The sequence below is a fragment of the Ursus americanus genome, chromosome 2 (assembly GCF_024610735.1).
Source record: "Ursus americanus isolate L20-20 chromosome 2, mUrsAme1.1.p, whole genome shotgun sequence".
In the NCBI taxonomy this organism is placed as follows: domain Eukaryota; kingdom Metazoa; phylum Chordata; class Mammalia; order Carnivora; family Ursidae; genus Ursus; species Ursus americanus.
In genome coordinates, this window is record NC_142128.1 from 67364460 (window position 1) to 67505704 (window position 141245).

A 141245-nucleotide genomic window follows, 5' to 3' on the forward strand; every position below is an offset into this window, starting at 1 on the left:
GGAGCAGAAACTGGGAGTCAACGGTGGCTATAAGAAGGGAGAAAGAGAGAGAGAGAGAGGTTGGTGATAAGAAACAGAGACAGAGAGAGAGACAGAACAGAAACAGAGAGAATGTGGCTGAATTCCAATGGCCTTCTGGTTTCAGAACCACCACAAAACCCCTATATGCCTTAAAGCAACTTGAGTGAGCTCCTTGCAGTTTAAAGGCCTGCTTCAAATTCCCAAGTTTTCAAATCATCTATGTTTTTTATATTGTTAGAATTCAGAGTTGATGTTATCCCATAAGTCTTTTGTTGATTTGTGTTTTAAAATGCCATTTTTTTTCTTTTTTTAAAAAAGATTTTATTTATTTATTTTATTTTATTTTTTAATGAGGGTTGGGGAGGAAAAGAGGGAGAGGGAAAAGCAGACTCTGCACTGGGCATGGAACCTGATGCAGGGCTTGATCTCATGACCCCGAGATCATGACTTGAGCTGAAATCAAGAGTCAGACGCTTTACCAACTGAGCCACCCAGGCACCCCTCATTCTTTTTCATAGCTGAATAATAGTCATATATAGATACAGATATAGATACAGATATAGATATAGATATCAATCACGTCTTCTTTCTCTTCTTTATCCATTCTTCTACCGCTAGACACATGGGCTGTTTCCAGAATTTTGGTTAGTGTAAATAATGCTGTTATAAACACAGGGGTGCATATATGTCTTTAAATTAGTGTTGCTGTATTTCTGGGTAAATATCCAGTATAAAATGCCATTTTGAGTGGGAGGAAATATTAGAAAGGTTGGAAAATTTCATGTAACATAGCGCTATCTTACCTGGGCCTGCAGCAACTGCATCTCACAAACACTAATAGTTGTAACAAATTCAGATTATCCTAGTGCTTTACTTACCTGCAACATTGATTTAGGAATGATAAAAATGTAGGATGTCATTCACGTGAATGCCATCCATTGCAAAGTCCAGCATGTGGCAACGGGAAACTGATGACAACCACAGGTGGGTTTTCTTACAGGCCACTTCACAGAGAGTCCAACAGAGACGAGAAATGCTAAGCACCCCCCCCCCCCCCGCCCCGGGAAAGATTTGCAGCTAGAACAGGTCAGAAACAGGTTAAAAATTTAGATCTTGACTTTACATTCCAGGAGTTTGATGGGCTAGAAATTCTGAAGTCTTCTGCTACTAAACAACCAACCCGGTACAAAGCATCATTATTGCAATGCCAGGCTCATAGAAAATAATTCTATCAGGACTGAGAAAGGCCTTTAAAACCAGGAACTAAAACCAGTACTGGGAATGGTGAGCATAAGTTAAAGGTGAAGGTTGTCCCGACGACAGATGCTCCTATCGGGGCTGCCTTCAGGAGACCAAGCCTTGGGCCATCTGCAAAGTGGGGGAGCTGAACCCAAGACTCTGAGGTTAAGCCAAGGACCCATGGGGATAAAACAGTCCCTGGTGAGGAGTGCCCCTTGCCTGCAGCAGAAACAAATACAAATTCTCACTGAGGAAAGATCTTCATGTGAGTTCTCCAGATTTTTCAGGAATTAAATCAACCGACTTGGAGATCACCATCAAAGATCGCCAAACACACAAGAAATGAACCATCACAGCAAATGGAGCCCCCTGCTTCCACACATACCACCAGAAGTGACCAGGTATGTTTGAGAAAAGAACCAGAAAGACATTTTATAGGTGAAACACCCTATTTTATTTTAGGAAATATTTTCTTTTGAAATAATCTCTACACCCACCATGGGGCATGAACCCCCAACCCTGAGATCAAGAGTCACACGCTCTACTGACTGAGCCAGCCGGGCGCCCCTTGGTGAAACACCATGAAGAACTTAACCAGGAGATGAGACATAGCTGAGGAGAGACTAAGCAAAGAATAAATACAGGACAAAGAGAGACAACATATGAAAAGCATTAAGCAAGAATGGAGGTTAGAATGAAAAAACTGAATAAACATTTAATGAGAATCCCAGGAGAGAGGAGAGTTCATGGAGGAGAGATAACATTTGAAGAGAATTTTCCAGAACTGAGGAATGACATGAATCTAGAGAGGAATACAACATACACCACGAGGAACGAACACACCGAAACTCACACCTAGACACATTCCAAGGAATGTGAAGAGTAAGAAAGTCAAGGAGAGGCTATTGCCATCAGTGAAAGAGAAAAGCAGAATCCGCAGCGAGGGCGTGACACGTAGACAACCGCAGACTTCCCCACAGCAGCGAAGGAAGCCAGAGGTAGTGGACACACGTTGAGGGAAAAAACCGCTCAACCTGCAATTGCACAAACAGAAATGTTATTGTTCCAAATAGAAGGTGAAATAAAGACATTTTCAAGAACTCAGACTCTGGAGTTTATGCTTCTTCCTCTGGATTTTGCAGTTGCTGGTGGTTCTCAGCTACTCTAGACCTGCCATTGTAGTACAAGAATTCCCTTCCAGGAACTCTGTTCTCGATTCTTCTATGTCCTATAGCCTTAGCTATTTCTCTGAAGGTCAGAGCACGTTCGTGAAGAGAACATGCCATTTGCTTGTTTCTGAGGGAGCTGCAGGCCTAAACCCTGGGGAGTTCCCCGTCAGGAAAGGCCCCAAGGAAACCAAGGCTTTGCTGCTGTACCCTCGTGGCAGTCTGGGGCTAAGAAGGGGCTCAAGCTAAGCAGAGGGGGGCAGTCACAGAACAAACCATGAAGGCCCCCAAGTCCCTTCTAGAAAGCTTCCAGGCTCCCTAGGAGGCCACAGCTTGGTAAACACTGAACCTTTAAATACCATACTTACCTTGCAGGCGCTGCAATAATCAGCTTGTGTTCCCTCCAGGCCTGGGGGCTTGGCTGGGCTTTGCCTTCTGGTTTCCCAAGGTCAGAAATGACTTTGTAGTTCCCTTGGCCCAATTTCCTTTCGGGTCAGCACTAGGCTTTTAACTAAAAGTGTTCTCCTCCTTGAAATGCTCCAAACTCACAGCTAAAACCCCTGGCCTTATATCACAACACCCCCCCACCCCTGCAGAGCAACCCGAGGGTGATTGATGGGCTTAACATTTGTTGGTGCAAATACTTGAATCAGCTAACATTTGAATCCATTTATGTGTTTGCTTTCTAGGGACTGCAATTTCTTGAAGGTCTTTTCTGGCCCTCCACGGAAGAGGCAAGGTCTTCCTCTCCGCAGAACGAGGGAGGAAACACAGGAGCCAAACAAGGGGGACAAATGGAGAGGTTGCAGAGGAAAAGGGAGTTCCGAGAAGCCAGTGGAAGGGCTACCCTGTCCCTCCCAGGACTTGCGTCTCTGCCACCCCAGGTGTGTTCCCTCCCTCCCTCTCTCTCCCTTCTCCTGCCACCCCCCACCAGGCCAGCCTATACCCCTACTCTGCTCCCACCCTAACATTTCTGCTCCTCCCCTTCTTCCAGGACGCCTGGACCAGAAGGGACTTCCCCCTGGAACCTAGACCTTGCTGCATCCTCTTTTTATCCTTACGTCTCTTCGGCTTGGGCCCCTGGAAGTCCTACCCTCACTCCCTGTATTGGGTAAGATAATGCTAACTGCTATCACAAATAAAACAAAAAATAAATATGCCTCCAGTGTGATGGAAATACAATTCTTGTTCTCGTAAAGTCCAAAATGGGTCTTCCAGACTAGGAGGCAGCCCTCCTCTGAGCAGTGGCTGGCATCCAGGTTCCCATCCTACAGCTCCACCCCCTCCACCCCCTGCCTCCCCGGGGGCCAGGGGAGAGTCACACAGGCTTAGGCACCCGAGACCTTTAGGGGCCAGGCCCCGAAATAGCGCTCAGCTTCTCCTCATTGCATTGACCAGAATCCAGTCACGTGGCCATGGGGCCTCCCCAGGGAGCCTGGCGTAGGTAGGGTGGATGTCTCCCACCCCTGCACCGCTCACATTACTGTTTTGTCTGCCACTTCTCCACCAGATACCAGTTAAGGCAGAGGGTCTACTGTTCAGAGAAGCTCAGCTGCTTCTCTTGCTTTTCTAGAGAGGGACAGTCTCTAGATGTCCTCTCCACGTCACTTCTGAGTATGTGGGCATGGCCCCTTGCCACTCTCTTGAGAAGCATTCTGAGGCCTCACTGGCTCTTGGGTGCCAGAGTGACTCACACAGAGCAGCTGTGGTGGCATTGGTTCCATTTCCTGACTGCCCCTGCCCCACACTATCATGTTATGTTTATTTCCCTAGTGACTGTGTCTCAGGGGCTGATGCCTTCACCCCCAGGACGTTGGTCCCTCTTCCCAGTCCGCTTTACCCCTCTGTGCCCAGCCTCTACCTCCCTAGTTGACATCAGTTGACCTGTAGAGTGGAGCCATCCTCTGTAAGATCGGGGAGAAGGAGCAGAGCATGAAAGGCTCTAAAAGTCCGCCTTGTGACCTAGGCAACACTGAGCAGTGGAGGGGACATGGGAGAGAGCTGTGTTTTAGGAAGCAGCCTGATGGTGGGGAAGGGGGCTGTCATGGCTGCTGAAGGCAAGGAGGGCAGCCAGAAGGCGGTACAGGTCTTATCAAAGTGATAAAGAAATCTGGTCAAGGGTCTCTTGTCTCCAGCCCCTTCTAACACTCAGCCACCCCCTCCACCACGGCTGGAGCACGGAAAGCTGAGGTTATGGTGGCCAGGTCACGGTTGATGGACAGCATTTGTGTCGACCCTTCCTCCATCACACCAAATCGGCTCCATCCCTTCCCAATGGCTAACAAGATGCCAACTCGTGCAAGTGCCTCCCACAGGTCTGCTCCTCTACGGGAACAGAGTCCCAGTGAGCCCAGCCCTGACTGGCAGGAGTGATACACCCAGAATGGCAGGTCCCGGAGCCTGAAAGGGGACACGCTCGGCCTCCGCAAAGTTCCCAGTCCTGGATGTCCATCAGGAACACCTGGAGAGGTGCACCTGGGTGGCATAGCGGTTAAGCGTCTGCCTTCAGCTCAGGGCGTGATCCCGGTGTTATGGGATCGAGCCCCACATCAGGCTCCTCCGCTATGAGCCTGCTTCTTCTCTCCCACTCCCCCTGCTTGTGTTCCCTCTCTCACTGGCTGTCTCTATCTCTGTCAAATAAATAAATAAAATCTTTAAAAAAAAAAAAAAAAGGAACACCTGGAGAGGCTGTTATAATTACAAATTCCTGGACCCCAGCCCAGAACCCCTGAATTCGAATGTGACATAGTGTCCCCTTGGCTGCGCCAAGAGCTCCGCAGCGAATCCAGATGCACACAGAAGTCTGAGAACGACTGGCTGAGGACAGTCCGTTCCTGGAGGCTGAGATGAGAGATGCTATAGAGAGACTCGCAGATGAAACCCTTAGAATTCCACAACCAGGGGAGCAGCGGGGGGGTGGCGATGGCCTCTAGCACTTGCTAGCTCTCTCCCACGTGCTGGCTGCTATGTCTGAGTGCTTTACATTTTATTTCCTTCTCACAGGAACCCTACGAAGTAGGCACTACTGTTTTCTCCATTTTACAGATTAGGAAACTGAGGCACAGAGAAGCGCTTCCTCAGATCACATAGCTAGTGAGCGAACAGCAAAGCCCAAATTTGACCTCAGAAAGTCTTGTCCAAAGTCCCTGTGCTCAGCCATCTTACCAAACAGGCACCCCGTCCTAACTGGCCCTCCCTTCCTCCTTCTCCAGTAAGCGTGGGGTTGAAAGAGGAGGGGTCCAGACAAGAGACGACAGGACAAAGGCAGGAGGACCATTTAGCTTCATGTCTCCCACCTGCCCCCAGCCCCTGCCACACTAATGAGAGGTGACAATGAAGGGACCGGAGAGGGAGTGACAAGAAAGACAGGGTTCCTCTACTTCTATTTCAGTCCGGCCACCCAGGTTCTATCCTCCTGCTTCTGAGGAATGGCGAAGTCTGCCTTCTCTGCCTGCCCTGTCCTTCTCTGCGATGACACCTGCCCTCCGGACCCTTCGAGACTCCCTGGGAAGCCTGGACTAACTCTCCACGCCAAGAGAACTTAGAATGACTTTTCAATGCTCTCTGGCAACTTTATGTGTTCCTATCTTTCTCTGGTCATGCGCTCCTTGAAAGCAGGGATGCCACTGTCCAATCGGTCATTGCAGTCCCCACACGTGGCACATCAGGACACTCAATAAATGTGGCCGAAACGAATGAGGGAGTAGAACATTTATTGAGCCCCTACTATGAGGCAGACTCCCCTAGACCCTGCGGACCTATCAAGCTGGGTGGATGTTGTGTCCAATCACAGGAAATGTCCAGTCCGGTCAAGAGGAGCCTATGTGCCCCCACGAAGAGTCGGAGCTGGAGGCGTCACCTGTCTACCGTGTCCTGAGAGTTGACCCAGATTCTCTTTTCATCCTGCTAGAAAGGGTTTTAAAAGCGTCTGGGGATATTCCCTGTGATTCTGTTCCCTCCCATCCATTTCCACAGAGATATTTTATTTTTTTGTACTCGTATCCTTGAGGTGGGTGATGGACAATCTCAGTTGTACAATTTTGTAGCAAATAAGGGCTTTATTGCTGATTTGGTTGATCAGCACCTGTTTTTTTTAAATTTTCATTCCGGCGTAGTTCCCATACAGTGTTACATCAGTTTCAGGTGCCCGACATAGCAATTCAACAGTTCTGTACGTTGCTCAGTGCTCATCGCGGTAAGTGCACTCTTCACCCGTGTCACCCATCCGCCCGCCCACCTCCCCTCTGGTGATCACCAGCGTGCTCCACATAGAGACATCTTTAAGTAGAAAGACCTTTGTCCTCCAAGTTTGAAAGATGGGGGAGGGGAGCCAGGGAGGAGGAGCTGGCAGGGCCACTTCCCAGCTTCTCTGGGGTAGGGTGGGCAGTGGAGAGAAAATCGAACAGGGGCCCTGAGGCCCTGGTGAAGAAATGAGGGGCTTCTCAGGGAACCAGCCTGGGAAGAGGCGGTGCTCCTGGTGGGTGATTTTTATGTCTGGGTGCAGGTGCAAGGCTGTTCTCCATAGCTCCGCTATTTGGGGGTTTGGGGGGTGAATGGAAGGGGCCGCCTTCCTACTGTTGCCTCTCCCCAGCCGGCTCTGCTCAAAGCCCAGGAACCCTGAGACCAGCCGTGTCCCCCAAGCTGCCTCACGACATTCATCTGGGTCCTTCATACTGACGGGCTCCACTCTGCAGCTCCAGGACTGAACTGTGAGCCCATCACGACCCCTTCTGTCCTCAGATAGGAATGTGCACGGGCCTGGAGCAGCAGCCCAGGGTTGCACGGGAACCAGACACCGGACAGCGGCTTGGGTGGGAGATCTCGGGGTTGAGCTTTGCCTGAACAGATGCTCACTATCTTCTGAAGGATGAGATGAGGCAACAAGGTCAGGAGGCCCAGCCAGGGCCACAGAGGTCAGGAAGAAGGCAGAGGCATGGCATGGAAAAAGTGGTGTCAGGACACAGGGTGGAAAAATTAATGTATCTCCCAGATCCTGGCTATGTTATTTTTCTTCTGATCTCAGACACTTCCCAAATGACTTGTCCAGGCCCAGCCAGTCACTCAGCAGAGCCTAGGCGGGTAAGGTGAGGGCCGAGAGGTCAGCACTGCCAGTAGGACTCGGGAGCCCTGAGGAACCCATTTGTCTTCTTTCTGGAATGAGTCAGTCCAGGCTGGCTCAACAGGAGGCTTCGCCTGGTTCCCACTCCAGCAGGGGCCACGGCACAGTCTGTCTCAGGCCTGGACCAGGGGCGGGAGGGATTAAAGCCGCCGGAGCCCCTGTGCCCTGGGTCTGTGCGTGAAGACCCTGACTTTATCCACCTCTGACTATGGGCTGGAGTCGTGACAACCAGCTTTCTGCCTTGCTCTGAACACCCCTTTTCTTCTGCCCTGAGGACCTAGGCCTCTCTACCAGTTTTTTTTTTTTTTTTAAGATTTTATTTATTTATTTGAGAAAGAGAGCGCATAAGCAGCAGGAGAGGCAGAGGGAGAGGGAGAAGCAGGTTTCCCGCTGAGCAGGGAGCCTGACGTGGGGCTCGATCCCAGGACCCTAAGACCTGAGCCAAAGGCAAACACAACCGACTGAGCCACCCAGGCGCACCCCGCCTCCAGTCTTACGGTGAATCCCTGCCCCTGGGAACTGTGTGTTCCTACCCAGAGACGGCATATCCCCCCCAAGGCCCCCATGGTAGCTGCTGTTAATCGTATCACTCTTGCCTATTTCTTCTGCTGAACCCAGAACTCCAGCGCTCCAGACAATCACTACCATCCATTAGACCTAACATGGGAGCAGACACCAATTTACCCTCTCTGCTTTTTCCATTTCTTCCTCAAGACCTGGGGTCCTAACAGAGGTTAAGGCCCCTCAACTGACCGGACTGCCATGATTCTCACGTCCGTCTGTGTACTCCACTGTCTCCTGTACTGTGCCCCACCTGTGGGGACAACCTGGCCATTTTGCTTTGGGACCCCCAGCTCTAAGGGTACCTGGACCGTCACCTGCTGTATCCCCTCTCCCACACTATGTTCTGCTGCCAGTCTAGACCCCTGTGGGCCCCTGCAGGGGGCTCCCCTAGCAAGTGCCTGACCCACCCCAGGGGCAGACCCCAATTCATTTCTATCTCCCCTGTCCTATGGGCGTTCACCGGGCCAAGCCCCAGAGAGGGTAAGAAGCTCTAAGCTGCTGATTAGGACTCCAGCTCTTTTCCCTCCTAATCTCAGAGGGAAATTGACATTACCCATTGCAGAAAGAAGGAATTGGGGAGAGAAAGAAGATGCAGAAGTCTTATCTGGTTCTGAACTCAAAGTGGGGGCACTCCTTAATCAGGCTGAGCGAAGTCCTAGCATGTAACCACAACTACCAGCTTTATCTGATGTTGACCCCCATTAAAAAAGCAAAGTGTCTGATGACCACTGATCTCGGGGGGCCCCAGCAGGCTCTCGGCAATGAACTTGCATTTCACAACCCTTCCGTGCTCTTGCTGCCCAGGACAGAGGTGTCTCTCTCTACGTTACTGTCCTTGCCCTAAAGGGGCTCAAAGCCCATCTCCTCAACATCCTCTGAGTGTGTCTTTGCGGGGTCCTAGGGCCCTGATTTAACAATGCAAATCTAAGTCGTTGGTTTCCTAAACCTTGTGTTTCAGCGTGACCTGCAAGCCTGTTAAGCAGGCAGATTCCTGGGCCTCACTCTTCTGACTAAGAATCCCCTGGACTGGGGCCTGAGACTCTGGCCCTAGACCCCTGTCTTTACCGTGTAGTCTGCAGACCAGTGGCATCAACACCTGGAAACTTCTTATTAATGCAAATTCTCCCTCTACCCCAGACTCACTGAGTTAGAGATGCTGGGGATGGGACCACGTAATCCTGTTTTTTTTTTTCCCCTCCCCAAAGATTTTTTTATTTGACAGAGAGAGAAAGAGCGGGGAGAGAGGCAGAGGGAGAGGGAGACAAGCAGACTCCCTCCTCAGCTCAGAGCCCAATCTGGGGCTCAATCTCACAACCTTGCGATCATGACCAGAGCTGAAATCAAGAGTCTGCCACTTAATGACTGAGCCACCAGGCGCCCCCATGCCAGCTTGTTTTAACAACCTTCCAGGTGATCCAGAAGTCGGAGCACCCCTGCCCTCGGTGACTCTCAGATTCAAGTTTGGGAACCATTGATCCGAGAGCCCTCTGGAATTCCGATTCCAGCTGTGGCTCCTTTGGGCACGTCCAACACAGCCCAGGTAGCAGGGAGCAAAGCCCGGGACATCTCGAGTCCTCTCTCAGGGAACGATCTGTTGAAAGGGAGCTGCTGCGGTGGACAGCTTCTCCGGGGCTGTGGAGAGACCTGGCAGCAGTTTCTGCTGGCTGCCTGGCCAAAGGCCCTTCTGAAAGGTTCTATTCAGACTTGTCAGATGAGTAAACATCACCGGTTTTTTCCTTTCCCCTGCACCTGGGGCTGCGACCAGAACTGCTGGCAGCTGCTGCTGTGGCCCCAGGAAAGGGTCAGGGCAAGAGAAGATCAATTCTCACCTGCTGGGGAGCTAGGCCCCAGGGAAGGAGCCGGCCAGCGGGTTTGGAAGAGGAAATGTCTCCCGGAAATAGGGCCAATTCCTTAGAGTGGGAAAACCCATCTCTCTTCTACACCCCAAGCACAGTGCTTACATTTAGAAGGTACTTGAATAGTGGGCCGTGCTGAATGCTTACCAGATGGTCTCTGTGGGTCTCTCGGTCTGAGCGGGACACACGGACAGGCTGACCACCCACAGATAATCCAACAGCAACATTAAAAACCAAGATGGAGCCGATGTCATAGCCCTCAAGGGTCAAAACTCTTTGGGGCTGGAGCTGGGGACCTCTGTAGTTGCCGACAGAGCAGGGATTTGACTCTGTCTTGCTCTTGCTGTCCATGTCACATAAGCAAAGCAGAGCTCTGAGCTGAACTGGCCACTGCGCAGAGGAAAATACGTCGTTATGTGTCCTGTGTCGGGTCTAGCATGCTTCGTCATTTCCACAAGGCAGTGCGAGTCCTGGTTTCTGGTTTCAATGGTGGTTTATTATTTTTTTTTTATCTCCTATCCTTTAATTCACTAGGGGACAGGAATCAACTCTCTGGTATTTGATGAAATCATAAGACTTTGTATTGAATTTGAACCCAGAAGGGGTCAACATGCACTCCATTCCCTCTCATATTCCTGGAAACGATTCATATTACAGTGGGATTGAGTCACCTTCATGTCTTTTCCCAGCCTCAGTCTCCTTCTCTGCAAAGTAGGGATGACACCATCGACCTCACCATAGCCTTATATCTCGTTACAGGCATTCGACAAATTCTAATTTCCTACTTTACTTTTTCCTTTAGACTGGAGAAGTCAACACTCAAGGCCACAAAATGGTGGAAGTGGGGCCCGGGTCCAGAGTTGCTGTCTCTCCAGCCAATACCTCTGTAGTGAGTTGAATTGTGTTCCCCCAAAAAATATGTTGAATCCTAACCGCTTGTCCCGTGAATGTGACATTATTTGGAAATAAGATATTTGCACATATAACTAAGTTAAAATGAAGTTGTTGGACTAGAGTGGGTCCTAAAGCCAATGACAGAGACACAGAAAGAAGGAGTCCGTGGAAAGATGGAGGCAGATGTGGGAGTGATAAGCTATAAGCCAAGGAATGCTGAGGAGTGCTGGGGGCAGCCAGAAAATAGGGAGAGGTGGGGAAGGATACTTCTCTGGAGCCTTTGGAGGAAGTGTGGCCCCGCTGATACCTTGATTTCGGACTTCTGGCCTCCAAAAACTGTGGAAGGATCAATTTCTGTTGTTTTAAGCCACCCCGTTTTTGGTAATTTGTACCTGCAGCCTTAGGAAACTAGCACCCCACCCTCCCCCCCAAACTCAGAGCTTAGCTGCTGACCTTTCCTCAGCCCCATTCCCATCAGCAGCCCCTGCTTTCCTGGGGCTATCCACCTTGATCTGGCTCTCCCTAAAACAAAATAATATTTCACACGGAATCATGCTTTACAGCTTACAAGGCACCAACAACACCCAACTTCTCAGTCTATCCTCACAGCCTTCTGAGAGTTTTGGTCTGTTGACCCCATTTTATAGATGTGGAGACTGAGGACCAGAGACAGGAAACTGATCAACCTATGATGTCATGACAAACAAAAGACGGAGCCCAAATATTGTGACTCTGAGGCCAGGATTTTTTCTCTTTAAACTTCTTTATTGTAAAGTGTTACAATACACATCTATAAAAATGCACAAAACACAAATGGAAAGCTTGAGGAAAGCAACCCCCACGTAACCACCATCTGGGTCAAGGACTAGAACACTGCCCACCTCCCAGGAAACCCCTGCCAACCTCTCTTCCTTCCCTCCTCCCCAAGGTAGTCCCTGCCCTTTGCCAGGCCAGCGCTCCTTACACCAGACGACACATTCCATTCTGACATCTGGGCTCTTCAGAATCAATGGAGCTGTCATAAAAAGTCAGAAGCTTCTGTCCTAGGGAAGTCCTCTAGACTTTTCCCCTAAGGCTCAGGATTTCCCTGAAGCTATGCCTCTCTGGGGCTCTTCTCCATCCTTCTCTTCAGGAGGGAAAAACAAAAAACTCCCAACTGGTCTTGACATTTTCAGAACCATAAAATCTGGGAGTGGCTGCCCCTTTTTTGAAGCAGTCAGACTGCAGATTTTGTAGCAAGAGGGGAGGGAGGAGGGAGGGCAGAAGGATAGGCCCCAGGGCTGGGATCGTGGATGGGTTAAAGAAACAGAACAATTACCAAGTCCCCCAGGACAGGCTGTCTGCCACTTCTCCCCCCCTCCTCCCATCAGAGATGTCTCTGCTCTCCGGGCAGGAGTCAGCCTAATCCTCAGGATTTGGGCCTAATCTCACCCAAAGGCAGGGGTTAACCGCATGGCTCCTTGGATCCTTCCGGCCTGAGTTTGTGGCCTCACTCTTCTCCAGGAGCCTGGGTTCCTGTTCTTGGTATCGCAGAGCAGGTCAGGAAAGGGAGAGCATAAGAGAATGGGGCCAGTCAGAAGGCTTCAGCCAGGAAGTCGAGCTGTTATTCCCTTGCCTGACTTCTGGAAAGTCACTCAGGCCCTCTGAAGCAAGGGCGCCGGTCAAGTCCCTGTGGGATGGTAGTGAGTTAACACTGATGCAAACAGGAGATGTTCAGCTGAACTCCCAGATGAGAAGAGACAAGCAGATGGATCTTTCTGTTGTGGACAAGCCTCTGGGTCACATACTCTCCTGGGCTGCCCGAGGGGGAGGCTCAATGAAGCTACTTTTGCAGATGGGCCGGAGGGCAGGAAAATGAGGGGCTCTGTAGGGACAACGGGAGCTCAGGGGAAGTGAGAGCTCAGCCAGCTGTCGGTTACAATCAGGGCCACTCCACCTGCTGTCGCGGCTGGCATCGCGTGGCCCAGGCCCAGGGAGAAGGCAGGGCAGTGTGGTGGGTTGGTGGGTTGGGAGAGCAGACTGGAAGTGCTCTCTAATATCTACCCTGTCTAGCACGCAGGGATGCTGTGAGGGTCAAATAAAAATGTATTTCCTTAAAAAGTGAAACATTGAGTTACCATATGACCCAGCAATTCCACCCCTAGGGATTTTCTCCAAAGAATTGAAAACAGACACTCAAACAAATATTCATTCACAAATGTTCACAGCTATTCACAATAGCTAAAAAGCTGAAACAACCCCAGCGTCTCCCTGCGGACGGGCGGTAAAGTGCGGTACATCCATACAAAGCTATCTTATTCGGCCATAAGAAGAAATGGGGTCCTGACCCGCGTTACCACACGGACGCACCGTGAGGACGCAATGCTAAGTGAAAGCCAGCAGAATCACATATCGTGTCATTTCTTCTATGGGAAATGTTCAGAACAGGCAAATCCACAGACACAGAGAGCAGATCCGTGGTTGCCAGGGACTGGGAGGAGGGGAGAGTGGGGAGTGATTGCTTAATGTGTAAAGGGTGCTCTTCTGGGGGAAAAAACCTTTTTGAGCCCGGAGTGTGGCGGCTGCACGGTGCTTGGAATGCACCAACTACCCGGAAATGGACACGCAAGGCTGGCTGTGTGTGTATCGTGTGACTTTCATCTAATGAAACACGTGCGTACATACATACGGAAGCCGCTGCCGTGTGTAAAGTCACTGGTGTCCGTACCTCTGGCTAGCAGACTCCTCTAAAACGAGCAGGGATAAAGGCGTCTTGCCTTGGCTCTCGTCTGAAGCACGATGCAGCCACGCTTCTCCGCATGTGGTTGAATTCAGCCTCCCGGGCCAGCGGTGCCACCAAACTGCACAGGCATATGTGACGCACCAGTGGGCTGGGCTGCTCCTCGGAGCACAGTTCCCACGTGCAGCGTCCGTCCCTCTGCAGGCAGTGAATGTGCCCAGAGCTCCCCACGTACCCATCTCAGGTGGCAGGGGATTAGCAGCAAATGCAACGGGTTCCTATTAGCACCGAGCCGCTTCCTACACAGCAGTGTCCATTAGGGCTCACAGAAGGGTGAGACGGGCTCCAGCTCCAGAGACAGTAGCAAGCAGCAGGCCAGCGGGATGTGGGGGGCTGCGGGGTAGTGGCCCAGCTGGCCCTAATGCACGGCGTGGGCCGGATTCGCTTTTAGCTAATGAACAATGCACCATACTCCCCTAGAGCCTCCTTCCCCACTGATCTCCAAGCACCTAAGGGGCACTGCTTTCCTTGGGGAGAGTCCCCAGAGAGGCAGAGGCCAGGAGGGGAGGAGGGGCTGGATGTGTACCATAGGGAAGGAGGGGACAGCCCTCCAGATGGGTACCCAGTCCTCTTCTGCTGGTTGTCCTGGGTTTCTTTGCATGAGGATCCCAGAAGGGCTGGGTGGACAGAGCAGTATGTGCGTGGCAGGAAGAGAACAGTGTCAGGTGCTAGGAGCTTACCAGGAAAAGACTACTTTCTTCGACTGCCAAGCAGGAGGGACAGCAGCCGTCCTCCATCCATGCCCTGCTCTGGCCCCCAGAGGATGCCGAGGTCCATCCAGCAGGCCCCACATCACCAGCGTCTGGATGAGCTGCCTGCTGCCCCTGAGGCCACGTCCCTAATGACCCTAGGTGACCGGGGCCAGGTGACCTCTCTGAGCCCAAAAATCTAAAGTGGAAGTGAGTTCAAGCCGCTGGGCTCCTTGGCCCCGGGCTGCTGCTGCCATTACCCTGCAAGCGGCCAGGGGCCCTGCCAGCAGCACTCCAGGTTCCCTGTCCCTGGCAGCCAAGCCCACTCAAGTCCCGGGTGCTGGAGGCCTCGGGTAATGGCACCCGAGTGTCCCCTTGCATCCCTGCCCCCGTCGGCCTGGGAGGCACTGGCGCTTCCCAAGTAGCTGCCCACAGCCCCAGGACCTTGCCCGACCCGAGGGCTGCCACGCGGTTGGCCCAACGCTGGGGTGCAGCCGGCAGTCTGAAGAAGGTTTCATGGGAAGGGAGAGGGGCTGGCACACGCACACGCCAATCGCACCCTCTGTACCCACCACCCTTCCGCATGCATGCATGCACACTCGCCCCGGGAGAGCGAACCCCAGGGCTCCACAAAGCGGGGAGAAGAACGCAGAAAGGGGCGAGGGCTTTCCAGAGGCGGGTCTCTGTAGCTGGCGGAGCGTCAGAAGCTGAATCCCCTTTACCCCCAAGCAGCCGCTGCTCTCTGCCCAGCCCTCGACCTCACGCAGCAGAGGAGAGGACACTCATTAAAGCATCAGCTTTGTGTCTGAGCCCCAGTCGCTTTTCCCACTCACTTAAAATGCTACCTAGTGACACCCCCCCACACACACAGCTCTGAGCCTCCGGGGGCTCCCAGGCCGGGGCTGCTGACAGGGGGCTCTAAGAACAACAGCAATATGAGACAAGAACATCGCCCAGCTCCTAACCTTTCCATTCTTCTCTCTCTGCCAAAGCACAGCACTTGCTCCGTCAAACCCCAGTCCCTGCGGATGCTCCTGCCTCTCCTTCAACCCGCCCACCCACCGCAGACTAAAAACCAGGCCTTCTACCTCAGGGGCTTCCTCCTGCTTCCCTCCTCCCCCGCCGCCCCCTCCCCTCCTCCCTCCTGTGGAGGCAAGATGCTGCCTCTGGCAGCTGTCATCGCCATGCCCAATGCCGCGGAGCAGACCTGACCAAACACCCCGATGTCTCCAGTGTGGGAGCCAGGCTGTGGGAGCGCCTTGCCTTCAGCAACGTCAGTGAGCGCTAGGGCCAAAGTCAGAGAGACCCAGGCAAGAAGACAGAGGAAGAAAGAATAAAAGAAGGCCCCATTCACCTCCATACCTTGTGGGCTTGGTTCTCATGGAAGCCTGGTTCTGGAAAAGAACAAACAGGGTCAGGAAGGCCTGTTGCAGAAGGTTAGGTGATGTCCCACCCCAGACTCCAGGGTGGAGACCCCAGGAGACTTCCAGAGCCGGGGGGGGGGGGGGGAGGGCGGGCAGGCTTCCAAGAGAGCTTTTTTCCTAACACTCCCCGGTGGGCACAGAAGCCTGCTTTAGGCCTGTTGGGGTTGTAATACGGGCTTCTGGGCAAATGCTGAGTGTGTCCACTGCTGCCCTCATCTGTCATTGATGGGAGACCCTCCACAGCAAGAGAAAGGAGGATGGTGAAGAGTTCGCTTTGCCCGGCAGAAGCCCAAAGAATCTCCGTCAGTCTATTTCCCTGGGGCAGGCAGGGGCCGGGAAGGGGGGGGGGTGGCACTCAGCTGACAACAGTGATTGCTGGTGGCCCTGGGGCAGACTTTGCTTCCTAGTTGACTTCATCTACTCATTCATCCATTCACCTAGGCAACCTTTCCTTAGCACCGATGCTGGGCTTGTGTTAAAATCTCAGTTCACCTCTTTGAGTCTCAGTTTACCTTCCGTGTTAAATGGAAATAATTGTAACTGTGTTTCAGGGTTTTACAAAGATTAAATTTTGTAGGTAGAGGACCCAGCCTAGAGCCTTCAAAAATATCAATTCCCTCCGTCTTCCTTTTTCTGGTTCTCCAGAAGGAAGGCACTCTTCTTCTAACCCCGCACCCCAGTTCACCCCACAAAGCCCAACACTTTGGCTCCTGGAAGATGCTGTTTTGTTGAAGTGGATGAAGAGGGGAGCTGGAGGCGGAGAGGGGCAGGTCGGAAGGAAACATCACGGGCCAGACAGCAATGCCTCAGAGGAAGAAGCCAGAACAGGCTTCCCTGGGAGGCTGGCTGCTGGCAGGGAGGGCGGGGAGCAAACTCTCCACAGCGGGGGTGTTACTTTACGTGGCTGGGGATCTAGAAGTGGGAGGGAGGGGGAGGGAGTGAATCTTTCTGTATCTTGATTGAAGATCAAAACAATTTCTATTCTTGCAAATTCCCTTGGAAATAGAGCCTCATGGGGATTGGAAAAGTTTTGCTCTTCGCACAGCTTACCAACCAGCCTGGCTGGGAGCCATCTGGCAGTTTGTCCAACAGGAAATGTGGTGAAGAAGCAACAGTGCCCCCTCTTCATGTTCCAGCAACAGACGGAGCAGCTGGCCTGTGAGCTCCACAGCCGCGGTGCACCCCTGAGATGGGAGCTGCGTCCCTCCAGTGACCAGGGAGCTCACGGCCAAGGTCTGTCTGTCCTTGCCCGGGGTCCACAGAGCCTCTGGAGAAGCCTGGTATATCTAGAGCGCCATTGTTACCCCAGGAGTTTTTGTGGGGAGGAGGGAGATTGCTATGGAAATAAACATGAATATTTTATGGACCCAAATGCAAAAATCACATGACTTTTTAACATCAAATGTGAGATTTCAGCTTGAGGCGGGCTCTTTGGTTGGTGGCCTTTGATCACTGGATTCTTCCTGCATTCTTCCCTCCTTTTCTGGACACTTCATGAAGGAAAGTTTGAAAAGCCCTTCTTTTTAGAGACAGAGGTTTCAACGATGGCCTCTATTTTAGAGGTCATCATGTCAATCTCCCTGCCTCCAGATAACACTCTCAAACCTGGCTACACGCTAAAAATCATCCGTCAGTCAATGAAAAGATGCTGGGTCTCATCAACCCAGATCCTATTTCATTCATCTGGGGTGACACCTGGGCCTGGGTGTTCTCGAAAGCTGCCCCACTGGTTCTCCCATGAAGCTAGGGCTAAGAGCCAGTCCCCTCAAATGGAGGACCGTGCTGCCAGAATCCTAGACCCTTTGGACCTGCTCACCTCCAGTTCTGTTTCTTCCTTACAAGTGTCAGGTACATCGTCCATTTCCTTTCCAAGCTGCCACCACCCACATTCCTCCCAAAATCATGTTCTCTCTGACCTTTCCGTAGATGAGGACACCAGGTCTTCCTTTCTACACCCCAGGCCCCAACCCTTTCCTGGAAAATACCCAAGGTGAGGAAAAGAAGTGACATTTTTCTAAATGTCTTCCATGTGCCCGGTGCTGTGCTAGACACGTCCAATGGCTTTAAAACCACCTAATGAATAAATAAATACATACATACATACATAAAACCACCTAATGAGCTAGGTGTTAATCATTCCCATTCTACAGATAAGGAACCTGAAGACCAAGGAAATTAAGGAACACACTCTAAATTTCTGGGATTCAAATCCATTCTCTCTAACTCAAAATCCACGCCCTTTCCAAGACAACAATAATACATTGCTTTTCCTAAACCCCTTTTTGTTTTTAAGGGGTTTCCCTTATTTTTTTTATTTCATTGTTAAACTCTTACTTTACTACAGGGACCATACAGAGGTAAGTGGACGATAGAATGAACCAGAGTTCAAGACATCACACACATTACTAGGGATCATTATTCTCCATTATTCTCTGAATTCCAGTAGAATTAGATCCAAGTCCTTAGACCTTTGCATGGGCCCATGTCACCAGTTCTTGCTTTGAGAAACTCGCCCTGTCCGTCCTCGGGTAGGACCAAATTTCTTTTCTCAGCCCGAAGGGATTCCGAAGGCTGCTACTGATTAGGGAGTATTCTTGTTCTGCCTTCCTTCTCTTCAGCCTAAACCTGACTCTTCAACCCTGTCTGAGAAGGAGCCCGGGCATCTCCTCTTCTGGGCTGCTCTGTACTTGGCTCTTGGACTCTGACCTTTTCCATGAACCCCCTTCCCAAGCTATTTCTCCATGTCCGTAGAGTGTTCCACACTGTCCTTGCAGTCGCCTCTCTTGTCCTTCGTTGGCGGGGTGGAGAAGGAGGAGCGAAAATTCTAGGCACTGGAAGTCCCACCTTTATCCTTAACTAGCTTTTCTCTGATGGGTTTAGTTACCAAAGTAGATTTACTACCCTTTAGCGAAATCCAGCTTCTACACCTTTCATTTATTCAATCAATGTTTAGAAAGGGCCTAATAAATGCCAGGCACTTGGCCAAGCATTATGCCGACTAATGAGATTGCCATCCCCTCCCCCGGGAACTTACAATCTACTAAAACAACCAAAGGCAGCTACCCTTTTATTGAAGGACCACACATGACGGGCACCCTACCAGGAGCCTCTATTTTTATCTCATTTAGTCCTCCCAAGATCTCATGAGGTTAGGGTTATGGCCCCCATTTTACAAATGAAGGCTCATTGATGCGTAAGCAATTAGCCCAACGTCATGGAGACAGTAAGTGGTAGAGCCAAAATCTGAACATATATGTGTTCCAAACCCATGTTCTTTCCTTTACACTGGAGATTCTCTATGCGTAGTGGTCCGAAACTCAGACTCTAGAAGCAGACAGACAAGTTTAAAATCCCAGCTCTGCCACTTAATTGCTATGCAATCTCGAACACATTTATTAACCTTCTTAAATTTCCGTTTCCTCGTCTGTAAAAATAAAGTATGATAATACTTATTTGATAGGGTTGTGGTGAGAATCTCAGAAATGGTGGCTGGGATTTTAGAGCTAATACCTGGTCCTGGTCTTCCCTGCAGCCAGGTCATCATAGCTGGAGCCAGAATCCTGGGAACTGGTCCATCTTACATTGGTTCTCCCCCAGCACAGTCTCAAGAACATCATTCGTTCTTAGCTTATTTGCAAACAAAGAAGGATGCCTTGTACTGAGTGGCCTCCAGACTCAGATTTGGGGTTATCTCCTTTGCTTCCTTCCTCATTTAGGTATCTCTCCCTGAGCCAACCCTAATTTCCCAATTCAAGTGCATTCAAAGTTTCTAGAAGGTGATCTTCTGGAATTCATCACATCATCATCAGGTTAATAGTACCAAGCATGCAGTAAATACACAGTCAAAATAAGAGATGTTATCCATTAAAAGAGAAAAGTTGTTCTCTGTCTTACTTTAAAGGAGCTTATTAGAAGAAAATTCTGAAGCCCTCAATGTATTTCCCAGAACTTCAAACTCAAGGTCTTTCTCCTATTGCATTTGAAAGAAAACAAGTCTCTCCCCCAGCTCCAATATCTTTGTCTCATCCTTCCGGGAAGAGGAAACTATCCATGGTGAGGACTTCTAATGACCCCTCAATGCCAAGGGAATAAGGAGAAAAAACTCCCTTGGAAACTTTGGGACACTACTGTTGGGTGCCAGGATAGCTTAGACTTTCCATTGAAACATCAGACTAGTAAACAATCTCTCTGGCATCAAGAGTTTTCGGAATGGGCCAGGAGTAGAGCCTGGATTGTATCACCATCATCATCTTTCTACTGACCTGACCTCTTTATATTCAACTCACTAATTCTGTTTGGGTGGATTTCCACTCTTATCCCCCCTATCCCTGGTTGTTCGGGATCAGAGGCTGTGTTATAAAAACAAGAGGTATTAGGTCCTATGGGAAGAAAGAGGACAGGGTTGGTGGCCACCAAAGCGTCACTGTGTCTTTGAATTCCAGTAGGAATTTGAATCAGAACACATTTCATCCCTTCCAGACAGGGTGGCTCCAACATCAGAGACAATCAGCTGTGCCTAGTGGTTGTGGCTTAACCTGTAGTTTTATGGGTGGGGAGGAAATAGCAGTGGCTTGAACCCCTGGAAAGTCAAATACGCCTGAAGGCCAAACGGTTTTCCTGGCCTTGGTGGTGGTGGTGATTCCACCCAGCTTTGGGTACTGAAGACAGGCAGACGGTAAGGAGCCAAAAATACAATTCATTCCACAGCTCTTTACTGATTACCTACTAAGCACCAGGCATTGTATCCCCAGCTGGGGATGGGGTTACATGAACGAATAACATAGCCTCTCTTTTTAGTTTGCTTGCAGTCTGGGGACTGGGCACTTGCTGGCTTGACACCTCCCAGAAAACACCAGTGTCCTAAATGAACCCCTTTCACATGTGGACTCCCTCGGCCATCTGGAGGACATCACTATCCCCTAGTTGGTTTCCCATATTGAAGCCAAGCTCTGAGGGCCTAGATCCAGGACCCAGGCAAACAGAGCAGCAATAGCCAAAATGGAGATTAGAGCCCACTGACAGGGGAAATTTTGAACAGTGGATGGTCCCCTGGAACATGCCTCCTGACCTGGTCCCAGTCATCCTCCCTTCTTTCTTCCTCCCAAGCCTACCTCGGAACAAGATAGATAATGAAAGACCTGATTCAGATCTCACTGCTCTAGAAATGGTCAACAAAACACATGGAGATACTGCCTTTTTGGGTGGACTTGGTTGGGAAGGATCCCAGCCCATGGTTGGTCTCCAGGCTCCCCTGACTTTTGCTGTTAGTAAATTCAGCATTGTTCAGCATGCTGCAATTAAAAAAAAAAAAAAAAACACATCTCGGGGCGCCTGGGTGGCGCAGTCGTTAAGCGTCTGCTTTCGGCTCGGGGCGTGATCCCGGAGTTATGGGATCAAGCCCCACATCAGGCTCCTCCGCTGGGAGCCTGCTTCTTCCTCTCCCACTCCCTCTGCTTGTGTTCCCTCTCTCGCTGGCTGTCTCTATCTCTGTCAAATAAATAAAAATAAAATCTTAAAAAAAAAATCTGTACCCAATGGGTGGATGTTCCTGGCTATCTAGGCCCATCTAAGAAGTGTCTCATGGGCCGTTACCAAAACCAGGGTCTTCCGTTGAAGAACTGGACTCAAATGATGAGAAGGTTATCTGTGCATGATTGATGGACGTCATCACACTAAGGCCACCTTGCCTCACTCACGGAATCAGAGTTTGCTGCAAAGCCTTCTGCTTTATTAGGAGCAGGCTTTATATTAGAACCTTCTTTGTGTCCCCAACACTTAAGACCATGCCAGGCACAGAGTAGAGGCTCGTGTTTATTAAACTGAAATGAAATATGTCTGGACTTGGAAAGAGAAGCCTTTTATCCCAGCCCCCTCTCGCTGCTACCCTCCCCTGTCCCCAGATTCCAGCAGATTGGGCCACTCTAATTGGGCTCCATATGAATTGAGGTCTACTGTGACACCAGGGTAGACATCGCCCCTTCCACTCCATCAGTCCTCTGGCCTTTTGTGGGAAAGTCTGTGGGCTTTGGAATCATGCAGATCAAGGTTCAAATCCTTGTTTTACCACTTTCTAGCTAGTCACACCACATCTCTGCACCTCTCTTTCCAATACGAAATACCTACTGTGATCATTAAGTAAGATAACATCAGTAGACCACTTAGTTTATAACTGGTGGTCAGCAAATACCCATTCATTATGTTTAATCTTTTTTAAAAAACTCTTCATTAGCCCTGAGAAGAGTGGGCTCCTGACAAGGACCTTTCTGGTGGCCTACACAGGACAGACCTATTGGAGAAACCAAAAGTTGCATCTGCCTGGACACCTCTAAATTCTTCAAACTCAAATCTGAGACTTTCTCAATTGGTACTTTTTTTTAAATAAGGAGAGTTTCAAACTTGAACCTTTGTGCCCTGTTGGCGTTCCCATCTACCACAGGAAATAGTATGGTGGTTTAAAAAATTAAAAATAGGGGCGCCTGGGTGGCTCAGTCATTAAGCGTCTGCCTTCGGCTCACGGCGTGATCCCAGGGTCCTGGGATCGAGCCCCCCATCGGGCTCCCTGCTCCGCTGGGAGCCTGCTTCTTCCTCTCCCACTCCCCCTGCTTGTGTTCCCTCTCTCGCCGGCTGTCTCTCTCTCTGTCAAATAAATAAAATCTTTAATAAATAAATAAATAAATGATTAATTAATTAATTAAAAATAGAATTACCATATGATCCAGCAGTTCCACTTCCAAGCATATATCCAAAAAATTAAGAGCAGGGTCTCAAAAGGATATTGGTACACTCACATTCAGAGCAGCATTATTTACGAGAGCCAAGAGGTGGAAGCTACCCACATGTCCGTCAATGGATGGACAGATAAACAAAATACGGTCTGCACATACAAGGGACTGTTGTAGGAAGAGAATTCTGCCGCGTGCTATGATGGATGGATTTTAAGAACATGATGCTAAGTGAAATAAGCCAGTCACAGAAAGACAACTGTTGTACGATTCCACTTCTGTGAGGTTTATAGAGTAGTCAAGTTCATAGAGACAGAAAGTAGGTGGTTGCCAGGGGATTACATGAAAGTGTGTGATGCTGGCCTACCGTAACTGATGCACAAACGTGAGCTCCCCTTCCTTCCCATTAATCCAGGGGAGGAGAGAAATCCTGCAGCCCAGGTGGGTCTACACTGGTAAGGGACAGAACTCAACCCAGAGCCAGTTGTCCTGTGTCATGCCCGCCCGTGCACTAGTCTAACCACCGGTAGGGAGGGAGGGAGGCGAGAAGGCTGAGTAGTCCTGGTTCTCGGGCGTGACACGTGGGTTGCTGAAAGAGTTAAGATGGCCTCTTCCCCAATGCTGGCCCTCCCCAGCCCTGCATCTGCCCTTGTGGGTTTAATGAGAAAGCCAGGCACTTGGTAAGAGACTGTACAAATACCTTCCAGGACGCCACTAACTCATTCAGCAGAAAGAGACTCAGAGCTGCCAATGCTTTAGGGAAGATAAGTGAGTGGAAAGAAGGTGGTTTTCCTAACGTCAGGCAGACGGAAGGATTTTGCTTGGTTGAGTGTGAGCTCCGCCCCTGCAGCAGAGCCGAAAAAGCCAGGATCCGGCCTCCTCAGTCCCTCTCTTCACAATATTTGATTAGGAATTCGGGGGCGGGACCCTGGCCTGGCACAGACCCGCACACTCTCAGTAGACACTCCGTCTCTCTCTCTCTCACACGTTCTCCAACCTAAGGAAGCCAGACAGAGGGACGTGGTCACTCTCTGAAAGTTTCACCTGGAGGTAAGTTTAGTCATTTTACTTCAGTTTTTGTCCCTTGTAGTTCCATAACGGGAGTAAAGGAAAGGGCTGGGGCGTGGGGAGAGGGGTTGGCAGGGAAGAGCCACTCCTCATTCTCCCATCTGGGCCATGACCCCAGGATGCTGGAGAGGGGGCAAAGGGGAGTAGAAGGAACATGTTACCTCTGTCCTATGGGTCCTTTCTGGTTGTTGGGGGTGGGGGTAACCTCCCCTTCTCAGGCATGAAAAAGGGCAGGAGCAGGTATCCAGGGAAGCCAGCTCTGCCCTGCTAGTACTCGTAATCCCACCACCCCAGCCCTGCAGTCTGTCCTGTAGGCAGATGATGGTACCTGAGTGCTGTTATAGGGGAAGGGTGTGGGTGTGAGTGTGTGTGTGTGTGTGTGTGTGTGTGTCTGTGTGTCTGTGTGTCTGTGTGTCTGTGTGTGTTGCTGGGGTGAAAGGGAGAGAATAAAGAGAAGTGTTGAGAATCAGCCATGTTCAGGGAGCTGTGAAGGAGAGTCCAATCCAGCTGAGGAAATGACTTCTGGTCTGACCTCCTCGACCCTGATAGGAGGGAAAGATCATTCTCTAGAGTGGAGAAATGAGAGAACAGCATTAACTTCTGAGTCAGCTCCCCACAACTCAGGGAGCGCCAATCCCAGAAACTTTCCACCTCACAAAACTCTGAGCACGGGAAGGTCTCTGCCATTAGGGTGGGCAGGGGAATGTAAGAGTATCTGACTTGGGAGCAACACTGCTAAGAGATGGAAGGGAGGAGAGCCATGAGCTCCCCCAGCCCTCTTAGCAGTCATGGCTCCTAAGGAGAGGCCAAAGTGGGCAGGATACACAGCCCCTGGAAAGCTGGGTCTTGAAGAGGAAGGTGGTTCTTGTCTGCCAAGGTGCCCAGTCTGGAAGGAGAAATGGAGACAGAGGCTCACTGTGCCAGCCTCCAGACAGCCACCTTGGTCCTGCAGCAGCCCAGGGCTGTGCACGGAAAAATGTGCTGTTGGCAGTGGGCCGCTCCATCCGTCTTCTCTCCTGGCCGGAGCCAGGGCCCAGCCAGCGCGCCCAGGCAGTGGGCAGTTGGGTTGGCTTCTCAGAAACACTGTGGGCTCTTTGTCTGAGGCCTGAGGCTGCTTGATGATGAGCCAGGTGCCTCTCCACCGCAGCCCAGAGGCTAATGGAATGAAGGGGGCCAACGAGAATCACCTTCAGGAAACAGAGAGGTCTGGGGCCTGGGAGGAATGATGGCAGACTTTCTAGATTGAGGGTCACAGTCAGGCTCTTTCCCACCAGTTCACTGGATTTGATGCTGACTTTTAGATTCCTTTCTTTCTTCTATCTCCAGTTGCCAACCCCAGGAGGCCCAACAGCAATGTGAGGGATGTATGGCACCCTTCCAGCACCAGGAAAGGTTCTAAGCTTCCTCTGTGCAAGGGTGACACTCACATCTCTGGAAGGTTCCCGTTGCTCACAAGGGCTCTCCAATGCCTTGGCTATAGGTATTCAGAGTAGGGTGACCAGTAGGTTCCTCCTCTTTCTTACCTTCAGCTTCCCTCCCAGAATGCACCAAACCCACCTTTCTCTCCAAGCCTGTCCTCTTCTCATCTTACTAGCATACAAGCTCAAGGTAACAGGTTGCCTGGCACTGGGGGGCTGGTCACAGAGGCTGGTAATCCAGATGTCATCACAGGTAGCTCAGGAGGGGGGAGGGGGATGCCAGAATCCCATTCCAAAGCCACGTTCTCTTGGGTATACACAAGTGTCTTCAATTCCTAGTCCACTTTTCAGTGTTCCTCATTCATTTCTCTGGGGCCCACATGGCTCAAGCATAATGTCCATGGCGGAACACGAAGGGGGCCAACACTTTACTAGACACCACAGAGGCCAAGTGCACAGACTCGGGCTGCACACGCTCGGTACCCACCCTAGAAGACAACGCCATACCTGGTGCCAGTGTCCCCAGCCCGGAGGGGACCGTCGCTGTTACATGAAGACCCTGTGCCAGCCAGGTAGCGTGGGCAGCCGCAGACTGCCAACCAGAGGGTGTTCTCACCCCGCAGACTGCTACAGACACCGACATTCTGGAAAGCAGCCCAAGCCTTGCGAGGACTGCAGACGGACCACACCCCTCCCCAAAGACTAGAAACCAGAAACCCCCAGCCTGCCCAAGAGACCAAAAGATCTTCCAGGAGTAGTTCAGATCTTCCCCTTTGAGGTCTCAAGACACTTCTGGAGGTTTCCCAGAGACATGGAAAGAACAAGAGGGCTTTTTCCTTGGACTCTTGGAAAATATTATATCCCCGGGGAATCCAAACTGAATAGAAATTCAGGCCTGAAGAGCACCCACCCCCCCCACCCCCCCAGGGATGACTGCTGGGGCTTTCCAGCTCCACCAACAGAACCTTCAGGTTGCTAGAGGCTTCTAAGGATCTGCCCCTCGATAAAAAAAACGCAGTGCCCCCCATTCAAGTTCCTTCTAATCTCAAAGGCTCTGTTTCTGTGACTCTATAAAATGTACCCAGCTCCCCCAGGTAGCCACGGTCCAGCTGGACCAGGTGCGCAGAGCCGGCACTGGGGGGAGGCATGCGGGAAGTGAGGGCAGGGTTCCCACTCCCAGGAGCCTGTGCGGCGGGGTTAGATCGAATTGCTCCCAGCCCAGGGCTCCCCACCCCGCCTCCCTGCTGTCTCCCTCATGCCTGCTTGCTCTCTTCTCTCCCCTCTCTTGCAGAGAGACAAAATGCAGTGGGCCTCCCTCCTGCTGCTGGCCGGGCTCTGCTCCCTCTCCCGGGCCCAGTATGACGAAGACCCCCACTGGTGGTTCCACTACCTCCGTAGCCAGCAGTCCACCTACTACGACCCCTATGACCCCTACCCTTACGAGCCCTATGAGCCCTACCCCTATGGGGTGGAGGAAGGCCCAGCCTATGCCTACGGCTCTCCGCCCCCTCCAGAGCCCCGTGACTGCCCCCAGGAGTGCGACTGCCCCCCTAACTTCCCCACCGCCATGTACTGTGACAACCGCAACCTCAAGTACCTGCCCTTCGTCCCTTCCCGCATGAAGTACGTCTACTTCCAGAACAACCAGATCTCGTCCATCCAGGAAGGCGTCTTCGACAATGCCACCGGACTGCTCTGGATTGCCCTCCATGGCAACCAGATCACCAGCGATAAGGTGGGCAGGAAGATCTTCTCCAAGCTGAGGCACCTGGAGAGGCTGTACCTGGACCACAACAACCTGACCCGGATGCCCGGCCCGCTGCCTCGATCCCTGAGGGAGCTCCACCTCGACCACAACCAGATCTCACGGGTCCCCAACAACGCTCTGGAGGGGCTGGAGAACCTCACAGCCCTGTACCTGCAACACAACGAGATCCAGGAAGTGGGCAGTGCGATGAGGGGCCTCCGGTCACTGATCTTGCTGGACCTGAGTTACAACCACCTGCGGAAGGTGCCTGACGGACTGCCCTCCGCCCTCGAGCAGCTGTATCTGGAGCACAACAACGTCTACTCCGTCCCCGACAGCTACTTCCGGGGCTCGCCCAAGCTTCTGTACGTGCGGCTGTCCCACAACAGTCTCACCAACAACGGCCTGGCCACCAACACCTTCAACTCCAGCAGCCTCCTGGAGCTTGACCTCTCCTACAACCAGCTGCAGAAGATCCCCCCAGTCAACACCAACCTGGAGAACCTCTACCTCCAAGGCAATAGGATCAATGGTGAGACACTGACAAAGGGGAGTGGGGAGTGGCTGTCTGTTTCATTGGGGAAAAAAAAAACTCTATTGTGAGTGCCAGCAGCAATGCAAAAGGCATAGAATAGGGCAACCAGAGAGCAAAATGGAAGCCACCTGCAGTCCACGCTCTACCCCCGTACGAGAGGTCCAAGATGGCACGCCCCTAGACCAAACAGCAGTGCTGGGAAAAGTCTGGGTGGGGAGCGGGCTGGCTTGGAGGAAGACTTCCCGGAAGAGGTAGGCTTCGATCTAAGTCTTGAGAGCTAAGTGAGCGCGGGCTGGAGGAAAGGGACAAAGCCATTCTGGGAAGTGGGAGTGCCACAGAGGAGCCAGTCATTTCACGGGTCACCTGGAGGGGACAGCCAGGACATCTGTGTGTCTGAGAGGAAGGGCTCCCGTGTTGAGGAGCAAGGAGAGATGAGCTTGCAGAGCGTGGGATGAGAGCAGTTCGTAGAGAGGGCGACTTCGGCTGAGCTTCTAGGGTCCATCTTGGGAGGAAGGCAGGCTGTCAAGGAACCACGGCGTTTGTTCTTATTCACTGACCCAGAAGAGGATGAGCTCTCTGTTTCCACATGCTCTCCTCCTGCCTCTACAGTCTGCCGTGTGTTTGGCTGTTTGTTTGTGTTTTAAACATAACAGCTGTTGGATAAGAATGTGCAACCTCTCCGAGCTGAATGAGGTGCTTGTTCTGGTCCGTTCTCCCTGGAGTACAAGGAGCCCCTGGTATTGGGGCAGAGGTCCCCCCAGGGTAACAGGGGCCCTATCACCACAAAGCCCTGGGGTGGCGGGCAAGGACACAGACCTCTTGTTTTCCAAGTACTTCCTGGGGAATACCTAAAGGAATCAAAAGGACTGCCTCTCTGCCTTTTAGAACTAAAATACTCATTTCAGATAGAATGATCTAGTTGCTTTTCAGCTCTGTGTCAGGATCCCGTGTTCAGCATGTGCTTACATTACCCCAGGGCCTCTGATGTTGGAATCCCAGCTGGAAGGTACTGAGCCTTCCTCGGTCAGCAAAGTCCCCCCTTCCCTGGGAAAGGACTCACTACCGACCCCTGGCAAAAGGCTTTGAAGCGGAGCCTGCTGTGAGCAAACGTTACCATCAAAGCACTGATAGGGACCGAGCCTTCATCCTCTCCCCTCATCTCTTCTCTCCCGGTGCTCAGGGAACAGATCAATCATTTAGCAAGACACAAGCAGGCAGGACAGCCCTCTGAGTGAGAGAGGCACCAGGTCCCAGAGGTCGGCAGCAGGGCAGGCAAGGAGGGGAGGTGTCTGGTCCTCTGGCTCTAAGTGCAAGACACCATCATGAGCACCAAACTGTTTTATATGTAAAGTCTCTCTTTCTTTTTTTGGCGGGGGGGGGGTCTTATTCCCGAATGGGCCAATGCTCTGAGATGTCTCTGAGATGTCGCATGCTGCAAAGGGTCTGACATTTACTCATGGCTGTCCATGATTCCACCCAGAAGGCACCTGCCACCCTACTCCAAATCTGGAAGGACTGTCACATCAGAAATGTCACGTTATGTGCTGTTTGACCCTGAGAATGTGACAGCAAAGAGCAGCTGTCATGGGAGAGAACCCATTAGTTACTGCCTAATGATACACAGTCAGAGAAAGTCGGGGCGGGAAGGGCGCCATCACGGCTCCCTGTCACCGCCTGTGTCCATGCAGAGCACATCTGCCACTCAATACAGGGTGGCCCGCCCCTTCACAAAGCTCTGAGGATGACAAAACCACTTCAGTTAAGTGTCCCAAGGTCTTGCGAGAAAGTTCTCCATGAAGTCAAACAACCTAAAAATGTTCGGTGTCTCTCCCCAAATCCCTTCTTGTGTCATTTAAACCAAAACTGCTGATCTATCGTTATCATTTAGTCTCTCTGTCAGTTTTCTTTTGAGGCAAAATAACACCAATTCCTGTATTTACTTTGTCTTAAATTAGCGAGTTAAGAGACAGGAAGCGCTTGGTCCAGGGCCTGGCACATAACTGAGAAGCAATACACCGTAACTATGACTAGCTTCTCCTCTCGTTGCCACTTGGAAGTTGATAAGCATAGTTTTGTTTTGTTTGACTTCTTGCATTGCAAAGACGGGGACGCTGAGAAGGAGCAGCCATCTCTCCGGGCCACCCAGGCTATGTAGGGAGAACCCTGAATGTGGGCCTTCAACATCCAAGGACCTGGCACCAGGCGTCTCTGGCTGAGAATGTGAGGAGTATCTCTCTGAGTCAGACCAACAGCAGGAAGGACAGTGCCCCAAGCTGCGGCCCGTCTCCTAGGGCGTCCTCCCACAGCCAGTGAGGGTGGTGGTGGAGGTGGGACTGAAGCGATCCTCTGGGGGAGGAGCTAAATGGAGGGCAGGAACTAAAGGGTGTGCAGGGGAATCAAGCCAGTCCCCTCCTCCCCCTTGCCTCTTCCATTAGCATCTCCCTCAGATTTTCCAGCCTGGCAACAGCAAGGGAACACAGCTTGGAATGTTATTCAGTAGCTGTGGGATCCAAGGGAGCAGGGTGGGTACCCCAGGAGGAATTTGGAAAGACTTAGGTCAGTATTTCATCTAGGCTGGAAAATGTCCTCCAGAGTCTCCAAGCAGAAGCCCTGTCCTCTTCATGAGCGTAGGGAAGACAAACAGAGGAGCATAGTGCGTCTGCTGCGTGGATGGAATCGATACATGGGGTGTGTCTAGCAGCCCCTGAGTATCCCCCATATTTATATAGAAGTGTAGGGATCCAGGATCTTAGCAGATGGTCTGAGGGCCTGAGGCTGGGTAGAGAACCCATCTAGTGCCATCCCTAGTAGATCTGGAAGTGATCTAATTACCAACCCACATGACTTCTCCCCAGCCCACCCATCACAGGCACCACCCCTGACCTAAGCTCTGCCCCCAACCTGCCCACTCAGAGGCCACTTCATCTACTTCCTGGGACCAGAAGGGAGACATCCAAAAGTATCCAAAAGATCTCCACCATCCCCACCCGACTCCACCCCCATTCCCACCCATCCCCTTACCACTCCCCCCCACCCTGCCACTGCACGCTGTCCACAGGAGGGCATTTCCCGTCTTTTCCCCTCTTCCCAGTCCAGTGTCCCATCATTCCTTGGGGCTGGATTTTCTGTCTTACATTTGCAATACAAGTTAATGGGCTGCAGCCTCACCCTATCTCCTCTTGGTCAGTTCTTAAGAGGGACTGAAAACAACCTTTAGTGCTAATTGAAAAGCACTTTCCTCGCCAGCCGATTTAAGCCCCCACACTGTCTGCCTCGAAGTCTTCCCTTTCACACCCATGACCACACCCTCCATGAGGCCATCCTCCTCCAGCTCCTCCCACCCCTCCCCTCCTCCCTGGCAAGCAGAGGAATGCCTCTGATGGAGGCAAAGGCAAGCTCTGGGGCTGCCCTAGGTTAGTGACAGCCGTGGAAATAGAGCCCACCGAGATCTGAGATCCGAGATCCGACAGGTAACCTCACGGGGAGCTCCTCTGGCAGGAGCCATCTTCTCGAGGCCCTCAGGAACCGTGTGGAAGGCAGCTTCTCAGGGTGATTTGTGCTGGCCCTGCTGGAATTTTAGTTGAGTTCTTGGGGTTTTCCCTTCAAGTTCCTAACCCAGGAGACTTGAGACAGAGGTGGCCCATATGTCCAAGAGGACAACTGTAGGGAAAATGGAAGGATTTATGTTGAACCCACACAGAACTCTTGTATCTATTAAGATTATGTGGTTTGGGGGAGGGGAATTTCTTCAAAAAAAGGACTTCTTTTGAGATTAAAAGAAGGGGGGGTAAGCCATATCATATTAAATGCAGGAGGCAAGGGAATTATTTATTTGACTTTTGAGGTCCATGACAGCCCTATTCGTCTATGAATTTCCTCCTTCTTGAACCCCGGGGCCTTGCTCATTCCTTTGGCGGTAACGGAATGGAGACATGCACCCCCTCAAAGCTCCCGCACGCAAGGACGCTTGTCTCCCTGCCCAGGCTTTCTCTCTTTAATTTCCTGCCCCTCTCTCTTTCTGCAAAGTGTCAGGAGATATTCCAGATTTAAGTCCATCCATTTCCCCAGCCTTCCTTCTCAGAGCAATTCAGCAAAGCTGCTAAGGTTGGTCTTTGACAACCTTCTGCTTCCCCCTGCTGCCCACAGATGGGAAAAGACCAGGTCCTGGCTGGAAGGAGACCCAAGGACATTCCAGAGTTCTGTGCAGATTAGGGGTGGTTAGGAAGCGGATCCGCAGATGCACGCAGACACCCCACTCCGGCCCTAGTGCTGCCCCCTAGCGGTGCCAGTCGGTATGACTCCGATCCCGAAAGACACAACCCCCCCCCCCACCCAGCCGAGTCATACTCCTCCCCTGAGAAGTATTGAAGCCCCTTCACAGAGGCTGACCGGCCTCCTGTGGATCCGGGTCCCTGATCCGGCCTTCTCGCACCCACCCCGCCCCTCTTGTCCCCACAGAGTTCTCCATCAGCAGCTTCTGCACCGTGGTGGACGTCATGAACTTCTCGAAGCTGCAGGTGCTCCGCCTGGACGGGAACGAGATTAAGCGCAGCGCCATGCCCGTAGACGCGCCCCTCTGCCTGCGCCTTGCCAGCCTCATCGAGATCTGAGCAGCCCTTGCACAGGGCACGGGGCCGGGGGCCCCCACGCCCCGCTGCATTTGGCTGGATGGTTTGGTTTGGCTTTTGCTGGAAGGTTTGGGACAGACCATGTGACAGAACTCCATGGGCTCCCTCTGTAGTCTTCTTCCCTGTAGGCAGGGTCAGGTGGGATCAGGGGACAGGCAGCCTTTTACTGAGGCACACGGCTGCAGCTCTCTTTCCAGGACAGACGTGGTGGCAGAGGAAGTAATCCTTGGAAGTCCCAACCCCAGACACCTCACTACTCCCTAGTTTCTTCCCAATGATCTGGCATCCTGAACTTTACAAATCACTTGGGCAACCGCATGGAGCGTGCTTTCCCCCCGCAATCTTCGGCTCTCTCTGTGAGCAGCGCTTGACCGCTCTCCTGCGTGCCAGGCGGGTGGCGCAATTACTCTGGGCTCCCTCTCAGTGCTCCTCGGAAAATACCTCTTGCCCGACTGCCTCCTCCTTCACCTTCCTCATCCACTCAGCCTTGCTCCGCGTTCACCTCTTCTGTGCCTTAGGCAGAGGCTCTCACGCATGCGGGCATCTCCAAGCCATGTGGGCATCGGCCCCGTGCCCTGTGCGGAGAAGTCACACTAGTGTCTGGGGGGGGGGGAAGGAAACCAAGAGTCACCTCTCCACCTCCCTAACCTCGCTCCTTGAAAGCCACCAGATCAGAGGACACCAGCATGATCACAATATTCAGGGACTGGTGTGGGAGGAGACAACCAACCTTAGGCTTTGATAACTGGAGGGCCTATATTTTAGCAGCTGGGCAGTGCTTTGAAGGTGGGTCAGACTTCTACCCAGGAGAGGCCAGACCTCTCTTACATCAGCATCCCTAATAGGGGCAAACGTCCCGCCACGGCTGAACTGAGGAAGCAGCCCCCGGAGTTCCACCCTTGCCCAACACCCTCTGCGTTGCCAGCCGCTCCTTATCCGGGGTCTTTATCCTCCAAGGCACGTGGTTCTCAACGCATGAGAAAGGTGGTGTGTCCTTTTCTCTTATGCAAGCAGAAAAGTCTACATCCTGATGGGAGAAGCAGACTCCAGCCAGCCCCGGACGTGCCTGGCTAGCCCAAAGGGGGACGCTGTGGCTCAGCTGTGTTAATTGATTTGTCCTGAGGTCACAGTTTGCAGTGAAAGCTCTGGCTGGAGATGCTTGTTGGGTCCGTGAAGCCTGGGCCAGGCAGCCAGCTCTGGCCCGTGCGGAGGATGAAACCCTCTGCTTTCACATCTCTGAGCTACACCATCATTACTGAAGATGCCTTTTGCTTTATAGCTTGGCTGGAGAGCAATTCCTTCTTCCCATGTCTGAAAGGTAATGTTGCCTGAGGCCTAACCATCCTGCTCCTTTGGGCACCGTTGGGATGGAGCCATCTGGGCGGTCAGGGACAGGGACTGCCTGAGGACAAGTAGCCCCAACCTGGCCTCTGCCCAGATGCCGCTAAGTCTCTGATACTGTGTATGCTTTGAAGCTGCTTCCCTGAGAAGTTGGGGGGGGGGGGGATCCCTGGACTATGTTCTTGGCTCCAGACTCAAAAATCCACAAAAGCCAAACCAGCTCATTTCAACAAAGGAGCTCTGATGTGGGGAGCAAGGCTGCCCCTGCCCCTGCCCCAGGCTCTTCAGAAAGCGTCTGCATGTGAACACCATCATGCCTCTATAAAGGATCCTTATTACAGGAAAAGCATGAGTGGTGGCTAACCTGACCAATAAAGTTATTTTATGATTGCATCTGCAAGAATGGAGTCATTTAAGGCACACACAGAAGGGTTACTTTAAGGGGACCTAGTGGGTCACATAGGCCTTGGACTGGAAGAATCCCCTTTCTCATCTATTCTGCTTGGGCAGTTGTAGCTAGGAGGTTTAAAAAAAAAGTCACCTGTGTAAAAGTTGTAGTTAGCAAACTTTGTGTTCTGGAAGTTCTTCCTTAAGTCTAACTTCCATCCCGCTAGCTACACATTTCCTTCCATTTGGTCCCAAGATAATGAACAACTGGGTTTTCTCTGTCATTATTAACATTTTTCTCCCTCCACCATCCTCCCTCCTCAAGCCAGGAATTCAGGGGCTGGCAGGTCCTGAGTAGTGTTGTCTTGACTGCGCCTGCCCTCTACTGGCCACTGTGCAAAACTGAGGGTAGTCAAAGCAGATGCTGCCTGGTAAGGCCTGGAAGAGGAAAGTGCCTTCAGCTGCCTCTCTGCTCTTCCATTCAGTCTCTCCGGAAAGCCTCGACGTGCCAGGTGCTTAGCTGATGTGACAGTAGTTGGGGGGGGGGCAGACTAGACTGGCGCTGGGGACAATCCGCTATTTTCTAATAAGGAAATCACCACAACTGATATTTACTGAACTGAATCTATTACTTACTGAATATATTCACTAAAATAGTCTGTGAAATTCTGTGCCAAGATGGCTTCAGCCAGATTAAACTAACTTGATTCTTCTTCTAGGGAGCAAGAGTTAGGCAGGAATGGGGGGCGAGGGGGGTTAAAAAAATCAGAAGGAAATCACAACTTCAACCACGGCTGAGGGACAGCAAGTTTGGCACACTTGCCTCGATGGGTGCTCTGGCACAGAGACACCACGTGCAGCAGGCAGAGAAACAGACACAAGCTGCAAGGAAGAATCCTCTGCCTCTCCGTTTTGCTTCCTAGGATCGCCTGGGAACATCCCAACCAAGACAGAGCAGGGGGAAGAATCCAGAGCCAGGCCTGCCCTGTTGCAAGGCTCCTCTGGTTTCTATATCCAGTGCTTCTCAAGACGGTAGCAGGAGTGGACGATCCATCAGGCTTGGCTGGCTTTCCTTTGGGTCACCATTTGGTCAGTTCTTATTATGTGCTCGGTACTGTACCTACCTTCCCTTATTAGCATTCCTAACCCTTCAATGCCCTAGGTACTAGTATTTTCACTATTTTACAAATGGGGAAACTGAGGCCCAGAGAAGCTGAGATCACCCTGGAAGGAAGCATCGAGGCCAGGATCTGACCTCTAGCTGTCAGTTTTGCTATACCGTGTCTCCTCTGCTGGTCCTGAAGTCTCCATGTCACAGATGTAAGCAGGTCTACTAGGAACACGGAGGGGCCTTGGTGGTAGCTGGGGTGCCGTAGGTAGAGGAAGGCCATCTGACTTGACTGTTGACGTACCTAAATCCATTCTGCTAGCATTCACGGTCCCTTTATGAATTGCCAACCGAAATGTACTCTTCATCAATGCACAAGCATCCTTGGGCGGACACCGAGGCTACTACAGAGAAGGAAAGCAGGCAGCCCCCACCTCGCGGGCTTTACCGTCTAGTTCAATGACAAACGTGGCACAAAATAATTGCGGTGGGGACCACGTAGGTACAAACAGAGAGGGCCGTGAAGGACATGAGCACAGGTCTGCATGAGGATTATCAAGGAGCCTGACCTAGACTGGCAGTTCCGGAGCAGATAGATAAGGAGGGAGAGCACCGTTATCTAGATGAAGAGGGGGGAGGGGCAGCGAAGGAGAGGTTACAGAGCGTGTAAACTCCTTAAGTGGGAGGAAGCTTCTGAGTCACTGAATGACAGCGAAGATAGCTGGAGCAGAGTATGAAGGAGAGGGTTTCAAGCATCAGGGATATGTGGGCAGGGGTAAAACCGTCCACTGCCTCTGCTGCTCTAATTTCAGACCCAAGTACCAAGAAGCTGCACGCCAAACCCTCTAAAAACGTGCCTTACAGTCAGTCTTGCAGTTTGACTTCCAGCCTCTAGAGGGCAGCATCTGACTTTGCACCATCAGAGCCTTTTCTGAAACCTTTTAAGGCTTCAATCCACTCCATTTTCTCCCAACTGCTCTGATCAGCTGGTCCTCGGCCCCAGGGGACACTGACAAAAAAATCAAGGTACCAGAAGGCACTGTGTAACCAAGGAGTCTTGACTTTTGTGTGCTGTGGACCCCTTAGGCTGGCTAGTGAAACTATGGACCTCTTCTCAAGATGTTTTTAAAGACATAAAATACATGGGATTCCAAACATACCCAGTTGCATTGAATACATTTATCAAAATAGAAAATAGATATGTTTGTTTATCAATGCAACAAATGGCAAGACCTAGCAATAAGTCTGATTAACTACAGTCATTTGGAAGTACTGGTGAGCATAAATGGCATTTTGAACTATTTTCAATAATTGTAACATGACATAAAAATACCTGTGATTTCAGTTGGTGACAAAACCACAGGGACCATTAATACTGCAGTGGTTTGTTACCTTTTTGACTGGAGGGAATGTTACATTTCTGTTAGCTGTGTGAAAAATCAAGATATAGTATTTTCTCGTCCAAGTTTCCAGACCCCCTCTAAGTTGAGCTCTGGAAAGATAGGCAAAAGGATGGATCATAGAAGAAAGGCAAGAAAAGAAGGTATATATGGTCTCCATGAGCATAGCTCAATCACTCAAGAAATGTTTATTGTGTGCAAAACCCCGAGCCCTCGAAGGTCAATAATTAGTACATGCAGTATACAAAAGAATGGACTTGTGAAGCTCTCCTCGTACTTGCTGTGGAGTTTAGTGAAGACGGTAGTAACTAACATGTACTTTGCTTAGCCATTTACAAGACAGTTAATTTGAGAACCCTTGAAACTTTTTTTTTAAAGATTGTATTTTTTTATTTGAGACTTAAGTGCCGAGTGAAGTATATGGACAAAATGTCTCTTTATTTGTTTTAAGAGGAAGAAATGATTAAGGCTGAGTGGCCAGGAAAGCTGTAGGAGCAGCCCCAAGCACCCTCTCCCCCTGGGGCTGGGGAGGGAGGGCTGGAAGCTCTCCTTTCTCCACTAGCTCAGCGACCCGCTCCACAAGTGGTCCCACGGCAGTGCCACGGCGCTACCACGGCAGTCCGGGGCAGAATACACAGCTGAAAGTGTGTCATCAGGAGATTCAGCATCCTGGGGAGACCTCAAACTCTCCCAGAAAGTCCTCTGCCTCAAACAGACCGATGGAAGCTGGCAGACAGGGCTCCCACCACTAGCTGAGCCCTTGGGGTGCCCCGGGGCCACCATGTTGCGCCCCAAAAAGAGCAAACACATTGATCGATCCCATGGCAGCCTGAATTTCCAGAGCAGCAATCCTGCCTGGAAACTAGACAACGCCCTGGGGACAGAGCCCACGGGTGGTTTGAGAAGGACTGACACGAGAGACGGAACCAGGTCCCTGGCTGCCGCATGGGGCCCAGAAAGCCTGAAATGAGCAAAAGGACCAGGCAGACGCTGCCCAGTAATGCCGGGCTCCAACAGGAACCGTAAATGCTCAAGTTAAATGAGCAGCAACTCCTGGGTGTCTGGGTTGCCAGCTACGCTCAGAGCAGGAAGAACAGAAATACACTTGACCCAGTTTTAGCAATCATAACAGGAAATGGGTCAGAGTCCCAAGAGGAGGTAAGAAGACCTACCTACCTAAGCAAAGGCATCCGAAAGCAGGTGGGGTTAGTGCTGAACCCTCTTGCAAGCCAGCAGCAGTAAACACAGTCCCCACGGCTCCTCTACTGGTCATACAGAGCCATGACCCTTGGCAAAATAAGACTCTGAAGAGAGGCTGGGATGGTAACAGATGCACGCCAGGCTTAGAGGGCAGATCCCGAGGCTGACGTGAGTCAGATACGAGGGCCAGTGAGGGCAGTTTGTATAGGAAGGGGTAGGGAAAGTTATTCCAAGGAAGGAGCCACAAAACCCAAGTCCCAAAATAGAGCCACATGTATGTGGTCAGGGAGGCAGGGGCACAAGCAGCTCTAAGCCCTGGAGTAAAGGTGACTTAGGAAGAGGATGGCATTCTGGCAAATGGGCCAGGGCTCAGTGCAGCCTGGTGACTCTAGCCCCGTGCAAGTGTCCGCTGCTGTTTCCTGGGCCATTCTCCCACTTGGAGGCTCTCAGCCCATAGGCAGCTTGTAAATATGAAAACATTTTTCATTGGCCTCAATAATTACATATTTATTTATTTATTTATTTATTTATTTATTTATTTGAGAGAGAGAGTAGAGCAAGCGAGAACACGGGTGGAGGGGAGGCAGAGGGAGAGGGAGAAGCTGACTCCCCGCTGAGCAGGGAGCCTGATGGGAGACTCGATCCCAGGACCCTGAGATCATGACCTGAGCTGAAGGCAGGTGATTAACCAACTGAGCCACCCAGGCACCCCGGTGTGAAACAATTTTTTAAAATGTATCCATTCTTTTGCATTTCAGGAGGCCAGAAGGCCAAGATCAAGGTGCCAGGAGGGCCGTGCTTCCTCTGACGGCTTTAGGGAAGAATCCCTCCTTGCCGCTTCCAGCTTCTGGTGGCTTACGTGTTCCGTGGCTGATGGCAGCATCACTGCCATCTGGGCTTACCTCCATCCTCACGTGTTCTTCTCCATATCTGTCTCTTCTCCTCTTCTTATAAGGACATTAGTCGTTGGATTTAACTCATAAAGATCTCATCCTGATCCTTAACTAATTACATGTTTCCAAATAAGACCATTTTCTAAGGTTCTGGACAGACATGAATAATTTGGGGGTACACTAGTCAATCCATTATTTCATCTACAGGGGACTTCTCTAAAGCAGACTAAAAGGGCTTCATGTAGGATGTCAGACAGATGTTTCCAGGGGCTTGGGGTCAGAATACCAGACAAACACTAAGACCCAGGCCCCGCAGACCGGGTCCTGTGGATGACATCTCGATGACAGCAAAAACAGTCAGAGGTAGGCATCACATGCGCACCAAACCAAGCAACAAAGGAAAAGAAAGGGCACATATTTTTGGGTTGGTATAAGTAGAAAACAAAGCAATCTGAAATGTCTCCAGGGTTGCCAAATATTCCTTTGGGGCCGAAAGCACCACCAGTTAAGAACCACTGGTCTACACGCCCGGAAGGGAACGGCCGAGTGTGAAGTCTGAGCAGTTTACCTCTTCTAGACGTTGTCAGCCTGCTCTCCAAAGTGGGTGTAAAAATGTACATTCCCACCAATGGTACATGAGAGCCCCCATTTCCCCACATCCCACAATGCCAAATACTGCTTCAGACTTGAGTCATTTTGGCAGTCTGATGGCTGAGACTTGGTATTGATTCTTAATTTTAATTAGGGTAGCCCAGCTTTTATTTTCAAAGATGAGAGCAGTTACAGTGACCTATTCCTCCGCAGAAGCTATGCTGAGCCTCATTTGGGCAATCTCAAAATCTGCTGGCCCAGCCCTGGAAATCTGGAGCTGGAATCAGCCCACCAACCATGAGCAACAGAACTGGTCCTTCACCCCATTGCAGACCAGCATCCCCAACCAAGAAGGCAGGGACCCAACCCTCTGTGCTGGGGGGAAAGGTGAGCACCTTGCATCTTTTCTAGTCTACCCAGGGCAAAAGTAGGGATGAGAAGGGGTACACTAGCACCCTTCTTCTTCTTGTGGACGGGGGAAGGAAGGCGGCCTATCTTGGCCAGCACAGAAGGGATGGGGACAATAACACCCCAGTGGGGACACCCTAGAGCAGTGCTGCAGTTACAGTAGTTGCGATGGCGTTTGTAACTCGTGGCGGTGGAAGGGTACAGGTGAGGAAGTGTCAGGAGCCGGAACCTCCACGACTCTAGGTGAAGGGCAGCATCAGAGGTGAGGAGGCCAGGAGGCCCCAGGGAAGACACTGGCATCTCCACCAGCCCGTCACAAGGCATGAGGCCATGACCCACCAGCACTGGTGATGGCAGCAGTGAGAAGTAAGACGCCCGTGCTCTGCCAAGGACAGAAAGGCAACAGTAAGAGGCCAGCAGCTGTGCTGTCCAAGTGGGGCACTTCCACTTACCAGTTCCATTGTCACATCATCAGATCATCCTTTCCTTGTAGCATCGAATAGGATAGGGTTGGGAAGCTTCATTGCAAACCCACCATCAGTACCACATATCAATGTTTCATGTGTTCGTGGAGCAACCTGGTTTGAGATGGTAAATCCTTTAAAAGTAGAGATCGGCAAGTAATGAATCATGGAACATTGCACCAAGAACTGGGGATGTACTGTATGGTGGTTAATATAACAAAATAAATATTATTAAAAAAAAAAAGTAGAGATCAGGGGCACCTGGGTTGGTCAGTCGGTTAAGCATCTGCCTTTGGCTCAGGTCATGATCCTAGAGTCCTGGGATCGAGCCCTGTATCGGGCTCCCTGTTCAGTGGGGTGCCTGCTTCTCCCTCTCCCACTCCTCCTGCTTATGTTCCCTCTCTCACTGCCTCTCTCTCTGTCAAATAAATAAATTAAATATTTAAAAATAAATAAATAAATGTAGAGATCATGTCACGTGATTCCTTCACATACCCCGCCGGAGTTAGCACAGAGCTGGTTTCCAAATTTTTAAATAACACCTGTTGGATCATATTCTTTTGGGCCCAACGAAAACAGTGACATGTAATGGATTTATCAGCCTATTACCCACCCACCCATCCCACCCCCACATACCTTTTTTTCTTTTCTAAAAATATAAAGTGCTTTCAACTGTATGACTTCATTTCTTTTCCTAAAATATCTACCCAGTATGGAGGCAAGTATGATTCACCCCATTTTACAGATAGGGTAATTGAGACCTATCACTTCTGATTGACTTGGCTCTGGTGGCGTAGACTCAACACTGAAACCCAGGTCTACTGCCTCCCATTGAACTGTACCTCAATGCTGTGTGCTCCTTGCCCTCGTCCCTGTCCCCATCATCCTGCCCCACCGAGGTGCCCCCCCCCCATCATTGCCTTTGTATTTAACAATGCAAAACATCCACAAAGGCCCCCTTCAGACATCAACAGGACCCAGCAGGTGTCAGAACTGGGTGGCCACCGGGGGTCTGTGAGCACTGAATTTCCAGTCTCTTCCCTGAAGAAAATCTGTGTACCAGTGTGTAGTATTTTGGGGGGAGGCAAAGTCTGCAGAAGAGATGGATCTCTGGGGGGCTTCAGGAGAGGGGTACAATCACATCTTGGTGTTAATGTAGGTATATGGGGAGATGAAATAACGCACTCCACAAGTCCATAAAAAAAAAAAAGGACAATGTCAAATCCTATTCAAATGACATGGATTGTAAATCCTCAGATGCTGCTTTTGTAACATTTTTGAGCGAGAGGAATTTGAAGAAAAGGCCTTGAGGAAAAGAGGAATTCTGTCTTGCCAAGACATCTCTCCCTTGGTAAAAATCCATGAGCTAAAAGCAGTACCCTATACTAAGTTTTAGTCTGTGTCTCATATCGCTTTATGGATAGGAATCTTTTTCTTTTCAATTTTAAGTAGTTCACATATAGTGCAGTACTGGTTTCTGGAATAGAATTCAGTGATTCATCACTGACATACAACACCCAGTGCTCAACACGACAAGTGCTCTCTTTAATGCTCCTCACCCATCCAGTCCACCCCCCACCTCTCCCTCCAGCAACCTTCAGTTTGTTCTCTATAGTTATGAGTCTCTCATGGTTTGTTTCCCTCTCTCTCTTTTTTCCCTTCTTCCCTTATGTTCATCTGTTTTCTCTCTTAAATTCCACATATGACTGAGATCATATGGCATCTGTCTTTCTCTTACTGATCTATTTTGCTTAGCATAACACCCTCTAGCTCCGTCCACGTCATTGCAAATGGCAATACACCACATCTTCTTTATCCATTCATCAGTCGATGGACATCTGGGCCCTCTCTGTAGTTTGGCTAGTGTTGATAATGTTGCTGTAAACATCGGGGTTCCTGTGTCCCTTCAAAGCTGTATTTTTGCATTGTCTCGGTAAATACTTAGCAGTGCAATTGCTGGATCGAAGAGTAATTCTATTTTTAACTTTTTGAGGACCCTTCAAACTGTTCTCCAGAGTGGCTGCCCCAGTTTGCATTCCCACCAACAGTGCATGAGGGTTCTCTTTTCTTCGCATCCTCGCCAACACCTGTTGCTTCTTGTGTTGTTAATTTTAGCCATTCTGACAGGTGTAAGGTGGTATCTCGTTGTGGTTTTGATTTGTATTTTCCTGATGATGGGTGATGCTGAGCACCGTCTCATGTGTCTGTTAGCCGTCTGGAAGTCCTCTTTGGAAAAGTGTCTGTTCATGTCTTCTGCCCATTTCTTAACCGGACTATTTGGGGTTTTTGGTGTTGAGTTGGATAAATTCTTTATAGATTTTGGATAGTAGCCTTATAGATAGGAATCTTAAATGTCCCTAAAATCAAGCGTTCTCTGTAGCAGCCAAACCAAGATCGGAGGGCTGAGATTAAATGTGGGAAAGGAATACTCATTCCTTTGTGATCAGTCCCTGAAATAATAGCATCATTAGTAAACATTCACGTGCCTGGTATTTTGTCACAGCAGTGCTACGAGGCGGGTGCTATCAACACGAGCATTTTTCATGGAAGGAAACAGGTTCAGAGAGGTTGAGTAACTGCTTGAGATCACACAATCAGTAAGTGAAAGAGGCTGAAGTCAACCCCTGGTCACCTGTCTCTAGTCTTCATTTCGTTTCTACCACGCTGGGTCCTTTGAGTCTATATGCGTGTGTATGTTTGTGTGGGTTGGGATGGGGGGACAAAGTTATTCAAGATACTTTCTCTTACGACACTTGTAATGTGTCCTCAGAAAATATGTACTGTATTAGAGTACATGAAGCGATGGTCAATTTGGTTTTAGAGGGTGGGTGAGCGCCTGCAGACATACAGGAAGAAAACGAAGAGGGCCCAGGGAATGAACTTGGGGAAGTAAACGCCCACATCTACAGGGATTTTGGAAACAGGACCGGGAAGGATTAGAGGTTCGAAAACCCAGAATCTCTAGACTTGCTCAAGAATGGCTGCGAGGGTGTCGGAGAAATGGGGACACGACGGACGGTAGCTTTAGGGACCCGAGGCACTCGGGCAGCAGGTGGCGGGCGGGAGTGGCTCCGGGCACCGCAGCCGCCGCGCCAAGAGGCCGCCCTTGGCCTTCCGCCTCTTTCGGAAAGGCCTCGTTCTCCGCAGCAGCCAACCTGCAGAGCAGCTGAGCTTGGCAACCACCTAGTGCCCCCGCCCCTACTTCCCTTTTTAAAAACTTCTCGGCCGCACCTCCAGCGTCAGGGAAGACTTTGATTGGTCCGCTCCGCTCCCCCGCCAGCCAATCAGCAGCTTGTTGCCAAGGTGGGGCTTCCCAGCGCGAGAGGACGCGGCGGCGGCGGCGCCCGCGCTGTAGCAGAGCGAGGAGAGCAGAAGCGAGCGCGTTTGGTCAAGTTTCAAGGTCCCAGCCAGCTGCTCGGTGGAGGATTGAGGGACGTGGGTGGGTGGCCCAGGGCTCCTCCCTCGGCCCATATCCGGGAGGGAGGGAGGGAGCCAGACACCTGCTTGCCCTCACACCGGCAGCCTGCCCCCTCTCCCTCCTCCCCGCCGCTCCACCCTCGCTGGGCAGGTCTGATTCCAGGCCCTTCCGTCCCGGGTGGGGATCCTCCGCTGTCACGGGCTGAAAGGCGTCGCTGTTGCCCCCCAGGCAGGTTGAGGACGAGAGAACTGCGTCCGCTGGAAGGTGCAGAAAACACACCCCACCTGACACCGAGACTTTCACAAAGATGCTGTCTTGCAGTGTGTGCCACATCGTGACCTAGTGACCACCTCATGCCGGGTGGCCATGCAGTCTGGGAGGGGCTAAGGAGAGTGACAAAAGCTCCAGGAAGTAAAAGAATTAAATCTCAAGTGCCCTCACCTTTTGGATTGGTTATTCCACCGGTAAAATGGGGCCAACCATAATGCCCAAACTGCCACACAGCAAGGGTCTGGACCAGAGGGTCTCGGAACCTGAGGACCTGAGCCGCTGGCTCAGCCTGGTGAAGGTGGAAGAGGGGTGCAGGTGGGAAAGGGGGTTACCGAGCAGCACTGTGATTTTAGGAAGAGTAAAGACCACATTTCCAACCATAGCTCATTACAAATGGGAGAGAGGGCGGAAGCAAATTGTTGCCCTCACCAAAGTCTCCTTTGGCCTCATACCCAATTCCCGGATTCCCCGTTTCTCTCAGTCTCCATTGTGTAGCCTATATAAATGCCTCCTGGGCTGGTAAGGGTAATAACAATATTTAGTAACACTGTGTGCTTACTAAGAGCCAGGCACTCGTCTAAGCTCTTCTCATATATTAATCCCCTCAACAACATGGAATGGAAACTAATTTTTATGCTCATTTTAAAGACGAGAAAACTGAGGCATTGAGAAGTACCTTGCCTGTGGTCACAGAGCTAGTAAATGGCAGAGCCAGATTCGAACCTAGGTAGTATGTTTCCACCTAGGGGCCCCATCTGACCTTGCTCTTCATGATGCAACACTTACTGCAGTGTTGTCAGAGAAAAAGGCTGGGATGGGCGGCCTTTTGAAGCAGCATGTGCCCCCAAGAGCAGGGACTCCAGTTATCTGCCTTGCCAGTACTTCCACAAACTCACTGTGTGGTCTCACCGCATAAAATGAAACCAGATAAAATGGTGAATTTTATGATATAGGAGCTTTACCACAAAGAAGAAAGAAGGAAAGAATGGAAAGAAAAGGAAAGAAAAGAAAAGAGAAAAGAGAAAGAAAAAGAGAGAGGAAGTGAAGGCGAGAAAAGCCTACCACCCATCTGCCCAGTCCTGATCACCACCGGGGCACCAATCTGAAGCATCTCTAAGTGCCAGAAGAGAGGTGAAGGGGTGACCCCCACACTCTACAGCTTTGTTGTATGCTTCCAAAACGGACCTCACTTAGGGCAGATATGAACTCTGAGGTTGGAGAGTTGGGGTGGGGCAGGAGTTCAGGAAGGAGAGGTTGAGCCCCTGCTCCCACCTGGTGTAGGGAAAAGCTACTTGTGAGGCACTGTTTGGGTCTGGAGAGCAATCTCTGATTCACTTCCGGCCACTCTTACTGCCTGACCTCTGACCTCTGGCTCAGACTCCCTACCGCCCCCACCCACATCTTGGCTCATGGGGCACCCGCTTCCCAGCTTCTTGGGCACACCATCTGCCTAGCCTCCCCCTTCCCCAGGGACTTAACTCCTTTTATTGAGACCTTTAAATAATTAAATGCCCCAAAGCCTCCCCCACTCTGATCCCAGCCCCCGGCCTGGGGTGTTATTCAAAGACCAGGAGCTGGGTTGGAGGGCTGCCAACCCCACCGGCTCTATTCAGCGCCTTTCTTTTCCTACTCAGCTGCCGGCAGCTAATGGGCCTTTTCTCCTGCTCTGGCCCCTCTGCCTGCCAGGCCGCAGAAACCAAACAAAAAGCGAGGAACTCTAAGGGATTGATGGGGGTGGGGAGAGAGGAAGACACCAGACACCCAAGGAACTGGGAAAAGGATGGGGACAGAGGGTGGAGAGAGGAGACCAGAGTGGCTTTTCGGGCTCCCCATCCCTGCGGAGGAGCTAGGGCCACTCCCTCCAACCCCAGGGGAGCTATAGGCAGAAGGGGGAGGTGGAGGGGTGTGAAATGGGAAGAGGGCTGGAGGTTGTCAATCAGTTGAGCGGTTTGGGGCTTGGGCAGCGTCCTCATGCAAATTATCTTAGTGAGTCACTGAAAGTTTGGTCCAGACACAAAGAAGCTGCTTCTCTCACCCGCTGCCTCCCTTCACTGCCCTGCAGAAGCCCCCCCACGGCCAGCCAACCAAACAAAAGGCCTGAGCCCAGCGGTGCGTGAAGGAGTGAATGGGCGAGACCCTCCCTGGTGACGTCCCACCAGACAGATGGCAACAGTTGCCAGCCTTCTTTCATCGGCTCCCAGTCATAAAGAACAGCCCCCATCCCTCCAGAGCCCATCAGCTCCTCAGAGCCAGCCCAAAGACACATGTTGGCGGAGCTGGGGGTGGGAGGCTGCCAGGGAGTGGGCGGGGGGGTGGGTACTGACGCTGGATGTTTGGCTGGAAAACAAAAAGGTTGTTCAAAGCACTGGTGCCGGGGCCAGCCTGCCCATCTGTCCTCCTCTGGGGAGGCTCTGCCCCCATGCTCCTCCTCGGCTTCTGGCCAGCTCTGTGCAGGGCCCGGGGCCCCGGGATGGGAGACCTCAATGTAGGGCAGCAGTGCTGGGCCGTGGTAGTTTCGGGCTTTGGGCTTTGAGGCTTTCATGATGCAAAATCCCTTGACTGGGTATTGTTTCACCTGCTCAGAAATAGGGTTAAAGGGAAAATCCAAGGCCTTGGGGACAGGTGGCGAACAGTGGGATCTGGGTCCTCCGCCATTAAATAATCAAGTTTGAATTGTTCTAGCATGGGATCCCATCAAAATAATCCGCACATGCTCCCGAACAGTGGAAGCTCATGGAGAGGAGTGGACCAGGAATCGGCGGGCCCGGCTCCACTCCCAGCTCCCTATCTGGTTGTTGTGTAACTTGGGCAGGTCACCTTGGCTGTCGGATTCCCAGTTTCCTCTCTGTTGGTTGGGGGTAAAATCACCTGCCGCCTCTGCCTCCCAGCACCGTGAAAAATAAGCAGATGTGCAATCCAATGTTCTATAAACAGAAGAGGCTGTGCAAATACAAGGCTTTACTCTCAATTTCCCCGCACCCATACCTCCCAGGAGGTGGAGTGGACATGGCACTTTCAACATTTTCAAAGCACTTCATACCTCTTCTTTTGTGAGGCAGTTGAAAGCAGAAAGGTCTAGGGCGATGCAAAGATCTTTTTTTTATCCTGAAATAATGGAGGCTTCCCCTGCTTACCCCACCCACCTGCCGGTCTGTTGAATCTCCGATTTTTGTCTCCCTTCTTTCTCTGCCTTCCAACATCAGCCCAGCCCGATAGGGGGGGATTAGTGGGAACTCTAGGTTAAAGGGCTAAGAGATCTCAAAAAATTCAGAATAAAGGGGAGCCATTCCTTAGGTCTTAAAACAATAAAAGTGTAGCATATGCAAAATCATGATTCTGAGGCCACAGGCCTGCCTCTGGGCTAAACTGCCCCCCCCCTTGCGTTTTCTGCAGAAAGTCTGGTCTGGTGGTGCTGGGGGGCTGGGTTGGGGGGCAGGCGGGGGGGTGGGGGAAGCAGAATGGCTGCCTAGGGACACACGGGACAGATCTCTGCTCTCCTCCTACCTGGCTTCATGCCCCTGCCCTTCCATCCACCCACCTGACCTCCTACTGTTTGTGTTGGCCAAGGCTGGTTTGGGTTTCTTCTCCGGCAGATGAGAGTGAAGGCATTTCTCAAAACATGTCTCTTTCCCAACCCTCGCTCAAGCTAACCTCACCCATCTCTGACCATTTCCAGTTGTCTAACCACCATCTGGGTATGAACTTCTGTGCCATGTATTGCTCTGTGTCATTTCCATTCGTTTGCATTTAGTCCCTGCCTCAGTCTTTCCTGTACTCTCATATGTAATTATCCCATCACCTCCCTTGGACTGGCAACACCTTGAGGACAAAAACTCCGTTTCCTCATCTTTGCCTTCTCCCCCACCCTGTGCTTCTCCCAAGGACCCATCTCAGGGCATCAAAGGGCAGACAGAAAGCTGAAAGTCGACCTGGAGAACAGATCTTTCAAGCTGTCACGTGCAGCTGGCCCTGTGCTAGACTCCAGATACAGACCCTGGACTCCAAGGCCAGCATTGATCCACTCCAATCCATCACATTCCCATAACACTCTAATTTTAACAAGTGCGTGTACGTCCTGTTCCACCCTCGTGAGTGTCTTTGAATCTCATTCCACGACACCCTCAGTGTTCCATTTTTTGCTTTCCCCACCTGGGAGGTAACATGGGAAAAGTCTCTCGGTCAAGCAGTGACGATGACAGGGAGGTTATTATCCTTTTGGGAAAACAAGAGACGCCACTGGGACCTAAGCCTCCACCCTGACAGGCTCAGGGATGAAAGGAAGTGGGTCACAATGAACACAAGGAGTTCCTGTGTTTTGCACCAGGGCTGGGAAATCAGCAGCTGAGGGCGAAGCAATCCATCCGGCTGGTCTGTCCCTACTGGACTGAGATGTCCCGACTAGAAAGACACAAAGGGCAGAGGAGGGGTTGGTCACTGGAGTGCCTAGACCAGACGACCTGGTCCCCCGGCCCTCTTGCTGTCAGATTCAGATCCAGATCCTACTCAGAGGTGATCTCTACAGCCTTACATTTGATCGGAAATATGATACAAAAACAAAAAAGAAATCCACAGAAGACATACGTACACAAGACACCATCCACGTGAGGGAGGGAGGGAGCAGCAGCTCCTTCCTTTGAGAGCTCAAAAAGTTTTTTATAAAACTACTTTAGGACAAATGGCAAGGATCTCCCAGAGGAGAGACAACCGGAGCTTGAACTTAAACGACGTGTCAGATTGAGAACCCAGACTTCTCTTTTTTGACTTTCTGCAACGTGAACTGTGGCCTGGCGTAAAGGTTCCTGGAATCCAGCAGACCAGAGAACTCAGGGAGGGCAGGAAGAATGAGAAGAAGTCATGGGTCCAGTTGTGCCTTCATTTTTCTTGTTGTTTCTGTTTATTCAGCCCTTCCCGGACTGGAGCTCACTAGCTGTGCACCTGTAGCTCGCCTGCTTCACCTTCCAGAGCCTCGGTCTCCTCTTCTCTAGTCCAACGGCAATAATGTCAGTGCCTCGGGTTCTGCGGCTTGAACGAGATTATGTACACGGGGGAGGCTCCCCAGTGCTATTTAGTATTGTGTTATTCTGTTGGCCCGCCACAAACGTACAGACAGAAAAGGGTTACAAAGGTAACACTCCGCCATTGTTTACAGTATTGTTACGGGCCCACTATGTGCCAGTCCCCGCGCAAGCACCGGAGATAAAAAGTAGCATCCGAACAGCCAGGCCCCGCAGGAGCCAACAGCCTGACAGGGAGACATAGATAAATAATCATCCAGATGAGTGGATCGTTTCAACTGAAACTCAGAAACCTGACCCACAAATAGTGCCTGCCTTCCTGGGAAGAGTGGCCAGCGAGAAACCCAAGACGGCATGTGGCTTTGCACCCGCTGGCTGGGGCTGATGGGGGGAGCGGGCTCGGTGAGGATGGGGTGTGCTGTTATTCCAGGTCTGAGGGAAGGACAGAGAGGCTCTACCTGGCCACTCTTGGCTCTCGCCTCGAGAAGCAATGCCATCCACTTCGTGGCAGGTGGACAGTGGAGGGTGACCCAGGGCCACCTGGGCTCGTCCTGTAGGGATTCGAGTCCCTTGCCCCGAGGTTCCTGGGGTGGCCCACACCTTAGGCCTTGACCCCCTCCTTTGGGGAAAGGGGAATTGTGGGAGGGGGGAGCTTCTGGAATTTTCACTTGGGAAATGATCCCCTTTGGTCTGACCCCGCCGAAAGCCCTGCCCTGCTCTGCGGAGGAAGCCTCCTTGGGCCCGCGCTGTTTACAGGCTCTCAGGAAGGCAGGTGTTGGGAGGCAGCTGCTGCTTCTGGTCAGTTCTCCCCAGATACAGGAGGGCCCGCCTCCCCCCCACGGGCTGCCATTGGCTAGCGGGAGGCCCACGCAGACTCCTTCCCAGCCTCGGCCACCCCGCCCGCAAACAAAGGGCGCACAGGAAACACCTGGAGGAGAGGGCAGCTGGCAGGGGGACCTCCCCCCGAAAGAAGAAAGAGTTCGCAGGAGGAGTTGAGCCAGGGAGGAGCTGGGGGTGGGGGTGAGGGTGCCGGGTGCTTAGTTGCACGTCTCCTGGCCCCCACCAGCTGCTGAGAACGGGCCGCTGAGTTGCTCAAATGCACCAACACGGCCACCCCACCCCCCCTTCCCCTCCAGGGATCATCCCCTCCGGCACCAGCTTTTCTAGAACCAGGACAAGAACACCCATCAAGAAAAGATGGCTCAGAGAATTTTGCCTCTGCCCCTCTCCTCCCTCCCGTGGTCATCTCCCTCTCAAACAGGGTCGGATACTCTTTGGACCATGGTCCAGGCCTGAACAGGGAATCCTTAAGCAAGGTAGCAGCCCATGTCATGTGAAAGTCTATTCCAAAGAAAAGCCTTCCTTTATTTCCAGACTTACCTAGGTCTGCATCGGTCTCTGCCTACTCATTGCTCGTGACGTCAAGTGGCTGTGGTTCTGGGTGGAACAGACTGGACTGAGGAGAGTCAGTGAAGGCCTACCACCAGCGTCTGCCCAAGATCACGTTCACCAGCGTGTAGACCGTGTGCTGGGAACCGTGCACATACACAGGGCCGCCAGCCCACCGGGCTCCCTCACGCCCTTTGAGGAAACTCCCAGAGCGGGCACCTTTCTTTCTGGGTCTGGAGTGGGAAGAGGGGAAGAGGGCCGTGAGGACAAGGCACGACACTGTTTACTTAACCATAGCTTTCCTCACACTGTGGCACCCCCAAGCCGTGGGCCGCACACAGGGGTGTAGGGAGAAATAGAGGACAACGGTCCTCCCTAGGGGGGCGCGTGTGGTAACAGCAAGAGAGGGACGTGAGCTTGCAAAGCCTCCAGACACCAACCCAAAGCGACACATGGAGATGTGCTGACTGTATTTGTTATACAAATGTAAACAGTAATAAACGATGTGCATACATCATTAAGAGGCCCTGGAATAAGGAATCTATTATGAAAGCGTAAGCAGTTTTAAACCACAGCTATCAATGGTGAAAAGCCTGGAGGTGAGAATGTTTTTCAAGAGCACAAGCGGAATTATTCAGGGAAGGCATCCTGGAGAGGTGGCCGGTGAACGGAAGAAAAGCGTGGACTCTGGAGACAGACGCGTACAGATTTTAATTGTTTCCACCACCGTCCGCCTCTGCTTCTTGGTGCTGTGCCTCCTTCATCTGTGACCCTGGGGTGACAATATCTCCCAGGGTGCTTGTGGAGATGGCGGGAGAGAGGCTTTGTGGAAGGCACTGGGCAGAGCGCCTGGGAGCCATGGGTGGTCAGCTCCCAGTAGCTGCTCCTGTCCTAGAAGAAAACGTGTCAGAGCACTTCGACAGGTGCTTTGCGGCCACGGTAATTGGCAGGGTAGAGAGACTTGCAGAGGGGGTCCTGGCTGCAAGGAAAGGTGAGCAGGAGAGAATGGAGACGGTCGGGGGTCCTGGCCTGGTGAGGCCGTTTCCCAGGGTGTCTGGGGTTGGAAAGATTCAGAGAGCCTTGTATCCCCATCGTGGACATTCAGAGCGGCGAAGGAAGGCAGCAGAAAGGGAACAGCATGAGGAAAATGAGGTTTGCGGCAGCCCGCGCTACTGGCCAGGCCCCGTAGGGAGACAGGTGGAAGGCTGTTGTGTTATTTCAAGTGTGACGCAGCAGACCGGGGGTCTGTGCCGGCCTACACGGCCCAGAAGAAGCAGAGATTCTCCTGTTCTGTCTGGAAATGGAAATGGGATGGTGAGAGGTGATTTAGCTCGAGTGACTCATTTTACAGATGAGAAAACGGAGGCTCAGAAGGGAGAAAAGACTAGTCTGAGATGTCAAAGACTAATCTAGTACTGGTTTTTGTCAGACCTGAAGCTAGAGCCCCTAATTCCCAACTCTTAAGCCTAGAGGTATTTCTACCACCCAGCGGCTGGCCTCCAAAGTAGACGTTGGGAAGGATTTCTGTGGACAGGAGCGGTATTCAGTATCTCTGTGTGTTCTCCCTCTCCTGCTATCCTGGTCAGAATGCCTTCCCCACACGTCCCAGCCCAGCCTTCTTTCCCCGATGATTACCTTCTGGGGAAACCCACTTTAGGGAGTTAATTGATAACTGAGGTTCCCCTACATTATGATTTAAAGTGTGTCCACCCCTCTCTAAGTAACATTTACATTTCAATAGCAGGTGCTCAGAGACCTAAGAGCCTGCAAGATTCAAAGGACTGTTTTCTTAAGAAGGTGAAATCACAGGTTAGCTATTCTGAGAGGGGACCCCTCGATGGCAGACCTTGAAGGGATTTGATTTTTTTCTTCCCCCCTCATCTAAATTCCTTTCATCTATTAGCCTTTACTCTTGGCAACTTTAACATTCATCTGTTAAACCAGTATTCACTAACACCTACTAAGCACCAGGCACTGCTCAGGTAAGGGCCCTGGCCTGCATTCTAGCAGGAAATTCAGGGTTGTAAGGACTAGGACAGAGGAAAAAACTGGGTAACATGGGAAGGGACAATGTCATTGAAAAGCTGGAAGAGAAGATCTGAAGCTTGAGAGACAAGAGTTAATTAAACAAAAGTAGGTAGGTAGGAGGGGGCAGAACATTCTTTGAGCCAAGGCTCAGAGGCTACAGTCCCAGGCATGAGTTAGTGGGCACCAGTTGAGGGTGGGCTGAGCTGCTTATAATCTAAACCTTGGAGGGGAAGCAGAGGCCCCATGTGTGTCCTCGGTCCTATCAGGAACATGTTAGAATGTTCCTTCAAGAGATCATGGCCATGGTGACAGTATGCCATCGATGTCCTCAATGCATAGCCTCATCCTAGCATGCGGGATGGGGTCAGAAAGCCCTACATGCCTACTCCCAGGTGATCCAAGGCGCATCACAAGTCACAAATGGAAAGCCTACGCAAATACGTACTTAAAAGCAGTTTACCGCTTGAAAAAAAAATTAGTTGTCATCGTTAGCACTTAGGGAGATGTGAAATAAAAGTCTGTATTTCAGGTTTCTCTTGAAAAATCACAATAACTGGTATCACTGGTCTCCCAGGAGGACAGCAGACTACAGCTAAAGAGCAAGGTCCTTTTCAGACAAAGCCTGAGCTCACTCTCTGTGCTCACCGCAGCCTCTGTCTGGCCATCTTCCTTCACTGCCAGCCTGGCCCTACCTGCGCTCCTCCAGTGCCCACCGGACTTGAAACGGCCCCTCCCTGCTCATGCTGGTAAGGAAAGTAGCCCTTGCTCCAACCTGCCCAGCTACAACCTCGTCTTATCTGATGTGTCCTGGGCAGCCCGACAGGTTTGCTGGACAAGGGTTGAATAAAGGCCTGCCCTTGTTTATGGGAACGGGGGTGGAGAGTGGTAGAGCCACTTCAGCTGGGAGCAAAATGATTTGGGAGCTGTGGGTGCCCAGAGAAGCGGGGTCCTCTCAAACCAGGGAAGAGGACCGGCAACACATCTCAGTATGCTTGTTTGTGTCAGATCATTATCCAGGGCCCTGAGAGCCTCTCAGACTGAGCTCAAATGTTTTTCATGCCAGCTCTGCAAAGAAGTGGTGCAGAGGGAAAACCAGAACTCTCCAGAACTCACCAGGCTTGCCCTTCTCAGCTTCCCCATTTCTCTCTCTTCCTGGAAGGACCGCGTGGGTGTGATTCCACCGGTGGGCAGGATGGAGATAAGCGAAGTTGTTATTGGAAAATCCGTTTCCCCACCCACTCTGTGTGCGAATGAGCACACAGCCCAGTTTGGTATTAATCCACAAACAGCTCACAGAGCCAAGAGGTCAGAGCTCCCTCCAGCCAATGAGCTCAAGTGTCTGGCAAGGACAGGGTACATTTCAGCAAGAATGGCAAAGATCAGACAGGAGTACATTCATTCATTCTGCAGGGACTTACAGAGTACTTCCTCCGGGCTGCATGACGTCAGGAAGGGCTCCCTGGACTGTGAAGACTTTTTGTTTATTTGTTTTGTTTTTATTTTAAGTAGGCTCCATGCCCAATGGGAGACTTGAACTCACAACTCTGAGATCAAGAGTCACATGCTCTACTGACTGAGCCAGCCAGGTGCCCGTGGGCTGTGAAGACTTTGAAGCAAAGGATTGAAAACCATCTTTCAATGGGGGAGGACACAGGCTGCTTGGATGTTGTTAACTGCCACCATCCTGGGAGGCTCTAGAAATATTCCTTCAACAATGACTTCCTCCCAGGTATCAGAATGTCAAGAGTGTCCTTATTCATCTCAGGACCAATTCAGATGAACTAGTACTTAAAACTACAATTCTCATTTGTAGCAGACTTAAATATGCCAAGGGCTATTCTACGTAGTTTCGATATCCTTTAATCGTCCTCCACATTTTGAGGTGGGTTCTATCCTTAGTCCCATTTTACAAATGGGGAAATGGAGGCCTGGTTGAAGTAATTTGCTCCAGGTGGCAGGGCCAGGAGGGAGGTGGTAGAGGCGAGATCAGACCCCCAGAGGGCCTAAGCCCGGAGCCTGAGCTGTTAACCTCGGCAGCACGGCCTCACTGCGTGTGGAAATTGAAACTTTATCATAGGCCAGAGTCAGATTCAAGCAAGGAGAAGACTGTCTCTCCACTTCCTAACCCAAATGACCTTCCAGTTCATCTAATTGAAAATAATGATAATAATTGTGCTCATCTGTCCTCCGTGCTTGCCAGGATAATGGAGACGATTTAGAATCAAAAGCCAAAGAAAGGAACAGAGGTCATTTAATCCAACTCCCTAATTTCTGAGACAGGAAAATGGAGGGGCTTGTCCAAACTCACACAGCTAGTTCAGAAGAACCCAGACGTTTACAACCCATATATTCTCCCTCCCACCCCAGAACTCCTTCCGCTGCCTCATGCTTTGCTGGTCCTGGGTGCCAATACGGGCCTGGAAGCCAGGAGTCCTCACTGCCTTGGCCCCCGTAAGGCTGTTAGAGAGCGGATGTCAGACTCACAGGGGAGGGTTTCTTCGCCCTGGGCTTGCTTGCTGAGGCATCAAGGCCTCCCCCACCCAAACGTCCTTATCAGAAGCTGGGATGGGCTCTTAATCCGCAGCTCCCAGGCCTTGTCTATACTCTCTGGACAGTGTGTTATCATCCAGAAACACCTGACCGAGCCCAGGTCTCCCAGGCTGGCTGGCACGGTGTCCCAAGAGGGGAAGCTGGGAGCAGAGTGGACCTACCAACGCCCAGTCCTTGAACACACGGAAGCTACCAGCTGCAACTCCTCAAACCGTTCGGGTCCACAGCCCCTGGACCCCCAGCTGCCCCACGGGTACTCGCCGCCACTGCTGAAATGGGTCAGATCTAAAGTAAATGACACCCTGCTTGATCACAGAACACTCACATGTAAATGGAGGGACTGTCAGGCTACCCAGGGGCTGAGAACAATCCCCAAATCCACCTGCCATTCTGCAGTCACCCTGGCTTGGAGACAGATGATGCTTGGCCTCCAGATCACCCTTCCTTCCAGGTTTCTGCTGGACAGCAGGAACACAGTGAAATCTCCTTCATGAGTGGAGCCTGTTAGGAAATAAGAAGATAGGTGCTGACAGGAATAGCGCACCCGAATGGGCAAAAAAGCAACCCTAACCCTATCCTTATATCCCCAAAGGCGGGGCCTTACAAATGAGTGCCTAGGACATTTGTGTTAGAAGCTACAAATGAGGGGCACCTGGGTGGCTCAGTCGTTAAGCGTCTGCCTTCGGCTCAGGGCGTGATCCCGGCGTTCTGGGATCGAGCCCCACATCGGGCTCCTCCGCTATGAGCCTGCTTCTTCCTCTCCCACTCCCCCTGCTTGTGTTCCCTCTCTCGCTGGCTGTCTCTCTCTGTGTCAAATAAATAAATAAATCTTTAAATAAAAAAAAAAAAGAAGCTACAGATGAAAATGAGACCATGCCTTCAAATAACCACTTGACACAAGTGGGTCCTTGTAACCAATTCCATTTGTGAGATAGATGAGCTTGCTTCCCCAGCCCCATCTCCTGCCTCCTCTACCCTCCCGCTGTACCATACACAGCCTCTCCGGGCTCCCTGCCACCCAGGACACCTAGGTCAACACGCAGGTTTGTCGATGAGGGTCATGGAGGTGTGAAATGAAGTGCGTGTGTGTTGATGGGGAGTGGTTCTGTCCATGAATCAATGTGTTTAAAATTTAAATACAGCCCACCTCTGGTCAAGAAAAAAAACCTAGCCCAGGTCCATGATGTCTTTGTGACCTCCGTGGGAACTGCTGAGCTCGTAAGTGGGGTGGGTGGGGGTGTAGAGGCCTGTGTCAACACCTTATAGGCAGAGCGCCAAGAGTCAGGGATGATGAAGACTGTTCTTATTTCCTTGCGGAGATCCGATCCACGCAGCCAGAGGGAGGAATAAAGTGGTGACAAACCTTTGGCTCTCAAACCGTGGCTGTCAGGAGCAGCTGCTCTTTGGCTAACTGGTAGCCTCGGTCTCCGGTCACACGTTGGGCTCCAGGGCCCAGATCCCGGGGCCCAACTGCTCGTGTCTAATAAGAATGGAGGGTACCAAATGGCAGTCCCAGAGGTGATAAGAGAGCCTGGACCTGGAACTTTGCGACCAGTCTGCCCCAACCTGGGAAGGGCCCTCCCTGCTCCGTGTCCCGGGCTCACCACCTCAGTCTGACACTCAGGCTTGAGTCTTAATCACGTCTAATATTTTCGGTGCCTCGTACGAACGGACAGTCCACACCTGCTGAATGAGCAGATGAGTGAGCACAGCCGAGGCCTGGCAAGAACAGGATGTGTGAGACCCGGCCAGACTCAGCAGCGCTCAGTCTAGAGCCCCATCCCGTCCAGCATTGTCACAGGGAAGTGAGAACATACATTTAAGGACGAAGGAGTCCCACAACTAGATTTTTCTTTTATACCAGCCCCATGCTATAGGTCTTTGGAGTATCACTGAGACACTGAGAAAGGATTTGATCCAAGGGAAAGGCTGAGTGATGTGGGAATGTGCCCTTCTCTACACCACACAGTTTCAACTGCTACATTTTTATTAAAGTAACAAAAAAAGCGTACATTTGTCCATAAAGCTGTACATTCTTCCATATAAAAACACTATTATACAATTAGTAACCTTTGTCTTTTCTGTCAGAATAGCTTACAAACGTACGACTATTATTTATTTTTACTTAATAGGAGAGACAGGCCTGCTCAACAGTCCAGCTCTGGGTGTTTTGCTGTTTTTAAAGTGAACATCAAAAAAACAAGACGAAGCGCGAGACCGCGAGGCTGCTTCTAAAAAGGCAGGAACCTATTTGCAGACAAGAGGCAACACCACAGTCTGTGGGGATTCACAGCTTTGTTTCCACCCACAGGCCAGAAAGGGGGCTCTTGGGTCTGTGGGCCTGAAGTTACCTTTAAAGCAAGAAAGGCTGGAAGCAGGGTCTAGGAAGGCAGCTCGGAGTCTAGAGTTGACGAGGAGGCAGAACTGGCAGGAGTGGGTAGGGAGAGTGTTTGGTAAATAGCACCTTTGTGTCAGAACTGAGTAGTTCAGGAATCCAGGGGAGGGGACTGGCAGTGGAGCGGGGACCCTTGGGTCGGGGTAGAAAGGTTCCTCACGAAGGGGCAACAGCCAGGTAGGCTGGACAGGAGGGGAGCCAGGTCGACCAGATGCTCTAGCTACGTCCTTCTCAAGTGATTCGGGGTTGGGAAACTCAAGGCCTTCTGAGGGACCCCTCACTAATGTCACTGAAAAACCGAAGGAAGGGGATTTCTTCCCAGGATGGATTTCCATGGGCTCCAACCGAGAGCAGTAAATATTGCACAAGTCTACAGACAAACTGGGATTGTGCTGAGAGACAGCAACTTCCCCACAGGTGCTCTGAGCACCAGGGAGAAAGGGAGAAAAAAAAAAAGTCCAGGATTGCGGCTTTTAGTGTCAGCCCTACAAGAGTACCAAGTAGTCCTGCAGAACTTGGGGCCTTCTCCCATTCAGCCAAGGACTACCTGTGAGGCTGACCAGCCAGCCAGAGTCCCAAGCACGGAGGGAGAGGTCCCTAAGCCCTCCAGGGCACCAGGAGGTTCTGAGAGCCGGTTCTTCAGACTCTCCTGGGACCCAGGAGGCCATATTGCACAGTGAGTGAGAGCTCTTGTTCTGGAAGATTGGGTGGCTCCGTGACCCAACCAGAAGGGGACAAGAGCGGGAGAGTCAGGGAGGAGTGTTGTGCTTTGAAAAAGAAGGCAGTAAGAAAGAACCTGGAGTTCCCCGTAGCTTTTGAGCCAACTCTCAAAGGGATAATGGCAGCAGCATCAGGACTTTCATGTGGTTCCAGAAAGAAGGGTTTTGGCCAAAAACAAATATCCCCAAGTGGATACTCTTTGGGTCCCAAAATTCCATTGCAAATCACCCCCAAGTTATTCACCACACATACACACAGAGCAGCACACAGCAAAGCAAAGGTTTTGTGCAGAGTACCCTTCCGTCCCAACCCCAATAACCTCTAACTCCTGCCTCACTCCCCTGACCCCCACGAAACAAAAAGCTTTTGTTTCCTGCCTGGGAAGCAACATCTACAGGCCCCTGAGCACAGAATCAGAAACAAGTCATGATTTCAAGAAAAGCGGCTTAGGACAGAAGCAATCGGGAGAGGCCTTTTCACTCTCTGCCCTGGATCTCACTGGAAAAATAAAAAAGAGAAGATTAGGCAACATAGCATAATTGAAGTCCAGGCTTGAGCGCCCCTGCGGAGGAGAGGGGCCAGGGATGCAGGTGTCCTGCTCCGCAGGGCGAAGAGGTCTGGACTTGGCCTCTCTTCTCCCCGCCACAGGGCAGATCTTGACCGCTCTTATTCACAGTTGCTAACCTTGTTTGTTCCCTCTCACATCTTCCTGGGGGGCCAGCCAAGCTTTTCCCACCCCGTCCCTGCCAGGCCGGCCCCCTCCCTACTCCCCCCGTCCCGTAGGTAGGCACTGGCTCCCAGACTCAAGCGCACAACAGTTCTCTCCAAAGGCACCTGGGGAGGCCACTTCCAAGCAGCTCCCTTTAAGGATTTTTCTTTTAAAAAAATCTTTTGGTTTTTTTTCTCCCCTTTTCTTAAAAAAAAAATAATATATATATAAATAGCTCTTCATTTAAAATACAGTTCCCCAGGTTGAGGTATGCGGTGGCCTGTTGTCACGGCCGAATGAGTACAGTAGAGTGCCTGGTAGGGGTGGCGGGGGATCTAACTGGACACCGCCATCACGTAGTTCTTCGAGGGGCTGCTCCGGCCCAGCATCATTTGGTTCTTGCAGGTGAGGAGCCCGTAGGAGGCAGCCACCGGGGCCTCCTCGTACAGGACGCAGATGGAGCCGTCCTCCCCGATGCGGTAGGACACCTCATAGGGGTCCACCCACAGGGTCAGCTCGCTGGGCAGCAGCTGGCGCAGCTGGGGCTGGCTGAGTCCGATCTGGCTGGCCACCTTGCTGATGATGGGGTCCATCTTGTGGTTGATGCGGATGCAGCGGTAGCCGGAGCCCTTGGACGGCTTTTCGGGAAACCAGTGGTGCTTGTAGTGCTCTGTGGGGATGGAACAAGAGGGAGATGCCCTGGTTAGAGCGGCTAGGCTGTGAAGGCTACCCACAAGGCGGGATGGGGACGGAGGGGTAGGAGTAGGGGAAGGAACCCAGAGATTTTAAGTAAGCAATGTGGTTTCTCAGGAGTTCCAGGACCCTCCTCTCGCTGAAGCAGAGAACGTTTTAGAGGATTCCCCCCTCACTCCTTCTAGGTCACAGACGTGAGTGTGTGGGGAGGGAGTCCCACAGCTCTGGGGCAATCCCCAGTAGCTGGTGTATTGCTTTTGGCACACTCTCTGTTTAAGGAGGAGGGGTGAGACTGGGGAGAACATGTCCAGGCAGGGCCTCTGGAGACCTGTGAGCTGAAATTGCAAGGCCGGGAAGGCTGCCATCGTTGTCAGACCCACAGCAAGTCGTTGTGTCTCCCACCCTGGGCCCCAAGGGCTCCCTCTGCCTCCTTCAAAAGCCAAAGACCTTCTGCAGCGGCTAGAGGAGTCAAACCCCGGTTGTTTTGATGAAACATATGTTGCTCCTCAGAAGGCAGGATCTGCGTGGGCGCGTTTGGAGATGGCTATCGCTGCTTGAGACCCGCGGCCAACCGGCTAGAAACAGCTGGGAGATCGGTCTCTCCCCTGGCAGCCGCTGGTTATCTCTCGTCAACCTCCCGTTTCACGCCGCCCCCGCCCCCGGCACACGGGCCAGCAGAGCGCAGTTACTACCTACAAGCCTTTCTCAGTACCATAATGGGTGGCAGATGGCTAAGGGGGGCCAAAGCATACAAAGGGGGCCGGGATTCCAACTTCGAGCGAGTCAACAACTGGCCCGGGCACAGCGCAGCCCCGGGGCCGCCGAAGAACCACGGCTGAGGATCCAGGTTGTTGTGAAGGCTCAATTGCGCCTTCTTCCCCCACAGCGACCCGTTGGCTGGCCGGGCTGACTCGCCCCCAGCGCCCCTGGAGAGTCTCAGTAGGGTGAAGGAGCTCGCACTCAGACCCGCAGGTGCCTCCTCCCGGGACAGAAGCCGGCGCCAGGGCTCGCACTCCAGGACAAGGGTCTGCGTCCGCGACAGAGTGGAGGAACGCGCCCGACCAGAGCCATCACGGACCGAGACGAGCGCGGGGCAGCTCAGGGGAGACACGACCCAGGGTAATGGGGGGATGCGGGCCGCCCTGGGGGCTGGAGGGAAACCGAGTTCCGGAGCTGCTCGCGAAGGGAGCCCTGCCCTAAGAGGAGAGGAAAGACGGCCCAGGCAGGAAGGAAGGGGGACCGAGCCCCAGAGGCGGGGCTCGACGGAAGCCAGGATCCTCGGCGGGTGCTCACCTGTTAGTGCCTCCTGGAGAGCCCCGCTGAAAACCTTTAGTCTCTGCTCGCTCACGCAGCCCCGGGTCCTCAGGAGGCTGGAGAGGAAGCCCACGGCGGCGGCGATCTCCGGGAGCATGTCTGTTCTCTTCCCAGTCCAGCGGGTCTGGCTCATGTCGTGCGCGGCTCGGGAGGCGGTGGCAGCGGCAGAGAGCAGTGAGGGGTCTCCGGTGGGACTTGCCGCCTTGCAGGCTTCTTCCGTTCGCTGGGCCGCGGCTCGGGCTCTGCCCGGACTTTACCCGGGACGCGCCTTTCATACTGTTCTCAGAGGCGGGGGAGCCCGCGGCGGCACCCATTGGCCACCGCCAGCGGATGGGGGCGGGGCCAAACGCCCGCCCCGCCCCGCCCCGCGCGCTCCCCCGGCCGGGCCAGGCCGCTAGCCCCCGCCCTCGCCCCCGCCGCCTCCTCGGCACTGAGGTCATCGCCCGCTGACGTCAGTGCTGGGAACCCGAGCCGGGCTTGCGGGCCGAGGGTGGCGCGGGGAGAAAAAGTGGAGCCGGGGAGGGGCCGAAGCCTCTCGGCGGAGGAGAGCTGCGTCCAGTTCGCTCCACGCTGGGAATACCTGGACCTGTCCTCTCCGCCAGTCCTTCAAGATTTAGGTCACCGGCCACCTCCTCCAAGAAGCCTTCCTTTGCTGATGCCACCTCTCCCACGCGGTCCCTTTTCTGGCTCCCACATTTTCCAATCTCCATTGTCAGAACCACTCACCCGGACGCTTTGTCACCATTTTACCGTTTTGCCGTGTTTGTTAAATAGGTTTCTCTAGGCTCTTCGGAAATGGGGGCTATGTCTTCTATGTACTTCGACTATAATCCCACCTCCCCCAAACAAGTTCCGCCCTTCCTCTATACCAATGCCTTTTCTCTTGCCTAGCAGCACTCAAGTCTTACCTATTTGACTGTAGGGGTGGGGGCAGTGTTGTAAGACTTTTCTGTCTCCTCAAGTTATTTTCCCAGCTCCCGCTTTCCTTTAAATGCCAAAATTCTTAAATAAGTGGTCTGCTCTCAACTGCACACATTTTCCCATCTACTTCCTCTTCCTCCTCTCTTCCCCCAGCCCTCTCTCTCCTTCCTTCCTCCTTGTGGATTGAAGCTTTTGTAAACACAGGCTCTTGGGGGAAAGAACCCAGCCTCAGTCTCCTGGGTCCACACGCAGGACTGTGTTCAGGGCCCAGCACCATCACAGGTGCTGGGCAGATGTCCCCTCGATGGGGCTAACTTCTAACCCACATCCCCGCACCTGGCATAGTAGGTCCTCCATACATGTTTGCTAAATCAATCAAACCCAATGGCTTCTGGTAGATTCTTATTTTACTTGAACTCTGGGCCCTGCTGACCACCTCTGGAGGCAGTCCCTCCTCCTTTTTCTGGTCCCCTGATACCAGGCTTCTCAGCCTCCTTCCCTAGCCATGTCTGCCCTGGATCCCCTCCCACCCCTGGTTCCCTCTCTGTGTCCCCTCACTCCTCTCCCTTTTCTCTCTACTTGCCTTCCTCAGAGAAACCCTATTCACGCTGTCCACTCTGATGTTTACTTTTTCACAACTGACTGTCGCGGCTGCATAGTCTGTGTCCTTTCATCCTGCCACTCCCACCACCTGCTCTGTCCTGCCCTTGGGTGTCCAGCCACCACCTCAGTGTCTGTCCAAGCCCACTGTCCTCGTCTTGGAGATGTCCTGATGTCCATTTCTGTCAGAGATACCATCACTTCCCCAGGCACTCTACCCTGAAAACTCACACTCACTTTTGACTCCTCCTTGTACTTTGCTCCTCAGATCCAGCCGCAAGCCACAAGCTTCTTCCTATCTAGATGGCCGCAGCAGACTTGTCAAATCCCACCCCCAAATCACCCTTCCCACTGTCAGGAGATCTGCATCCCCAAAAGTCTGCTTTCACTTGCTCTTTTGCTTAGATCGTTCTGAAACATCCTCCACCCCCATTTGTCTACTGCATTAAGTCTAGACTCCTTTGCCTAATATTAAGATCTTTCATAATGTGGCCCTATCCACCTTGTTAGGTTTCTGCCACTTTGTGCTCCAGGGTCATTCTCCTCACTGTTCTCTAAGCATCAGAGCAGCTCTGCAGCCCAGAGCCCTCAACATTTTGCCTGTGATCCCCACCCCTGCTCTGTAACATGGCTCCCATTCCAGGTACGCCTGAACATGCCTGGCTCTGCTGCACAGGGGCTCATGTCATTATGTCCTGGACACCTCCCTGCCTCCTTCCCACCTCTCCCAATCTCCCTCCCACACTCCTGAAGGCATAGCTGAAGCTTGGTCTTCTACCCTGAAAACCTGCACTCACCATTCTCCCTCTACAGAATTAATGTTATCTGTGCCCCTTATGTGGCATGTATAACCTATTGTTTGGTATTATTAGGGATATTTTTAGAGGCTGCCATCTTATCTCAACAACATTCTGCGGGCTGCTTAAAAACAGGTTACTATGCTTATTTGTCCTACATTTGTCCAGGACAGTTCAGATTTCAAATATTCTGCTCCACCGCTTCATAGAGCTCACCGAGAGGCCCTGGGACACATGTCTTAGACAGCCTCTTCACCAGCTCCTCCCCACGCAGGATCAGGCCAGATGAGACTCTTCTCTCTGCTTGCTGAGAAGAAAATGATTTGTTACAGAAAACAGGGTTGGGGAAGCCTGGGTGGCTCAGTCGTAAAGCGTCTGCCTTCGGCTCAGGGCGTGATCCCGGCGTTCTTGGATCGAGCCCCACATCGGGCTCCTCCGCTGGGAGCCTGCTTCTTCCTCTCCCACTCCCCCTACCTGTGTTCCCTCTCTCGCTGTGTCTCTCCCTCTGTCAAATAAATAAAAAATCTTAAAAAAAAAAAGAAAAGAAAAGAAAACAGGGTTGGGCGTGGAAACAGGAAGACCTACAGTACATCATCCAGGGAGACCACGTGTCGCCCAGACCAGAACTGATGGAGGGCAACCACCAAGGAAGTCAGGAAAACAGATTAAAGTATAGATAGGTATACAGCTAGCTCTGGCTTTCCTTTAAATGTGTTCAGCACTTTTCCTTTAAATAGGTTCAGCACCTAAATCTGAAAATACTTAACATCTGCTTGGGTGTGTCTTTGACAAGGGTTGGGTGTTCTGGGCCTTGCTTTTGTCCAGAACTGATTTTAAAAAAAAAGTCTTTTGCCAGACCATCACCTGTTTTTTGCCTTAGGAAACAGAACTCTGTCCTTATGTAGATTTTTGTATCACTCACCAGGTCACACAGCTAGTTCTCAACAGAGCCAGGACCAGATCTGCCGACTTCCAATATGGCACCCTTTCCATTGGCCCATGGAGTCTCTGCGCTGTTGTTACAATGGCTTGGCCCACAGTTCCACATGGTCCCACAGAGCCATTGTTCCAGGTGATGGTGCAACAAACTGGGGGCAAATGGTGCATTTGGGGGAAGGAACAAGGAGGTCTATCCCTGACCCTCCTCCATTACCCGGATGTGTCTTGGCCTACTCATTGGTGATAGTTGCTGAGCTTTGTATAGGGCATCCATAGGAAACAGGAGGCACTTCTCCTACTTCCTCATCCCCTTTTCTTTCTATTCACAAGCCTAGGGAGAGGAGGCTTCATTTATCCCACACTCAAAAGTTCACAAGTGACTACACAGTGTAATTGTACCCAACTCAGGATTTGGATTCTCAATCAGTTTCTTATAAGGGCAAATACATTATAGTTGTCCAAATTATTTTGGAAATTTCCTGAACCTGCCCTTCCGTTGGTAGGACCAGGATCCTTAGAAACTCAAAAGTCCCAGTTTCACTTCTTCCCTTTGCATGTTGCGTGCTGCCAGGAGTTCCTTGGCATACTCAAGGTGTAATTGGAGCATCAGGATAAGGACAGTGGGTCCCTCCCTCCCCCCCTCTTCTTCCTGCTCCTCTTCCTCCTCATTCGTTTCTCCCCCCTCGCCCAAGGGCCTTGAGTTGAATTTTGAACATGCAATGCCTTGAGACACAGTACTAACCGGTGACCCCGCCCATTGCCAAGGGGGCAGGCAGCGGTGGGGGTGGGGGTGGACATCAGCTTATGCCTCGTCTGGACCAGAAATTTCTATGCCCTGTGATCCTGACCCGCTGACTCCCCTGGTCCTGGATGCCCAGCTCGCCTACTTGTCTGGCCCACCAATGCGGCCCACTGTAGAGTGACACACAGCTTCCCGCGCTGCCCTCCTCAGACCAAAACCCCACCCAGGACAGGGTCCCTCTCCTCGGGCTTCTCAGCTCTGGCCTTGTCTGTGGGGTCATCACACAGGCCTTGCTCTCCACTCCCCAGTCAGGAGCAGCCTGATCGTTGGGTGCAACTCTTGTCTTTCCCAGGGTCCTGTTAGGCCTCCAAGGCCTTGGCTTGGTTGCCAAGGTTACCTCTCAGTTTCCTGACCACATGTGGAGCCGTGAGGTGGAGTGAAGCCGATCTGCTGGCAGAGGCTGGGCTGAGGTATTCTAGGAGGATAACGTCGGCTCACTCCCACACTGTGTGGCGTGTAGTTCTTGTGGGTCTCTGTGTGTGCATGTGCGTGTCAGCGTGGGGGGGAGGGCCATATATACATCCGAGTGAGTACACACTTCAATGTGTTGCGTGCTCTGATGTTCGAGGGTAGGAGGGAATAGAGCCGTGTGTTTGTAGAGGTTAAGATGTACTTATACGAGTATATATTGAGAAATGTCATTTCATGAAGTTTGGATGTTCTGGTGGAGTGTGTGTTTTGGCGGGGAGAGTGGATTTGGCGGGGTATGTCTGAATGCGGCTGCTAGAGATGCTAATTTGATCTTTCCTCTTTTCAGACCTTCCTGGTGACAGCCTCGCTCTGCTGCCCAGAGCTGATAAGAAACGCCACCCCAGGAGGACCAGACGCCTCTTCCTCACTTCCTAATCAGGCTGGAAATACTGCCAAATATAGTCATCACTCTTTGCCAGCATCGCAGGGTCATGTCCAGGACAGCTTTTGGGCTCCCCGTCATCTCACGAAGTCGTACCTCTCGGGAGCAGCCCCAGGCCAGCCTGTCTGGGGGTTACTCTTTACCATCAGAAACAGGACTCAAAGACAGAAGAAGATGACATTGTCCTTCAGACCTGCTCATGACAACTGTATGAAACTGAGGATTCAGCTCTTTCAAAAATTTGTCTTTAAACCCCTTCACCTGCCCCAAAGTGAACCGAAAATAGGAACAGAAATAGCTAATGCAAAGATGACTAGGGTCGAGGGTCAAGTGGAAAACCACCCCTCTGGACTGAGGGAAGGCTTGGTAAAATATAAATATACGCAGGGCTTCCTAATCCCTGGGTCGCAACGATTTCCAAATCCCTCTGGACCGTTTCTGAGAACCTGTGGAGAAGTGGAGAAGAGTCCGAAAGCTAAAAAGGAAACCTTCCACCACCTGCTCTGAAGACAGAAGCAGAAGAAGACTTAACAATACCAAAAGCAGCTAACTTAGGCAACAGAGTCCCTTCCTATAGGAAGGTAAGCCTCATCTCGGACGTGCTCGGCAAGCCGCCTGCTCTGGCCAGGACCCGCATGCTCTGGGGTACGGGGCATCTTTCCAGGGAGGGCTGAGGTGGCCGGGGGGGGGTAGCAGGGCGAAAGCTGCCGGCTCCTCCCCAAAGTGGCATCTAAGCTGGAAAGTATCAGAACGTCAGTGGCTGCCCCCCGACGTCCAGGTGATGAATAGAGACATCCGTGGCAGATACCAGCTTCAGTTTCCTGCCGCAAAGCTGGGAGCCCACCAGACGCCCAGTGGCTAAAAACTTCGGGGCCTCTCTAACCCCGGGCACACCCATGGGTGAGCCTGGGAGCCTGGGAGGCTCATGTTCCCCATAGCACAGTCCCTGATTTCTTCCCAGTTTCCTCAACTCTCTCTCCCAAATGCCACCTGGGTGGCTTAGAAGCCACAGACTGGGCCCTGGGGCAGAGCTGACCACAGAGATACACTGGCCTGTAGAGTACTTAAGTGTTTTAAAAGTTAGTTGTCAACATTTAACTATTTGGAAGTGTCTTATTTTTTTAAACCCTAGAATTACGATTTCTCTTTAAAAACCTGACTCTGGGTGCCTGGGTGGCTCAGTCATTAAGCATCTGCCTTCGGCTCAGGGCATGATCCCAGGGTCCTGGGATTGAGCCCCACATTGGGCTCCCTGCTCCACTGGGAGCCTTCTTCTTCCACTCCCACTCCCCTACTTGTGTTCCCTCTCTCGCTGGCTGTCTCTCTCTCTCTGTTAAATAAATAAATAAAATCTTAAAAACAAAAAACAAAAAAACCTGACTCTGTTAACACTGGTCCCACATTCCTGCTCAGCGGTGACTGGCACCTAAGACCAGTTCGCTGTGGTCCCTGGCCCTCGCTGTCGCGCCCCTTCTGAGGCTGGTTATCATTTCTTAAGCAGGTATGCTGGGTTTTTAAAAATTATACTGTCTCCCGATATAGAATAAATCCCAAACCATCATCTCTAACCCCAACTTGACAGCTGAGCTCCCGCCTACTGTTTTTTTCCAGTTGAGAGCTGGACGTCTCTGAAATACTTATCCAGCATTTTAATCTCAGCACGTAACAAATCAAGACCCTTCTCTTCCTTCTTCCCCACCTCTGATTTCTTTCTCTCTCTCGGTGACATTATGATTCTTTTCCTGGTCACCAGGCTCACAGTCTGGCAGACATCTTGAACCTAGCCCTGGATAATCAGTTGCCAAGGGCTAGTAAGTCTCTATCAGCACCGTCTTTCCTGTTTTTGCCCCTGCTCATAGGCATTGCCCACCCTCCCGGTCCTTCTGTCCCCTCCAGACCATTGCCAGAGCCCTAGTGCTTATACTCTACTCTCCTGACCCTCCTCACTCCAATCCATGCTGAGCACTGCTTGCCAGACTCAGTTTCCTTGAATAATATCATGCCACTTTCGGGCTTTAAAGACCTCCAATGGCTTCCCGTTGCCTACAGAATTAATTACAAATCTCTCGTCTGGCCTTTGAGTCCCTAGACTGTGAGACTTCCTAGGATTGTAATTCAGATCACCTGGGGAATTTCGTAAAAATTCAGATGAAGCAGCCTCTCCCTGAGATTTTGATTCAGCAATGGGATGCAGGGCCCGGGCATCTGTATTGGTAATGAGAACCCAGGCCATTCTGATGCAGTGGCCTGTGGACCCCCCTCAGCACACCCTGTCTTAGAGCATCAAGCCCAGAGTTATCCAATGTGTCTGCCCAGACACCACGAACTGCTCCCTCCCCACATAGCCCCTGCAATGACCATCCCCACCCCACCCCCAGCCAGCCTCTCCTGCCCCAGGATCTGACCCACAACTGTTGGCTGAGCCGAGTGCATGTGGAGCAGGCCCCTGCAAAGGGTGAAAGCTAGGTCTTCAACCCCAGCCAGATTTCTGACGGCAGCCCCCTGCCACCTCAGAGAGACCTTCAACAAGCAGCGACCTTGCTTAGAAGAGCCAACAGTAGGCCTTCAGAATGTGAGACTTCTTTGATCTCGAGATACGAAACTCATTTAGACATACTTGCTTTTTTTTTTTTAAGTAAGCTCTACGCTCAGCATGGGGCCTGAACTCACTGAGCCAGCCAGGCGCCCCCAGACGTACTTGCTGTTGTTGCCCATCCTGGACTCAAATCCTGCATCTGCCACCTACTATCTTATGACAAGGCAAATATGGAATCTCTCTTATCCTTAATTTTCTCCTCTTTAAAATGGGAACAATAGGGCGCCTGGGTGGCTCAGCCGTTAAGTGTCTGCCTTCGGCTCAGGCCAGGATCCCAGGGTCCTGGGATCGACCCCACATCGGGCTCCCTGCTCAGTGGGAAGCCTGCTTCTCCCTCTCGCACTCCCCTTGCTTGTGTTTCTCTCTCGCTGTCTCTGTCAAATAAATAAATAAAATCTTTAAAATAAAATAAAATGGGAACAATAGATGTTCACCGAGTTATTGGGTACGTGCGAATAATCTGTGGAAAGTGCTTAGCACCACACTTAAATATCCTGATGTTCAATAAACCGTAGCTCTTACTCTTGAAGAAGCAAGGGCTTCAGAGACCATCTATGCAAAATGTCTACTCTTCCAGATGAAGGAAAGGAGGCCACGAGATGGGGAAAGATGCCCGAAGTCATGAAACAACGTCGTGGACTAGAACCTGAATCTCCCACCTGGTCCGTGCTCTTTCCATTTTCCAGACTCCTGTCTTGTGACACACGCTTCATTCATTCACTCATTCATTCATTCACTTACTCAGGGAGTACCTAGCAGGTACGCCTGGGTGCCAGGCTCTGGAGATTCAAGGGAGTGGTGGGTGTCGGAGGCTGACAGCAGGACACAGTCACTTGGCAACACGCAGTCAGGAGAGTGAGAGCCCAGGGCCAGAGTGAGTTCAGCTGCTCGCGCAGACATTGAAGCTTCCTTAGGCGGTGGCGGGAGTTTGGGGTGGAGAGAAACACTCGGAGGCTTGTAGGTGCAAGATCTTGGGTCAATGAGGAGTGAGCAGGAGGGCAAAGACGATGTTCCAGGGGGATAGACCGGGCCTCAGAGAAGGCGATGGGGAACGATGGCCTGGAAGAGGTAATGCAGAGTGAGGAGGCCTCTGCCCCCTGCGTGAGCCTGCGGGGTGTGGGTGTGACACAGAGACAAGCTCCCTGGAGCGGGCCTTCGGGGTATAGCTGGCTTCAGTTAAGGCCAAGAGGTAACGAAAATGTTCAGAGGGGTTGAGGACATGGGGGAACTTGCTGGACCAAAGAGGGCCTGGTGAGAGGATCCAAAGGGGAGGCTGTGGGAGTCAGAGTACTGGAGAGCATGTACATAATGGGGTGTGGAGGACAGTGTTTGCCCTTCAGACAGTGGCCAGGCCAGGAGAAGGAGTGGGGATTTATCCCGACTGGGCTTTGGGAGAAAAGCGAACCCAGGGAACTGCCATTTCTGCTCTGGGGGTGGGGGGTAGAGGAGGGGGGAGCACCTGGGAGACCACAGTGGCTTGGAGGGGTGAGGCCGCCAGGGTCTTGGACTCAGGCTCTTCAGGCCTGCTTTGTGCTCCCCAAACCCACCCCTTCATCCCCCCCCCGCCCATGTCATCGTGCATCACACTGGCCCCTGCAGACTCACTCGCCTCCCTCTGGGAGAGAGCTGGAAAGTGTTATTAATTCATCAAACTTGTAACTGAGGCTGCTGGTATGCCAGGCCCCATGTAGGGAGGGAATCTGCTCCCCCAAAGACAGCCTTTTCCCTGAGGCCTGCTCCTCAGCTGCTGTGCCCTACTGACCCACTAGCATCCACAGGCGGACGAACGAACGCTCTGCTTCCTTCCCTCCTTCACCAGCCTGGCCTGGGGCAGGGGAAGGGCAAGGCAAGGCGGGATGGCTGAGAGTGTATGAGAGAGAGAGAGAGTGCCTAAGAGACGAGGTAGGGGCTGGTGGGGGTGGGGTGGGGGAGATGTGGACAGATGGCCAGACCAGCATTGGGCTGGAAAGGTCCCCAGTGATGTGTTTTTGCTTCTGTGACCCCCTAGGTGTATCATCAGAGCAAAAGGATGGAAACTATCTGTTAAAAGTCTATTATCCTGGAGGCCCCCCAAGAATGTGACCTCCCACACCTTCACCCTCTGGGCCTTCTCCAATGGGACTAGAAGGTGTGACTGAAAGTGCCGGAAACTCGCCAGGGGAACACATGGACTTGGGGGCAGAGGCAGATCTGAAGCTGAATTTATTGCCTCTTTCCCAAACTTAGAGGACAGACACGTTGTAAACCCTCCTCATCCTCACTCCCGGGGGCCCAGGATAAACCCCCTTCATCTCCAGACAGAAAACAAGAGGCCCTGAGACGGTCAGAGCTCCCCCAGATGTTGTTTGGGCAGAACCATAATGGGGCCGGGCCTCCCAGGGCTGAGTGTCTGGGGCAGGCAGGAAGCTGACATCACAGCTGTGACAGCCAGAGACCCCCCTGGGGTGGGGCCTGAAGTGTGGAGAGAGACAGACTCAAGAAGTGAGGGACACAAGGAAGATTTTTAAGAAGAGGCCCTGCAGCTTCCCGCCTCTGGCCTCCTGGCTCTGGGCCCAGGGTGTTTGTCAACAGTCCTGTGGCTCACCGCGGGGGGAGGCCAAGCATTTGATCCATGTGGTTCAGGGGAAGGGGCCTGGTGGCCAGACTGGGAGTCACTGCCCTGAGCCTCAGTCTGCTTATCTCTCGTAAGAGAACGTGGCCAGGGGATCCACCTGTCTCCTCCTTAATCTTTGATCTGTGCTCCACATTGCTGACTCCTTGGGGCCCAGTAGAATATGTGATCACGGGATCTCCGGATTCGGTGACAGGTATCCAGGGGACCTACTTGCTGAGCTGATACCCCATAACCAGTTAGGGACCCAGCCCTGTCGATCATCCTTTTGAAACAGTTTCTACTCCATCCGCATCACTAGAGCTTCTGCCATCAGATCTCCCCCGACAATCACAAGTTTCCTACAGGGTCTGTCTGCCTGGAGTGCTCCCCTTCACGCCCCGTTCTCAGTCTATCCTCTGCTGTAAGAACTCCTTCTGACCACAGATTTAGCTTGTCTCTCTTCTCCTTACAGGAAGTTCAAATTCGTAGCTGGGCCTTCAAGGCCTTTATAACCTGGGCCAACCTCTAAGTTCAGTTAACCTCATTTTCAGTGTTTCTTAAACACGCCCTTGTACTTTGATCCCACTGTGCCTTTCTTTGTTCATATTGTGCTCAGCCTCGAATCCTCTTTGTTCATATCTTTGCCCATCAAAAAGGCTATTCATTCTTTCAAGACCTGGCTTCTATGTCACCTCCTATGTGAAGCCTTCCTGGATTCACCACAACCTCCAACTCCCTATTGCAGTTAGTCACTTCCTCCTTTCTTTATAACTCCAGAGCTCATAGGCTGGTGTTACAGTTCCTTGTGTAGCCCTGTGAGGTTCTGAATTCAATTCCTTGAAGGTGGGGTCTGGCTTATACATTCGGACTTCAATGCCAGGCACACCCCTTGGCCCTCAGGGCACGGTAGAGACTCGGTGAATCTGGTTGAATTCCTACCTCCATGCACGTGATAGAGAACATTATTCTTCCCATATTAGTGAAGGAAAAAGCACACACAGATAGGATGATGGACATATCAGAAAAGACACTAAAAGGGGCTGGGGTGGGGGGGTGGGCCTGGGAAGGGGTGGGAAGAGATTCTAAATCTTACTGCCTCCCCCCACCCCAGCACCAAGAATAAGATCGGTGGGGAGGAATCTCTGCAGATTAAGAATGGGTGGTCCCAGCTGCTTAGGCTATCAGCCCAGTTCTGATGAAGACTGACAATGATGGTCATAATTAAACTTCTGAACTAGCTTGTAATTTATTTATTCTAGTGTGGTGGTTAGAGGCCATGCCCTGGAGCCACACTCCCCAGAGCCTAGCTGTGCAATCTTAAGCAAGTTACTAAACCTCTCTGTGCTCAGTTTCTCTTCTTTTTTTTTTTTTTCAGTTTCTTTATCTATAATATGAGGCTAACAGTTCTTACCTCATACAGCTGTTGCCTTAAATGCGTTTACAGTACTTAGATTTGTGCCTGACATGTGATAGTGGTCAGTATGTATTAATTATTATTACTTATAATTTACATTTTGTTTCCTTCCAAGAAGAATTTGAGGCACCTTAACATATCGAACCACACATATAAAAGAGGATAATTATATGTATATATTTACATTATATTAAAGATCAGAAACCAATTAGTAGTATGAGGGAGAGAGATAAAGCTAGGTTTTGCTAATGTGTCTGAATTAGTTCCTTTATTGACCCCTTAATTATCTGTGAGATTCCAGAAAGCCAAGGCAAGAAAGGAATATATGCATTATATAGTTTTCATTGTGAAATGTAAGAAAGCATTCAAATTAGGCTGTTAAAGTAACAACCCCCCCAACACACACACACACACACACACACGCACACGCACACGCACACGCACACTGAACTCAAGAAGGAATTTATGGTATGAATCCCTATGTTGGAATATTGGAGCCAAGGGATCTGAGGTTATTCTCAGTTGGCATTTAGTATCATTCTCAATTGGGCTTTAATGAGAGCCCATGATGACAGCGGGAGTAATCAGAGTCAGGATAAATGGCCGGGAAAATAGCAATCAACATCCTTTCCATGTTTCCTTCTATGCTCAGCTCATGGATTCCTTCCCTCCCGCCCGCCCTCTTGGCTCAGGAAACTCCCTTGAGGTCAGGGGTTGAGTCCTCTGAGTCACGCAAATGGCCAGGTGGCCGCAGGTGTTTTCTGCTGCCTCCCCCCAGCACTGGAGTTGTGTGAAGCGAGGTGGGTCCCCTGGCAGCGGCTCCCGAGGTGAGCGGTGAGAGGAATGCTATGAGATAGGGCTTAGAGCATTTCGAGAAGGGGGAACCCCCAAATTTGAGCAGGATGATGATCTTAGTGGGAATGGGTAAGCTCCTAGCAAGATAACAAGTCCCTGCTCCCCAGGTTCTGAATTCAAAGAAGAATCTACAGTAAGTAAGCATCCTTATGTAAAAATCCGTGCAAGTCCAGGAAGGCCCTCACCCCCTCCAGCCTGGCCTGGCTTAGAAGGAGGGACTCCGCTTAAGAACTGAAACACATAAAGGCTTTGAACGTATCTCGCTGAATTCACAAAGTGGCTCAGAGATGTGGGTAGGGGTTAGGAACGGCTGAATTACTCTGCAAAGGATAACAGGAGGAATCTGCAAGGAAATGGGCTGAAACCTACAGCTCACAACAGCGAGAACACCCGTGGATCAACAAGATGATTCTTAACCTGATCTGATGGGAGGAAAATAGGAGCTCAAAGCCAGAGGCAATGATAGAAGGAAAGTCTTCCCCACTCTCCATCCCCACTCCCAGAGGAATCTGGAATTTTTTGAGGAAGAGCATCAGATCTTCCATAGATCTTGGAATGCATCTTTGAGCAACTCTTAGCCAGCACCTAAAGAGCAGTTGACCTCAGCTGACACAGCTCACCCACTGGGAGCGTGGCCATAGGTGTTGCCCCCAAGTGTCTTGACTTTAATGAGGACAACCACAGCCAAAAGAGGGTTCCTCCCTGCCCACTGTGCAATCTACTTCTCAGAAACCTAGCCTGGTCCTCCTTGGCAGGGAGCGGGTTCCACGGGGATCACAGAAGGCAGGGGGTGGTGAGGAAGAGTGGGAGAGTAAGCACTGCAGAGATCCATTCGCTCTGTCTGGCTCTCACCATGACCCACTGCCATTTACGTATGGGTCATAAATCAACCCCTTGACTCCGGGATCCGAACACCTTTTGTCCTTTTTGTCTTAGAGCGAGCGATCAAAGGAAGGAGACGTGGTGCCCACTCTCAGGGCTGGAGAGTGGGGCTCTTCTGTCTGGTTTGGGGAGACATGGCTCCTGCCCTCAGGAAACTTCAAGTTCCTGAGGATGAGGAAGCATGCACACGGAGGACACTGCATGCCAAGCAGCCAGTGGACAGAGACATGTGGGCAAGACGAGCACTGCACAAACCCAGCCTGAAATTAAACGGAAGGGGATGGAGTGGAGGCGCCAGCAGTCAGCTGGTGTCCAGCAGGAAACAGCTGGCAATTCTGAGCCTGAACTGGATTCGGAGGTCAGACAGGCCAATCCTGTACACTGTCGAGCACTATACGAGGCATTCACACAATGGTTACTGGCCTGCTGGCTCTTGGCAATGCTGGTTTCCCTCCTGGGTTTAACTGGAGGGGTCATCTCCAGCAGGCTCACCACTTGCTTACTGACCAGAGGCCCAAAGCAGCGGTTCACAGCCTAGGGAGCCAGGAGGCAAACACCAGATGACTGTTTACAAAGCTTCAACTTTTCAACAGGGTCAAAGGGCATTCCCAAAGCAGCAGGGGAGGCCCCAGAGAGGCAGGCTCTGGAGGCTGAGTCAGCATGTGGGCCCCTGCTGCTCCCTTCTTCCAAAGGGACACCCGAATAGGTTCTTCCAGGGCACAAAGTGACGACCCGTGATTTTGCACAACGCTTCACAGTTGACCAAGCTGTTTTGCACCCACAAGTGGAAGGTTCATCTGATCCATGAGGCAAGTATCCTCTGTACTTTATGAGTAGGGAAACTGAGGCCCAAAGGCATTAGGAGGCTTAAGGTCAGCCAGCGGAGGCAAGGAGGTCCTTCCCACTACTGCACACTGGCCTCCACATCACAGCCTTGGACTTTAGGGACCCAGGGGGAATTAAGGAACAGAGGGCATCCATTACAGGCCAAGTCCTCATCTGCATTTCAATCTCGCTCTGCACAGGAGGGAGGATGCAGGGAGATAACATCTGGGAGGGAAGGCGTCCCGCCCGGGCACTCCGGCCTCGGCTCTCGAACAAGATGGAAAAGCCAGATCCTCTCCCCAAACTGGCTCACCTTTGCCCCTTCCTGGGAGCTGCTTGGAAGACCAGCGCGGGGCTGAGGACGCGGACAGCTGTCGCCCGGCCCCTCCGGAGTCTGCGCCCATATAAGGGCAGCGCTTCCCGTCGGCCGGGCAGTGACGCGCCGGGAACCACGTCAGCGGGCGGCGGAGAGGGGCGGGCGCCGCGGCACGAAAACAAGTGACGCCGCGCGGGACCGGTCGCGGGGTGGGGGAGGGGGAGAGGGGAAGGGGGAGGGGAGCGCCGTCGGGGTAAACGCGGGTGCTACGCGGCGGTCGCGCGCCTGGGCGCTTTCTGTGCCCGGGTGGCGCGGGTCCCCTGGGCTTGGCAGGGCCAAGGGCGTCTGCGGCGTGTCGTGCATGCAAACGTCGGGATGTGTGTTTCACCGACCGCAACCGTGCGCGTTCTGACTCCGGGAGACGGACGCGGAGCTCTGCCGTGGGCTGTTTGGAGACCGCCCCGTTTCCATCTTTTTCCTCGTTAAACAAACAAAATGACTCGCGGCCGTTGTGCTCCCGGAGACCCCCCGAAAGTCTACCTACGGGCGCTCCTGTAAGGGACGGGCTTCCCTTTTACCGAGCCGCCTCCTACCCACCCCTGCCCCAGCCAAGTAAAATACACAAAAAAATCTGGCTTAGCGGCTGAGTGAGAAGAAGCCTTAAAAAGGAAGTTTTCAGGATGCGTAGTGCCAGGCGAAGGCCTGGAAACGGAAGAGAATCCAAAGGAGAGAGATTCGGGGCTCACATTTCCACCAGGCTTCTTTGTGGAGCCTTGGAGGGGGGCGGGGAGGGTCGTTTCTAAGTCCAGCTGTGTTCAGCTGAAGCCTGTTGGAGTGTGGCTCTTGTAGTCTGTGTCTTGTCTGCCTGTGTCACCTGAAGCTGTGAGGGGGCGTTGGGGGACAGTGATGAGTAAGGATTCCAAGGGGGGGGGGATGCGGTGCAGAGAGGGTATAAGAGAAGTAGGACGCAGATGGGAAGAGCCAGAAACTGGAGCAGAGGCTCAGCCTGTGGTTGAGTAACTTGGCTGGCCCTTCTGGGGGTGGGGCTCAGGCATAGGGGAAAGTCCCCAGGGCCTCCCAAACTGTCCCTTCACACCCACAGTGCTCACCCACCCACTCTCCCTCCCCTATCTAAGGCCTACTTCCTCTCTTCACTTCCTCTGGTAGAGAGAGGCTGGGGGAGATTCCCAGGCTCCAAGCCCCCAGCACAGAGAGAAAACGGGGGTCGGGGCAGGGGCAGAGACAGTGGCCCTCCTCTGGGGGATGTGCCCAGGATTCAGCCAGTTTGCCTCGACTGCCCAGGCCTAGGCTCAGGGTGGTTAGTCGAAAATGGTTTAGGGAACTGAAGAGACTGCAGAGCAGAGGTCTTGCTTCCTTGGGGGGCCAGCATCCCGGGGCTGGATCATACCAAGGTGTCCTGGTCATGAGGGTGAGCTTTCAAGTCGCAGCTCTGCCACTCGCCGTGAGGTCCTGGTGGTCCTAACCTCCCCAAATCAAGACAAGGGGTTGTCTGAAACATAAGAATACGAGTATCTATCTTATTGGTTCTTTTGCGGATTAAAAGTGATGGTGGTTAGCAAGCAGTCACACATATCAATCCCTTGTGCAGTGTTTGTGCGTCTGAGACAGAGAAAACAATAAATAGTAGCTGTTATTACTGTTAGAGGCCGCAGCAGTGACTGAAGAAGGCCTCTCTACGTGCCGACAGGGAAAGTTCCCGAGTCCCCCGTCCCTCATCTGTCTTTTCCCTCCAGTACCCCATCACCTGGGCCACCTCTTCCTCCATCCAGGTCCCAGCCTGGCCTTGAAGAAAGAGCCGTGAGCATGGAAACACCATAGGCATTCACGTCCAGGCTGTGCCTCAACTTCCTTATCCCTGAAATAGGGAGTATACATTCTGGACGCTTCTCTTCTTGTGAGAGTCAAGGGAGTCAAAGTGTGTGCACGTACTTTGAAAGACTGTCCCCACCGACCAATTCTCCACTTGGTGACTTCTCCCTCCCCGGCCTCAGCTCCTGCTCTCTTCCTGTTCCTCCACACCTAAGTCTCGCTCTTTCCACAGCCTCGGCCATGTTGAGTACCGCCCTTTGAATGGGTTTGCCTTCAGACCTCAGAGTGCTCACAGTTGCTTGCTCCTGACCTCCCCATAGGGCAGGAGGTGGGTCTTCTTTGTTTCATTTGGTGACACAGTGCCCAGCCCAGGGCAGGGCAGGGCACACAGTAGGCACTCAGTAAAAGCTAGTGTCCTTTTGTCTATCAGCAAATGGGTAGCAGGGAAGGAGGCCGAGGGAGGTGCGCCCCCGCCCCAGAATTTGGGGAAGCAGGCTTCTGTCCTCTGAGACGGAGGGGTTGGGGAAGAGAGGAGGACAGAGGGAAGGCACCATCCGGACTCAAGAATACCTGCCCCTCCCAAAGCCGAGGATCACTGCCATCAGCCCAGGGCCATGTCATCATCGTCATGGCGCGGACTGCTTTTACTCTAGGTTCCGAGGCCTCCGAGAAACGTCTGCCCGTCTGCCCGTCACTCCACTCCTCTTGGGGAAGTGCTTGGGCGACAGGTTGCACTTCCTCACAGCTGCAGCACTACCCCAAGCCCCCCTCCCCCCAGCCCACCCCAGGTCAACCGGGTTCCCTTGGTGCGGGCTCCGGAAACAGAAAACAGCTGTCCTCCCGCTGATCAGTTTAAAGTGAAATTGGCTTTATCTCACCCTTACCTCTGGCCTCCAAAGACCTTGGCACAGCCCGCTTCCCTCGGGCTAGACCCTGCCCTGGGCACAGAGGTGGTTGCCCCTGGGCTAGCTGTCTCCCCGCCCTTCCCCCCGGGGCGCTGTGAGCCAGACCCGTCCTCCCTGGGCGATCAGCTCCCTGCTCAGCCCCTCAGTGCTCAGGGCCACTCCAGTGGTGGCTGGTCGCCGGCCCTCATTGGTGTGGCCCCCTGCACACTCGCTTCTTAGCATCTCAGGGCTCCTGCCCAAGGCCCCAAGGAAGCTGCTTCCGTAGAAGCCAAGCATTCACGCTCCGGGAGTGGCCTTCCTCGTAGGGGAGACGATGTGAGTCAGAGAAGCCCTGGGTCCACTGCCTCTCAGAAGCCTGTCTGAGCCTCCGTCGCCTCTGAGGGCGACAAACCTGCTTACAGTGGCCAGCAGAGCAGAGATGTGTCTGTGACGGTGCCTCGTGACCATGTGGGCACATGCCTTATTTCTGCCTGTCACCCCCCTCACATAGCCCCCGCCCCCAGCCGCCACCCAGAGGCCCGGTCATGGCCAGCGGCCATCTGTAGAAGGGGCCCTCCTTCCCTGAAACCCAAATAAAGTCTCCCCTCCTTGGGCAGCTGAGCGCATCGCACTCCATCTCCTCAGGGCTCACGTACTCGAATCGAGCCACTGACAGGTACACCTGTTGCTTGTGGGGTGCGGGAAATACCCTCAGGTTGGTTCCATGGTTTGTGTGCTTGTCTTACCTGCTCGTGCCCGGTCCTAGGGTCAGGAGATTAAAAGCGTGTTCCTTGCTGATCCGCGGCTGGCCGGTACCTCCTTGTTCTGCCCACAGTAAGTGTAGTGAGTCCAAGCGTGTAGTTTGGAGAGGGCACACAGCCAGACAGCTCCTTGGGGCGAAACTTTATTTCTACTACTTAGGACTTTGTAGACGAATCACTCTCTGGCTATGGAGGGGTTTTGTGTATTTATTTTCCTCATGAATTAAGCTAATTTGGGATTCACTGGGCATTCAAGAAGGCAGCTGCCTGCCCGAGGAGCCCAGACAACCAAGCAGAGCCAGGCCTTCAGGAGAGGGGCTGGGGAAATCTTTCCTCCTGGAGAAGGACAAAGGACTCAGGTTTTCAGCGTTCAGTGGGCTGTCCTGCCCAGCTGATCTTGCCTCTCGGAGGTATGGCAGAGGGCAGGCGCCCCAGCAGCTCCCTGTCTGAAAGCTGTCACTGCCTGTGTCCATGAGCTGCCCGTGTTGCTGGGGCAGATGCGCCTTTGAGGTGAGAAGAAGCCCTGTTCAAATAAATACCCTACCACCCCAGGGAACAGAAGTTTCTAGAAGATACAGAAGATAGCTTTATTCCTAGCTTATCAAGCAGACCTAGAACTGGGTGGGATGGAGGAGTGTTTTCAACCTCCCTGCAAAGGTCCAGAATAATTTCTTTGGGGTTGATCATTGTAACAAGAATTGCCCCTCACCCAGCAGGCTCCCCGGAGTGGTCCAATAGAATCAAAATTGTGTGATGAGGAGTCAGGGATTTGGGCTGCTGTGTCAGACTGCCTGGGTTCAAACCTTAGCTTGAACAAGTTACCTAATATTCTCTGTGCCTCAGTTTCCTCAACTGTAAGATGGGAATTACAGGAGTATCATATAAGAGTATTTGTGGCTAATGAGGTAATAGCACTCAATAACACTCAGGGCTCAATAAATACTGTCATTATAGGACCTTACTCAAGAGGCCTGCTAATCTATTTCTCTGCTATTATGAAATGAAGTTCTCTCCCTAATTCTGATGCCCTTGAATCAGGCCAGCATTTATGTGGGTATTTCTTCTGGCCTCTGAACTCCAGGTTCAGCAAGAGGAAAACGCTCAGCCCTTTCCTATGGACTATGGAGACCACAGGAGTGTCCCCTACCAACAGTGGGGTGAGAACAGCCACTCCGGGGGACTGGGAGGTTAGATGGTCTGAGGATTTTGTTCAGTGTAAGAAACCTGGCTGGCCAAGTGCCCCGACTTGATTCATTCAGTCCCTCACCAGCCAAGTATTTTTTTACATTGATAGTGTTTATCTCCCAGAACTTTCACATTTATGGTGTTACGTAATCTTCATGATGGTGATCCCAGAGGATAGGCTGTACAGAACTTATCGAGAGGCTGGCTGGGACTGGATCTCCCTCTCCTGACCTCTGCTCTAGCAGGCTGCTCAGGGCTGAGGAGTGGCCCAGCCAGCCGGGCCCCTGGGCCACGGAGGCTGTGAGAGTTCAGGGTCCCACAGAGACAGGGCGACTCAAAAACAGATGGAGTCAGTGGGTTCTTTGGGGCAATGCTAGGGAAAGGGCTCATACTCTCCCCTCTTCAAACACTCCCACTTAACCCCTGACCTCCCAGAGTCCAGGGAGTACGTGGTGCTGTTGCTAGAACCAAGATTGAAGAGCCCAGTACCCTTCTATCCTACAAACAAGGCATTCTGGGTGCCCAGGGGGCCACGGTGCTGGCCGGGACAGCCAGAGGGCTGCCTGAGTCCAGGTTCACCCTGAGCTGACTGTGTGACTCCGTGAGGCCAGTCACATAACCCCTCCAGGTCCCTGGGCAAGGAACAGGGGACGGGGTGCAGAGCCTGCTGGTCCCAGCCCCAGCTCTCCAGCAAGGAGCCAGGAGTCAGGAGCCCCGTGAAATGTTGGGCTCTGCCACCAACTCGCTGGGCCTCCATCCCCTCCACTATAAAGTGAGGGTGTTGGACCATCCGTGAGCTCGGGCAGCCTGTGATGACCCTCTCTGTGCACAAGGCGCTCAGTTCCTTCTATCTTCTGTCATTTTGTCAACAAACCTTTGGTGTGCTGATCTCATGTGAGTCCTTTTAAAGGTTTTTCTTTTTTCCAATTTCATTCAATTCAGCATTCTCCAAGCAGCTAGAATATGTCAGACTGAGCTGGAGGCTGGGAGATCAGTAGTGGTCAAGATAGCTGTTGTCGGGGTTCTTCCTGTTTAGTGGGGAAGACAGACAAGCAAACCTATACTGATGCCAGGGTCTCTGGAAGCTCTGCGGGCAGGGAAAGGATCCTGCCCAGCCAGAGAGGGTCTCCCTGAGGACCCTTAAGTCTGGAAAGAAAGTCACTCCCTTCCAGGAGGAAGGAGAGAGGGGACTAAGCTTTAGTAATCACCTCTCTTGGCCAAACACTGTGCTGGGTAACTTATATATGCTATTTCATTCCATCCTTGTAACAACCTTTAGATAAGGGTTCAGCCCATTTTACAGATAAATAAACGAAGGTTCAGGGTGCGGAAAGCCATGCTATGGGGTCGAGCTGAGACAGCAAGGCTGCCTGACGCTGGAGCCTATGACGCTCTTTGCACCCAACAGAAGGGGAAGGGCAGGAACAGCCGAGCCTTGGAAACTGGCTCAGGATCTGGGCCCTGCTGTTGGCCTCTTCTGAGTCCTCCTGGATCCTGCCTCTCTGGCCAACAGGAGAACTGCCGCTTTAAGAGACACAGCCCCTCTGAAAGGGGCTGGTTTCATCCATTTTTAAAGGCCCAGCTGCTGTGGTCTCCCTGCCTCCCTACACACTAACCCGGGGAGTTTCTCTGCAGCTGAGCACCAGGCTCAGGCCTGTCAATGTTTAATTGCAGCAAGACGCTTATCTCGGTTACCCCGGCAGGGACCTGGGCATCGGGGGAGGTGACAGATGGCAGATTCGTGGGTCACCCCTCTGCCCTGCAGAGGGAGGAGGAGAGATTACTGGAGCGAGAAGGGGAGAAGGCGGGAGACATGGAGGGTGGCAGGGGGAGACTGAACAGCCAGCTGCGTGTTTGTGTGGCTCTGGCCATGTCCTCCTCCACCCTGCCTCGCTCTCCTCCACCCTACCTCTTCTCCGCCACCTCCAGCAGCGAGCACTGGGGGTCTGCCCACTGCACGCCCTCAGAGCCTTCCTGGGGGACCCAAAACACAGGGGCGGGAGGGTATGAATGTCTGGAGGGCTTAGACACGGACTTCCTTTGAGCCCACTGTAGTGGCCCGTGAGCATCTGAATCTCCGCTTATTTTCAGGGGGAAACACAGCAGTATTTGTCACTCTTATGAACTGGTGAAAACAGGGACTTTGAATGCTCCCGGGACATGGGCCTGCAACAGAGGTGAGGCTTACCAATACCTTCAGCAGGGCCCTGCCATAAACCCATGAGCTGGGGTCCCCGTGCCCTGGGTCCTGGCTCTAGAGTACCCTGAGGGGGAGGGGCAGGTTCTAGCGCCTCCCCCAGGGCCCACGGAATGCCTGGAGCACATAGTCAAGGTCTATTTGGGGAGTAGAACGTCATGGTTCAGACACAGCACCCGAGACCGTTCAGATGTTATTTACAGACCTTGTCTAATGACCCAGCCTCCAAGCTGGGAGGGAGGGCATGGCCTTGCCGCCTTCTCCAATTTCTCCTGCCCTCTGATTTTCTCACACCCTGTCACAATCCCTCTCCCTTCCACCTTCACTCTAGCCGGGAGTGCCTGGTGCCCCTATATGTGATGTGTTACTCACAGCTGGGGGCCTGGGGAGAGTGCTGTCAGGACAGAGGCCGGGCCTGGGAGCAGGGCGGAGGGCCCACCGCCAGGGCCAGATGACCAAGAGAAGTTCCTAGTCATAGTGCTGGCGAGGCAGGGAGGGTGGAGAGGTCCCTCTGAGTGGCACTGACCTAGCCCTGCCCCCTGTGGGAGACCTCTGTGGGGGGTGGTGGGGATTAGGGAGAGGGAAGGGAGATTTCCTAATTATTTCGTTCCTAATGCAAACAAGAAGCTCACTGGTTGAACAGATTAAGAATGGCCAGCTATCAGGCAAACATTCACAAGCCTAGACCCTTGACTTCCGGGTTGGGTTTTTGAAGGCTGAGCTTGTAGAGACTGGGGAACCCTGAAGGACATTCCAGAGACCCTGTGGTATCAGGATGGAAGCCACGACAGAGATGGAGCTAGGCCTCTCCGCTCTGAAAAGCTCATGGGACCTCATGGGCAGTGGGGGAGGTCTCCATGCTGATGGAGTCCCTCCTCCCCATCTCTTCCTTTACCCCCTCAACACAGCATGCTGGGGTTCCCACCAACTGCTTCACAGCCTTTACCCCAAGCTGGCACAGGCCCTGACCACATGTGATATCTGTAATTAAAAGTCCCTGCCTCAGAATGTTATGAGAATTAAATGAGATAATCCTTATGGAATGCTTAGAGCAGCACTTTGCACACAGTAAACACTCAATAAATGTTAGCTCTTATTACCAGAGCTAGCAGTCGGACGAAATAGGTGGGTGACAGGGCCAGCATCGAGGCATGTTGCCGCAGACTCCCTTGCCCCACCGTCACTCCCTGTACGACAGACAGATAAGCAAAACCCCTCGGCTGAGCCCGCCCTGGGCCCTGGCGTCCACCAAGCCCCGAACAGAACTGTGTTCCCTGTGCTTTCCTTGCCTAAAGCCCCAGACTCCTGACTTACTGAGTAGCTACTGTGCTCTAGGTTTTTGCTGAGGAAGGCGAGTAAGACGGGAGTCTGTGCTGTCTGCGAGCTCACGGGGAGGCCAGGAGGTGGCCTGGGAGGGGCCCTGGAGCTCCTTACAGCCAGAGGGAGGACGAGAGGGGGCCCAGAGCCGTTCAGGGAGGGCTGCCGGCCGGAAGGGGCCTACAGGAGGGGTAGGACGGCAAAAGAGAGGGAGTCTTGGGAGGGGAAAGGCGTGCAGCATGTCTCCAGCCCCGTTGGCCCGTATCCCTGTGCTCTACAAAGTGGTTCAACATTCAGATAGCACGTAGAAGATGACTCAGCCTGAGCTCACGTGGGATTGTTGGGTGTTGGTCTGCCTGGGGACACCGAGAGTCCCCTGAGGGTAGGGACCATCTCCTGGCTCCCAACAGGATCACTCTCTCCCTCCCAGCAGTCCCCCTCCCTCACCGCGAGCTCTTATCAAGGAGGGCTTTGTTCATTCAACAACTATTTGCTGAAGCACTTACTATGTGTTCCGCATTGTTCTAGGCACTGGAGATACGACAGTGACTGAAATAGACAAAAACGTCCAGTCGGAGTGTGCGGGGTGGGGGTGGGGGAAGGTCAGATGCTAGACAGGATAAGCAAACGGAACATACACGTACTATATCAGATCGTATTGTGAGAAGTACTAAGGAGGAAAATGAAGCAGGGGAGGGGGTGAGATCGGAGCTAGGGTGGCTGGAGTGTGAGAAGGTCACGGTCCCTGCCCCAGGAGGTCATCGACATCTGATGGGCGGCTCTTGTTTTAATTTTATGAAGAATCTCCTAGCAGAGCCGCAGAATGCAGATGCCGGGGCAGGCCTCACCTCCGAGGCTCTGATTTAGCAGGCCTGGGATCGGGCCCAGACATGTGATGCCGTGGACCCACTCTGAGGAGTGTTGGCTCCTTAGGAAACCACATCCAAGAAGGATGGCACTGGTTTTTCCCCTTGGAAGGCCCTGTGGGCACCCCAAGAAAACTGGACAGGGGCAGTGACAACACTGTTAGTACCTGTGGCTTTGATCGGTGGGGGGTCTTCACACGCCACTCCCTCTTCCTGGGGCCGAGGCCCGATGCCCAGCCTCTCCAGAGAAAAGGATGCATTTGGAGTTCCCAGCCAAACCCTCTATCAGACACAGCTGGGTTGGGCTGGAGGAAGAGGAAAATCCAGTCTGAGGACAGAAGCACGGTTTGGGGTTCTGCCTCCTGAGTCAGTTCTGACGCCCTGGGGCAGTGAGGAGGGCCCTGGCACAGCCCAGATGCCACTGTCCCAGTATTTTACAGCAATCTCAGTTCTCAACTGTGCGGTCAGGACACTGAGCTCTGGTAACAGAGGGAACATGGACTCTCACAGAACTTCCTGGAATGATCTATGTATTCCACAAAGTACTTACTGAGTGCTTACTTTGTGTCAGACCCTGTTCTAGGGGCTGAGGATACAACAGTGAGCAAAACAGGCAAATCCCTGCTCTCTTAGAGCTTACATTCTACTGGGGGAGACAGACACTGAATGAGATAATACACGAAATCTATCTTTCTAGTAATGATAAAGGCTGAAAGAGAGAAGGGAGCCAATAGCGAGCATGTCGGAAGTTTAGATGGAATGCCCAGCAAGGCCTCTGGAGAAGGTGACTTGAGCGAAGACTCTAAGTAAGGAAGGAAGTCACGAGGATTTCTGTGGGAATAGAATTCCAGGCTGAGGGGCGCCTGGGTGGCACAGCGGTTAAAGCGTCTGCCTTCGGCTCAGGGCGTGATCCCGGCGTTACGGGATCGAGCCCCACATCAGGCTCCTCCGCTATGAGCCTGCTTCTTCCTCTCCCACTCCCCCTGCTTGTGTTCCCTCTCTCGCTGGCTGTCTCTATCTCTGTCAAATAAATAAATAAAATCTTTAAAAAAAAAAAAAAAAAAAAAAAAAAAAAAAAAAAAAGAATTCCAGGCTGAGGAAATGGCAGGTGCAAAGGCACCGGGGCAGGGCTGTGTGGGGCAAGGCTGAGTTACAGCATGTCAGCCAGGGTGGCTGGAGTGAGGAGAGAAAGAGGGAAAGCAAGGAGATGGATTCAGAGGCAGCACTGACCAATCATAAAGAGCCCTGGAGGCCCTACCGAGGACTTGGGCTTTTACTCTCAGTGAGGTAGGAAAGCCAAAGGAGAATTTTGGCAGAGGAAGGACCTGACTTGACTAACACTTTTAAGGGGTCACCTCTGGCAGCTGTGTTGAAAATAGGTGATGGGGGACAAGAGTGGAAGCAAGACCAGGACAGTGGCCATCAAAATATGCCCCTGAGAAATGATGGTGGTTTGGATTGGACTGTGAGCACTGGGAAGATAACAAGTGGTTGGATATGTTAAAGGAAGAGCCTACCGGATTTGCTGACAGGCAAAATGGGGGTTGTAAGAAAAAAATTACATGCGTATATATGCCAGGTGCTGCATGAAATCCTTTATATGCAAATCAATCGAATTTTGCAATAATCATGTAAGTGAGGTTCTATTGTGTGTGTGTGTTAAGATTTATTTATTTTAGAGAGAGTGCAAACAAGGGGAGGGGCAGAGGGAGAGGGAAAGAAGCAGACTCTCAGAAAAGCAGCGAGCCCAACGTGGGGGAGGGGAGCCCCATCCCAGGACCCTGAGATCATGACCGGAGCCAAAATCCAGAGTCGGACGCTTAACTGGCTCTGCCACCCAGGTGCCCCATGAGGTTCTGTTGTTCTTTTTTTTTTTTTTTTTAAGATTTTATTTATTTATTTGACAGAGAGAGACAGCCAGCGAGAGAGGGAACATAAGCAGGGGGAGTCGGAGAGGGAGAGGAAGAAGCAGGCTTCCAGCGGAGGAGCCTGATGTGGGGCTCGATCCCAGAACGCTGGGATCACGCCCTGAGCCGAAGGCAGATGCTTAACGACTGAGCCCCCCAGGCGCCCCAGGTTCTGTTGTTCTATGCACTTTACAGATGAGGAAACTGACGGAGAGGCTAAGTAACTGGAAAAGTGTGTTGGCTAGCAAGTGGCGAGCGGGTGTTTAAACCCAGTCTTCCACTGAACGCCAGCCCTGAGCCCTTCCTTAGCAGCTCCGCTGTGACAGTCTGACGCACGGGCCCACGGGCCACTCTCCATTGCACGTCTGCTCCGCATCAGGCACTGCACTAGATGTTGAGGATGCAAAAATGAGTAAGCGACAGTTCTTAACCTTGGAGGATGCATGGTGTGGAGGGGGAGACAGATAGGAGTAGAAGTAACTAGTTATCAGAGCTAAGTGTGCAGAGTCCTAAGCCCTCGGCGGAACGGGTAACTTTGCCCGGGGGTGGGGAAGACACTCGGCGGACACGGTGTGTGGCCAGGGTTCCGCCTGAAGACCAGGGGATGAGGAAAACACCCCCGGCCGAGGGCCCCGCCCATGCCAAGGCTCAGAGGTGGAAGGGGGTCTGGTGCCCCTGGAGGATGGCACCTATGGTGCTTCGGTTTGGGAGGAGTGCGGGGAGGCCTGGGAGGTGGGAGCCGAGCTGTACTGGTTCACGGGGCCTCGGGCAGGTCTGGGAAAGAGCTTCTTCTGCGAGCGGGGAGAAATCACTGCAGGCTTCTAGGGGCAGATAGCTCTTCATGCGGCGGGTGGATGCCAGGGAGCTGAGGACGTAGCTTTCCCTGTTTTGGGATGACGCGCTCCCCGTATCTGGTAAGACCATGAGAGCCAGCCCGCGTTTCCAGGAAACAAGTAGTACTTTCCCGGGCGTGCGTGGCTCTCTGGGTGTCTATAAATATTCTCCTGCACAGCGCTTGGCTGGAGTCTCACACAGGGCCATGACAGCATCTTGCCACACTCCCCGAGCTGCCTCTGCCACCCGCTGTCCTCCCCCTTGGCAAGGCTCAGCCCTATAAAGCACCAAATTTCATTAAGCAGCGGGTTGGGCTGGGATCTGATCGGTCTTACCATTTCTCCCCTGGGACACCAAAGCCGGTGTCTGAACTGCGGAACGAAGGGTGTGCATTTGGCCAAAGGAGGAAATAGGGAGACTGTTTGACTCCCCAGTGGCAAGTGTGAGAAGGGGAAGTCTGTTTGAAAACCTAGCCCACCTCCAGTGGCCCAGGGACCATCCTGATCAGAGGTAGTGAGTAGAGGAGGTGGCCCTGTGGCCCTCGTCCCATCCATGGGAAGCTCCATGACCTTCAAGTTAGATTAATGAAGAGAGAGCACAGAGACAGAGACAATATATATGTGTACGTGTGTGTATCTAGACACATAAGCACGTATCTGTAGATACGGTGTATACCAGTATATGTATAAATATACACATGTATACCCACAAATGTCTATATATGGAGACAGAGACAAAGAAGGCACAGGAAACAGGAACAGGGACACATAGATAGACAGAGACAGAGAGATGGGGCAACCAAACGTCATTTCAACCATGACAATCCTCAAAGCCGCAACCAGCGCTAAACTTAATAAAACGGGCAGAATTGATGTTGATACGCGGTGGAGCCTAGCCTGGTTCCCCTTCCACATCCCCAGCTCAGAAACGTGTACCAGCTTTTCCCTTGCTTGTCAGCTCTGGACAAAACAGCAGGCAGGGGATCAGCAAAACAGGGAAAACCCAGACTCACAGGAATTCGCAGAAAGAAGCTCCCTCCCCAAGGGCTTACTAACTCTTGCTGTTCCAGGCTGGGGGGCGGGGGGGGGGGGCGGTGAGGGCACGTTTTGACAGCTCTTTGTGAGGCTGGGCCCCATGCCAGGGGTCAGGGCCTGGGTCAGGGAGGGTACTAGGTACCGGCCTGTCCTCTGGAGCACCAGGACTTGGCAAGGCTCACCAGGCAGCTAAGTGGAGCCGGGTGTCAGCCAGGCTGCCCTCCTGAGCCACCCAGTTCATCAGGGGCCGCAGGGACCTTGGGAGACTCACTCACCTCAGGAGACAGCTGAGTCCTGGTCTCCTCGTGACTTTAAGGTGAGGGATCTGGTCTTTTCCCTCTTGGGCCCCAGTCTCCTCATCTGGAAAATGGGAAGAAAACTTTTGCTACTGTGGAACAACAGCAAAGCACCAAGCTCACAGATAACAGAGAACAGACTGGCAGGTGCCAGAGGGGAAGGGGGTGGAGGGTGAGGGAATTGGGTGAAGAGAGTCAAAAGGTACTTCCAAGTTACACAACAAACAAGGTGTGGAGGTGTAAGGTACGGCATGGGGACTACAGCTAGCGACACTGCGTTGCATATTTGAAAGCTGCTTAGAGAGTGGATCTTAAGAGCCCTCGTTATAAGAAAAACAATTTCTGGGGGCGCCTGGGGGGCTCCGTCAGTGAAGCATCTGCCTTCGGCGCAGGCCATGATCCCAGCGTCCTGGGATCGAGCCCCACATTAGGCCCCCTGTTCTGTAAGGAGTCTGCTTCTCCCCCAGCTTGTGTTTTTTCTCTCTCTCCCCTTCACTCTCTCTCAAATAAATAAAATCTTAAAACAGATAATTTCTTTGCAACTATATATGGTGACAGATGTTAACTAGACGTATTGTGCTGATCCTTTCATGGTATATACAAATATCAACATCATTATGTCGTACGCTTGACACTAATATGTTATATGTCAATTACACTTCAATAAAAAAAATTTTTTTTTTTAATTTTAAAAACTCTGCTGTCTCATTTTACAGCTGATGAAGCCGAGACACAAAGAGGTTAGGTAACTGGCCCAGGGCACTGCCTTCCCCAGGATTCAGGCCAGGCAGTCTGGCTTGAGATCCTGTGCCTTTCACCACATTTCTTTGCTGGCTCCTTGCATCACCAGCGTCCCCGAAGTCCTGCCGCGGCACAGGGAAAGCTTTTGTTCGAGCATGTGGGACTTCAATGTCTGGATAGGATCATCCACTTAGACTCTAAGCTTGAGTTCCAGTTCCTCATTTGCACTGACTTCGGTTGGAAGGCGGTCGTGTCCGTGTTGAGGCTGGTGTGGGGCAGATCTTTCGGTTGCCCAAATGTTCGCATGCAGGGTCCCCACCACGGTATGGACTGCCCTTCCCCTGCACCTGGGAAAACAAAGACGGCAGTAAAACTCACAGCCTTAGCAAACTGAGACGGTGGAATACAATGTAGAATTTGGCAGAATTTGAATTAAATGCTCCAGATAGAAATCATTATGCGTTTAGCACTCTTCAAAAAACCCATCTGATTCTTGCGGTTTAGGGACTATTAATAAAAGTTTCTAAAATGCAAAAAAACAAGAAACAAACATCTGCTCTGCGCACCCTGCAGGACTGCTGTGAGCAGGGACTACCGTGACAGCATTGGAGGGATTTTGTAAGCTCTGTCCCATGAGCTCCAGGCTGGTGCATGCTTCCCTGGCCCCAGTGGGCTCCAAACTGCAGCAGGAATGGGGAGCTAGCTTGAGTGTGCTTTCTTAGAGGCTGTGCCTGAATCGGGTGTCCCCCAAAAAGACCTGTCCAGGGACTGCCTGTCTCCCTCAGGGGTTCGTGTTGAGAATGTGGGGTAGAGTTAGCAGCTGGAGAGGAGACAAAAAGTTCTTTAGGAAGGCCTGGGTCCCTCTGCCTAACCAAGCTACCCACAGTCTCATTCCTACCCAGCCACCCCCAAATCTCCAGACTCCTCAGGGGCCCTCAGGTCTTCAAGCAAGAAGCACTCCAGGGAGTGTCAGGGAGCAGACCACTCTGCAGGGTGCCCTCCCTCTCTCATATTCCCTGGCTCCCATACCAGGAGCGCCCAGAGTGGACCCTCGGAAAGGGGGACCAGCCAGGAGGGCAGAGGCGCAAGCAGACCTGGTTCCAACGCCTGCAGGAAGCCTCCCGCATCGCCCTGTTTGTGACGTTGGTCTTTCCTGCCCATGGGCTAGCACAGCCATCCGTTGATGAGGTCTTGTCATCTTACACCCTCGCGAGGCCATAGTTACATAAACAACATCTCTGAACTTGACACTTAGAAAACCCACATCAGCATGATAACAGAACACTTAGCATTTACGGAGTCCCGACCGCAGGCTGGGCAAGGGGTCAGACCCCAGACAGCTAGAGTCCGGTCCTCCCAACAGGCCCATGGGTGGGTGCGCCCCAACGGAGGGGCCAGGAAGCTGGGGTCCCACGAGAGGAAGTCGCACAGCTAAGGTCCCAGACGGTAGTGTCATGCGGGTCCCAGACTTGGAAGCCTGTGTCCTTGGGTACTGACCTCTCCAGGGAGGCCATACAGTTGAGGGAAGTGAAGTCTTCAGATCTCCCCGAAAAACAGAGCATGTCTCCATCAAGTTGAGGGGAGAGCACCCTCAGGAGCTCCGGCCCAGCGGATTGTTCAGGGGCCTGCCTGGAGAGACCCTGGGTGGGAGGAGGCCTCGGGGAGTCGCAACAGCGTAGGAGTGGATCCGGTGGTGGTGACACCTTCTGCGGGGACAGGGAAGCCGCTCAGACACCTGTGACAGCCAGAGCCACTGTTTATTCTGTGTTGCTGTAGCCGTGGCACCCCTCTCGCTCCTCCCAGCTATTCTGGATTGTTCTGTGATTATCTCCATCGGGCAGATGAAGAAGCTCCGGCTTAAGTAACCTCCCAGGGACACATGGTCATGAACGGGTAGCGCTAAGATGCCAACCCAGGTCAGCTCCAGAGCCACCTTCCCCCGACACTTCTCGGCCTGTCGCATGTCTCTCCCTCCGCCAGTCTCACAGACAGGGAAGTCCTTCACGCTCGCTGGGCTGGCTCCCTTTGTTCTGGTCCTGCACTCGTGGGCACCACCAGGGGGGACGGGGGGACTCCCACAAATGCCCAACACCAGCCTCAGTGACAAAAACTCGCGCCCCCCCTGTGAACGGACACACTGGCCTTCTTTTTGCCCATCCCCCTCCTGTGTGTTTGGGGACGTGAGCCAGGCCTCCAGACGTTCACCAACTCCAGTACCTAAGAAATAGAGCAAGACCGAGTTCTAGACCTGTCAAGCTAAGCCAGGCGCTGCTGTCTTCACCGAGGTCGTGCCTCCGGCAGTCGGGGTGGCAGTCAGGCAGGAGCTACCTAGGGACCCAGTCAAGGCTTGGGGTGTGCAAACGGAGATCTCTGCTGCGTGTCCTGTGGTAAGTTACTTAACTTACCCAAGCTCCATCCTCTGGTCTACCTCACAGCATAAAGGGACGTAAAGTAACTCAGGAGACTGAAGTGCTCTGTGGTCTGCCCTGAGTCACCACTGGTCCCCAGTCCCTCCAGGACAGGCATCGCTGGGGCCTTGTCCCTGTCACCTGCCTAGACAATGCTTCCTTCGGGTTTCCTTGTAGCTGGTCCTCCCAGGTACCTTCCGTGTCAGGAGGCTTCTTCGGGGCTGGCCACTCTGTGGTGATTGTCCAGCACCCACCCTGTTCTGTAGGCTTCTTGTCCCTGCCCCCAACTTGGGAAGGATGGTCACACGGTGGCCCTTCAGTGAGGGCTTAAAAGGGGACACTCTGAGGGATGCATGGGTGGCTCAGTCGGTTAAGTGTCTACTTTCAGCTCAGGTCACTATCCCAGGGTCCCGGGATTGAACCCCTTGTGGGGCTCCCTGCTCAGCAGAGAGCCTGCTTCTCCTTCTCCCTCTGCCTGACGCTTTGCCTACTTGTGCTGTCTATCTCTCTGTCAAATAAATAAATAAAATATTTTAAAAAAATTAAAAATAGGGGACAGTCTGAGGAGTCCAGAAGCAAGAGGAGAGCCAGCTGCTGACTGGGCAGCGGGAAGGGCCTTAGCACTTTGTCTACTTGGCAGGCTGCGTTCACCTTCTCTGCCTCCATATGGCCTCAGGCTTTCCTCGAAACAGCCTGACTTGTCCTTGGTAGAATAGCATCCTGCAAGCTGCTCTGTCCTGCAGTTCCCCGAGGGGCGCACGGCATCTCCCCCCAAGGCAGGAGCTCCAGGACAGAGGCCCTGCTTCTGCTCCTGTCCCCATCGGACTGGTCCCCCCCGGGCAGGGCCCACTCCCGGGGCTCAGCAGGCAACAGAGCCCGGGCTGGCTGATTTGACTTGAGCAATTACTTCCCTCTGGGTAAGACAGTGATCTCGCTGAGCTTTTCGTTTTGTGTTTTGTTTTGTTTTGTTTTGGCTTCCTGTCCAGGAACCTAAGAGCTATTTCGCAACCATTTGCCTCTTTCCTCTGGCCAGAGAAACAAGGGAGACTTCCTTCATCCTGGGCCCAACTGACTGGAGAGCAGGAGCGAGGGTGGGGTGTTGGGGGGAGGTGCTGCCTCCAGGGGCTTCCTCCGGAGGCCACCCAAGTGGGTCCTTCCCACTGCAGGGCCTACAGAGTGACTCCTTTGAGGGCTGAACTCAGAGGTCAGTGTTTCTGGACTCTTGTCAAGCACTGGTTGTCGGGGCGGGGGGGGCTCCCTCTCCAAGCTTAGGAGACGTGCTGCCTGGCCACTGTCCGGAACCCAGGGCATGGCTGACAGGAGAAGCCCCTTCCCCCGACTCAGGACAAAGCCCAGAGGCCCACACAGGCATTTCCCCCACACTCAGCCACTCAAGCACTTCCAGCCACACACACACCCAGAGGAAGTCAGACGGTGAGAAATGGTGACTAGCTTTAAATACACACAATCAGCTATTTTAGACCTCTGGGGACGGGGTGCCTTTTCTGGACTGCCAGACACACCTTGCCCAGAGCAACACCTGTTGGAACTTGCCCAGCTCCCAGTCAGGGCCGCGCAGATCAAAACAGAGGCTCAGCGCCCCCTGCTGGTGAGTCTGGGTGCCCACACCGGGTTGGGTGATCGCAAACACACCAGGAAAATCCGTCTGTCCTGGGTTCTGTGGGGATACGGACAGGAGCAAGCGAGAAGAGTTTCCATCTTCCCCTCTCCTTTTCTTCCACGGAACCAGCCGGATTTACTCCCATTCATTCTCCCAAAGGCCAGATTCACCTCTGTGGTGTGGAAGGAAAGGTGAGGCTCAGAGAGTTCAAGTGACTTTCCCCAGATAACACAGCAAGTTGGAGCTTCCTACTTCGGAAGCTGCGAGGAGGCAGACCGGCCCATTGTGTGCCACGCGGCCCACCGGACCCCGCAGGGAGACCTCGCAGTGTCCTCTCCTCTCCATCAGCCAAGGCCTCCTCCTTACCACGTTCTCTCTGGCTGGACGGTGGTTACCACCGCACCACCGACCCCATCGGGCTGCAGGTGACCTGTCTGGACAACAGCCCCTTTGTGGTGCTGTGTGGCACAGAAACCTTCTTTGAAGGAGAGCAAGGAGCCATTTCTGCGTTTTGGGCCCACTTGGTGAACATCCAGGCCAAAGAAATCACTGTTGTTTCAACAGAGATGCAGTCAGACAGGGGCAGTGAGACAGGCACCCACAGCTGGGGAGTAAGTGCCTAGAAGGTAGGGGGTCCTGGTGTAGGAACTGGGGTCCAGGAGAAGGAGCCTGCCATGGCCCTCCCGTGGGGGAGCTCTCAATCACGGGAAAGGCAGGCCCGGTGGAACTACCAAGAAATCACACCCTGAAGCAGGGAGTGGCACTGGATTTACACATGGAGGTGAAGTGGGGGGGCTCCCGAGGCTGACGCCAGGCGGGCGTTTCTGGTAGGGAGCCAGGCCTAGATCGTTCCTGCCATGTCCGGAGTCTCCGGATTCATCCTCTCCTCCAAGCTCAGTCCTCGGGCACTCAGGCACTCGCTTGTCCTTCCAGCAAGGGGCCCCTCTTCTGTCTTCTAGAGAACATACAGGTTGAGACAGTGTCCATGTCCTGCTTTTCTTGGGCCCAGGACATCTTGGGGTCAGTTCTCCTGAACTCCCCTGGACTGCAGGCTGAAATAAGTGCTCAGGACTGACTACAGCTCGCAAAGGAGCTTTTTCTGTTCAGAGTTGCTGGCTAGGGATCCAAGGGGCTCTCACTCCTACCGGGTCCTTGCTCTCTGCCCTTGAGGCCAGGACAATATGAGGAGCGTGTGGGGAAGCCCCAAGCTGGCCCCATGCTATTAGTCAGAGAACCTCTCCAGCCTCTGGGCATCTTGCTAGGTTGATTTGGTGGTAACTACTGGGGTCAATGACCCGCGGTCCCCAAAGCTCAGTCCCCTCACCTGGGAGAAGCTTCCTTCATGGCCTTCCCTCCTGGCCCGTTCCCCTGTGTGGCCAAGATCCCTTAGCAACAGGTTCCATTACTGGGCCATGGGGAACCCCTACTTACTGTAGCGAGGTAACGACAGGACGAGGATTTGGAACCAGATAGACTGGGACCCAAATCCCAGCTCGGCCTGTTACTCTGTGTTACCTTGGCCAATCCGCATATCCTCTCAGAATAACCTGTTTACAAATCTGTCAGCGAGGATAATACAGCTGACCTTTGAACAACTGGGGGGCTAGGGGTGTCAACACCCCTACACAATCAGAAATTCAAGTGTAATGTTTGACTGCCCCAAACTTACCTACGAAGAGCCTACTACTGTTGTCCGGCAGTCTCACCGATATCCTAAACGATCGATTCGCGATGATTCTGTTTGTGGTATGTATTATATACTGTATTCTTACACTAGAGCAAGCTGGAGAGAAGCAAATGTTATCACGAAAGTGAGAAGGAAGAGAAACTACATTTACAGTCCCGGACTGTGTTTATCAGAAGAAATCTGTATATAAGTGGACCCTTGCAATTCAAACCTGTGTTTTCAAAGGCCAACAAGCCATAGCTTGTATGACATGAGGTTATGCAGGAATGGAAGAGGGTAATGCAGTGGCTCGAAGGAGCATGTACGCTGGGCCAAGGACAGGGGAAGCTAAAGGATAAACATGGAATATCTTGCTGGAGTGTTAATTTTACTAGAAAAATTTAGGGAAATGTATCTTGAAGTAAACCAGCAAAATGTAAAGCCTGAATGCATTTTTTTAAAGATTTTATTTATTTATCCATGAGAGACAGAGAGAAAGAGAGGCAGAGGGAGAAGCAGGCTGCGTGCTGAGCAGAGAGCCCGACGGGGGGCTCAACCCCAGGACCCTGGGATCATGACCCAAACTGAAGGCAGACACTCAACCAACTGAGCCCCCCAGGTGCCCCTGAATGCATTTGAAGAGCTATTACTTGTGGTCACTTGCTTTGGGTTACGCTCTAAACTTGGGGCTCAGGGGTTGGTGGTTAACAGGCACTCTCTCAGCCTTCGGGAGTCTTTTAGTAGAAGAGTCTGATGTGTGTGTGAGGTCCCTGCTCACACACAGCAAGACCTCTTCGGCAGAGCCGTCCGAGCCTTCGTACAGGGTTTTGCACACCCGAGATCTTTCTTGGGCTTCAGCCACCAGCACCAGGACAAGAGTCTGAGGCTCCCTGAGAGTTGGGGGCAGGTGTTCTCTTGTGCAAAATGACTAGCTGATTAAGAAAGGTGGGCGGGGAGAATCTGTTTTCACAGCGTCCAGGACAGCAGGCGTGGGGATAAAGCAAGTCACTCTGGCTTACTCTAGTACTGTGAGACCCAACGTTGAAGCCCTGGGAAATTTCAGGCTGGCTCGGGGAACTTGGTTGGGGACAGCACTCAGAAACTAGCTAGAGTGGCTCTGGCCACTTTTGAGAGGGTGAGAGCTATCAGTGCACATTCCAGAATCCTGGAATCAGAAAGGAATAAAAACGTAGGTTGTGCATGGGATGTTTGTTCCAGGCTCTGGGCTAGACGATTTGCATGTGAGGTTTCAAGTGCTACAACCATGTGTACAGGGTAAGAGAGCATTATCTCCATGCCCAGGGAGGTCACAAGACTTGCCCGAGGTCACACACCTACTGTGGTAGAAGCTATTAGTAGTTGCCCAATAATTGTCTACTACTTCATCTCAGTTATGGACAGAGCTGCCTAGAAAGAAGACTACATTTCCCAGCCTCCTGTGCGGCTAGGTGTGGTCACGTGACTGAGTTCTGCTCAATGAGAAGCAAAGGGAGTGTCTTGTGGCAGTTTCAAGGAACCTTCCTTAAGGCACTGCTCGTATTTATGCTTTCTGCCTTTTCCTCTTTGTCCCTTCTTCTATTTTGCTGTTTGGTAGGTGGGTGCCACCTAGAACCACGGAGATGAGAGCCACACACTAGGAACCGCAGGACAGTGAGCTGGAGGAAGACGGGGACATGGTACCTCTAGGCTTTTATGTGGGAGGGAAATAAACATCTACCTTGTTAAAGCCACGTTGTTGTGGGTTTTCTGTTACCTTCATTTGTACCTCATCCTAACTGAGATGTAAGTAATGGAGTGGGGAATTTGAACCTGAGTCAATGAGATTTTTTTTTTTTTTTAATTAGAGAGAGAAAGCAGGGGTGGGGAACAGAGGGAGAGGGAGAGAGAAAATCCCAAGCAGGCTCCATGCTCTGTGTGGAGCCCGGAGATCATGACCAGGAGCCCCTCAATGAGATCTTAAACCCACGCTTTCCCACTACGATGGGACGTTTCTGGGGCCTCTGTATGTGCTCTCACTGTACTGCCAGAAGCTCTTAGAGTGAAGCACTACTTGGAACTACGATGGTGTGGGAGTTGCAGAAGGGGGAAGCTTGTCTAATGTAACCCTCCACACTCATTTATTCGAGGACAGCCCAGGGAACTTTGATGAGTCCAGAGGCACCTTGGGGCCAAAGCCCAGGACCCTGAGAGGGTGGTGGAGGGAACCTTTTCCCCAAGATCCAGGAAACTTCATCCTTCTGCCATTGGACTTGCCACATAGCCACCTTTTGTGACAGGCGCATTCACGTGCCCCCTCATCCCCCACCTGAGTCTCCTCTGACAGACTCTGGTCACTTGGGATACCTCTAAGGAAACTTTGCTAAGGAAACCTGCTAAAACAGGTGAACAATGCCCCAGGCGCATTCTCTTTCCATTGGGGTATTTTGCAGGAGCTGTGTAAGCCCAGCACAATTTCACGCAGGCAAGGCATGGCCCCCTTTTAGTAAGAAGGTATATTTACTCTTACCCAATCTCAGAAGGGGTGTTAGTACTTGGTCTGAGTTCAAAGGGCTTTAAGGTCCTGCTGTAAAACCACCAGAACCTCCACGTTGCCGAGGAGAGTCTGAAGTAGGACCCACAACAGCTGGCTACACGTCTGAGAAGACGCTACTCACAGACAGAGAAGACATTTAACTAGCTGGGTGACCTTGAGGAAGTCTCCTACCTTGTCACTTTCCTGGTTCCTATGATGGGAATTTCGATCACTACGTCTCAGAGTTACAGCAACATCGAATGCGATGCTGAACATGAAAACACTCAGACTTCGTAAAGCATTTACAAACGTGAAAGACCGTGATCCCACATTTGTAGAGTAGAAATAATAATATTGTCGTGGGCACTTTGTACCCAACCAGATCCTCTTTTCTGGGTTGGTGCCCTCACCCCCCAGCCGTGCGAGGACTGGTGCTAACAACTCACAGCTATTCCCTTTCCAGAGAATTCCCTTGGCTGGATGGAAGCTGTCTTGCTGGGGAGCCTGCAGCCAGTGACTGCCTGACACAGGGGGAGGAAAGGCCAGCTCCCCCTTACCTTAAGATAGGATTATCTCCGGTGCAACCCATGCTCCTGAGCTCCCCACAGGACCAAGCTGATGCTGGGCCACAGCTGAGACCACAACCTTGCTTAGTTCCATCCTGCTCCCTACCCTATCCTGCTTGCTTCTCTTTCTCCTGAAGGTTTTTCCTCACATGTGCTGAAATCTGCTTTTAGGGAACCTGACCCAAGTGTCTACCTTATAAAATTTCTATGAAGATAAAATGATATAACACAGAGAAAGAAGTTAGTCCCATGCCTGGTATACAGCAAGTGTTCCATAAATGTTAGAGATTGTTATCTGGGAGAACGGAGTATCAGAAATCTTCTAGTGTGATAGTGAGGCGTGGAAATCTGATGGGTTGGTCAGTGGATTGCATTTCACCTGCTAAGGGAATGGGATGAACAGAGAGGGGCAGCTGAATTTTCTTGGCTATCACTGGTTGTCTCTGCTTTGGGCCCTGAGCGAGGGTCCTTATGCAGCCAATGAAAAAAAATTTCAGTCGTTGTACACATTTACCAACAGAGGGCGCCATTTCCACACAAATAAGTGCGTTTCCTCCGCTAATCTGGACCAGGTTTCATCAAAGCAGCGCAGGTTGGTAAGGATGATCAGTCACATGGCAGAGGAGATTTAAGAAAATGCCTTAAGACCAGCACAGATAATAGGAGGGGACAGATTAGGGAAAAACACTGAGTTGAGCTGGTGGGGAAGCTTCCTGGGAGGCGAAGCTTAAGCTGGACACTCAGGAGCAAATGGAGTGATGGGAAATAATGTCCCCAGGGGAAGCCACCAGCTTAGGCTAGGAGATCAGGGCCTGGGCAGGGCCATGGCAGTGAGGGTGGCTATGGGAGTGTGCGAAGGACCTCAACAAGGGAAACAGGACTGTGATTCCAGCCAACGGGTTATAAGAGAACAATGTGCCCACGGACCCAGGGGCAGAAGTCAGAAAGGATGTAATTTTTGTGGCACACTGACAGCACCTTCTCCAACTGGCTTGACTGCCCTGTTACGGTGTCTCAGTGACCTCGCCCTACATAGCACCTTCCCAACAAGCCATAATTTTACAGGGTTCTTGCTCTGTGTAGATTCCAGAAATCAGTGCAATATTCAGACACGTTCATGGCATTAAGATTCCACTGGTTCCTTCCATTCTGAGTAGAGAAGGCTGGAAATGACCCACAGCTCTTTCTAGCCTCTGCTCTAAGAGAGAGGAATCACGCAGTAATTTGAACAGGGGAGGTTTGATAGAAGAAAGAGTAACTACTTTCAGGGAATTAACTACACAGTGAGAATATAAGGGACAGTTAGAGTCTCCTAAGGCTGACGAAAAGTATGCAAAAAAGAAACACACTTGAACGGGGAGGGAGCACCCAGCTTTTGTTGGTGAAAGTGTGGTTGCAGCTTCCTGATAATTGTCTGGGTTGTTTCTGGACAAAGCTGGTCCACACTCAGAGAGCCAAGGCTGGTGGGCAGAGAAGGGCAGGCTGGGGCTGCTGGCTGGAAGCCTCCTGTTGGGTGCCCACAGAATTCCTCGGGAAGCTGCTTTTGGGGGATGCTGATGAACTCATGGCAAAGCCACCTGGGGCTCACGCAGAACTCCTTGGGAAGCTGCCCCAGGAAAGCACTTGGTGCTGCACTTCCCAGGAAACTGGCTCAGTCACCCCTGCTCTTCTTCGGGAGGCACCCACGAGAGTGCGGTGGAATTGGGAAACAGGTGGGACACCCACAGCAGTAGCCATGAGGACGCCAGCAGGAGTGATGCAGAAACTTGCTGGGAGTGAACTCCCCCAGAGTCCGCAGTCCCGGGAGCACATAGGAAGGGAAGTGCGATGGACCGGGGAGCAGAAGTTTCCTCTCCCCACCCCCCTCCCCTCTTGCGCCCTCTACTGACGGAGCTTAACCTGTACCAGCGGGCAAGGGAGAGCTGTGGATTTGGAGCTGAAAGGCGGTACAGTGATGACTGATGCGGATGTTAGCGGGTTCCATGGCGGGGCGGGGCGGGGCGGGGCGGGGCGAGGGCTCTTCCATAAACCCTTTTGGAAAAATCTTACTTTAGGAAACATCCCTGCCGGCTAAGAAATGAATCATAATGAAGAACTCAAAAAATGAAGTTATAAAAGAAAAGGCAAAGAACGATTAAATCAGTAGAACTAAATAAAACTACATAAACTAAGTAATTCGCAGGATGCAAAACTCCAGGAAAATGAGATAAAGATAATTCTTACAATTATATATAATAAAGATTTCATTATTATGAACTGGGGTTTTACATAACAATTTACTTTGACAAAAACTGGGGAGTAGCAAAGTTAAATTTTTCATCTAGGGTTGGAGACGTCAATAGCTATGGAAGTATATGGATTTGAAGAAGGTCAAAAGAAGTCACCCAGCAGAGCAGAATAGGGTTCTGAAACAGACCCACACACATATGGCCAAGTGATGTCCTCTATAAGATATAAAAATCATTAACCAGAAACCAGACTTCTTTTATGAAGTCTTGGAATTAAATATGACTTACTCAAAATTAAAGACCACTGTTCCTCAAAAGACTCAACTAAGAAAAGAAATAGACAAAACCACAAACTGGTATAAAACAGTCACAATACACATATCTGAACACGCACTTCTATCCAGAATATATTAAAAACTCCCGTAACTCACTAACAAAACCAAACAACTCAATAAAAATGTGAATGACAGACTGACACTTTACCGAGGAAGACATACAAATGGACAGTAAACACATGAGAAAGTGCTCAACATCATTAGTCAGCAGGAAAAAACAAAAACCATAGTGAGCTCTCACTGCACGCCCACCAGAATATTTAAACTTTTTAAACTGGCAGCAACACATGTTGGCAAGTATTTGGCATAATCGGAATTCTCACACATTGCTCTTAGATGTGTAACATGGCACAACTACTTTGAAAAGCTGTTTGGAGGTTTCTTATAAAGTTAAACACATATCTACTCAATGATCCTATCATTCCACAGCTATGTGTTTATCCTGATGTTACAGACTGAATGTTTGTGTCCCTTCTCCCCCCAGTTCATGTGTTGAAATCCTAACCTCCAGTTTGATGGAGGCTTTGGGGGGTTACTTAATGAAGACTTTGGGAAGGAGGATGGAGCCCCCATGAATGGGATTAGTACCTGATGGGACATTGAGGTCTCCAACTCTACTAGTGAATTTCTCTGTTTCTGCTTGAAGTTTTCAGTTGTTGCCTCACATATTTTGATGCCCTGTTGTTCGGTGGACACACATTAGAGATTGCTTGTCTTCTAGGAGAATTGACACTTTTATCATTACGTAATGTCCCTCTTTATCTCTGATCATTTTTCTTATTCTGAAGTCTGCTTTCTGAAATTAACATCTACTTCAGATTTCTTTTGATTAGTATCAGCATAGAATATCTTTCTCCATCCTTTTACTTTTAATCTATGTCTTTATATTTAAAGTGGATTTCTTATAAATAACTTAGGTGGGCCTTGTTTTTTAATCCATGCTAACAGTCTTTATCTTTTGATTTGTATTAATTAGACCATTCACATATACTTTACTTTTGGAATTTATCAGCCGCTGTTAATTCTATTTCTTCTGCTCCTGTCTTTCTTCTCTTTCCGATATTCCCATTCCATGTATGTTATATTTTTTGTCATTGTTCCACATTTCTTGGGTATTCTACTCCATTTCTTAGAATTCTTTTTTTCTCTTAGTTTGTCCATTTGGGTAGTTTCCATTGACATGTCTTCAAGTTCACTGATTCTTTTCTTGGCTGTGTCTAGTCTTCTGAGCCTTATCAAAAGCATTCTTCATTTCTGTTACAGTGTTTTTGATTTCTAGCATTTCCTTTTCCTTCTTAGAGTTTCCCCCTTCTGCTTACATTACATAGGTATGTAACGTACCTTGCATGTTGTCTGCTTTTCCATTAGAGTGTTTCACATATTAATCATATTAATTTGAACTTCCATATCTGATCATTCCAAAATCTGTGTCCCATCTGAGTTTGGTCCTTCCCACACTCTGTTTTTATTTGCTTTGTAGTATGTCTTATAATTTTTTTGTTGGAAGCTAGAGATGATGTATGAGGTCATAAAAACTGAAATAATAAGGCTTTTAACATAATATCAAGCAAGGAGCTGGCCTGGGCTTCGTGTTTGATGTGACTGTAAGTACCAGTGGCTTCAGTTTCCTAGTTGTTGTTCCAGCCCCCCCCCCCCCACCGTTGTCTTTGGTTTTCCCTTAGAACTTCTTGTTTCCACAATGTCTGTGTCACATCAAGTCTCTCTCAGTTGGAACCCACTGTTATTACACTGGAGCTTTGTTGATATGGGGGTAAATTAGGGAGGTGAAGCATTCTATAATTTTATGATTAAATCTCAGTTTTTGGTGGACCTGAGTTTCTGGGCTCTGTTTTTCCGAGGAAATTCTTAGCCTTTGTGTTTTCTCCCCTTAAGACAAGGCTAGAGGAGGGGCGCCTGGGTGGCACAGTCGTTAAGTGTCTGCCTTCGGCTCAGGGCGTGATCCCGGTGTTCTGGGATCGAGCCCCACATCAGGCTCCTCCGCTATGAGCCTGCTTCTTCCTCTCCCACTCCCCCTGCTTGTGTTCCCTCACTCTCTGGCTGTCTCTGTCAAATAAATAAATAAAATCTTTAAAAAAAAAAAAGACAAGGCTAGAGGGGCTGAGGTGCTGCTAGCTGATTCTCTCAAGCTCAGATAAGGCTCTGGCAGAGTAACTTCCCTTAGAGGACAAGCCTTTGTTATGGATAATGCTCAAGGCATATTTCCAAATAGCTGCTTTCCCCCTCCCCATGAAGGGAATGGGAAGATATTTGTTTTCTAAATTTTAATGTGAGAAGCATATGGGGCTTCTGGAGGTAAGGTCTATAAAGCGTGACACTACTATAGAGACTGGGCCCCCAGCAGCTTTTCATTCTCAAGCTAGCCCAAGCTCAGCCTCCAACAATTCATTACAATTGCTCTTTAAGTGTTCCTACCAGTTTCAGTTAATAAACATGAGATTGTGTCCTTTAAAAGATGAATGAAATACACAAAGCTTCGGCTTGCTATTGTTTTTTAAAAAAAGAAAAACTCAGATGCCCAGAATTGACAGTGAGAATTATAAACAAGTATATAAGGGCATCCTGCCAGGCTCTGCCCAGCCCAGGTCAGGACATGTGATAAAGCACCCCATGATGATCTTGGGGGAGCTCACGGGAGAGGAAGCTGATACTTAGAGTCACTTAGTGGGCAGGGAGTGGGTGAAAGTCCCCAAAATAGAAGGCTGAGCACAGACCCTGAGTGGGAGCTGAGGAAACCCTTCTGGGGCTGAGATGCTCCCACAAGGAGACTTTTTTGGCCAGTCATCCCTGCCTGGCTCCCCAGAGGCTGGGTGGAACCCATCTCAGGGGGACCAGCAAGTTCTGGTCCAAGGTCCCAAGCTAAAGGCCACCACCATTGCACACATGTTTAGAATCTTGAATGATAGGAACAGCTGGGCGGCTCAGTCAGTTAAGCATCTGCCTTTGGCTCAGGTCATGATCCCAGGGTCCTGGGATCGAGTTCCACATCGGGCTCCTTGCTCAGCAGGGAGCCCGCTTCTCCTTCTGCCTGCCACTCCCCCTGCTTGTACTCTCTCTCTCCCTCTGACAAATAAATAAATAAAATCTTTTTTAAAAATCTTGAATGATAAGGAGTCTCGACTTCAAGTTTGGGGGAAGATAAGAAAAGCTTCAGAGCCTGCGATTGGGACCAAAGATGCTCCCTACAGGAGGCAGAGTGTGAATTACTCGGAGGGTTATACCTCACAGGGGGGTTTGTATTTTGAGACATGACCTCTGCAAAAAGCAGTGCCGAACCCTGCGGGCTGTAAGCTCCACAGAGACAGGGGCTGTGAATTCATCTCAGGGTCCCCAGTGCCTGGCTCAGGACTTGTACCTACACGGTATACAGCAAACAGGTGCATTAAAGAAATTTTTGGAAGTAGTAAGAGTAATGTATGCTCATTGCTAGTAGGCAGAACGTAACTGTTTGAGGTTAGAAAATCAGAAGCCCTTCCTGCCACCCACTCTGGTTTCTTTAAGTTCCTTTTTTCTGTTGGTTTTGCTCTATCTTTCATGTGAGGACTCTTTCGTCAAGTGTCTGGTGATCCTGGCTTTTCTTTCATGTGCAATACTGAGTCATCACTACTGGAAGCTCTGGGGGCTTGAGTGGTTTCTTATCTCAGGGCCCCACCTTGGGGTGATGGGACAAGGACATGGCTATTCCACTGGGGACCCCCAGACGTCATTTGAGTTTTTGGCAGTCTGAGCTTCAGTAACTTTTCTTTCAGTCTGGCCAGTTTTCCCTGAGAGGAACTTTTCAATGCTCTGCTTGGGGCTGTTGTGGAAGGAAGGGCTGGGGTCCGAGCATCTCACATGCAGACTTGCACGTAATCCCCCCAATCATCAGTCTCTGTCTTCAGTCTGGCACGCATACCCCCATCCCCACCCTCACCCCCTGTGCTGGGCAAGGTGTTCCCAAGTGTACAGTCACTCTGGTCCATCCATATTTTCTGGCTGGCTCTCCAGAAGGTGGGCAGAACCCATTTGGACAGGCAAGACTACAAAAAGAAGAGGATCTGGGGGTCTAACCGTTCACCTGCACTTATTATCAGCCTCACTTCGCAAATTCTGCCAACTCCTGTGGCTTTGCAGGGTGCCTTGGCGTGAGTCCCTTGCTTCCCGAGGGCTCCCCACCTGCAGCGTGAGGTCTCAGCTTCTTCAGGTCTGCCAGGCTGGTTCCACTTGTTCACTCGTCCATTATCACGTGTGAACACTTGAATACGTGTTCAAAACATTTGTTGATATGTCCCATCAATTTTGGTCCCCTCTCCCATTTGCTTTGTTTTCGTTGATTTGTACCATTTTATTCCTTTAACTCTATTTTGGGGGTTTTCAGAAGAGTGCAAATAAATACCTTTGTGCAACCTGCCATGTGCTATGGGTACACCTTGCCTTTTCTCTTTAACAATGTATTGAGGATTTCTTTCTTTCTTTCTTTCTTTCTTTCTTTCTTTCTTTCTTTCTTCCTTCCTTCCTTCCTTCCTTCCTTCCTCCCATCCTTCATTTCTTTTTTTTTTAAGATTTTATTTATTTATTTATTTGACAGAGAGAGAGACAGCCAGCGAGAGAGGGAACACAAGCAGGGGGAGTGGGAGAGGAAGAAGCAGGCTCCCAGCAGAAGAGCCTGACGTGGGGCTTGATCCCAGAAGGCTGGGATCACGCCCTGAGCCGAAGGCAGACGCTTAACGACTGCACCACCCAGGCGCCCCCATCCTTCATTCCTTTCTTTCTTGATTATATTTTTAAGTAATCTCTACCCCTAACGTGGGGCCTGAACTTACAACCCCGAGATTAAGAGTCTCATGCTCCACCGACTAAGCCAGCTGGGTGCCCCCTTTATCTCTTTTTAATGGGACATAGAATTCCAAACTTTAATGAATATTGCAAGAATGCAGTGGACCTTATTGTATATCCATAATTATGTGTAGAAATATACAAGGGAGGGAAGAAGAGAGGGAGAGAGAGAAAAAGAAAGAGAAAAGGAAAGAGAAGGAGAGGAGCCGGTGTCCCTGTTTGGTGTCTGAAGCAGACAGGTGGGGGAGAGCCTTGGGGGGTGAACAGGCTGTATTTCCCATGTTGACCCACTCAGCTGGACCTGATCCTTCTCTCTCAGTTCTGGTACCCACTGCGTGCCAACTGCCTCAGGCTCAAACCTGTTATTGTAAGAGAAGTAGCTTCCCCTGGGATGTGGTCCACCCGGATCCGAAAACAAGCTGACATTTAGACGGGCAAGGCCACAGTCAGCCTGGCCAGAGTGGACTCAATGCGTCCTTTGTCCGCAGAGGGTTCCCTGACTTCCAGACGTGAGTTTCAGCATGACTGAAGGCCACGTCAGCCAGCAGCCATGAGCTTCGTGTCCGGGACTCAGGCTCATCCCAAGGTGCCCGGACAGGAAAGGGAAGAGCTCGGGAGTCTCCCTTCTACTCTGGCTCCGCTTCTATCCAGCTTTGGACAAGTTTGCAACTTCTCTCTCCTTCCTCACCCACACTTTGGGGAGAATGGCTTCTGCTAATACATTAAGAGATTTCAATTTATATATTTAGACTGCATATGTATATTTGTATATTTAGGGGGAAGCTCGCATTTCTCACGTCAAGCAGCCACTCACTGAGCACTTGACATTGATGAGTGTTAAAGGGTACTGCAGGGGCGCTTGGGTGGCGCAGTCGTTAAGCGTCTGCCTTTGGCTCAGGGCGTGATCCCAGCGTTCTGGGATCGAGCCCCGCATCAGGCTCCTCCGCTAGGAGCCTGCTTCTTCCTCTCCCACTCCCCCTGCTTGTGTTCCCTCTCTCGCTGGCTGTCTCTGTCAAATAAATAAATAAATAAATAAAATCTTTAAAAAATAAAAATAAAAAAATAAAGGGTACCACGAAATAACATTCAGTAATGAGCTCACTCACCAGACATTTATTGAGGCCTCCTGTTCCCTATGCCCGCCCCTGGGGCTGTTGGTGCACAGTAGTGGACAAACAGACATTGTCCCTTCTCTTGGAGCCTCTGGTCTAGTGAGAGACACACACATTAAATACACAAACTCACAAAATAAGTATATAATTGCGAATTAGGCTAAGGGTTTGGAAGGGAAAGAGCAGGCTGCTTCAGGAGAGAGTATCAGGAATCAGGTAGTCAGGGGAGGCCTCTTGAACAGGTGACAGTTGAGACAACACCTGGAGGACGAGAAGAGGGAAGAAAGCACGTTCCGGGCAGAGGGAACAGGATGTGCCAAGGCCCTGAGGTGGGAGAGGGCTGATGATGTTCATTTCATGAAGCAGGACCAGACGCTTGGGGTGCGGCAGCCCAGGAGAGGCTGAAAGGTGGGGATCATGCAGCGCCCTGGAAGCCAGTCTCTCGCTCTCAATTTCTTTCTTTCTTTCTCTCTCTTCCTTTTCCCTCCCTCTCTTTCTTTCTTTCTTTTCTCTAGTTTTCTTTTCTTTTCTTTTGTGACAGAGAGAGAGAGCACAAGCTGGAGAGGGAGGAAAGGCAGAGAGAGAATCTTAAGCGGGCTCCACGCTCAGCACAGAGCCTGACGACGTGGGGCTCCATCTCGTGACCCTGAGATCAAGACCTGAACCGAAACCATGAGTCCGACGCTTACCAAGAGTCTGATGCTTAACCGACTGAGCCACCCAGGCACCCCACTTTCTTTTTTTCAATAGACAAGAATTAGGCACCTACTACGTGCTATGAAATGTTCTAGGCACTAGAGTTAAAGGAATAAACAGGATGACGTCCCTCCTGTCACAAAGCCCGAACTCGAGCGGTCGGAAACACCGTACACGTGGCTGGATAGACGATAGATGGACAGATTCAGCTTGTGGAAGTACTTGGGGGAAAACAGATCAGCAGAACAGAACGAAGAGTGACTTGAGAGTGAGGCACTACTTTCTATTGGTGTTTAGGAGACGCCTGAATGGGGATAGGCAGCCGGCCGTGTGAAGATCACGGGGAAGAACATTCCAGGCAGAAGAAATGGCAGGAGGAAAGGCCTTAATGAAAGAACAGGCTTGGAATTTTCAAGAGACCAAGTTAAGGAGGTTGTAGTTTATTCTGAGTTCAGTGGAAACCACAGGGGGGGTCTTAGCAGGAGAGTGACAGGATCGCATTGAAGTTTCTCCAAGCCCGCCCTGGTTGCTGTGTGGAGAATGGAGGGCAGGGGACAAGAGAAGGAAGGAGGGAGGACAGTTACGAGGCTTCCAGGGGACAAGGCGAGAGCTGACGGGGGTTGGGGGTGGCGGAGGACATGGAACAGGAGGGAGGACTCCTCGTAGCACCCGATCATGTGAGGGTGGGGGAAAAGGGAGGAGATCGGGGACACTTCCTGGGTGACTGGAGGAACTGGCTGGGTGGTGGGGAAGAACTGGCTGGAATGTGGGAAGAAGCAGTTAACGGACTTATGTGAAGGCTCCTCACAGGTTCAGCACGGGGAGGCCCAGGGTGTCGGGGGAGAGGCCCAGACCCACCTGGCTGGGGACCGTGCAGCTACCGAGATGGGACGCCCGCGGGCGGCAAGGGCAGAACCGCGTGACTCCGGCCATTGTGATCGTGGTGTCATGATGAGATCCGGTTGGTGGCCTGTCACTTACAAGCCCTTCCACACATTCTCTACTTGATTCACTTCCCAAGGAAGATAGGTAGTGTTATGTCCATTCTGCAGATGAGGAAACAGAGGCGGGGAGAGGTTGTAACTTGGCCGGGCTCAGACACCCCGGGCATGGGAACCAGAGCTGGCGGCAGGATTTCTCTACAGGCGTCTGCTCCAGGGCGGGGTGGGCTGGGGGTTTACCTTGAAGTTTTATTGTGTATCGAGCACACTGGTCTTACCTGAATTTGGCTTTTTGGGGGGGTGTGTGGCTAAGAGAGGGTGAGAGAAGCCAAGGGGATGGAAGGAAAGTTTAAAGGTCCCTGAGGTCATCTCTTGGGAGATCACTGAGGCACACCCTGGACCGTAGGTCTCCAAGCAGGGTGTGTTCCTGCCCCCATTGGAAGGAATAGCTCCCGGATGGCAGGAGCTGGTGTGGACCAGCATGACTGGGGAGGAGGCAAGGCTTGACTCAGACGGATCCCTGTAAGATGTGAGGGGCCAGGAAGGCTGCCCCAAGAGGGAGAAGGTCAAGGAGCAGAGGCATGGCGTGCTGTTGATTTGAACTTGCTGAAGGTACCAGGGATCTTTCAGCTTAGACATGGGCCACCTGCACTGGAGGTCGAGACCTGCTTACTTGAGTGAGAAATTCAAGGGTGGGTGTTCTGGGTCGGTCCTTGGGGAAGGTCCCTCCCCAGCTTCACAGGACATGGGTCTGCCTTCTGCTTCCCAGGCCTGGACCTCCAGCCTGCGGCTTTCTGTTCTTCGATATTTTGCAGTCTAGGTCAGGCCTATCAGGTCAGCCTCAGATGTCCCCTACCTAGCCTGAGACATAATTGCAAAAGAAGTCCAGGTTGGGAAAGCAATGCACCCCTTCCTCCCCTGCCAGCGTGTCCAGGGCCTCCCACCCAGAGCCCCTTAGCAGAGGTCACCCCAGCCTGCTCTCCTCAGTCAGTGCTTCACAATTGATGTCCCACTGTCCCTGCAGCAGGATGGACAGTTTTGTCTGCGACGACCCATCAGTGACTACCCGGTTTGCTTGCCAGAACCATCCTGCCTGTCTCTCTTCGCCTGCCACACTGCTAGTTCCCAAAGTGCCGCACAAGCACCACTCCCCGAGCCTCCCCTTGCCCTCTCTGGCTGGGTTCTGGCCACCCCCTTTTACTTCCAGGGCACCCCTTCCTCCTACCCCCGTCTTCACTATGACATACAGTGTGCTGGACCCAACCTTGATTCTTTCCAGTTTGGTAGACAAGTAAGTCACTGACCTTTATGAAACATCCTTTTCCTGCTCAATTGAAACATTGCCTTTGTTGGACATATGTTTTCCATAGATGCTCAGGTCTACCTCTTACTTCTGGTGCCAATTTCATGCTTCGATCCCAATGGGTTTGTAGTAAGTGCTGTATGGTATGTCCTCATCATTACATCATTACTATCTATTTTGTTTTAACTTGAGGAGAAATGACATTTTTAAAAGATTTTATTTATTTATTTATTTGAGAGAGAGAGAACACGAGTGGGGGGGGTAGAAGAAGAGGAAGGAGCAGACTCCCTGCTGAGCAGCGACCCCCCCCCAATGTGGGGCTCGATCCCAGGACGCCGGGATCATGACCTGAGCTCATAGTTGCTATTTGTCATCAGATTATTTTCTCAATCAGTGGGTATAAAATGTATTACTATCATGTGAAGAGTAATAAAATAGGACTTTCAGGAAACACATATTCTATTTGCAACCCCAGCATCTTACAGAGAGGGCAAGTGAATTCAGAAGGGGCAGTGGAGAAGCAAGCAAGCAAGCAGGCTGTCAGGAGCCCAGCTCCCCTGACTTGTAAGTCATTCCTCTCCCTCCCAAGCCCATTAAGTTATAGGTCACTCAGGGTCTTCACCACCCCCCACCAAGGAAATCAGAACCGTGCTCGTCCAGTAGGAGGCTTAGAAACACTTCCTGCTTCCCTCTCTCTGCCTCCCAGTTTGGTCATGGCAAGGGCCCGGTTTACACTCTGTGATTGTTCCAGAAAACCAAGAATTGCTAAAGGCCATTGTGTTAGGTTTGCCCAATCCATGCTGGGTGACACCCTAGCCCTTCACGCCATACCCCAGCACCCCCACCACCACCCCCTGATTTCAACACTGCAGGCTACGGCGGAACAGGGCAGCCTGATAAAAGGAGAGCAGGTCTGGAGAGGCCGTGGCACAGGCTGAGCCAGCACCATGGCACGGTCCGTGGCCTGGGCAGGTGAGTGGGCACCGTCTAGGAGAGTGGGCTGGGCCCTGGGAGCTGTGAAGAGGTGAGGATGTGGTTATTAGGTGGCTTCTTGGTGCTGTCTGCAAAGAAGCAGGAACATTTGGGAGAACTTCAGAGGGTCATTCCATTCCAGTGGGGCCCCCCCAGGCTCTTTCAATCCAAGAGCCTTTGTGTTGCAAGGGAAGGCTTTTCTCAACAGGCTGAAATGGACTTTTCCTCCTCCTGTCCTGCAAGCCCAGAGTCAGGGAACGCCGCTGGGGCAGGTGGTTTTATCTTCCCCAGGTTCTTAGGCTTCTGCCTTTGGCCTTTTCCGAGGGATGCCCACTGCCAACAGATTCTTCCCCAACCCTGTGCGGGTTGTCCCGCAAGAAAGAGGGCAGCCTGGGGGCCATGACCTTGGGTGTCCTTGCAAGTGTTCACACAGGTCCTATTAGGTTAACAGGAAAATCCAAGGTCACCAGAAAGGTGAAATAGACCTTTTTAATGGAGTCCCGCTGGGCCCTAGGTCTCCAAGATGCTGGTAACTCAACCAAGCTCCTGTGAGGTGTGGCGGGAGAGCAGCAGGAAGGAGGGAACTAGGGGAGGTGAGCAGAGGCGCAGAGGCCTCACCGAGAGATGGCGTCTGTGGCCTCGCCCTTCCACACTGGCTCTTTCCAGCCCCAGGACAGGTTTTCTGCTTGTTGCAAAAGAGAAATGTTCTCTCTGAAACCTCAGGAGTCGGGCGGGTTTTCCTAGAAACTTCCTAAATACACACCGCCCTCCACTGACGCCCTGGACAGGGGCAGCCTCGCCTCACAGAAACTTCCATCAGCTCTGGGACTAGTCCAGGCCAAAGAGGGGCCCCTGCCATCTGGCCGGGGTGAAGGGATGAGTGCAGTGTCCTGCTGGGTCCCTTTTGGACAGAAGAAGTTCGATCTGGAGGACACCATCCTGGGCCTACCCTTCTCTGACCACCTTTACGTCCCAGGGGTCCGGGGAAAATACGAATGACCGCTCAAGCTCTGCCTTCTCTCTTGTGCCGCTTTAGGTCTGATAGTGCTGCTGACGATCCAGTGGGGTAGGTGGAGCCTTTCTTTTTCGTTTTGTTGTTTTACTGTTCGTTTGAAGTAGGCTCCACATCCAACATGGAGCCCAACGGGGGGCTTGAACTCATGACCCTGAGATCAAGACCTGAGCTGAGATCAAGAGTTGGATGCGCCCTTTCTTGGGAAGGGGGAGGGTAAGGGGCACCTTTTTGAGGTTAGCCCTAGAGTCCCTCAGCCCCTTCCCTGGGCTCTGCTCCCCTCCCAGCTCACGCCCCAACCTTACCCCACCCCCACATCAAGAGCTCTTGGCAGATTTCTGTGGGGCCTCTCCTCCAAAGCTCAGCCCCCTGCACGTGTCCTTGTGCCACAAACAGCCCTGCCGCCCCTTCAGGGAAGGTTCTTGCCGCCTTACCCGCTAGCCCAACTGCATGTCTGTGGGGCCGGCTTCACTGTCAAGTTCTCTCAGGGCTTCCCTGAGGTCACTGGCTCCAACCTCTCTGTTCTCTCAGAGCTGAGCACACTTCCCAGTACGTATGTCAATGATGCTTATCATTGGCATAGTTCTGGGCATAATTACTGGTCTCCCCGACCAGGTGGAGAGCTACTGGGGGGAAGGAGCCCAACTCTTACCCAGCTCCGTGTCCCAGTCCCTTAGTTCAGCCTGGGCAACATACTCACTCCCGTTTCTGTTGGACTGATGGCATGTAGGGCTCGGGGGAGCCGGGAGGGGCGACTTACCGTGTCAGACAGGAGAGAGTTCTCTGGGGGATGCTCAGCAACTTGGATTCTGGGGTCCCTTCCCACCACGCCACACTCCCTGTGAATCAGTGGCCCCAGGAGTGCTGGCTCCTCAGACCCGCACCTTGAGGCTGGGCTGTGACATTAGACAAATTGTTCTCCTCTTGGTCTCACAGGAGGCAACAGCCAGGGGCCACAGAAATAACAAACATGGGGAAGAAAGGTTGAAGATTTCCCCAAAAGCTTAAGTCCAAGCTCCTCCTGGGTGTACGGTGTGGTAGATATATCAGCAGAGTCTCGTGTGAATGAAGTAACGGTTAGTATATGTAAAGCACTTGGCACAGAGTTTGCTATCTGCTAGCAGTGTTCTGATATTTAACATACTAACTCTTTATCCGTACAACAGTCCTTTGAGGTAGGAACGATGATCGTTCTCAGGGTGTGGAGCAGGAAGCTGAGTTACCTGACTGCAAAGTGGCAGAGTTGGGATTTCAACCCAGGCGTTAAAATTCCAGAGACCCTCACACTTCACTGTCTCATAGTACAAAAATCCATGCATGATATTTGATAGAAGAGGATACGATGTAAGAAGAGCTTCCATGCTTCCTCCTAGATGGTCCTAGGATGTGTTGTTCCCCAGGTTAACCCTTTGCTTTGGGGAGTTCACCAATCCTCTTATATCACTGCAGGCTACACTCCCAGCCCCCCGTAGCAAGTTCTACTCCCGAGTGGCCTCTGGCTAGAGCCAGCGACCACCCAAGGACTCCAGCTTCTCCTTTGGGAACCATCGGCCTGCCCAGGGGAGTCCCAGACAGCCCCCTCGTGCTCTGGGTTTCCACACAGCCTCCTGCAGCCACTTTGCACCCCCTCCCCCCCGACCTCTCACTGGCCACATGGAAGCCAAAGGGAACTGCAGAGAGACACTGTCAGGCCTAAAGGAAGTCCTAAGGTCTAGACACTGGTCATAGATGCACTCCAGTACAAACTCACGATTCTGCCAAATCCCTGGCATAAAGTGTTGGCTCGTGCAGACCGCACCCTCATAGACCGCAAGTTCTGGAAGAGACCTCAGAGACCGCACAGTCATTTTCAGATGAGGACCCTGGGCCAGAGCTGAAGAGGCAATCGGCCCAAAGTGCATTTCTGACAGATGCAGGAATAAAAATCAGCCTTCTCGCTGTCTGGTTATCTGGTCAACCTAGCATAGGGGCCCTCACTGCTAGATCAACCTGCTAGGAACAAACGACCCCCCAAGTTCCCAAACTTTCTGGGGATTCCAGAAACAAGCTGCCTTTTCCTAGATGAAACAAGCTCTTTATTGGAAACTTATCAGTGATATTAATACACATAGATTCTCTGCAAGAAATAAAACTTTTTAAAGCAAGACAAAACATAAATGCAGGCATGTAACCGGGGTCTCTTCTCTGCTACTTCATGTATTTGCGTTTTAATTAACCTTCTGAGGTATTCCAGGCTGCTTTTTGAAAGTCCTGCCTCCCTGGCCTCAGCAGGTCAAGAGTCATATTTAACACCCTCTGGCATTATGTAGGTCCTGCCCCGGGCGGGCGATGCCACTCTTCAGCAGACCCTTATGACCGCCATTTCTTTCCTTGGCCCCCCATGGTCAGGCTCTGCCGCAAAGCTCGTCTGCTACTTCACCAACTGGGCCCAGTACAGACAGGGGGCCGCTCACTTCTCGCCCAAGGACGTGGACCCGAACCTGTGCACGCACCTCATCTACGCGTTTGCGGGCATGAACAATCACCAGCTCAGCCCTGTGGAGTGGGACGACAGCGTGCTATACCGGGAGTTCAATGGCCTGAAGAAGACGTGAGCAGCTCTGGAGGGGGAGGGGAGGTAGAGAAGGCAGGTACCTCTTCTCACAGCCAGAAATCTTCCCTAGCACGGTAATTCGGCTACAGATCTGCTGTGTGGCTTTGGGCAAGTCGCATCACCTCTCTGGGCTTTCCCGTGCTTATATGGAGGAGGTAGGGGTAGATAGGGAGTCCTCAAGGTCCCTTCTAGTTTAGGTCTAAGCGGGATCGGGGTTGGGAAACTGTTTCCCTCTGCTGGGAATGCACGCCCTTCTTCCTCCTAAAGTCTATCCATCCTTTAGCGTTATCACCACCTTGACAAAGCCCCTCTGCGATTCACCCTGATCTCTCACTTCCTAAGTTCTTTGTGTGTATATCTTCCCAGCCGGGGGGAGGCCCTTGAAGGCAGGAGCGTGCCTTTTCTTTCCCAGTCTAGAGCTGCCCCCAACCAGGCTTTGTGCATAGAGACTTACACAACCCCCACCCCAGCAGCGCCCATCAGGGCACCCACCACCCCTTGCTTTCTCCAGCAGTGAGGTGAGCCCCGGGAGCTGGCAGGGCGTTAAATTCTGTAAATTCCAGCATTTGTGTTGTCTTTCCTAGGAATCCCAAGCTGAAGACGCTGCTGGCCGTCGGGGGCTGGAACTTCGGCACCCAGAAGTGAGTTGGCCATGGGCACCCGTATGGAGAGCCACTGGGTGGGGACCTGACTCACTGGCAAGAGAGAGCCCTGGTCAGGGAATCAGACCCGGCTGAAGCGTAGTCAGGGTGAGGGGGTCGGAAGGGGGCCTGGACTCTGGGGGCTGACCTTCCTCCTGGGCTCTTGGTAGCTATTTGGGAGGACTGTGGAGGGGGCTTAGCTCCAGACTGTTACACATTCAGTCTTGCCAGGAGCACAGGAGAGATTCTGGCCTCTTTCCAGTTCTCAGTCTCTTCCTGCATGAAATGGGTAGAGGGAGACTCCCAACTAATCCCAGACAACATACAGTGTCTATATTTCCAGAGCTCTGAAACAGGCTCTCTAATCTGAGAATTTTTGTCCCACTTCTGGGTGTCAAAGGTAGTCTGTGAGAGTGAGCTTGGCTGCCAAAAATATTGGCATTTCTAGGACATTTTTGAGGAATTATGGAGATAATGGAATGAGATATTTGAACATAGACTTTTCCTAGAAAGTCCAGAACGTAAGGTTCCCAGAGTTCTAAACTACTCTTTCTAAAACTTTTTTTTTAACGATTTTATTTATTTATTTGTCAGAGAGACAGAGAGAGCACAAGCAGGGGGAGCTGCAGGCAGAGGGAGAAGCAGGTCCCCTGGAGAGCAGGGAGCCCAACGCAGAACTCGATCCCAGGACCCTGGGATCATGCCCTGAGCCGAAGGCAGACACTTAACCAACTGAGTCACCCAGACGTCCCATTTCTAAAACTTTTGGATCACGAGCCCTTTTGAAAACCTGATGAAGTTTATGACCCACCTTCCCCACGTACTGTTTATATGCAGATTTTTAATTGGAATACAGGGGTTCTTCTCCTGGGGATCCCAGCACAAGGGTCCCACTTAAGAACTGCTGCTATTAATTAAAGTAATAAATCAATTGAAAACTAATTAAAATAGGATCAGTCTATAAAGACCTTGAGACACTTCTTAGAGGGATCCTGGGAATCAGGAGGAGGTGTGGAGGGGGTTCCTCGGGCAGCTCGGGATTTCGAGGAGCTCTGGACTAGTGTCATAGCGAAGCATTTTACGAATGTGAGTTTGAAGAAAATGACCGTGTTAACCCACCAGGGAATGAGAGCAGCAGACTCTCGGGTTACCCGGATCCTCACTAACCTTGCTGTACTTCTCTCTGTTCATTTTAGAAACTGATTTTTCTTCTTTTCTAAACCTCCACGCTGGGGTGACAGCCAGCTCTGATGCAGGGTAGGACAATTCCAGAATAGGGACTTGGCAGTAGGCTGGTGGAGGGAATTTTGGGAGGCAGAGCTCCAGGCAAGTCAATGTGCCCTGGGGGCAGGACGCACTTCTGGACTGTCTCTTTTCCGAGGCCAGGCTGGTAACTCCAAGGCCAATATCGCAGCAGCCCTCCCAGCATCCTCCCGGCCCCGACGGCCGGCCACCAATATCCTGAGGACTTTCTTGCTTGCATCTGAGGGAGAGAGGAACCCCCTGTCAGCAAGGCAGACCCCCACTGCCCTTCATCACCCCGCAGGTTCACAGATATGGTGGCTACAGCCAGCAACCGTCAGATCTTTGTCAACTCAGCCCTTAAGTTTCTGCGCGATTATGGTTTTGATGGCCTTGACCTGGACTGGGAGTACCCAGGAAGCCGGGGGAGCCCTCCTTCAGACAAGCAGCGCTTCACAGCCCTGGTGCAGGTATGGCTGCGTGGGGTAGGGGGTCACCCAGCTGGCCAGGGGGGCCCAGATCGGTGGCCTCACGGGACATGTCGGTGCTGCTCTGTCCCCGGGGCCACTGCTTCGTGTATTAGCATAGCACAGACCAGCCCTGCAGTCGGTTTTCAGACTCCTGGGAGTGAACATCTGCTTGGGGTCCCCAAGGGTCTGTCTGGTCCCTGCCTCTGTGCTCACTCTGAGCTGCGCCTGCAGGACCTGGCCAACGCCTTCCAGCAGGAAGCCCAGACTTCAGGGAAGGAACGCCTCCTCTTGAGCGCAGCCGTCCCGGCCGGGAGAAAGCACATAGATGCTGGCTACGAGGTGGACAAAATTACTCAGTGAGTCTCAGGCAGACAGTACAGAACCAGTGTTCTCCAAGGTGGGAGAGGCCACGGCAGGCTGAGCTGCCCCGGGAGGAGAGCAGGTGCTCACCTGCGAGGTACCGTTTTGGGAAAGCCAGGCCCCTCCAGCAGCAGATCCAGGAGGGATCTGCTCACTTTGTCTGCTACTCCAGTGTTCAGATCCTCCCTTTCAGCATCCTTGCCCTTTTCCTTGGGAACTCGGACTTAACATCAAGTACCCTGGGAGGGCAAGAGTGAAGGCAAGAGGATGAGTCGTCTAGAGTCCTGCACCCGAGGACTGGCACCTGCGTGCCTGTTAGAGATGCGGGAGCTCAGGCCCTACCACAGGCTTCTTAAATTAGAGAATGTGTTTGAATGAGGTTCCCAGCCGATTCACGCGCACACGAGCTAGATTTCCCTCCAAAATGGTAAGAGCGGGAGGTATCCTGAGGTTGCCGTGGGAAGGGTGCCAAAGACGGGAGCTGCCAACCCCACAGGCTGAATGACAAGGACCTCAATACTGGGGACTTGGGGGGAACTAGGGAGTGCTGTCTAATCACCTCTTACAGACCGGGGGTGACCCTGCACCCCTGCCTCTTACCGTGCGGGCCTGCCCTAGGCCCGACAGTGAGGGCAGGAAGGAGCGAGGACGGGCTGCTCACGAGCCCCACACCCCTCTCCACGCCTCCTGCAGGAACCTGGACTTCATTAGCCTCATGGCCTACGACTTCCATGGCTCTTATGAGAGGACCACAGGACATCACAGCCCCCTCTACAAGAGGCAGGGGGAGAGCGGGGCAGCAGCCGAATTGAACGTGGTGAGTGGCTACAGGGGTGAGGCAGGACTCCCCATCCCCAGGTGGCCTTTTTTTTTTTTTTAAAGATTTTATTTATTTATTTGAGAGAGAGCAGGAGCTGGGGGGGGGGAAGGAGTAGAGAGAGAAGCAGACTCTTCTGCTGAGCTGGGAGTCTGATCCCAGGATCCTGAGACCATGACCTGAGCAGAAGGCGGAGGCTTCACGGACTGAGCCCCCAGGCACCCCCAGGCAGCCTCTTTAGAGCCTTGAGGCAATAATGGAAACGAAAAGCAGGATCACCAAGCACGGGGCCGAGTAGCCAGACCTTTTTGTTTCTTTGCTAGTTTCTTTTCTTCTCCTGTGCCCGCGCTGAGGGGAAACCTTACTTCTGTGTAGCACCTTGGCTGATACTAGACGCTGCAAACCAGTGTGACGACAGCAAAAAAGCGGTGGCTCATTGGGAGGCTGTCTTTGAGCTTGAACGTCCGGCGAACAGGACTTCTTGCTTTCTTCATACCCCCACCCCATTTCCTTCCAGACAATGGGTAAACTTTCCCTCCTGGTCACTCTGATGGACTTTTTGGAAGGTGCTTTCGGAGGCGGAAGCTTTCCCAAGCTGATAACACATCAGGGGATGTCCCTCGGGGCAGGGTCACCTCCACCCCCACCCCAGCCCCTGGAAAGGGCAGGTTTGGTTTCAGGCTGGTCTGGGTGGGGGTTTCCTGCCCGGCTCACCCTGGTGGAACAGCCCAGAGGCTTTTTATAAGCCCACGCTGAGTTTTAAAAGTTAAGAACAACCCTATTATTTCTTTATAAAATAAACAAACAAAAAAACCCCTAAATAAAAATGCTTTTTAATTTTGGGGAGCATGCATCTTAGTGTACCAGCTGGGGCAGAACATCTTAGATTTCTGGGGCTCTTTCACAAATAAGGGACACATCTTTGGGCGCTTGAGTCAGCATCCATCATTCACACTGAGCCCAGCCCCTGCACCCCCATCTGGAAAGCTGGGTGGGTCCCGGGGGGAAGTCAGCCCGGCCGGGAAATACCCGGAGACGTTCAGCTGAGAGGTGAGGGGCCTGAAATCCCACCAGCACTGTGTTCTCCAGGCTGTGTGCCCTGGATCCACGTGGGGGAAGGGAGGCCTTTCTCCTCTTACAAAGAGGCCTTCCGCTCTCTGCCCTGTGTGCTCGGGACTGCTTCTGGCCAGAGGGTGACTTTTCCAAACTTGGCCAGAAGTGCCATTGAGCTCAGCAGGGGGCCCCGCCCTCTGCCATCGGAAAGCTCCAGTCTGATCAGAGATAAATCATGGAGACCAACAAAAGGAAATAAATACTGATGCTTTTAGTGAGAAGTGTCCCTTACTTAAGGGCTAAGAGGGTGCGGAGTAACGGGAGCGCTTGGACTTGAACAGGGCGGCTTCCTGGGGGAAGCGAGCCTGTAGTCCTGGCTTGAGGGAGGAGTCTCCCTTGTCCATTTAGTCCGTATCCTTAGATTGGGTACCTCTGCGTGTCGCGGGCTGGGGGTGTCACGTCACGTCATATGTGAGGGCAAGGCCCTGGCCAGGGACCCATGAGGATGCCGTGTGCTCACTTGTTCTTTCTGTTTGAGCATCTGAGTGTCAAACATTGTTCCAGGCACAGGGACCAGAGATAAATGAAACAGACCGCGTTCCCTGCTCCCGTACTCAGTGAAACTTCGAACGACGATGAGCGGAGTGTGATCACAGCAACTCGTTACTGCGTTTTGCTGGAACTTATACCTGCATTATATCTTTAATTCTAGCAATTTTCGTTGTTTCTATGTTACAGACAGGAAGCCCGGGGCTCAGCAAGGTTAGGTAGTACGTTGCTGAGCCAGCCAGGGATCTCGGCTGCTTTGCTCACGGATGCATCCAAGCATCTCGCCCGGCCCACAGTGGACCGTCAGTAAATTCTGGCTGCATGAATGGTTGTCTGACTCCAAAGCTCATGGTCTTGGCTAGGGTGCAGTGCAGCTTCTCTCTCTCTGGGCTCCAGGATCTAAGACAGGGCAGCGTCGGAACACTACTAAGGCCTGTGAAGTTCCTCTGAAGCCCCCAGATTTGAACGACCAGAACCAGGCCAAAGGCAAAGTGAATTAACCCTGCCCCTCCTTGTCCTTCACCAGGACTTTGCCGTGCAGCTGTGGCTGCAGAAGGGGACCCCTGCCAACAAACTGATCCTTGGCATGCCCACCTACGGACGATCCTTCACCCTGGCCTCCCCATCAGACACTGGAGTGGGGGCCCCAGCCACGGGGCCTGGATCCCCTGGCCCCTTCACCAGAGAGGGAGGGCTGCTGGCTTACTATGAGGTAGGACGGAGTGGGGTGGGGGTTGCTGCTTCTCCCATAGTCTCAGAATGAGGATGCCAGGCATCGGGAGTTCTGACCTGGTGAATTCCATCCGTATCGGTCATCCTGGACTATCATTAAGCCCCAGTGCCTCATTGAATACAGCGTTCTGGGTCACTCAGTCTAGAAGCTCCTAGGTCCTGCAAGCTCCCTTAAACAGGAGTTTTCCAATTCTAGTCTCCACTTGCTCTGCCCTCTGCTCCTACAGGTCTGCTCCTGGAAGGGGGCCGCTGAGCACAGACTCGAGGACCAGAAGGTGCCCTATGCCTTCCAGGGCAACCAGTGGGTGGGTTTCGATGATGTGGAAAGCTTCAAAATCAAGGTGAGGCCCAGCCCTGCCGGGAGGGGGGTGGTCCTGGCTGGGCCCGAGCCTGTCCATAACATTAGAACCTCTTCAAGGGGGAGTCTCCTTTAAAATATCCCAGTATGTTCCAGATCTTCTTGCGATAGCATTTGGTATTTTTACCGCCAGTTGATTAAGGAAAGACACAATCACAGAAAGTTGCTCTACACTGAGTACCACTCTTGAAAGAATTTGTATTTGATTACATACTTGTATTTGTAGTTAACGAAATGCAAATTCTACAGACATATGAAGAGGAGAAATACAGCGAGACGTACCCTTTTATTCAGCTCATTGACCATATTTGGTGCATGTTCAAATTATAGACCTTTCGATTTACTTATGTGACCATCCCCCCTCTGGCTCTTACCCGATTTTGGTGGCTCAAAACTCGTGCATATATGTATTTCTTTTTTTTAATTTTTAAATTTAAATTCAATTTATTAACATCTAATGTATTATTGGTTTCAGAGGTCCAGGTCTGTGATTCATCAGTCTCATAAAACACCCATGCTCCTTATATCACATACCCTCCCCAAGGTCTATCACCCAGTTAGCCCATCCCTCCACCCCCTCCCCTGCATTTATGTATTTCCATGCCTCTCTCCCCCATGAGATTGTGAACTCCTGCAGAGGCACCCGCGCCTGTTCGTCTAAACAGGTCACGCCCCTTCTGATTCAGGGCAGACAGTGGCAGGTTTTCCTGGAGGGGCAGATCAAGTGCTCTGGGAGAATTGAGCAGGGAGTGTGATCCCGGCTGGAGGAGACGGGAGACAGGAGAAGGGGTCACCGTGGAAAGGTCTTTGAGAAAGTCTGAAAGCAGAGAAGGTGGGCGGGGCCCCAGACAGGCCCTACCCTCCAACCCCTGCCTCATGCCAGGGCCCCCTGGCAGGCTTAGGGAACAGAGAGGCCCTCGTAAGGGAACACACTACCCTTTCCTGGGGACAACTTGGGGATCTAGTGGAGGAGAGAAGGCCCTCAAGGGAGGACAAAGATCTAAAGACAGGAAATTGTTCAGATCTCTGGGGAAGATTCATTGTCCCTATGGTAACTGGATTCATCACAACTGGCAGTGCCCCCAAACGCAGCAGCTCAGCCCAGAAAAGACAGAGATGTTCAAGCTTCCAACCTAGGGAAGTTCACACGCATCCACTCCTCACACCTCCACCCTCCCCCCACCCCAGGCCATGCTCCTGTTGAGGCAGGAAGATTCCAGAATGACTTATGCCTGATAGGGATCAGGACTCAGTCACCTGGGCTTCCAGCCCGAGGCTGTGTCCAGAAGCCTGGACCACTCATGGCCTGGGGGTGCTGGAAACAAGAGCCCTGTCTCGATGAGGAAGCCAGAGGATGGGCTCTGGGGCGGCCTGGCCGGGCTGCCCTGGGCTCCTGCACCTGCTTCCGCTCCCCTCGCAGGCCAGCTACCTGAAGCAGAAGGGCCTGGGCGGGGCCATGGTCTGGGCACTGGACATGGACGACTTTGCTGCCTTCTTCTGCAACCAAGGCCACTACCCCCTCATCAAGGCGCTGCGGCTGCAGCTGAGTGAGTAAGGGGCCCGGGACCAAAGGCAGAATTCGGGGCTAGGGTACGAACACCCCCTCCCTGAACTGCAGGTCCGGGCTCCTTCTGAGGAAATAAACCTTGTCCCAACACTGCGATTTCCCAAATTTCATGCGCCCCCAGGGGCTAAGGAAACTGTTGAAACTATTGTCTTTCCAGGCTCTTCTTCCCCTTTCTGATTGTGGCAATGACTTTGGGGGGTGTTGGTAACCGGAGCTTCCCTCTAGGGGCCCTCAGCCTGCAGCTCCCTCCTCTCTGCAGAGAAAGCTTGCACACTCAGCCTGCAGGGCGACCCCCCCCCCACTCCCCGTGGCCCTCGCCAGTATATGGCTGGTCTGTGCAGATGGTAGAATGCCGTTGACTGCCTCTTGCACGTGTGGCCCCACGTGTCCCTGTTGAGCTGCACCGCAGCTGTGGGTGTGGCTGTTGTAGGGCTGTTCTCTGCTGTAGGCATCACCTGTGTGCCTGGCCGGTGGGTGGGGATCTCTTGGGGGAGACTTGGCTGAACCTTCCCTGTTTCCCTGTATGCCTTTAGACACCCCAGAAAGTGAAGTCCCCACACCAGACCAGCCTTCTGAACCTGAGCACGGCCCCAGCCTTGAACAGGACACCTTCTGCCAGGGCAAAGCCGACGGGCTCTACCCTAACCCCCAGGACCAGGGCGGCTACTACAGCTGTGCAGGAGGGAGGCTGTTCCGGCAGAGCTGCCCACCGAGCCTGGTGTTCAGCTCCTCCTGCAAATGCTGCACGTGGAGCTAAGCGCCTGAGGCCCGTGGAGCCCCGGCCACCAGGCCAGGGCCCGGGGTCACTCCACGGCCTGCCTCCCCAGCTCCCGTCCACGGACCTCTCTGTGGTCTTTCGATAGCCAAGTATTCTGCTCTCAGCCTTGGTTCCTTTTGTTCGGGCCCTCCTGGGCTGCCTCTTTCACTTGCAAAATAAATCTGTGGTTTGCACCCCACTGCCCCTGGGTGTGGTTACTTACAGAGTCTTCTAAGCACACTGTTAGTTCAAAACTGGGGAGGTCGGGAAGCTAGGAGGAGAGGGTAACATAAGGCACGCAGAGGTCCAAGCCAGGTGAGAAGGTGGCCCATCTGGGGCGTGATAGGCCTTGCATCACATCTCACCACACTCTGGCGGGCAGTTTTCGGGGGTCCCAGGTGACCTCACCTCACCAGAGAGCTTTTCCCGCGGGCCTCTGCTCAGGTGTCATTCCCAAGATTCACACTGGATGGCAGCAGAGAAGAGCTTTTCTTGCTCTTCGGGGCTCTGCCTCGCTGCTCAGCGTGAAAATGCGAATCAGATCCCAGGTGGGTACTGAGGGCTCACTTTGAGATTAAATCCTGTTTCAGGCCCCTCCCTTGCCCTATGTCAGCTAGTGCTCCTACTTGCCAGATAAGGCAGGGACAATAGTATCCTCATTATACAGGAATTTAAGCCGAAGACTGATTCTCACCCAGTTCTGAGTACAGAACTGAGGCCTACAGGGGCCGAGAGGGGCCAGAAGAGCATGAGCACGCAGTGACCTGGATGACCGAGCCATCCAAACGGTCCTTGCAGCTTTGGGCTGAAGCTTGGTCATCCCGTGAAGAAAATCCACGCATCACCTAATGGTCCATCTGGCCTTGCACGCGCCCAAGCTGGGTTTTGGGGTGGCACTCCGGCAGGCAGCTCGAGATGGGGATGGGTCACCCGAGTACAGCCAGTCCCAGATCCCTGTCAAGGGGGACTTCTCTGCTTCTGCACCCTGCCCGTGCTCAGGCCTTCACAAATCTGTTCGTCTTCAGCCCAGGACACAGGTCCGCTCTCGCACACGTTCCCTTCCTTCGGGGTCTCAACTCAAAGGAAATACGCCACATCCGTGCAGTTTCCTTTTGGGGAGTGCAGAGCTGACTTCTGGCTCCACTACTAGCATGTGACTTTAGGCAAAGGAACAGAGCTCACCAACTCATCTGTCAGGTGGCGTCAACCCCTCTTCATGATGGGCACTCACGCCTCCCCTTCCTCTTCCCTTCTCTGTCCTTCCTTTACCTTCTGGGGGCCGGATACACCAGCTCTCCTGGTAGGCCCATAGTCCCCTGCCCCCACCTGCACCCATGTCCGAATACCTAGGTAGTGAGAGCTGAATCTCTATGGTTCTTATTTTGTTTTGGCTATGAAATCTACCATGCAGACAAAAGAGTATGTTGGTATGTTGTGTATCTCCCATGAATCCATCACCAGGTAAGGAAACATAACATTACCAGTACTTTCCAAGCTCCTGATGCACCCCTCCCTCATCCTACACCCCTCTAGCTAGAGTTTGGTTATTCAGTCCCTCATTTTCTTTGAGTTTTACCTACTGTGTGTATATTCCTAAACAAGATATTGTTTAGTCTAGACTGTCTTTGACCTTACATATGTAGAAACATACTGCGTGGTGTTTGCTGCGGCTTCTCATCTTCACTTAGCTGGAACCCACTCCTTTTCACTGCTGGAGAGAGAGTATCCCACCATGTGCCTAAACCACGACTTACACATTCTGCCATCAAGAGGCATCGGTGTTCTTTCCAGTTTGGGGCTCACGTGGACAACATTACTGTGAACAGTTTTGAGCATGTTGATTGGTACATATGTGTAGAATCTGAGGACCGTGCAAGGTCAGCTTTACTAGGTGCGGGCAGATGTTTTCCCAAAGTGGACATACAACTCTTCCAGACCATTGCGGAGTTCCTAGCGCAGCCCCGCTCACCATTCCTACCGTCTCCTCTGTGCCGATCTGAGAGGTGTAAAATGGCATCTCTCTTTGGTTTAAACCCCCATCACCTTAATTACTTCTTATTTCAGTGTCTTTCTATGTCTGCAAGCTGTTTATGTTTGTTCTTTTGTGAATTATCTATTGTGTCGCTTGCCCATGTTCCTGTTGCGTTGTTTGTCTTTCTCTTGTTGAAATGTAGGGGTTCTTTACATATTCTGAACCCAGATCCTTGATAGTTACAGGTTTCGCTATATCTTTTCCTGGTTGAGGTTTGGCTTTTCATTCCTTGAGTATTATTCTATGTAGTTAAATTCACTACGTTTATCCTTTATGGTTTGTGCTTCCTGCGTCTTATTTAAGAAATCTTCTAGGGGTGCCTGACTGGCTCAGTCGGAAGAGCATGTGACTCTTGATCTCAGGGGTGTGAGTTTGAGCCCCACACTAGGTGAAAAAAAAAAAACTTAAAAAACAAAAAAGAAATCCTTTTCTAGTCTAAGATCAAAAAGATCTTAAAAAGAGCAAAAGATCTTTTCTTAAATTGCCATCTAAAAGTTTTATAGTTCTTTATCATTAAGTCTTTAATCTTTCTGAAATTGACATTTGAGTATGCTGTGAGGTGGGATCCTATTTGCTTTTTTTTTTTTCCATTTGGAAATTCCCTTCATTATTTCCTCAGTAATCTATTTTTTTCATATTAACAAATAGATTTCTGAATGTGCATGGGCATTTTTCTGTTCTTTGATCTATGTTTCTATCCCTGCCCCCGGAACTGACTGACTGAATTACTAAAGCTTTATGATCAGTCTTGAAATCCAGTAGGGCCAATCCTTCTATGTACTATGCTCTCTGTTGTAGGAACATTTTGGCTATTCCTGGCCCTTACTTTTCCATGTACATTAATTAGAATTGTCTTGCCAAGTTCGATTAAAAAATTCTGTTTAGGTTCTGATAAGAGTCTCATTGACTCTATAGGTCAATTTGGGGAGAATTGATATCTTTGTGCTATGGTCTCCCGATCTATAAATGTAGTATATCCCTTTATTGACTTATACTTCTAAAATATATCTTCATAAAAGTTTATGACTTTCTTCTTAAAAATCTCATACATTTTTAATTATATTTATTCTATATGTTAAAATTTTTTGATTACTTTATAAATTTCTCTTTTCTAAAACTAAATTTTCTAGCTAATGGTTGTTAACTGATAATAATATCGTTGGCATTTGGATATTGGTGTTGTGTCCAGCAAACTTTTCAAACCCTCTTATTCATTGTAATGATCACTCTGCAGAGTTCTATATAGACGATAATACGAACTACACAAGTAAGTCTTGTTTCTTCCATTCCAAACCTTATGCCTTTGTTTATTTTTCTAGTTGACTGTGGTAGTTAAGATCTCCAATACAGTGGTAAATAAAAGCAGGGATAATGGGCATTTTATCTTGTTTCTGGCCTATAAGTTGATGTTTGCAACATCTCGATGCTCAGTATGCTATTTATTGTAGGGTTTTCACAGATGACTTTTATAAGACTAAGAAAGTTTGCTTCTATTCCTGGTTTCCTGAGAGTTTCCATAAGAGGGACTGTGAATTTTGTCAAGTGGCTTTTATTTATAATAGATTTTTGCTTTTATTCTGTTAATACAGTGAATTATATTCATCAGTTTTCCCCTGTTAAGTTCATCTTGCATTCCTAGGATTAATCCAACTTGGTCACGATAGGTTATCTTTTCTGTACATTGCCGGACCTGGCTGATCTTGTGTTTCACCTTTTTGTGTTGATATATTAACAAGTAAGATGGGCCTGCGTGTTTTCTTTCTTACAGTCTAGGATGCCCTGGCCATCGCCACTGCCGTCCAGGCTAATAATAAACTGATTCTGGGTATCCATGTTTTACTAGCCTCATAAAACGTGTTGGGGAGGTTCCCTTTTTCCACTCTTTGAAAGAGCTGTGTCACAGGACTTATCTGTTCCTTGAATGTTTGGTAGCTGTCACTAGGAAAGCCATGTTGGCTCCATGCTTTCTCCAAGATGATTTGTAACTGCTGATTCAATGTCTTTTAGTTGTCACAGAGCCACCACATTTCCAGTTTTCCCTTGAATAGGTTGAGAGAACAACTTACTAAGGATCTAAGGGGCCTAAGGGTGATAGTTGGTGGCACAAAACTTGCTTTTGTTTTACTCAGAACTCATATCTCTGTGCTCCCCAGAGAAGAGCCCTTATTTGACAGAAAGTCAGAGAGTTTGCTGGTCATCTCTCCCTTCCATCTGTCCCTCCTAAGTCACCTTGGAGGGGGTTGGGTCAGGCTGTAAACCTGCAGTTTTCCCAGAGGTCTCAGGAGTGGACCTACATTGTTGAAGTTCTGTGGACAGTCATCTCCTGGAAAGGCTGTTCACCAAGAAGCCATTGAGGGAGTCCCCAGATTTCCCCTGGGGGGGATCCATGTTCAGTGAACCAGCTTTCTCCTTGCTCTCAGCTTCCTTCCTCTGCGCTGACCACCCCCTGCCACCCCCACGCACATACAAGGTGAGAGCCTAGGAATGCCATTCTCCCTACACTGTAAGGCCCACACTTGGGAGAGCCCTGTCTCTGCCTTCACGCCAGGGCCTGCTGCGTGAGTGTTGGCAGAAACTGAAGGGACCCTGGCTGGGAAAACAACGCCCTCGGAGATACAGAATGGAAAAAGAAGGCAAAGCCTCTTAGATGGAGCTGTCTCTGAGAGGGCACAGAGGGTATTTTATCAGAAGTGGGGAGCAGCTAAAGGACCCCCGGGGTCCCCCCCTTGCTGGGTCACGCACCTGCTCGGAGGCCAGCCCCTGCTGCGCCGTGGGATTCCCACTATGGAGCACTCGTTGCGCCCATTGCACCGTCTGTTGTTATAATGAAGCCCATTTTCCCATGTTCAGAGTTTGGCGCAAAGAGAAAATAGCCAGATCCCTCTTCGTTAATTCAGTCATTTGGGCAAAAACAGTGTTTTCTAAACTTGTCTCAAGGAGAGAAAGATGGCTTCCAAAGGCCCACTGTTAAATTCCTTTTGGGCGTTGCCATTCTGTTGAGCATGGGAGTGGGGAGGAGAGAATGGACAGACATTCCTTCCATTCCCCCCCACCCCCACCCCGCCTCGGCCCCTACCACATGGTATGTGAGATCTTGGGAGCTTAGGATGGCCCCAGCACCACCCTCTCCCTCCTCAGCATGCCCTTGCCATTCCCAGCTGTCGCCCAGGCCAGTAATAAACTGATGAAGCCAGGCAGCCAGAAGGCCAGGCTTAGTGGAGTACACCCTCCCTATCCCCCCACCCCCTGGCCCCTTCATTCCAAGAAGGGACACTGAAGGGGCCACCTGAGAAGGGGAGGCATCAAAGGAAAATAGCAAGAGGACCCAGTGCCCATAACTTCTGCCATCACTACAACGTGCCCTTGACCTTCTTCTGAAGTGGAACAGCTAGGGCCCCAAGGAGCCAGACCCCTCCAAACCAGCCCAGACCCACTGTCTAGTGGTCTTGTTTTCCCTAAGCTCCTTCCTGACATCTCATTTGAGATCCTTGATCCGTACCAATAGTTCATGTGACCATTTCAGCCTCTGTGGGGATGAAAATCTCTACCTTATTCATTTTTAGAGTTAGCTCTCAATTTACCACATGTGGCTTATTTGTGTCCATGGATAATCTTGGGCCAGCTTCCAACGCACCACCCAGGGCTCCACTCAGCCCTGCCCCACTGAAAGCAGACTTTGAGTATAATGGGCTCAGACTCTGTAACACGAGCTGGGCAGGACTTGAGGCTCGACATCTGGGATCCCTAAAGTCAGGGTACAGAAAGATTGTCACCCTGCCATCTTCCTACCACCATCATCCAGACTCAAAGGTGACCTGCTGTGGAGGAAAGTACACTAGGTCTTTACCTCTGCCTCCTTGTGTGGCCTTGGGCAAGTCACTTCTCATCTCGGGTCCTCAGTGTCCTCCTGAACAGTGTGGGGTTGGACTAGATGACCTACCGGCCATAGTCAGCCGCCACCAGCTACTGGATGTCCTTTCCCAGGAAGTAGGAAAGCAAACGAGGGCCAGAGCCTCCATTTGGCTTAAGTATTGGCCTCCCTGCTCTTCTACCCACAAGGCCCTTTCAAGATGAGCCTTGAACAGAATGTAGGGGGCGTGCTCTGTAGCTCCCTCTTCCCACTTGACACACACACACACTCACACCCACGAAACTTATCCTTTCTTGGCCTTTGTTTACAGGCAGCTGCAACAATGGCAACAGGGCATCTCACATTACCCTTCATGCCAGAGCCTGCCTTTACACATCACTCTGGGCCTCCATCTCCACCAGCAGACCCTAGCCAGGCCACCCCCGCCCTCCCGTCTGCCCTGTTCCACATCTGCAGTGGCAGCCACAGACCCTGAGCCGACCAGAGGCTGAGCATGATGTCCAGGCTGTGTTCCAGAGCATCCCTGGAGTGACTCAGAGGTCACTGGCCTGGGGAGGGCATCCAGAGCTCCAGCCAGTGGAGATCTTCTCTGGGCGCACCAGTCCCCAAATGCCTTGAGACAATCTCTTTCTGATCCTTTAATCCAGTGGTAGGAGCCATTTTCTATTAAGAGACAGTGATCTCAGTGGAAAAAATTAATCATCCAGGGGCCATACAGTCATATAAAATTACTTAGTTCAGGTGTGGATGCTGCTGCTAGGTTTGCATTCACAGAGATCTATGAAGCATTGAACACCTGATTTTTAAAGGAAAACAAAACCGACCTCAACAACCAATATTTTAAAATATGTCTTTATTCTACATTTGGAGCAGTTGAGCTGATGTGATTTGAAATAACGTGAAGGAAAGTGAGAGTCAGAAATTGTGGTGAGAATAAAGAGAAACGTAAAGAGGTAAGAAAAGAGATGGAAGGAGAGAGGTCAGGTGGTGGCAAGGAAGAGGGAGAGTGAGACGAAGTGAGGACAGGGCCCGGGAGCCTCCTCAGGATGACTGCTAACTCATCCCCTCTCAGCCCTGGGCTCCCGGTCGTCCCTGACCCGGCAATGCTGGTGTTCACGTTACTACCTGGATTACAGGTTATCACTCATAGTCAACATGGTGGGTGTTTATTTCCATTACACCAACTAATTTCACAAGAACTCTACAAATTAGACATTTTATAAAGAAAGAAGCTAAGACTCAGAAAAGTTGCCCAAGTTCACGCATCGATAATAATTAGAGTCAGCACCAGATCCAGACCTTGGTCCAAAGCTTATGCTCTATGCCCTCGCCCCCTCGTGCTCACTATCTCACCACCATCCCCCTGTTGAACTGTGGATCGTCTGTGTTCCTCATCTCCTGTCCTCCAGGATCTGGTCACTCTCGCCTTCCTTCTGTTCCTCATACCCATTAAACTCGTCTCATCTCGGTCCCCACCTTCCCTGACCTCAAAGCTTGGTCCCACCTGTTCCGCCTTCCAGGACTGCTCTTGCCTAGTCCTCCACTCTCCCTCCTTCACTCCCTCCGCCACCTCAGCTCCTCTTCAGGTCTCTCCTTAGCTTCACTTCTTCAGAGATCCTTTCCAACCCCTTCACGGTCACACGAGCATATCACTCTGACTTATTTTTATCATGGCACTTACCATGACGTGATGTTTTCTTTGTTTATTATCTATCTCCCTGGGCTAGGACGGAATCTCCACGAGAGCAAGAACTGATCCAGCCTTATGACTGTATCTCCAGCATCTAACACTATTTCTAGCATAGATGCTTAATAAAGACTTGTCAGATGGATGGATCGATGGATTGATGGATGGAGATGGATGGATCAATGGATGGATGGATCAATGGATGGATGGATTGATGGATGGATCGATGGAAGGATGAACAAATTACTTTCTATCCCTTCATAGACTGTCTTAGCAGAGGAACATTTTCCCAGGGAGCCAATGACATCAAGCACTAGGCTGCATTTCCCATATCAGCACAAGTCCCTTCAACTTGAACCTAACCTCCTCCACTCCACAAGCATGTCCAAGCTCTTTGCTGAGGCTGTGGATGGAGATAAATAAGATTTGACCCCAGACACAAACCCGATCTTCTGGAGTTTATAGAGTCCAGAAGGGCTGATAAAGTATGCCCATGAAGCATCATGACTCAAGATTAAACGAGCCATAGGCACTGACATAGGAACACGCTAAACAAGTTCAAAGGAAGCAGAAATCCTCTCTGGATGAGTGAGCAGTGAGGCTTTAACAAACAGAGGCGCCAGCACTGAGACTGAGCCTGAAGGCAGGTCCAGACCCTCCTCAGTCTCCCAGGCAGAGCGTTAACCCAGCCGAGTACCGAGAGCCAGGATCCCCAGGGCTTGTCCAGACTGGACCAGGCAGGGGGCACAGGAAGGAGGCAGCACGAGATCAGGATGGAGGGAGAGGTTAGAGCCAGACTGTGCGGGTTCGTGGACTCAACACAGGCGTGGGAGAGTGAGCCACGAGGGCACTGTGACCCAGGCAGCCAAGTGAGCGAAAGCAGCCCGGTCCCTCACACTCAGCAGCTGACAGGAGCAGGGGTTGGTCGGTGGAGGGCTCTTGCCTGCAGTCACGAGGGGGCTGACCTCGTTTCCCTCTGAAAAGCTCAGTGAGACAGATTTCTCTTTTCTTCAAGCAGTGTGAAATAGAAACTGGTCAACATGCATGATTTCTCAACGGCAGGAAATGAAGCAACCGTTTTCAAGACAACATCCTGCCTTACTGGAGGGCCAGGCTCCAGGCTCCAGCCCTTCTGCTGTCAAGTTAATCCTGTTGTAGAAAACAGTTCTCTTCCTAAGGGTGCTAGCCTGTCAGGAAAGGACAGAAGACCTAGAGGCCCGGAGGTGGGGTGGAAATGAGGAATGAACTCATTCCTAGGGGCTCCCTAGTGTGGCTCATGGACGGTGGGGGCTCTGGTAGAAGGAGGCTGGTGGGGCGGGCGGCGGGGGGCGGGGGCGGGAGTAAAGCTGGATTCTAGAGCATTCAGGGAGTCTCAGCGAAGGATGCTGGATCCAACAGAGTTCCTAGCCCCTGCATTCTTTCTCTGCATCTTCCTGAGGTCCATGGTGCCTTCCATAGGCTCGGCCACACCTCTTTCTGGGACCTGAGGCTACAGACACATCTTCCAGGACCTTCTCCTGGGCCCATCTCTATACTGTACCACATTGTATGTAAATATCGGCTCACAAGGCTGCACCTGCATAGGACTGTCAGCCCCTGGAGGGCAAGAGCCTCGTCCTACAGCCTTAGCGTGGCCAGCACCTGCTCCAGCCCGCCGCCCCTAGGCTTATTAACTGTGGGAATGAGGTGGTTTACCTTCACCTTCTGGGTCTATGCTGCCTCTGCTGGGTCTCTGCTGTCCGAATGCCTCAGGGCTTGCCCGGGGCCTTCTGAGCTTCTCTCCTTAGATGATCTCATCCATTTCCAAGACTTGAAATAGCACGGTTATGCTAATGACTCCCCCACCTGTATATCTCCAGCCCAGACCTTCCCTCCGAGCTCCAGATGCATATATCCGCTGGCCTACTTGCTCTCTCCGCTCAGATGAGGTGTAAACAGCTCATCTTTACTCTGCTCGAAATAGAAGCCCTTATTATAAAAGCTGTCCGCACCCTCAGCCTGCCTCACTTTAGAAAATTGCCATAAGCCTCTCCACGTGCCTGAGGTGGAATCCCAAGGTGATTCCTGCTTCCTTCTCTTCCCTCAGCTCTTGCATTCAACTCAGCAGTACGTTTGATTTTCCCTCCAATAAATGTCTAGCATCTGCCCGCTTCTCTCCATCTCCCTTCCTGCCAGCTAGCCCCGGCCGCCACCTGTCCTGCCGGAATCTCTTTGATAGCTATTCATGCTCTTGCCTCTTCGGCTCCAGTCCCCCTCCAAATCTGGTTTCTGCGGACAGCAAGAGTGGCTTTTCAAAATATCCGTCCTATGGTGTACCCCCTGCTTCAACTTTCAATGGCATCCAACCACACCGAGGGCCAACCCCCTTCGTGGTTTATGAGGGCCCCTGACGCAGACCCACCATGCCTCTGGCCTCTCTCCCTCTAGCCAGGCTGGCCTCCTTCACTGTTCTTTCTTTTTCTTTCTTTCTTTCTTTCTTTCTTTCTTTCTTTCTTTCTTTCTTTCCTTTCTTTCTTTCTTTCTTTCTTCTCTTTCTTTCTTTCTTTCTTTCTTTCTTTCTTTCTTTCTTTCTTTCTTTCTTTCTTTCTTTCTTTCTTTCTTTCTTTCTTTCTTTTTTTAATTTTCTGTTTCTCACCCCGGGACCTTGCATAGGGTGTTCTCTGCCTAGATCGCTCTCTCCCTGCTTCTTGACATAGCTAACTCCCCTCTTATCCCTCAGATTCCAGCTTCAGGACACCTCCTCCGAGAGGCCTCCCTGACCATCTAACTAAACCCCACTCAGCGCCCACCCAGTTTAGCCCCAGATTGGCACCTCAAAGGGGCTCAGTAACTGTTCCTGAAAGGGTAGGTGTGGTCTTGATCCCAGGCCGCCTCCTGAGATCTCCTGTTTTCCTTCCTTCCCTCCTTCTCTGCTACCCGGGATCCAGCGCCTGCTCCCTTTATTTTTACAATTTCTCAAAACTGCCCACACAAACACCATATTGTAGGGTTTCTTTCTCCTCCCAAATTAGCTGCAGAAACGGACAAAGACTCCTTGGCGGCTGGCTTCCTGGCTGTCTCTTTCAGTTCCAGGGTTTCAAAGCTAGTCCTGCAGGGGGACAGTGGGAGAATGGAAATTCACCAGCAGAGAGAAGCCTCCGAGTCCGGAGACCAGCTGAGCTCCTACCGTCATGGTCGTGCTCTATAGTTAGCTCCTGACTTCCTTTCTTGGCAAGATCTTACCGGTTATCTAGGACAGTCCCCGTTTCAACTGTTCTGTTCTATTGTCTGACTATGTATCATGAATTTTCTTACAATATGGTCACTCTACCCCTCTCCACCTGCTCTCCTCCCCACCCGGGCAGGCTTCCTTAAACCATGCCCACATGCAACAGTCGAAATGCCATCGGTTCAAGTTTCAAGCCCTTGCTCCCCCGCACTAAAGTCTGTGTGACTTTGGGCAAATTATCCTCCCTGAGACTCAGTTTGCTCATCTGTAAAATAGGAAGAAGAACAGTTCCTTCCTCCCAGGCTTTGGCAGTGGGGTGACTGGCGTAATACGTGTTGAGCATTTGGTGCTCATAGGAAGTCCCCCACCTCCCCTCTTAGGATGCATGGATGGTGACATTTTCAGCCAAAAGACTCCTAGGCTCTAGTGAACAATTTAATGCTTTCACCAAACCACGTGGGTGGGTAACTGATACGGTGTCAAGTGACAAGTACGTTCTTCCAGTCCTCCTGGGGCCCCAGTGGGGAGCTGGGTCATGTCTGTAGGTGGGGAGCTCAGTCTTCCTGATGAGGAACGTGGCGGATTTCAGTCACAGGCAAAGGACAAGTCTTTATTGGACACCAGAGCTCAGAAGACTGGCCTTAAGCAGAAGGGAGAGGGCTTTGCATCTGTTGGGGCCGGTTCTCCCAGGGCCCAGCTTGAGAGCCGCAGTGCGCCCCCAGACAGGGGCTGAAAGATGACTTCTCCGTGTGGAACCAAGGGAGAGGATGGAGCTCCTTTTATCAGGCTCCTGTCCCTCGGTGTTCACTTCCCTTGGGGACCCTGGAGCCTCCCCTAAAAGCCTATTTGAATGCCCTGGATCAGACTCAGCTTTGCAGATGGAGGGGGGTGCCATCTCCTCCTTGGCCAGCATGTAAGGGATGACCAGTGTCCCCAAGGCCCCCTTGGTGACAGCCTTCCAAGGGGAAGGTGCATCTCGGCGCATCTGGAGACAGAGGAGGGATCATGCAGGCTGCTGCCCCTCCCCACACAGGAATTCTTCTTCCGGTGCCAACCCAGGCAGTCCTGCCCGGACTTTGTTTTTATTAAGGGCGCTGGCCCTTCCTTTCCACAGTTCAGGGGCACTTGTTCCAGACCACGCAGGCTCCAGCTCCTGGAGGGCCCCACTTAGCAGGAGAAAGGGCACTTTCAGGCGTGTCCTCACAGTGCCTGCTTGCACGCAGGTCTGCTGGAACAAAACTGGAGGCCGGGGGGCGCCTGGGTGGCACAGAGGTTAAGCGCCTGCCTTCGGCTCAGGGCGTGATCCTGGCATTATGGGATCGAGCCCCACATCAGGCTCTTCCGCTATGAGCCTGCTTCTTCCTCTCCCACTCCCCCTGCTTGTGTTCCCTCTCTTGCTGGCTGTCTCTATCTCTGTCGAATAAATAAATAAAATCTTTAAAAAAAAAAACAAAACAAAACAAAAAACTGGAGGCCGGGCCCTGGGGCAGGTGGCCGAGAGACCTGGAAACAAGTCGCCTGCTCTCAGCTGCCTTGTTAGACGGAGCTCGCCACTTCTGAATTGTTCTCCCATGGCCACTGTAACAAATAACCATCACCCTTCATGGCTGAGAACAGCGTGTAGTTGTTACCTGACCATCAGAACTCCAATCGGGTCATGAGGCTCAAGTCAGGGTGTCAGCTGGCCTCGCTCCTTCTGGCTCCAGGGCAGAATCCGTTTTCTTTCCTCTTTCACCTTCCAGAAGCCTCTTGCATTCCTCGCCCTCCATCACCACACCCCTCTTCTGTGTCTGAAGGACGCTCGTGATTATATTGGCCCGCCCGGGGAATCCAAAGTAATGTCTCCTTCCTCAGTTCTCCTTAACTTTGGCATATCCTCGAAGCCCCCTCTGCCGTGTAAGACGATGCGTTCCCCAGGTGCTAGGGAGTAGGACAGGGGTGCCTTTGGGGAGCCGTTATGCTGCCGACCCTAATCTTCTTACCATATAAGCTGTTCTCTTCAAACCTCATGCATTTCCCAGGCTCCAGAAAGGACCTTCTCATGTCATCTCAAGCCAAAGGGCCCTGGGCTTAAGATCCCTAAGACAGAGGCTCTGTAGAAGCTTCTTGTTGCTTCTTTTCATGTTGAAACCCTTAAAGGAAGTTCTCACTGTTCTCTGAATCGTCTCCTGGCTATGGCATAAGAGATCCGTGCGGCTCTGCCCACGTGCTCCTCACCTTCAGCACCTAGCAGAGGGCCCCCAGGAGCATCTCAACGGCTGAAGTTGGAAATTCCATGGAAGAGCCAGAAGGTGAGGTGGGGAGTGGAGAAGGAAGGGAATGAGCCCCTGCCGTGCACCTGCGGGAGCGTCAGAGCCTGACGTACAATGTGTCACTCAATCCTTACAACAGTCCTGGGAAGAAACGGAGGCTCAAAGGGGTGGAATAATGTTCCCAAGATCAGCTGGTGGCAGAGCTGAACGGGAGTGAGAGGGTCCTCTCCAAATCCAGCACAGCGTAGCGTGGGGTTGGGGTCACTGGGGCCCTGGGTTTGTATATTACCAGCCTTTCCTCTCTCTGGCATTATAAACAATCCTAGAGAGGGGACCATGGCTTATGATGACGAGGGCTATTTAGACAGGTCAGGGCCACACACTAGTAGATGGGATTTAGAGCTTAGGGAAGAGAAAGGGTATGTGTGTGCGTTTCATTAACCCGTACTTACTTCTGGATATCTGAATGGAGAGGGGAAAGGGGAGAATGTCTTAGTGGGTGGGGTGTATAACTGTCACCTGGATAGGAAGGGAAGCCCAGTGAGGGGTTACTGAAAACACCATCTGTGTTCAAGACATCCCTTAAAACAATGGCTTGAAATCACCATCATCATTATCCCAAGACATTTACCAGACACCTCTGTCCTTGGGCTGAAGAGATCTGTTGAGAGTCAGATTCCTGCACCAACATGGCGGTGGAGATGTTCAGTGGAAGGAGACACAACCCCACCCCCAGGAGGCATCAGATCTGAGAAGAAAAGGAGGGTAAGAACCCCTCGCTTCAGGGAGATCGCTGTGTGGCAGATGAACAAGAGGGTTCCCAGGTTAGAAGGAGAGTTAGAACACACGGGAACCAAGCACGCCACCCCAGAGACAGGTGTTCCCAAATCCCACAACTCAATGGTTGTGGAGCCAGAGCCAGAGGAAAGAGCCATTAGAAGTGAGCTTGGTGAAACAGGGGATGGCTCCAGGAGGAGGTGAGTCTGGAAGCAGAAGGAGGAAGACTGAAGTGGAGAGTTGGCAGCCGAGGGCTGGGGAGGGAGAGGAGCTCACCCCTCTGAGGGGTCCGTGGAGGTGAGAGAGGTGGAAGAGGGAGAGAGCCAGCCAAGATTGCCGGTAGGGAGCTGCCCGGAGGAGCCAGAGTGGTCATCCCTGCTTTAACAAGACGGGCCAGGGCAAGGGTCCTATAGAAAATCAACACACACGTCACTGATCTGAGGGCTCTTGGGTGAGTGAGGATTGCTGGCCCCAAGTTCTTGAGTCCTTCCTCACCCAGCTTTCTCTTGCTAGTCCACCACCCAGACAGTGCAGACCTGCAGGGGCCCTGGCTCCCATACAGAGGAGCGCCCCCCCCCCCCACCCAGGCCATCCTACCTGTCCAGGCAAAAGTGGTGCCTGGGTCACTTCCCATCTGTCTGTTTACCAAGAAACTGATAACAGGTCAGCTGAGGGGACCTGCACAGTCACTCGTCCATTACCTTTGTGTGGCTTCTCTAGAGAGACCCATTTTCATAATCCTACAAGGAACTGTCAGCTTCGGTTAATTTACCAAACGTGTGTGAACACTATAGGAGCAAGAGGTGAACCTGTGCCCAGTTGCTTGTTTGTTTTTTTTAAGATTTTATTTTTTTAAGTAATCTCTACACCCAACATGGGGCTCGACCTCACAACCCCGAGATCAAGAGTCGTACACTCTACCGAGTGAGCCAGCCAGGCGCCCCTTGTGCCCTGTTTCCAATACGACTGAGTGCTTCCTAGACCGCAGTCAGGAAAAAGAGGAAAAAAACCAAACCAACAGGGCTGTCCTCACTGGCTCTGATTCCCCCAAAAACAAGCCTTGAATACTTCTCAGAAACTTGGACTCCTAACAAAAACAATGTTTGATCCCTGAGTTTTGCTGTGCTGAAATCCGAGGGTCTGTTATGAATATGATGGCCATGTGAGAGAGCCGCTGTTTTCCACCATGAATAGAATGGTGTAAACATGGTAATCTTAGTCATTTTTCACGTTTCCCTTTAAATACTTGCCCTTTGTATTTGGTCAGTTGGCCGTCGGAAGACCAACTCACTCATACTTTCCACAAGTGACCATTTTCTTCCCTTTTGTAAAAGCGCTGGTCTCTGGTCTTGCTTTGACAGCTTATTCCTAGAGGTCCCACCACCTGGGTCAAGGTCACGTGCACCTTGTCCAGACCTGGAGCCCTGGAGTCCTCAGCTCACCCTCCCCTGGCTCCTCTTCTGCATAGTGATGGAGCCAAATCTGATTCTCGGCCAAGTTCATTTCTAGTTCTGAAGGAGCAGAGCCAATTGTGCCCACACCAGTGGCAGCAGGAGCGGAATATGGCCCCAGCACTGAGTGATGTCTGTCCCAGGGCAGCAGGTCAGGTTTCCAGAATTGGATTCCCCCGGTAATCTTTTTTTGGTGGGGGCAATGTGATTGAGGACTCTGCTATTTCCTGGCATATGAGAATACAGAGTTGAAAAGGGTTTGTGTGTATGTTTCTGTAACTATTGATCGAATTCTCTGTGTTCACGTGTTTTCTGTTGGTGTCCGTGGAGATTCTGTTCACTCTAAGTTCAGAACCTCTTCCCCGTCCCGAAGTCCTGGCTTGTAAAATAGCTGTTAATAGGGACAAAGGTGAAAATCCTATACCCGAGATGAAAGGAAACAAAAGAGCTCTCTTTCTCTAAATAATTAATGATTCAAAATCAATATCTCTTCAGAAATTCATATAGAAGGTTAAAAAGGAGATTATTATCCTTGTAAGGGATGTGGGCATTACAAGAGAGAGAGCTTGCTCTGCTAAATTCAGAAGGAAATCCCCCAATTACTCCGATATTCAGCACTGCAGCTGCCCCAAAGACCTAATGGTGTTTAATGATATGACTTAATTGATCAACTTTCTTAAAAGATATGAGGGGTGCCTGTTTCTACCTCAGATTCTCTTCCTTCATCCAACTTGTACAAGAGTTGATGAAATTATCTGTTTTACAAATATGAAAAAATTCTGAGCAAACCAATTGATAGTTTAGTCACTTCTGGCAGGAGTCAATAAATCAGATTATGGTATAAGATCTTTTAAAATCTTATTTTTTTAAAGATTTTATGTATTTATTTGAGAGAGAGAGAGAGAGCACAAGCAGGGCAGAGGGAGAGGGACAAGCAGACTCCCCACTGAGCAGGGAGCCTGATGCGGGGCTCCATCCCAGGACCCTGGGATTACAACCTGGGCCGAAGGCAACGTTTAACCGACTGAGCCACCCAGGCTCCCCATATCTTTTAAAATCTAACGGAGTAAGTTCCTATGCCAAACATCTTGTTTTCTGAAAGAAATATTACCATATCAAGCACTCACATAAATGTGAAGAATCCAAAGATTTCTAAAATATTTTCCTACTTTCCTGCTTTCAATCTGTTGACTTTTTGAGAAATTTTTTCTTGCTAAAACTGTAATTTAGGGAGAAAAAGAGAAAAAAACCCACGGTTTTGACCATGAGTTTAATTAATGACCTTCGTTACCAGGTTATAAGATAAGCATAAGCATTACTGTTAAAACAAACTGAAAGTTTTAAAATCTAATCTGTAATTGTATAAGAAGAAATATTTGTATAATATTCTAACGAAGATGATTCTTTGGGAAAATTAAACCAGTTAATAATTTTGGTTCATAAATAGCTCTATGCCTTCTCCCTGATTCTATCACCATCATAAAGCCAACGTGAAGACAATATTCTAGTCTATACAACTCATGAGTTTATTTGCTTGTAGAAAGTGCAATTATTTTGAATTGCCTAAATTTCCTCTACTGTTTTTTCTGGTCATATAAACTCACATTAATTTATTTAAGATTATAAAATTGCAAAATAAAGAGTTCAGCCACATTAATAATAAAAAGTAGCGTCTTTATAGAAAGAGATTATTTTGTAACATGCTAAAAGAACACACAGTGTTAATGTGTCAAATAGTAACTTCCAGAGCCTTAGTTAACTTTAATTAATTAATAACTTAATTATAACTTAATTAATAACTTAAACTTAAACTTAATAACTTAAACTAATATTAATTTGAGTTAATCATAAACAGTGTTTGGATACTTGAACAACATAATTTTAAAATACCCCTGTGGTTACTTAATACAGCATGGCATAGCCAGCAGCAACAGGTTGCAAGCTTGAATAAATGCCTTTGGGTTATGTTAATGTACACACAGATATTTTAAAGAAAGGTAAAAAATGTCTGTTATAATAAGACGTGTATGTAAGATAACTGACGCGTTTTCGTTTACAAGAAGGAAAAAAAGAGTAATTTTATCATAAACTAAAAATAGCTTTGTGCCAAAACACAAAAGGAGATAGTAAGAGACAAATTTGAGGTTGTGTCACAAGTTTAGATGGTCTGAGGGGAAGTAAAATTCATTTTCTTGTGTATAAAATAGCTATAAATAATGAGTTTGAAAGGAGAAATGATGTGATCATTTTTTAATCAGTTGGCTTGATGTTAATTAAATTACTCATTAGTATTGTATTTTTTTTTACTGTAAATTATTACACTAATGAGCTATGCAAGGAGCAAATGTAGAATTGAGATTTGCTACCTGTTTTTATAACCAATGTAACCTACTCCCAAAGGACTCAAATCCCTTTTCATAAACATACTCTGTTAATTCTCTGTTCTTTTTATCATATTTCTACATTTTAACATAAATTCCTTCTCTGGAACATGTTCATGTTCCTAAATTATTTCTACCTATTGTTGTGTGTTTTGAAAAAGTGTCATTTACGATTGGTTTTTGCCTTTAAATCCTTATGTAAGTTCGTGCCTTGTATCCTCAGACAACTCTGTCAAATTTGACCTTGCCCAAAATCAAGCCCCACATGCAGAAACTGTGAAGACATCTTTTACACCAAACTATTTATAGATTTTTTTAGATGGCCGTGGTTAACACACAGATTTATTTTTTCGCTGTATGAAACGGGAGATATGAAAAATAATGAGTTCTATTGGCCATTCTCCAGATGGTTGATTAGCTTGACACAATCGTCAGAGCCATCCTGTTTATTCCTGCTTATCAAAAAGAACCATTCAGCTTTACTAAGGTTAAGTATTCATAAGTAAAATGTATTGACTTCAACATTTCAATGATTCTATTGAGAACAATCATGCTCTCATTTCACATTGAAAAGAAACATTCTGATCTTCATGGACAGAGACTGACACAATAATCGTCAACACAGAATGACTTTAAATTTTGTTCCTAGGTTTAATTATCCTTGTCAATTGGCAACATTCTTATTTTATGGCATAAAATAAAGGCCCTGGAGATTCCCTAATGTCCTCAGTCTCACAAATTGATTGCATATTATACCTTTATAAAAGACTCCAAGCTCCTTGGTTCTTGTTGATCAACCAGAACCGTTTAATCTCATTATTACAGATGATAATTAATTAATCTTATAATTACAGATGATATTTCGTTTTTCCCTGTGTCTACTAAAGGCCCCTGCTACAAGCTCAAGATCAGGAATTGAGTCCTCTGGAAGAAATAACAAAAGGGCATCAATAAAGAACTGAATTGTTGACTTTTGATACCACAGGACATACACCCATAGGTACAAGTTTCCCTGTGTAAGCTGACATCTTTACTATGGACCTGGCAGACTGAATTACGTGATCAAGTCAGAATCTGTGGAGTGGTTTTGGTCTAAATTCGAGCACAGTTCAGCAAACTGTGGCCTTCAAGACAAATCCAACTAGCTGTCTCTCTTTGTAAATAAAGTTTTATTAAAACACAGTCATGCTCATTGGGTTACTGTTATCTGTGACTGCTTTCCCACTTGAACAGCACAGGTGAGTGTTTGCATATGCAAACAATTGAAAACCATACAACTTTGAAGAAGTAGGCTACCTAACCCAAGAGCAGCAAAATAAAAATCAGCTACCTGGAACTAAATGAACTGATTTCATTATGATTAATATTTACATTAACCGACATAAGAAAAAAAAAACCTTTCTGTTCCATTGATTTCTTTTTTTTTTTTAGAATGAAAGTTATAATCTCGTTTTTTTTTTTAAGATTTTTATTTATTTATTCGACAGAGATAGAGACAGCCAGCGAGAGAGGGAACACAAGCAGGGGGAGTGGGAGAGGAAGAAGCAGGCTCATAAGCAGAGGAGCCTGATGTGGGGCTCGATCCCATAACGCCGGGATCACGCCCTGAGCCGAAGGCAGACGCTTAACCGCTGTGCCACCCGGGCGCCCCTGTTCCATTGATTTCTTACCCTCAACAGATTACACCTATACCAACTAGAATGAAGCACTTTAAAAAAAATTGTAATAATATATTTTATTTAATCCAGTATATCTACAATATTAACATTTCAACATGTAATCAATCTAAAAAATATTAATGAACAATTTTACATGTTAAAAACTTTGTATCTTCA

The 141245-nt window shown here is 51.3% G+C and overlaps 3 protein-coding genes and 1 long non-coding RNA gene across 5 annotated transcripts; 3 read left to right on the plus strand and 1 right to left on the minus strand.

Moving 5' to 3' along the window:
- The first annotated feature begins 23366 nt into the window (after nt 1-23366).
- Nucleotides 23367-33603, plus strand: FMOD (fibromodulin). Its single transcript, XM_045787609.2, has 3 exons — nt 23367-23523; nt 26251-27238; nt 31700-33603. Exons 2-3 carry the CDS (start codon nt 26260-26262, stop codon nt 31849-31851), a joined length of 1131 nt encoding a protein of 376 aa, XP_045643565.1. The 5' UTR covers nt 23367-23523; nt 26251-26259; the 3' UTR covers nt 31852-33603.
- Nucleotides 33604-56300: 22697 nt separating this feature from the next.
- On the minus strand, nt 56301-60425 carry BTG2 (BTG anti-proliferation factor 2). The gene is made up of 2 exons (XM_045787610.2): nt 60142-60425; nt 56301-58825 (listed from the first exon to the last, which is right to left on the minus strand). The coding sequence occupies exons 1-2, from the start codon at nt 60293-60295 to the stop codon at nt 58491-58493; spliced, it is 489 nt and encodes a 162-aa protein (XP_045643566.1). The 5' UTR covers nt 60296-60425; the 3' UTR covers nt 56301-58490.
- Nucleotides 59855-65921, plus strand: LOC123785717 (uncharacterized). Its single transcript, XR_006777733.2, has 3 exons — nt 59855-59967; nt 64514-64631; nt 64979-65921. It is a non-coding gene; the product is annotated as an uncharacterized LOC123785717 (long non-coding RNA).
- Nucleotides 65922-109475: 43554 nt separating this feature from the next.
- Nucleotides 109476-121950, plus strand: CHIT1 (chitinase 1). 2 transcript variants are annotated; one of them, XM_045787612.2, is made up of 12 exons: nt 109521-109600; nt 110637-110666; nt 111549-111688; nt 113001-113202; nt 113790-113846; nt 115393-115558; nt 115790-115914; nt 116612-116735; nt 118864-119049; nt 119297-119410; nt 120848-120974; nt 121528-121950. In XM_045787612.2, exons 4-12 carry the CDS (start codon nt 113126-113128, stop codon nt 121749-121751), a joined length of 1200 nt encoding a protein of 399 aa, XP_045643568.2. In that variant the 5' UTR covers nt 109521-109600; nt 110637-110666; nt 111549-111688; nt 113001-113125; the 3' UTR covers nt 121752-121950. The 2 variants fall into 2 exon arrangements, with proteins under 2 accessions (XP_045643567.2, XP_045643568.2); XM_045787611.2 differs by lacking the exon at nt 111549-111688 and having other exon boundaries at nt 109476-109600.
- Nucleotides 121951-141245: the final 19295 nt, after the last annotated feature.

Excerpts from the sequence above, each read along its gene's own strand:
- FMOD (XM_045787609.2), top strand. The coding sequence starts at position 26,260 with ATGCAGTGGGCCTCCCTCCTGCTGCTGGCCGGGCTCTGCTCCCTCTCC. Across the intron at positions 27,239-31,699 it reads CCAAGGCAATAGGATCAATG|AGTTCTCCATCAGCAGCTTC; the intron begins GTGAGACACTGA and ends TTGTCCCCACAG.
- BTG2 (XM_045787610.2), bottom strand. The coding sequence starts at position 60,295 with ATGAGCCAGACCCGCTGGACTGGGAAGAGAACAGACATGCTCCCGGAG. Across the intron at positions 58,826-60,141 it reads TCTCCAGGAGGCACTAACAG|AGCACTACAAGCACCACTGG; the intron begins GTGAGCACCCGC and ends CCATCCCCACAG.
- CHIT1 (XM_045787611.2), top strand. The coding sequence starts at position 109,576 with ATGGCACGGTCCGTGGCCTGGGCAG. Across the intron at positions 110,667-113,000 it reads GCTGCTGACGATCCAGTGGG|GCTCTGCCGCAAAGCTCGTC; the intron begins GTAGGTGGAGCC and ends CCCCATGGTCAG. Across the intron at positions 116,736-118,863 it reads CAGCAGCCGAATTGAACGTG|GACTTTGCCGTGCAGCTGTG; the intron begins GTGAGTGGCTAC and ends GTCCTTCACCAG.